Raw genomic sequence first — 142447 nt, 5'->3', positions numbered from 1 at the left:
ACCACTTGGGTACGGTGAGATTAGGTGTTTAGGCTAAGATGAGTGTATTGAGTGGTGGTAAGGGTCAAGGAGTTGTGTAGGGTTCAATGAATGTGGCCGCACGGCACTAGAGTGAACTAGGGTTGGCGCCACTTGGAAGATGGATTTTAGGGTTTGGAAGTGGTATGATGGACAGCTAGGGTTTAGGTTAAGTGTATGGAAGATGGGAAAGTATGTGGTCGGCTAGGGTTAGCCGACAATGCTAGGGAGAGATTTTAGGAAGTTGTTCCTAAAATCTAGGGATTCAATTTGGAAAGAGTTGGCCGAGTATTGGTGAATTGATTGAGTCAACTAGGGTTTCTAAATTATAGAAACCTAGTTTGGTAAGTGGAATGTTCGGCTAAGGCAATTCAAATTAGGCAAGAGGTTGCCGAAATTTGAATTCAAATTCTAATGGAAGTAGGGTTCGGCTAGGGCAACAAGATGAAGCCAACAATTTATGGAAAGTTGACTAACACAAGGGTTGGTCGACTTTGATGAAAGGAATGGATTGGAAGAGCAACTTATGAAGAACACCAAGAATAAAATGAAGAACACTCAAGAACACAAGCAATACATATGAACTTGAATGAATAAAAACATAAACAATGATAATTCAAGACTTGATTCACGAATTGCACAAGTAATGAATAAACCTCATATATTGATAAAATCAACTTGGATTCACGAATTGCACCAAGTTGCAAATAACAAGATAAATGAATCACACTTATTCAAAGAATTGCAAAGCGTGATTCTCTCTTTGGGATTCACGGATTGCACCCAAAAAGCCTAAGTGCAATGACACCGGTTTGTGATCTCTCAAACAATAGTCTTCCCTCTAGGAGTTTTGCCAAAAGATTCTAAAGCAAATGAAAGATGTCTTATTTATAAGCAATACAAAGTGGAAACCCCCAATAGGTCCCTTGAAAATAAATAATTAAATCAAATAATTAAATTAAATAAATAACAAGATAGTGGTCATGGACCAAGGCTAGCCGTGGCATGCATGGCTCATGATGGCTAGGTTGCAGCATGGTGGTCTTCGGCTGGTCCATGGTCATGTGGTGCGGCATGGCTTGCTGATGGTAAGCCAAGGTGGTGCACGGCATGGCCTAGGTTGGTGGCCTAGGTGCTGAGTCTGCAGGGCATGGGCTGGGGCCATGCGCTGGATGGCATGACTGGTGGGCATACCACTGGCCTGCTCTGCACGGCACGGGCTGGAGCCGTGCGCTGGTTACGGCATGCCACTAACCTCGCTGGGATGCTGCATGGCTAGGCAGGTGCGCGCGCGCGCATTGGGTGGACTGGCAGTGTGGTGCAAGGCCTTGCGCCGCGTGGGCGCGAGCAAGGGCCGCGCGGCCCATCGCTAAGCACATGGGCCTGCGCACAATAACTTGTGGGCTCGCGCGGCGAGTTGCATGTGGCGCCCCCAATCCCCCTTATATAAATACACAGGGATCGAGACGCCAGGATGGTGACAACACGGTCACACATCCCAACGAAGTGCCAGTGTGTGTACATGCAACAGTGTTCAAATAAAATAACGCAGCGGATAGTCAACTAAGTACCAGAATTTAATTATAATCAAACATCAGTAAAGATTTAAATAGCAGTTATACAGTCATCCATAAAATAATTTACAATAGTTTTAAAAGTACAAACGAGTGATCCCAGATCACTCCTCAGGCGGAGCCGTCTCCTCAGGCTCGCCCTCCTCCTCCTCATCAGCATCAAAATCTGCGACACCACAAAATGGTCTCGCAGGTAAGTATAACCCAAACAACAACGTAATACAAAATGCATTAAATGCAACTAACATGCATGCACATGAAAACATGCATTTTTCCACAAAACATCATTTTTCCCAGAAAATGATAAATTTCCAACACACACCAAAATCCCAATTTGGTCCAAATTATCCGTAAAACATTTTCCCAGAAAATGATTTACCCAAAATAATCAACTCGCACTATTTTCCCAGAAAATAGTGCATTAATCCCAAATGCACCATGCATTATTTCCATATGCACCATGGTCTCCCCTATGGACCATCCGCACGTCCTGGCTTCGCAGCGGTGCTCAGTTCCGCGCCCAGCGCGTACATGGCCAAGCACTCACACTACGCAACGAGCGATGCCCAGTTCCGCGCCCAGCGCGTACGTGGCCAGACATCCTCTAGTCCCCGCCAGCAGAAGGACCACGGAGTCGGCACGAGACCATCTCATTCGAACCCATTGTCACCCGGCGACAATCCAGGGGACGTTACTCAGTATATTCCGCTCCCGAGTAACCAGAGGAGCTCCACCGAGTTAATGCCCCATCTCGGCTTGGGGTCGTGATACACACGCACCAAAAATATTAACACATAAAATCATAGCTTTTCAAAGCACATGAACATGAATGCAATACACGAAAACCCAGTTTTCTTTTACAAACATGATCATGCATGAAATGATGAAATGCACATGTACCAACACAATATCCAAACCAACAAATACCAATCCAATCAAATCCAACCAAACAACTCCAATCACAAATCCATCCGACCCCCGAACTCCTCGGACTCAGTCCGGCATGCCAAAAACACAGTGAAATGGGTTAGTGCAAAAATACATTTAAATTACGAAAGTTCTTTGGAGAAATACTTACAGTGCAATATAATAATTTTTCGAGGATCACGAAGTTGAAAAAGGCGACGTTTGAGCAACACCACAGTGTAAAATACACTGTGGCCGTGGGTCACAATTACCAACTTTTCAACGAGGACAAACGAAGACCCAAGATTGATAGGGTAGGGCCTAGGGAGGTCGGTGAAGCTAGTGGTGGTGGTGGTTTGCCGTGGGTGGCGGCGTAAGGGGTGGTTTTAGGCCCAAAAAGTGCAAATCGGAGATGGACTTGGTGGGGCTTCACCGGTGACGGATCGGAGCTGGGGTTGGGTCCAATGGGTTGCCAAGAGGCCGGGGATGAAGTGGTAGGAAGATGGTGGCCAATGGCGGTGCGACGGCGGCGCAATGGCGGAAAGTGTGCCTCGGCGTCGTGGGTTTCGTGGAGGCTAACGGCGGCACGAGCGGCGGTGATATTGGTGGGGTAGGACGGCCGGCGGCTGGGGAACGCAAAGGACCGGGCGGTGTCGACCACCGCCGACGGACGGCGGCGCTGGGAGGGGACGATGGAAACGGGCGGAGGAGAGGAGAGAGAGAGATCGCGCGGGAGAGGAAAAAAAAACCGAAGGAAAAAAAATAAGGAGAAAAAGAAAAAAGGGAGGAAAAGAAAAGGAGAGGAAAGAAAAAGAGGGAAAAAGAAATGAGGTCCAATCCTCATAACTTGGGTCACAAAATGATCCAACGGAAACGATTTTAAAACCTCAAGTTAAATAAAATAATTTAAACGTAATGGTAAAGTCAAATTGAAATAATTAAATCCCACGGTAATTAATTTAAATATTAAAAGCAATTTAAATGCATAACAATAAATAAATATTAAGAAAGCACATAAAAATAATTTTCACCAAATAAAAATCGTAGAAATAAACTCACTAAAAATCCAACCAATTTAAAATAAGAGAAATTATTTTAATTACATAAAAATAATTCCTTCAGTAAAAATACACTAAAATACGGGGTGTTACATCCTCCCCCCCTTAAAAAAAATTTCGTCCACGAAATTGGCAAGGTCAAATATTGCACCAAGACAAGATCAAGATTCAACCAAGAGAATACTTAGAACATACCGTCAAAATCAATCAAACAAGTATGGATATTGCTCCCTCATGTCGGCCTCTCTCTCCCAAGAGAAATCTTGAGCCAACGGATCACCCCATGCCACTTTCACCATAGGTATTACCTTGGACCTTAACTCTTGCTCTTTCCAATCTAAGATCTGGGTCGGGGCAACTTCATAAGGTTGGGCCGCAGTTGAATGCGTTCGGGATCCACAAAACGTGGCTCTTGCTGTCCAAAACTCTTCTTCAATGAGGACACATGAAACACGTCATGAACATCTCCAAAATAATCTGGCAAGGCAACCCTATAAGCAACAAGTCCAACCTTCTCTACGATCTGAAAAGGGCAAATATATCTTGGACTAAGCTTTCCTTTCTTACCAAAGCGCTTAACGCCTTTCATAGGAGAGACTTTAAGATAAACCCAATCTCCTTCTTCAAAGGATAAGTCTCTTCTTCTTGTATCTGCGTAACTTTTCTGGCGACTTTGCGCTTCAGCCATCTTCTTCCTGATAAACTGAACTTGATCCTTCATTTCTTGAATTAACTCAGGCCCAAGCAATTTGTTCTCGCCAACTTCATCCCAACATAAAGGCGATCTGCACTTCCGTCCATATAAGGCTTCATACGGGGCCATCTGAATGGAGGAATGAAAACTGTTATTATAAGAGAACTCAATAAGTGGTAAGTGATTCTCCCAACTTCCCTGGAATTCCATGACACAAGATCGTAACATATCCTCCAGAGTCTGAATAGTACGCTCTGATTGGCCGTCTGTTTGGGGGTGATACGCCGAACTAAACTTCAATTTAGTGCCTAATGCCGCCTGCAAACTCTTCCAGAAATGGGACGTGAATCGCGGGTCCCGATCTGATACAATACTCTTGGGTATTCCATGCAAACGCACTATCTCCTTGACATATAACCGAGTCAACTTACCCAACGAGTCAGTATTATTAACAGGCAAGAAATGGGCACTCTTGGTCAACCGATCCACAATCACCCAAATGGAGTTCTTCCCACTAGGAGTCCTTGGCAACCCTACCACAAAATCCATAGAAATATCATCCCACTTCCATTCCGGAATAGGGAGAGGTTGGAGTCTACCAGCAGGTCTCTGATGTTCAGCCTTCACCTGTCGGCATGTGTCACATTTCTCAATAAACTGGGCGATGTCCGACTTCATTCCTTCCCACCAGAAATTCTTCTTTAAATCCCTATACATCTTTGTGCTTCCTGGATGAACCGAATAAGGAGCTGCATGAGCTTCTGCTAAAATTCGCTCTTTAAATTCAGAGTCTCGGGGAATCACTCTACGATCCCGAAACCTAAGAATGCCATCCTTATCCAAGCTGTAATGCAAGGGTCCTCTAGACTTTCTGACTCTTTTCCTGATAGTCAACAGATTAGGGTCCTTTCTTTGAAGAGTCTTTAATTCATCAAAATCCACTACTCGGACATCCAAGACTGAAGATAATAATTCTTCTTGCTGTGAACTCTCGATAAGAAGTCTCCTCATTCCACAAAGGAGAGAGTCCACATCTGAAGATTCCGCTTCAACCACTTGTTGTGACTTCCTACTCAAGGCATCAGCGACTAAATTTGCCTTTCCTGGATGATACTTGATTTCACACTGATAGTCGCTAATTAGCTCTAACCACCGTCTCTGCCTCATGTTTAGATTCTTCTGAGTAAACAGATGCTTCAAGCTCTTGTGATCAGTATAAACTTCACAGGCTTCGCCATACAGATAATGCCGCCAGATCTTAAGCGCAAAAACTATTGCCGCCAACTCCAAATCATGCGTGGGATAATTCCTTTCATGAATCTTCAGCTGACGAGATGCATAAGCAACAACCTGTCCCTCTTGCATAAGAACGCATCCCAACCCGAATTTGGATGCATCACTGAAAATCACAAATGGCTTGTGTGGCTCCGGAAGTGCCAAAATAGGTGCCGTTGTCAATCTTCTCTTCAACTCTTGAAAACTTCTCTCACATTTGTCAGACCATACAAACTCAGTATTCTTCCTAGTCAAGGCAGTGAGAGGTCCTGATAGCCGAGAAAAACCTTCCACAAATCTTCGATAGTAACCGGCAAGTCCCAAGAAACTTCGTATCTCAAGAACTGTCGAAGGGCGAGGCCACGACAAAACAGCTTCTACTTTACTAGGATCTACAGCCACCCCTTCTTGAGAAATCACATGTCCAAGAAACTTAACTTCTTCTAACCAGAATTCACACTTGCTCAGCTTAGCGTACAATTGATGTTCTCTTAATTTCCCAAGTGCCAGGCGAAGGTGACAAGCATGCTCTTCCAAACCTCGAGAATAAATCAAAATGTCGTCGAGAAACACCACCACAAAAGAATCTAAGAAAGGCCGAAACACCCTATTCATTAAATCCATAAAAGCAGCAGGGGCATTAGCTAACCCAAAAGACATCACCTTAAATTCATAATGCCCATACCTCGTCCTGAAAGCAGTCTTGGGCACGTCCTTATCTCTTATTCTCAACTGATAGTACCCTGACCTCAAATCAATCTTCGAAAAGATAGCCGCTCCCTGAAGTTGGTCAAACAAATCATCAATTCTTGGTAGAGGATACTTGTTCTTAATAGTCACTTTGTTAAGCTCCCGATAATCTATACACATTCGGAGAGTACCATCTTTCTTCTTGACAAACAACACGGGCGCTCCCCACGGTGAAGTACTAGGCTGAATAAATCCCTTGTCGACCAGTTCTTGCAATTGAGTCTTCAACTCTTTTAATTCAGCCGGTGCCATGCGATAAGGTGCTTTATGCACAGGAGCCGCACCAGGTTCCAAATCAATAACAAATTCCATATCGCGAACGGGAGGCAATCCGGGCAAATCATCTACAAACACATCAGGAAACTCGCCCACAACTGAAATATCTACTAACGACTTCTTCTCAGATGACGTAGACTCAACTTGGACCAAAAAAGCATCTGCTCCACGAGCTATATCTCTCCTAGCTTGAATTGCTGATATAATTGTTGGTTTTGCCTTCAACTTACTTCCCGCGAATTCCACATAATCATCATCCGAGAGTTGAAAACCAATTACCCGACTTCTACAATCAATATTTGCTGAATATCGATATAGCCAGTCCATTCCCAAAATTATATCAAATCCCAGCAAATTGAATACAATCAAATCTGCATCCAGTGTCCTCCCTCCAAAATCCAAAGGACAGCCTAAAGCAACTTTAGAGCACCACACCATCTCACCATTTGGAAGTGCCACTACTAGAGTTTGCGATAAAGGCTCCGTGACCAGATTACATATCCGTGCAAAAGTGGCAGACACAAAAGATCGAGACGCCCCAGAATCAAACAAAGTACATGCATAGAAATCATATAGGCGAACTCTACCTGAAGCAAACACATCCACCAGACAATCCCAAATAATCCAACCATAATATAAAATAAATAACTTAACTTACATCACTTTTTTTTAAATTTTTTTTTTTTTTAAATAATAAAAATAATAAAAATAATTTTCTGGTACTATCCTAAAGGACATGTGGTTTTACCCAGAGCCGAACTGCTCTGATACCACCTGTGGCGCCCCCAATCCCCCTTATATAAATACACAGGGATCGAGACGCCAGGATGGTGACAACACGGTCACACATCCCAACGAAGTGCCAGTGTGTGTACATGCAACAGTGTTCAAATAAAATAACGCAGCGGATAGTCAACTAAGTACCAGAATTTAATTACAATCAAACATCAGTAAAGATTTAAATAGCAGTTATACAGTCATCCATAAAATAATTTACAATAGTTTTAAAAGTACAAACGAGTGATCCCAGATCACTCCTCAGGCGGAGCCGTCTCCTCAGGCTCGCCCTCCTCCTCCTCATCAGCATCAAAATCTGCGACACCACAAAATGGTCTCGCAGGTAAGTATAACCCAAACAACAACGTAATACAAAATGCATTAAATGCAACTAACATGCATGCACATGAAAACATGCATTTTTCCACAAAACATCATTTTTCCCCGAAAATGATAAATTTCCAACACACACCAAAATCCCAATTTGGTCCAAATTATCCGTAAAACATTTTCCCAGAAAATGATTTACCCAAAATAATCAACTCGCACTATTTTCCAAGAAAATAGTGCATTAATCCCAAATGCACCATGCATTATTTCCATATGCACCATGGTCTCCCCTATGGACCATCCGCACGTCCTGGCTTCGCAGCGGTGCTCAGTTCCGCGCCCAGCGCGTACATGGCCAAGCACTCACACTACGCAACGAGCGATGCCCAGTTCCGCGCCCAGCGCGTACGTGGCCAGACATCCTCTAGTCCCCGCCAGCAGAAGGACCACGGAGTCGGCACGAGACCATCTCGTCCGAACCCATTGTCGCCCGGCGACAATCCAGGGGACGTTACTCAGTATATTCCGCTCCCGAGTAACCAGAGGAGCTCCACCGAGTTAATGCCCCATCTCGGCTTGGGGTCGTGATACACACGCATCAAAAATATTAACACATAAAATCATAGCTTTTCAAAGCACATGAACATGAATGCAATACACGAAAACCCAGTTTTCTTTTACAAACATGATCATGCATGAAATGATGAAATGCACCTGTACCAACACAATATCCAAACCAACAAATACCAATCCAATCAAATCCAACCAAACAACTCCAATCACAAATCCATCCGACCCCCGAACTCCTCGGACTCAGTCCGGCATGCCAAAAACACAGTGAAATGGGTTAGTGCAAAAATACATTTAAATTACGAAAGTTCTTTGGAGAAATACTTACAGTGCAATATAATAATTTTTCGAGGATCACGAAGTTGAAAAAGGCGACGTTTGAGCAACACCACAGTGTAAAATACACTGTGGCCGTGGGTCACAATTACCAACTTTTCAACGAGGACAAACGAAGACCCAAGATTGATAGGGTAGGGCCTAGGGAGGTCGGTGAAGCTAGTGGTGGTGGTGGTTTGCCGTGGGTGGCGGCGCAAGGGGTGGTTTTAGGCCCAAAAAGTGCAAATCGGAGATGGACTTGGTGGGGCTTCACCGGTGACGGATCGGAGCTGGGGTTGGGTCCAATGGGTTGCCAAGAGGCCGGGGATGAAGTGGTAGGAAGATGGTGGCCAATGGCGGTGCGACGGCGGCGCAATGGCGGAAAGTGTGCCGCGGCGTCGTGGGTTTCGTGGGCTTCGTGGAGGCTAACGGCGGCACGAGCGGCGGTGATATTGGTGGGGTAGGACGGCCGGCGGCTGGGGAATGCAAAGGACCGGGCAGTGTCGACCACCGCCGACAGACGGCGGCGCTGGGAGGGGACGATGGAAACGGGCGGAGGAGAGGAGAGAGAGAGATCGCGCGGGAGAGGAAAAAAAAACCGAAGGAAAAAAAATAAGGAGAAAAAGAAAAAAGGGAGGAAAAGAAAAGGAGAGGAAAGAAAAAGAGGGAAAAAGAAATGAGGTCCAATCCTCATAACTTGGGTCACAAAATGATCCAACGGAAACGATTTTAAAACCTCAAGTTAAATAAAATAATTTAAACGTAATGGTAAAGTCAAATTGAAATAATTAAATCCCACGGTAATTAATTTAAATATTAAAAGTAATTTAAATGCATAACAATAAATAAATATTAAGAAAGCACATAAAAATAATTTTCACCAAATAAAAATCGTAGAAATAAACTCACTAAAAATCCAACCAATTTAAAATAAGAGAAATTATTTTAATTACATAAAAATAATTCCTTCAGTAAAAATACACTAAAATACGGGGTGTTACATTGCAGTCTGTATTGCCGTGCGCATGAGAGTGCGGCTCATGCCTGCGCGTCTTGCTGCGCGCAGGGGCGTGCGTGTTGCCCCGCGCATGGGCGCGCGGCGCATCACTGCGTGCGCAGACTGGTCTTGACTAACCTCGCTATCCCTCATGTTGGGCGCCCCGTGTGGGCTAGCGCGGGGGCTAAGGCATGCATGCATGCTGAGCGCCCCGCGCACCTCACCCCATGAGCCAAGACATGGTTGTGGACTAGCCAAGGTGTTTGTTCCCACCATGACTAAGGCATTTGCGGCCTCTCTAGAGGCAACTCGACGTGGGGGTCTAACAGGTTGATGGCAGGGCGTGTGTTAGCATTTGCTGGCCGGAAAGCAGCAGATTGATTAGTTTTGGTGTCAACGAGTAAAAGCTAACTAGACAAAAGGGAAAAAACAAGCCCATGCGGAAGCTGAGGCTAGCGAGGGAGGGAGGTGGGTGGAGCCAAAGCTCCGACCCCCCTTCCCCCAATGAACGGATTGAATTCTTGGAAGCAGCGATGGGTTTTGCGAGAATGGAGAGAAAAACTAGTTTCGGGTTTCAATATAAAACATTAGTTAGAATTTGAAGGTGAGTCCGGAGATGCCTCTATTCATTATTGGTGGGAAGTATTCTAGAATTTGGTACATAAATTTTTAATCAATAGATGCTGTGGTACTTGTTGTTTCCTTTTTGTCTCTCTCTCAGACACACACATCACGTGCGTTATATTTTTGTGCTCTACCACCAACTTGCATGGATTGATTGCAAATTGAAAGGAGAGCTCAAGTACCACAATCATAAAATGAGGAGTGGGACTATATAAAAGAAATACTATAAATTAACTATTATAAATTAACATGATTTTATGTGATTTGTCAGATTTATTTTATAATAAAAGTAATAATACAATCTGACAAATCATATCAAAACATATTAATTTGTGAAATTATTTTTATATGACTTTGTATGTAGTCATGTGTTCTAACTCTAACCCGAATATTGAGATTCAGTTTTGCTTTACAGACAGCTTTGTAATGCTCTCTACATCTATCTCGCCATCCTATCATTGGTGAACTTAGAAAATTAGGAATTGACATCACAAAGAAAAATAATGTTAATTATGGAGTTCTTACCTTTGTGCTATTCGAGATTTTAGTTTCGCAAAATTAATGTATGAGTTTTCACATTTTTGTAATTCAATGCCTCCACAAGAAAATTCACAGGAAGATTACCACAATATTGCATTAGTATCCAATAATGCCATGTGTCCGCTTTCGATTTGTGACGTGGAATTGTATACAGTATAGCAATAGTATGCAATAGTACGCTCCCGTTATCGAAGTCTACAAATTGAGAAAAGTGAAAACTAAGTACTGATTTTATAATTAACCCATAAAAATATAAAAATTCTTGCAAAAGGTTAAAAGAAAAAAAAAAAAAAGGAAAAAGAGTGAATATATTTCTGATTATTTTTGTAGAGAAATGAAAACACGAGAAGATGGAAAACTTTTGGTATTTTCTTCATTGCATTTTCTGTGTATAGACTAGAATATTTATAAAAGTCAAATTATTCCCAACTAGGTAGTTGGTGAAGCTGACGTGGCATAAGAAAAAAAATTTCTCTGCTAGGGTTTTGGTTTTTGCGTGGCTGTGTGCATGGCTGCCGTCGGGGGTCGTCAAGGCCCTTGGACGTCGGCAGGGGGGTCTCGGACATTTGCAGATATGGTTTCTAAGTCTCCTCAGGCCCTTCCTAAGGTATGCGTTCCGTTTCGTCAACCGAAAATTGTTGATGAGGAAGTTTTTGTTCAGTTCTCTAAGGAAGAATTAGAACGGTCGGCGGTTCCATTTAGGTTTGCTATTGTATTGAAGTTTCTACATCAACGACCATCGTTGGATAAGATTCGGACGTTCATTCACGGTCGTTGGGGGCTGGTGCACCAACTAGTCGTGTCTGCTATGAGGAAAGCTAGGCATGTCTTTGTGAGATTTTCTAATGAGGAGGACTTTGTAAAAGCATTGTCTAGGGAGAGTTGTGAGATTGAGGGTATTGGTTATAGGCCATTCCAGTGGACGATCGATTTTAATGAGGATTCGAAACCATCCTTGGTGCCAGTATGGATTACATTACCTGGTCTGCCGCTTCACTTCTATCATGAGGATTTCTTGAAGAATATTTTGGCTCCGATTGGTGTGTTCCTACATAGAGACAATGCTACTCGTTGTGCTACGAGAATGGATGGGGCCAGGCTTTGTGTTCTGTTGAATATATCTCAGGTTCCTATAAAATCTTTTTGGATCGGCACTCCAAAGAATCCTACGAGTTTTTTACAAGAGGTAATCTACGAGACGCTTCCGGCTTTTTGTTCTAAATGTAAGGTGCAAGGGCATAATCTATCTACATGCAATGCTTCTTAGAAAGTGGTAAAGGAGGGGAAGAAAAAGGATGTGGTTAAGCAGGATTGGGTTTCAAAAATTACGACTGGTCCAGAAAACTCTGAGAAGGAACCTAAGGGTCAAGAGGGAGATGGTCTTGTCAAGCAGCCGGTAATTTTGAGTGTTGAGGGTGAGGGGGTTCCGGTGACTGAGTTACCTTCTTTTGTAGAGGGGGAGATGGCGTCAGATCATTCGAAGAATGTTGATAATACGAATGGGTTGGGTTTATTAATTTATTGTCTTCTAATCCGTCAATTGCAACTGGATGTTTGTTGTTAGGGGAGTCGAGTGGGATGGATGCGAATGATGTGTCTATTCCATCAGATCTGGAGGAAGCTGGTGTGTCTTTAGAAATGTGTGGTGCAGAACAGGGGCAGGTTGGGGATTGTGAGGTTCCGAGGAATAGAGAGGGTGAGTTTGTGGAGGAGTGTTTTCAGATGGTTGTGTTTAAAGAATCTGAAGATTTGGTGGAATCAAGGTCCGATGGAGAGGTGGGGTTGCCCCACCTAGGGAAGGATCGGGATGGTTTATCGGATTCGGAAGTGGTGCCAAAGGGTGTGGTTAGCGGTTGTGTGTTGCGTAGTTCTTCCAGGGCTCCAAGCAGGCCCTCGAGACTGGATTTATGATTGGTAAATTGTTATATTGGAATGTTCGGGGGCTAGGTACCTCAAAAAAATGACTTCGGTCGTTGCTGAAGATGTATAATCCGAAAATATTAGTGGTTGCTGAACCGTTTCGGGAGGAGGGACATTTAGTTCGTTGGAAAAATATGTTGCGGTTTCATGAATGTTACTCAAATGCGGATCAGTCAGGCAAGGTTTGGGTGTTCTAGAATGAGGAATATCAAATAAATATACTGGGGGCATCTAGTCAACAAATCACATTGCTGATAAACTCTTCAATGGTGGTTTCGGTGGTTTATGCCAAATGTGTTTATTCAGATCGTCGAACGCTATGGGCAGAGCTCCTGACGTTTGTTTCTTTACCGTTTCCACGTTAATTGGTGACTTTAATGTCATTCGAAATAATGGGGAGAGACGGGGGGGAGGGGGGGGGGGTCATCCACGGCTTCCTGGTGTTATGGAGGAGTTCTGTACGTTTATTGATGAGGGGGGTTTGATTGAGGTACCATTTAGTGCTAACAATTTCTCCCGGTGTAATGGTCAGGGGGGGGGGGGGAGGGGCAAGAAGCTGGGCTAGGCTTGATTGTGCACTTTGCAGTGTTAGATGCTTGGAGATTTTCCCGTTATTATCGTTAAAATATTTACCCTGTAGGACGTCGGATCATGCTCCTATGTTGCTGGGTTTGTCAGATTCGTGTGGAAGATATGGTCCATCATCCTTTAAATTTCAACAAATGTGGATGCTCCATGATGACTTTTGGAGATGCGTTTCTAGTTCTTGGCAGGAAAATGTCGGTGGCACGGGGCTACGGTGTCTTGCTAGCAAATTAAAACATCTTAAGGTAGTGCTGAGGAGCACAGCGAAGTGCATGCTGGGTTTTTTAACTCTTTGAAGGCTCGAAAGAATAATGTGGTGAAGGAAATGCAATTGAGTGATGGGCATGTGTTTGACTCTCCTGAAGCTATACATGATGCGGCGGTGTTATATTTTGAAGAGTTCTCAAAAAGCGTCCGGGTAATACGTTGCCAGAGTTGTCGGGTATTATTCAATCTGAGGTGATGGAAAATGAAAATCAAAATCTATGCAGAGATCCTTCGGAGGAAGAAATAAAACGTGCTCTGTTTTCAATACCGATAGATAGTAGTCCGGGGCCGGATGGGTTTGGATCGGGTTTTTATCAACATTGTTGGGAGTTGGTGAAGTTGGACGTGAGTGAGGCGGTTTTTGAATTTTTCTGTGGGTCTTTATTGCCCAGGTTCTATACTTCTTCATTTATTGTTCTTGTGCCAAAAGTTTCAAATCCTTCGTCCTTTGGAAAATTTAGGCCAATTAGTCTTTGTTCGATGGTATACAAAATATGTTCTAAAATATTAGTGGCTCGATTATCTCTGGTGTTGGGTCATATTATTTCTTTGGAGCAAGGTGCATTCCTTCCTGGGCGTAGTATTTTTGAGAACGTAAGTCTTACTCAAGAGTTGGTGCAGGATTTAAATAAACCAGTTCGTGGGGGAAATATAGTGATAAATGTTGATATTGCTAAGGCTTATGATACGATTGATTGGAAGTTCTTGTTCCATGTGTTAAGTGCTTTTGGTTTTTCGGCTCAAGTTTGTCAATTGATTTTTCAGTGTGTTACTACGCAATGGTATTCAATTGTTATGAATGGGACGGCTAAAGGATATTTTAAGAGTGGTAGGGGGTTGCAGCAAGGGGACCCTCTTTCTCCATATTTATTCATTCTTGTAGATGAAGTTTATTTTCGGCTCCTCAAACAAGGATTTGCTAGGGGTGGGTAAGATTGGTGGGTTTACGACCCCACGAAATGGGCCTTGTATGTCTCATTTACTCTATGCAGATGATATGATGATATTTGCAAATGGGAGTAAACAATCGGTGCAAGAAATTAAAGCTATTCTTGGATTATATGCCTCATGGTCGGGACAAAAGGTAAATGAATCAAAGCCATCAATTTTTTTCTCAAAAAAAATTCCGATTCGTAGGCAGCGTGAACTGTTGGCTATAACGGGATTTACGGAAGGACAATTTCCAACAAAGTACCTTGGGGTGCCAATTATAACTGGAAGGGTGAAAGGAATTTATTACGAGGAGTTGGTGCAACGGATACGGCAGAGAATAGAAGGTTGGAAAGTGAAATTTCTTTCTTCGGGAGCTCAGCTAATTTTGTTGAGAAATGTTTTATCTAGTCTACCGGTACATTTGTTGGCTGTCACTAAGGTACTGAACATGATTATTGCAACGATACATAGACTGTTTAGCTCATTTTTCTGGGGCTCAGTTGATGGTAAACTAAAAAGGAAATGGGTGAGATGGGAGAATATTTGTAGACCAGTTGATGGGGGGGGGCTCTTGGATTGAGGAATTTATATGATGTACAAAAATCGTTGCACTTGAAGTTTGCATGGAATCTAATTAATTCAGATTCATTGTGGACAAGATATGTTAAGGCCAAATATGTGAAAGGGCAACATATTTCTTTAGTTTTGCAATCGAGGGGTACTTGATTTTGGAAGATGGTGGTGCGTGAAGTGCCGTTTGTGTTGAAGAACTCTAAATGGTTGGTCAAAGAAGGTAATCTTTCCTTTTGGTGGGACAAATGGATGGATTCTGGGCCATTATGTGATCAACAGAGGGATGTGGCAGATCCAACTTTACTTGTGAAAGATTGTATGGAGGGAAATCGATGGGATGTGGATACTCTAGGCATTTGGTAGGCCAAGAGAAACAGGAATTAATTGTTTCAACGATTCTTGGCAAAGAGTTGGTAATGATAAACTGGTTTGGATGGGCACATGGGATGGGTGTTTTACAGCAAAAAATACGTGGAGTCTTGTTCGTGAGATGGTTCCAAAGTCACAATGGTCAGAGTGGATTTGGCATACAGCATTACCAAAAAAGATTTCAGTGCTAATGTGGAAAGCTTTGTTCAAGAGTCTCAGTGTAGATGAAAGTATAAGAAATATTGGCATTCCGATGGTGTCTAAGTTCGAGTGTTGTCGACAGGGGGCATTGGAGGACTTGAATCATGTCCTGTATGGGGGAGAGGTGGCTACAGCTATCTGGAAAATTTGTTCTCATGCTCTGGGGGTACCGTATGTAGTTAACAGGTCATGGAAGGCAACGGTTGAGGCTTGGTTCAAACGCACAAAGAAAACGTCACAGGTGGGGAATTTACTTGGGTTAATTCCGAGTATCGTCACGTGGAGGTTATGGGGTTGGAGGTGTTTGTCCCGAATGGAGGGAAGAAAGGATTCAGTTGGCTTGTTGTAGAGGTCTATCAAATTATGGATTAACTGGGTTGGATTAAGGCTTAAGGATGGACCTCGCTTGGGATGACCGGATGTGGAGGTTCTTAAGTTGCTGCAGTTGCTGATTAAGTTACGTAGCAAGGAAAGAGTAATAGCAGTCTCTTGGCATAAACCTAATCCTGGTTGGGTCAAATTAAACATTGATGGTAGTTGTTTAAATAATCCAGGTGAGCTGGGAGGCGGTGGAATATTGCGAGATGAATATGGTGATATAAAGTTTGCATTTGCTGCTCGACTGGGCAGGGGAACCAATACAAATGCAGAGCTTCGGGCATTATTACTGGGATTACGTAGATGCCTTGAGTTGGGTGTTGACAATATTTTTTTGGAACTTGATTCTCTACTGGTGGTCAATTGGTTGAAAGATGGGAAGTGTAGCTTATGGTATCTAGAGGACTTTTGGGATGAAATTGTTGGGATTTTATCGAATCTTAATTGCCGAGTACAACATGTTTTGAGGGAAGGAAATATGACAGCAGATTTTTTGGCTAAAATGGGAAGTAGTGGATGCAATGAAGAATGGTTGTCACAAGGAAACATTCCAATGTTGCTTAAGGGTATTATTCAGACTGATCGTAGTGGCTTACCTTATTTGCGTGTAAGTATAAGAAAAGTGATTGAGGGAGTTGGTTTTTGTGATTTCGAATTTAATATTTATTTGTTTGGAAAGTTCAGTTGTATATAAGGTATTCCTCTGCCAAAAGTGAGGGTTTTAATAAACTAGGGAGGGGTCACTCGTGGACAGGTGAACCTCGACTCTTTAAAAAAAAAAAAAAGACTAGAATATTTATAGAGTACATGCTAGCAAACTTCTCCTAGGAATATACTCGAGTACTTGTTGTGCATTACAAATTACAAAGTGAATTGGTAGAGTTAGTTACAAAGTGCCAGCCATAGTACAATGTAGAACAGTAGCAGTACAATAACCATACCCAGAGGGTAAGCACCAACCTATTCTTGGTGATTCCAAAAGATTCTTCTTGAGATGTGTTGGGTAGTTGACGTGGTTGCTCTTCTAGAGGTAGTTGATGTGCTGAAATTCTAGGAGGCAACAGTAGATAGCACAATATGCCCCCACAAGTCTAACGATGCGTCAACCATTGTGAGACTTGTTCGCTATAAGTGAAAGCAAGATGAGACAATTGGTTTGGTAAAAATATCAGCTAACTGGTCTTTGGACGGGAGAAAGGCAACTCGAAGTGTTTTTGCAGCGACTCTATCATGTACAAAGTGGAAGTCAATTTCCATATGTTTAGATCGTGACTGAAGTACAGGATTGACGAAAAGATAAGTGGCACCGAGGTTGTCACACCAAAGGGTTGGGGGTTTGGGAAGAAAAATACAGAGTTCTTTTAAGAGAGATTGAACCCAGAGTAATTTAGCAGTGGCATTTGCTAGGGCCTTATACTCGGCCTTAGTGCTTGATCGAGCAACATTTTGTTGCTTTCGAGAACTCCAAGATACTAAATTTGGACCAAGAAAAATACAAAAACCATCGGTAGAATGGCGATCATCAGGGCAACCAGCCCAATTTCCATCAGAGAAGGTCTGTAGCTGAAGGGACATTTTTGGATTATGCATGAACTGTGAAATTTTGTTTACGACAAAAAGAAGGTCTAGGCAAGTTAAGGACAAGTATTGTAGACTACCTACAATACTTCTATAAGGTGTTGGGTCAATGAAGGTTGGAGTATCAAAGGTGGATAGGCTAGATGAGACAGACATGAGAGAAGTTATACCATTGGTAGTCAACATGTTTGTGTGAGCTAGAAGGTCACATATATATTTCTATTGGGAGCGACGGATGCCATCAAGTAAATATGATACTTCTAGGCCAAGGAAGTAAGTCAATTTTTCTAGGTCTTTTATTGGAAAAACAGAGGCAAGAAATTTAATAAGATTTTCAATTTCAGTATCATGAGAATTGGTGCCAATAATGTCATTCACATACACAAGCACATAAATAAGAGCTGACTTGTAAGAGTAGATAAATAGAGAAAGGTGGAACTGGGTGGAAGGAAGCCATATTCATAGAGTTTGGAACTCAGTTGTGCAAATCATTCACAAGGTGCTTGCTTAAGGCCATAAATGGCCTTTACCAAGTGACATACATAGTGTGGGTGATCAGATGGACAAATCCAATAGGTTGAGACATGTAGATAGTTTAGGTCAAGTCACCATGGAGAAAAACATTTAAAATGTCTAGTTGCCTAAGAGATCAACCACGAGAAATAGCGAGGGAGATGACTAACCAAATGGTGGTGGGTTTGACAATGGGGCTAAAGATCTCGACATAATCAACTCCCTCTTGTTGAAAACCCTTAGTGACTAGTAGCGCCTTGCGACGTTCAATGGTGTTGTCGGCACGATGCTTTGTGTGGAAGATCCACCTACAACCAACAATGAGAGGAAGGGGGAGGGGGAACTAGTATCCAAATGCGGTTTTGGATTAGGGCTTGAAATTCAGTAGTCATGACATTTTGCCATTCAGAAAAATGGGAGGCCATGGTAAATGAGCTTGGTTCTTCTGGTATTTCAAGAGATGAAATTAGGGCTTGACGTGGTGGAGGGTATGGAATTTGACCATCTAGAAATTGTTTGGGACGAGAGGAGTTTGCTTTTGAGCGGGACGGGAGGGTTGACTTTTTGAAGCTATCGAGGTGGGAAGTTTTCATTGGTCGAGGGGTAGGATGATGAAGAAGGGGGGAGAATAGGAGAAGTGTTTGGTGCAGAAGATGGGCTTGAAAATGGGCTTTGTGATATGTTAGTTGACGATGGGTACGGGGTGGAAAATGATGGGCTTGTTGTTGTGTTAGTGTAGGGTGGGCCGATGGTTGAAATGGTAAGGAGGGTAAAATTGGGTTGGGATTTTGTGGAGGATGGAGTCGTGAGTTTGGCATACGAAAAAGAGGACCTGTTGAATATTACATCACGAGAAATGTACAATCTGTTTGATTCAAGATGAAGACATTTGTATCCTTTATGAATGAGGCTGTAACCAAGAAAAAGACAAGGTAAGGAACAAAAAGTGATCTTGTGATTATTGTAGGGCCTAAGATTGGGCCAGCATTCAGAGCCAAACACTTTGAGAAAGCAATAATCTAGCTCTTTATTGTAGAGATTTGTTTTTGAGGGATGGAGAAGGGAGAAAATTGATGAGATGGGCCACGGTTTGAAAAGAATCGGCCCAAAATTTATACGGGAGAGAGGCTGTTGCTTGAAGAGTAAGGCCCGTTTCAACTATATGACAGTGTTTACATTCAACCACACCATTTTGTTGGTGGGTGTGGGGACATGAAAGGTGATGAGAAATCCCTTGATATTGGAGCACATGGGTGAGGCGTTGAAATTCCCCTCCCCAATCACTTTGAATATTTTTAATTTTTGTATTGAAGAGACGTTTAACATATTTTTTAAAAATAAGAAAAATGAATGTTGCATCACCCTTTGAGGCTAAGGAATAGAACTAGGTAAAGTAGCTAAAATTATCCACAAATGAGATATAATATTGAAAATCGTCTCTTGATATATGATGAGGGGATGGACCCCAAACATCCACAAAAATTAAATGCAATGGTCTTAAGGACCGTGTACTAGAGGATTGAAAAGATAATTGCCTACACTTGGTAAGAGGACAATTTGAACAAAAAAGAGACGGAATAAAAGGTAAACATTTGGTGCGCAGTATGCGAGAAACAAGCTGAAGGTTGGGATGGCCAAGTCCATAGTGCCATTGTGCAAGAGTTGTGCGTTCACCGATGAGGGCAATGGGAACAAGTGGTGAGGAGGCTGGAGGAAACATGTATAGGCCATTATGCGTTGGGCCCTAGAGAAGCAACTTTCCCGTCTGTTTGTCCTTCACAAGAAAATTAGATTCATGAAACTCAAAGAAAATAGAGTTTTCATGACATAATTTTTGGACAAAAATTAGATTTTCAGTGATTTGAGGAACATAAACTAATTTATGAAGTGAGAAAATAGAGTTGAAGGAAGAGATTTGAGAATCACCAATGTGTGTAATCGAAAGGGCAACACCATTGCCAACTTGAATTTGCATAGATCCAAGGTATGGTTCACTTGAGATGTTGAGGTTGTGAAGCTCCGAAGTGATGTGTATTGTTGCGGTTGAGTCGAGAAACCATTGTCAATTAGAAAGCTGCGGTGAGCTGGTGTAGTTAGTTGAGAGAGATCGAGGTGGTTCAAATTGATACACCTGGTCAAATATGTGGTAGTACTGGAGAGCTACATGGTCAACTTTGTTACAGACCTTGCATGTGGGTGTGTTGGTTTGGGAAGTAGAAAAGGAGGGAGAGGTAGAGAGACAACCTCCTCGATTACGGCCACCTCGATATTTATTTCAGCCACCTCCTCGATAAGTGTTGTGACCTCATGAATTTTGAGAAGGAAAAGAGGTGTTGAGATTGGCAAATGGTGTTGGGAGAAGACCGTGTTGTATGGTAGTGAGGGGTACACGGCTTTCAAAAGCGAGTAGCAGATTGAAGAGCTCAGATGAGCTAATGGGAGTGGCTCGAGTTGTCACTGAAGTGACGAAGGATTCATAGTCGGAAGTGAGGCCATTGATACTACCTCAGAATCTCGAAGCGGCTCACTAGCAGCAGTCCTTGTGCCTGAGAGGAGCCAAACTTTTCTGTAATAGTAAGTCACCGATAGTGAACCTTTTTTTAGGTTAGTGAGTTGATGTCGAATTTGGAAGATTTTAGCCTGAGATTGGGAAGTGAACATGGTGTCTAGTGTGATCTAGAGTTCTCAAGAGGTATGTGAGGCAATAGCCTGGGCCAAGATTGGTTTGGTGAGTGATGAAAGTAGGGCACTGAGAAGCATTTAATCAGTTTGATGCCATTGAAGATAGGTTGGGTTTGGTTGAAGAGGAGAGGGTCCAACTAGAGAAGGTGATGATACGGGAAGAATAGGAGGGGGATGAGGGGTGGAGACATTTATGAAGTGATATTATTCTTGGCCATGAAGACAGAGGATGATTTGGGCACGCCATAGTAGATAGTTATCAGAACTTAGTTTTACGGAGACTGTGGGAGAAATTGCTGGGGAGTTGGAAGGTAGAAGAATGAGAGAGATCTTTATCAGAGGATCAGCGTCGACAACCATTGAAGGAAAATAGAGAAGGAACGAAAGAAAGAAAAAAAAGAAAAGGAAGAGAGACGTTAGTTGATTTTGAGCTCTGCTATCATGTAGAGATATGAAAACATGAGAAGATGGAAAACTTTTGGTATTTTCTGTGTACAGACTTGAATATTTATAGAGTACATGCTAACAAACTTCTCCTAGGAATATACTTGAGCACTTTCTGTGCATTACAAATTACAGAGTGAATTGGTAGAGTTAGTTACAAAGTGTCAGCCATACTACAATGTAGTATAGTAGCAGTACAATAGCCATACCCAGAGGGTAGGCACCAACCTATTTTAGGTGATTCTGGAAGATTCTTCTTGAGAGGTGTTGACATAAACCTGTGGTAATGGAATCCTTTGAATCTACAATCAATTTGAAAACTCTCCAAGAAAGCTAAAATCAAGTTAATGGATGGAGAACCTAGACCTGTTGAGAACTCATTTCAAGAACCTATATTATATTAAAATCTGGACCCGTTGAAAAATATGTCTCAAGAACCCAGATTACAATGAAGAACGCCACAAAGTTTGTGATTTACCTTTGATAAGTTCAAAAGTTCAATTAGGAATAAGATGAGATAAACTCAATTCACAATGAATAAATTTATCAAAATTCATCAAAACTTCTTAACATGAGGATACAAAGAGTATTTAAAGCAAAATCTAATTAAAACTCTAACCAAAATAAATTCCCATCTTCCAAAAATTCCCTTTGAGTGAATAGTGCTGCATGTACAGTACTCGCTACAATACTTCTTGAAACCCTAGTTCAATGAAATAATAACTTTCACAACATGCCCTTGCATAGGCCCCCCTTAAGTCCTTCCCATAATAAACCCAATTATTGTAAACTAATAAAATAAGTCATTTAAATGAATTAAACAAGTTGAAAGCCTTCATGTGCCCAAAGCTTTTAAGTCATGTTGTTGCCCTCTTCCATAGCTTATCAAATGAATGAAAACTGGATCTTCATCCTTCAAGCCCATCTTGAATATTGGGTTTTTGCTAAACTCGTTTCAAGTAGATTGCATCAATCCTTGCATTGACTCCTTGATCTTCTTGGCTCTTGATCTTGTAATTGGCACATCTGAAACTTACAAAAGATCTTTAAGACTAGGCCCATGTTGGTGCCTATTAGGTATCCAATGGAGCAATTGACGTGGTTGCTCTTCTGGAGGCAGCTGATGTGCTGGAATTCTTGGAGGCAGAGTAGATAGCTCAATAATTTTTAACTAAGTTTTTAAAGGAAAATAAATGAACTCACCATTACACACCTTTCAGAAAAGCTGCATTTCATCCATGTAATCAGGCGAAAGGCTCAAAAGTTTGTATAAATTGTTTTGGTTATGGCAAAACATCTTGACAAAAAATAGGCACGACTGTTTGTAGAACCAAGAACAAATGATATCAAACTTTAGACTAGCTAAATAAATTTACCAATAAATACAAACCTAGTTTTCTGATTTTGAACTTAGTCATGTGGAGTAATGTAAATTGCACTGCCCGTCAACTAAATAATTTTACTACGACTGCAAATATAATTTTTCAATAAAAAATAAACAAACAAATAATAAAGATTGATTAATCAAATTATAATTATTTGGTTTTTTAATTCCGTATAGGTTGTATATAATACCTACGACCAGGGTTACACAATAGTTATTTAATTGCATTGGGGGCACAGAAATGATTCATTTTATTCGACACTAGTTCATTCCTCATAACTATTATCTTATCTGCCATATACCCCAAGGATTTAGTGCAAATTTAGCTGAAGTTTTTTTAAAATTTGGTCATTAACATCATACACTTTGTCCTGACTGAATTTGATTTAGGATTAACCCATTGTGCAATGATAAATTTGATATTAAATTGCTCTTGTTACTAATTTTGTCCATCTTGTTTAATGAAAAAAATGTACCAGTCTGCATGGAAAATGTTTCAAACTTAAAAATATACTAAAATTAGAAAAAAACCCTTTACTTAAAAGATAGGATTATGCTTAGGTCTTTTGGATTAATTGGCAATGCCTTGGTAGAGAGAGCCAATGATCAAATCCCCCCTCCCCCATCACTACAAGAAAATGTAGTATTTGCGGCTATTTTTATTTTCGACGACGTATATATTGCTGCTAATGTGTTGTTTTACTGTTTGGATAAATTCTTTATGTCAATCAGAAAAATCACTAGAATAGATGTATATTTCCGGCAATTTTATGTTGCCGCTAATGTATGTGTCGCTAATAATACATATGATGGAATTCATCCCTCATCATTAAACAATTGTCGTTGCTACAAATACATTTTACAGCGACTTTAGCTTGTGGCAATTGAGCTCGCCGCAGAAGATGAATTTCTATCTGTATCTTGGTTATTACAGCAACATATAACTCGCCGTAATAAGTCGTCCACAGTGAAAAAACCTAAATTTACCCCCGCACCTAATTTCCCAATTCTTTCCCCCCTGCGATTTTCTCTCTCTCTCTCTCTCTGGGGCTCGAGGCTTCGTACAACGATTTCTCGCCATCTTCTTGTCGCCTCGCCAACACTGGTGAGTTTCTCATTCACTGTTTTAGGCTCCACCGATCTCTCTCTCTCTCTCTCTAACCGCCGCTCAGTTTTCTGGGTATGATATGGTTTTCATAGAATCAAATGACTGCATTTTATCTCGAAGTACTTACCCTTGCATGCTATAAATTCAGTGCATTTATATTTGTACTCTTCATAATTTTTTTGCATGAAGTTGTGCACCCTTTATGATCCGCGTGTGCTTAGTGGATATTTAATGATAAAGTACTGGTCTCCCAATTTGTCTGTGTATAGAGAGAAACATTACATAAATAGAGAAGGTGGCTTCAATTATCTTTATTGTCCTACATGAAATTCATAAAAAAGATAGAAAAATACTCAACTTGTTTGTGAAAAAAGAAAGCAGAATTTGAATTGTACAATACATTAGTTATTGGATATGGCTTGGTTTTGGGTTGGATTTACCACATTTATGTAAATATTAATCCCGTTTGAAACCACAAATTTCATGGATTTTGTTAATATTTCTACAATGATTGATTAATTGCCTAATTTGCCAAACAAACCTAGCTAGCTACTACCTTACTAATTCTGAATAGAAATATAATTACAAACCCACTTTTTGTTTTATCCTTATCTGCCAATTAGACAGAAGAGAATCTTTAGGCCCTAAATATTCCTAAATATAGAATCTCTAGGCCCTAAATATTCCTGCATAATGGTGATGATCCCATCTTCCCCTTAACTAAAATTTCTCAATTTTAGGAAATTAAAAATCATGTTCATGAAAAAGAAATCTGCTTGATCTTCCTTTTAATTAGCGACATAGCCAATATATTATCTTTTTCATGTCAGTCTCAAGGTAGATAGCTAGGGACTGATTGCCAAAAATTAGACTTTTATAGTAACTACGTACTATGTATATATAGTTTTATTGTTTACCGATAAACGAAGATACCACAAGAAAACTTTAAGATGCTCAAACATTGCTTGCATCACATTTTCCTGCAAGATATAATATTATAAATGGCGGTCCCTTGAAGCACTAATTTTTTTTAACATGTAGAATCATGTCCCCGAAAGGAACTTCAAAAGTCCCTCAAAACCTTCGTCAATGGTAGCTAGCTAGCTAGGTAGGTTTTATTCCCTTAATTTTAGCAATAATAACAAGAAAAAAGGATAATTGTTAGGGGTCCAACTCATGATAAAGAAAAGGGTACTGTTTTCTTGGCACAGTCCACTCACGGCATATATAGATCAAGGCCCCAATGTCTGTCTTTAGGACAAGTGGGTACATTAAGAGATGCCCAACATAGGTTCTAGTCTCTCTAGTGTTGAGGCACCTAACTGAGTCTTGATGATGACCCTCCTTCTTCTTCTCAAGCACATATGTTTGTTATTTAATCATATTCGCTATGAATTACATAGAACCTACAAGCAATACGAGAGTAATGAAGAAGCACTTGAGAATGTGCCACCGTTGATGACACCAGCCACTTAGGTAAAGTTATGTGCTCGATATTCAAGCGATGACTTTAAGGTAAGTTGGCGGTCGTATACTTAATTAACATGCTGTGGAAGTTTTTGTTGTTATAGTCACATCTACCATAAATGTTAGTCAGGATGGTACGTTTTTGTTAAAATAGTCAACTGTATTAAACATGTTTTTAGTCATATAATCCTCTTGACACATCTACATTCAATGGATGTATATCATGCCCTGTGTGACTGCAACGGATGTCTGAACGAAATAAAAGTAATAGAGAGAAGCAACAAAACAATCACACGGCTAGAGAAGGTCATTTGTGCGGCTAATGGAGATGAAGGTAAGTCTACATTTTGGTTGCAAGATGCACATCGACTGTATGTAGCATTATTCTTTCTTTATGCTAATTGATATGTTAGGCTTCATGCAAAGTTGTGTATTTCCTTTGTGTTCTCTCTCTCTCTCTCTCTCTCTCTCTATATATATATATATATCAATGACTAATATAATTACTTGCACATTTACTTATGAAAAAACAAAAAAAAGATTTCAACAATCGTTATTGTTTATACTTTGTAAGTCTTTTTCAAACAATTTATTTGATAGCTTAAATGAGAGATTTCCTGCAGATTTGAGTATTCCATTGTGAACTCTAGTTACTTGTACTCCTTTAATTTGTACTCCATAATGGTGCTCATATATTCAATCTAAGCTTGGATGTAATTTACTTTATTTGCAGTCTAAGAATGAGGAGAATTTGGTTGATTTCTTTAAAAAAGTTAGGTGGTCAAAAAATAATGACAAATTTGTAGCTCCCCTTATGGAAGAGAAATATGTGTTAAAGTAAAATCCCAATGTTCGAGAAAAACCGCTATCCATATTTTTAGTGCTAAGTACATATTACGAGCACCTAACATGTGTGACATTTTCCAATGGTTGATAGAATGAGATGATAGCAAAGAGCTGGAGCCTGAGAAATGGAGTAAGGAGGCTGCATCAACAATATTTAAGGAAGTTTTGGGCCACATGCCATGGTATGTAAGGGGTCTCGGCGAGATGGTTATTCACGAGTCATCTAAACAATCAACTAATGCCCGAATAGCAGAATTAACTGAATGTGCAAAAAGAAGTGAGAAAGAAGCTGCACATTATAAGGCTTTACATGATGACTTACGAGCGAATGTCATGCTAGTAATGGAGAAACAAGCCGAGTATGATAAGTTTTTGGAGAGATGAGTTAGAGAGGCAGACCCAGGGAGAGTCTCATAGAGAGACTTAGGGACCTGCTAGCCAGTTACTAAAATTGAGGGTAACAATTTTTTGTGAATTTTAGTAAGGAGATGAAAGTTAAAGTAATATAGGAACAAAATTCATTCTAGAAATCTCTAGAATCCAGATTTTGTACATTAGTTACTGGTGTGGGGTAGGTAGTATACTTTATGATTTTGAAGATATTTTGTAGCTTTTGTTTGGCGATGTACATTGCTTTTGCCACTAACATGCACATTGGAAGTTCTTGGTCATCAATGTACAGTGAAACTGCTACAGCAAGGTAAGTTATCAATACATACGTAGCCTTTTTTTTTTTTTTCTCTTATTATTAGTACATGATTGAACTGTAGATTTTCATTTATTCTTGTTTTTACATTGTAAAAAAAATTTTTAGCACAATCAAATATAAATTTATTCAAATCTAGCATTTTTAATTTATTAGCAAGCAACTAACTGTTATGAAAGAAACAAATATCAGGGAAAAAATAACCACGTATGTGATGACCCGAGTTTGTCTAGGCTTGGCCCTTAGAATTCGTTCTAGGTTGCGATGGCATTTTATGAGCCTTAGTTACTTTTGAAGGCCTTAGAATCTTTGATGTGGTAACTTGAACCCAAGAGGAGAGTGGCACTAGTTTACTTTGTAATTTCAGCCTTATTTAGAAACTCAGGTCCAATGGTTTAGGCCCATGACCAAATTCTAAGTCACTAGTGTCATGTGTCATGAGAATGTTACACCTTGAATCTAGTCTTGATAGTGGGTTAAGGGGGAGAGAAAGAGGTGTAGGAGAGCACCAAGAATGGCTTGCATGCCTAGCCCATTGTTTTTCCCTGAATTCAAGTTCCAAGGTAGATTTTCTTGGAAAGGGAAGTCTAGGGAAGTGAAATGGAGCATTTCTAGAAGTTTTGCATAGGAAACAAAAGGGAGGCACATAGGATTTCAAATTTAGTCAGCTTTTGCCAAGTGTCAAGCATGCACTAAGTTTCTAAAAGGTTATGTGAAGAGACTTTTGTATCAAGGACAAGTATGCCCTTAGGGTTTTAGCTAGCACACTCCCAAGCATCCTATTCACTTTCCACTTGTCACTTAGTTTATTTTAGACCAATGGTACATGAAAGACCACCTAGGAAAGGAGCACTTGGAAGGTGAAGCATCATTTTGGGAAAGGAAGATGGAGAGGATGGCTAGGGTTATGGCACATGCTGTCACAACCCCATCCCAGGAAGGACAGGATCCTGGACTTACATGCCTTTTCTTTCATTTCTTTCTTTTTTTCATCATTTTCTTTTTTTCTAATAACATGCGATCGGCATGAAGATGACACTCGTGCATTCTAAATTTTTCATTTAATAAAAGGAAACACCTAATGGACATTCTATTTGAACATTCATCCATAAGGGACTCTCAGAGTCCATGCAAAAAATATACATAACATAACCTATCATTCGTAACATAACTGTCCTTGTTTGAGAAGGTCCTAAGCGTCTGCCTCTTCCTCTGCAGTAATATCTTGCTCTCCAGCCTTTTCATCATTACCTAGACGTTTAAAACATTAACACAAAATGAGTCAAATACCCAGTAAGTAGTACACCATACAGAGAACATACTAGGCATATATTCTTTTCTTTTGAAACATGCATACATAAACATTTTCGCTATTCTTGACAATGCTTTCATGCATAACAGTTTAAGGAATAAGCTATACTTTCATGCATAAACATTTCATTGCTTTCATGCATAAACATTTATTAGCGTTCATGCATAAACATGCTTTTCATGCTTTTCATCTTTTCACTTTCATAGGCCATTGCACACTGTTACGCCCCGCGTGCTAGGGTTAGCGGCCCTGTGGCCAATGGATTCGCCTGTGGCCATGGGTTGGAATCTCATTCCGTTAGGGTGCAGCACTGGGTGCACTACCAGTATTACTACCCGGCATTGCAATCTGCCCATTCATTCATTGGGTACCCTTTTCATTCATTCATGTGGCCGTTACATATTTTCATACAATAAAACGTTCATTCATTCAATCCTTTCTTTCTTTCTTTCATTCATATCAGTTCTTTCAGTCCATTTCATCATTTGACAGTTCATTCATGGAAAATGTAATTTAAAAGCATGAACTTAACATCATCTTTTCATTTAACAGTGCATTCATGAGGAAACATTATTTTAAAAGCATAAGCTTAACATCATTTTTCATGGCATCCATAAAACATCAGTTCATAGGAACAATTTAACATCAGTTCGTAGGGACATCTTAAAATGCTTTTCTTCGCATTATTTAAAACATGAGTTCATATGGCCATTTTAAAACAATTTCTTCGCGTCATTAAAAGCATCAGTTCATAGGGGCATTTTCAAACTCATTTAAAGCATCATTTGAAGCATAAGGCATGAAACATTCATTACCTTTCCTTTGCAATAAAACATTTTCATCATCTTTCTTAATTTGATGCACATGCATTTTCATGAAAAAGATACATTTTCATGCTATACTACATATAGGGATAATCAATAAGTTTATTGAGAGCATGTATGGAAACCTCATGACTTAGAACCTACGTGCATGCATTACCTTATGCACATACACACAATTATAATCGATAGGGTGCTTAACAGGGGCTATCAAGAAAGGGCTTGTACATACTATATTCATTTACTCTTTTCTTTAGAAGAACATTTACAATAAGAGAGAGAGACATTCTTTCATAAAGAGAGCTTTGTGTAAGAGGCATAGTCATAGCTACTTACCTCTATGCTCCTCGATACTTCCATCGTGAATATAGATCCTATTCCAATAAATACCATAAGCGTGCTAATATCATAAAATATTCTTTAGCCCTCCCTTTAAAAGAGAAAGCCACGATATTACAATCTAACGTCCCTTCTATACTTAACATTAACCCAAATGTCTACTCCTCACCTTGACTTACAAAAGAAATAACTTAAATATTAAGACATGCTAGCTGTCCGTAGAAAGGTTATTTTAAAAACTTATGTGAAAAATAGCTAAGAATTCACAGGCTTCAAGCAAGGTCTCTTTGGTTCAAGCTCACTTTGAGTTATGGACACTAGGAGATAAAATCTGAAATTCTCGACGATGGACTTTAAAATAGATTTAGGCATCTCAAGTAGGCTAACAAGCTTAGAAAACATGCCTTTTAATCAACTTGTAGTCCCTCATTATAAAAAAGGTTAGTTTATCAACATTTTGGACTCTCGAGTTAGGTAGAATTTAACCAAAGAGGGACAGCATAAGTGGGCTACTTTTACATCAAGACATGGCATGACATGGGTTAGGGGTACTTGGACAGCTTTGCATATCATAATATACCAAGCACAATTAATCTCTTATATCTAAATTAACTAAGCTATAACTTATTCATATAAGTAATATATTAATTAGTTTAGATAAAATCTTCCATTAAATTTAAAGTAGCATAAAGTATGGCAAAGTCACCCATTAAGAAACTTTAAAACCTTTAAATACTTAACTTATGATTTACTCACTTAATACATTTCAAAAGTAAGATATAAAATTATAGGACCAAGTAAAACCTTTAAACCAAACCTCTAGCTTCCTAAAAATAGATTACCAACCAAATCTCAACACAAGGCACATAATACCAACATATATAATTTAACATCATTTTAATCATTACCTATGATTAAACCAAGTTTAATAACAACATAGTATTTTTCGAAATATAGGAATATACATAGCAAACAGCTATAATACTATTCGGTTTGGGCTAAAAACAGGGCATACATATTTATTTGCAATATAGGAATTTAACTACACCAAAACACAAGCTAAAACAACTAATTAATGGGCTTCCAAAATCACATTAAAATAAATAAGTCAAATTAGAATTTTTACCTTAAACTCTTAGCCTCTTTCAAGAGGTAAGTTAGAGGACCAAATAGTGGTAAACCCATGTGGATGAAGAGCAACAATATCACTGTTTTAAACCCCAAAACCAAAACATCATGGGTAAGAAAATAGTGAAATTCGAAACTCACAAGAAAATCACACTAGGGAATAAACTAAAAGTTTATTACCTTCAATATTTCACCACTTGGAAGATGAAATCAAGCTTTATTTCCAAGCTTTGAAGAAAATATTTTTCTTCTTCTATTACTATGGAGTCACAAGCTTAAGGGAGATAAAGGAGCTTGTTTTCTTGAAGATGAAAAGAAAAGAGAAGAAGAGAAGAGGAAGTTGTGCATCTGTTAGCTCTTGAAAATGAAGATAAAATTTTATTTCTTTTTCTTGGGTGAGGATTGACGTTTAAGGGAACTAAGGAATTGATTTTGCCTTTTGGTATATCTTTGACCGATGGGTGCAAAAGAGAAAGAAGGAATTTGTTCCTTCTCTTGTAAGCCAACGTGTAAGGGATAGGAAAGGAAATTCTATGGCTTACATAGGAAGCTTTCATCCAAGGAAGGAAAAGGGGTTGGTTGATTTGGTCAAAGCTTATCATACAAGTTTGGGAGGAGAACATGAAGACTTTTCTTTGTCTTTATTTGTTGCTTCCTACGGGTGAAATGGATGAAGGGCTTTAGTTGATTAGCCAAGGCTTATCTCATAGACTAAGGGATGGATGGTGGGGATTCAAGCGTAGGAAGATATTTTTCTCACCTACCCATCCTAAGGTAGAGAATACTTGGACCATTTCTTAATTAAATAAAATTTAAAGGGCTTAAGAGAAAATATTTCAAAGTCTTAAAAATAATACTCTTGATTTATTTTAATAAATCATATTTTAAAAATAAAACATATTCATCTTAAAATAAAATAATTGGAAGTAATAAAATTATCTTTATCTCAAAATATGTAACTTAAAGAATTAATAAAATGACGTAAGGACCTACGTAATAGGACTCAGGTATTACACATGCCTAATGCCACTTGTCATCCATGCCAAAGGTTATTTGTTGGGAAAAAGAAAAAGGCATGTATAGTTTTACCAAGCTACCTTTGAAGAAATATTTACTTGTTTAAGGAAAGGAAGGGCATAAAGGGGAGAGAAGGGATTTCGGCCAAAGGAAGAGAACCCTACACACCACCACCCAAAATGTCACTTCCCAATGCAATCCGAGTGGGGAACTCTAAGAGGCATTTTGGCAAAATGGAAAAGGGAAGAAGAAACCTATGCCACTTGTTATCCATGCATGGATTTTGGAAGCAACCAAGGAGGGAAGTGAAGGGTCTCCTATAAAATGGAAGGGGTTCACGCCAAGGGGCTTTTCCCTTGCCATTTTTTCGGAATTGCATGAGCTCTCACTCTCTCCACAAAATTCTCCCATGTTCATTTGAAAGTTCTCTCACTTTCTTGTATTTTCTTTTCAACCAAACAAGGAGGATCCTTGCAAGAGAAGGGATTTTGGCACCACCAAGGATTAGAAAGGTAAGGATCGGCTTCCTTTAAGTCTTACACACACGCACGTCACTTCTCAATCCGAAAATGATATTCAAATCTCATTACATCTTGAGAAAGATAGAACACCCACACTTTCTAATGTTTTCTTGGAAAAATGACTTTGGATTTTTAAGAAAACCCTTGAAGCCGATTAGTAAGGGGGAGTTCATCCTCCCTGTTTTGGGGAGTTCATCCTCCCTGTTTTCGGCCACCACATGTATATTTGCTTACTTTAGGTTTTGTTTAACTTCATGAGTGAAATAAAAGGGGTTTTAACCCAAAACCCTAGAAGCAGAATGGTTTAAGACCATGTGATGCCCTAGAAATCCATACACACACTCAAGAATATGAGGTAGGGTTTTAGATACTCTTTCTAATATAGTATGTTTGGATTTACAGCTTGCTAGTATTTCTTTATGTGGATTTTTGTAAGTATACACTCAATTTACTTTTGGTTAATACTTGTATATATTTGTGTAAATCCTTCCATGGTTTTGATTGCTTTGTTTGTTATATCTTGGTCATTTGTTTGAATATGCCAATATGATCTTGAGTAACTTTAAGAAAGGAATTATATATTTTGGATTTGTGATGAAAATGCCATGAAATGTTCCTATAAGTTTCGGTTTTCACTTGATTGAAGTTGATGGTTTATGCAACATGATGTTTCAGTTTGACCATGCCTTGGAAGTTTCGGACCTTGATCAAAACCTATGATTTCATGTTTTGTTTCACTATGTCTTGATTTCTATATTATATGCTTGAAGTTTGGAACATGTCTAAGTGATGAATTTTCATGTTTTTGTGCCTATGTGTTTCGGCCTAAGCAAGTTCTCATAATTCATGTATGTGTTTTGACATCTCATATGGTTTATGTTATCATGCTATAAAAGGAACATGTTATGCTTGGTTATTTTATGCACGGCATTTCACATGTCATATGTCAAGTATAAGTATGTTATAAGTCTCATGTCACATGCATTGGGGAAAGTATTTTCAAAGAAGGAGTTTTCAAAAAGTGTTTTCAAAGAAATTTTATTTTAAGTTTTATTACGACTCCAAGTGCTAGGGCGGGGGAATGTCCTAGTAGAACTCCTTTGTCCACTCTGGAGTGTTTAAGAATGGAGTGGTAACCCCAGGTCGACAAAGTACCGTCGACGAGCCTCAAATGGATTCTTTACAAAGGATACCAGAGTGAGGAAGAGCCTAACGCTAGTGGGTGCATAAGGCATGTAACCCGGCGAAGTAAGGTCGAGTTAATATGAATCTCTGTTTATGACGTATTCATCATGGTGCACGGACCTTTGATGGTGTTGTAACTAGTAGGAACACGCGGTGCTAAAGGGAACCGTGTTGTATCCACCCTCTGAATAAGAATATGAGCCTAAGTGCTATGGATCACTCGATGTAAATCTTGTGATATGTTCTGATAATGCAAGTTCTGAATAAGTTCACGTGAATAAGAAAAAATTAAGAATTTTTTATAAAAAGTTTAAGTTTCTGTTAGAAGTCTTTTGAAAATGGTCAAGTGCATAAGTCAAGTTCTGGTGAAAGGCATAAGTCAAATACATGTCCATGCACGCATTTTATGATATACCTTTTGTATGCTTGTGTTAACTGTGGTATGTTGTGTGATTACTTGCTGAGATTTCTTGAAATCTAATTGTGGTAGTTTCCACTACCATTCCCCTACTGGAATGGTAGAAGTTGTGACAAGTTTAGTAAACGACGACCATGACCAAGAGAAAGAGAACTACACCTCCTTCTCTGGAGAGGATTGTGCCTAGGATGGCTGTGAATCGGCTCGAGTCCTCCATTCTGGAGTGACTCAAGGCCATCGATCGAGAGATCATTGGTATACTTGAATTCATTATGGAGTTCAAGCGACGTAATAACCGGGACAAGGATAAGACTTTAGAAAACGTGTGAAGCCTGAATCTTTTTGAAGAGTACGGGAGCTTAAGTTATTTTGGAAAAAAAAAAGAGAAGAAGGAAAATAGTATTTATGGCTTTAGTCTTCAACTTTTGTGGAACTATGTCTTTTGAGGAGGTCCCATGTTTTGAAAGTTTTAAACTATACTTTATGATTTTGAGATATTAAGCCTTTATGGCACATGTTTACATTTGGACAATGTTTGAGATATGATATTAGTATGGTTCCATGTGCTTTGCAATTGCTTATCGTGTTGCTTCGTTTATCCGACTTTTACTATTTTCCGTTACTACGTTATTGCATATTGCTAGTGTACTTAAGTGCATAGCATATTACCTATCATGTACGAGGGGTGTGTTCCCTTGTGTTATATGTCCCGGCGTCTCAGTCACTGTCCAATCCCAAGTAGGGGCTGTGGGCGCCACAATGTAGGGCAAAATACAAGCAAACTGATGATGTTCTGAAAAAGCATTTCCAGTGGAAATAACTCGCCGAGAATATATTAGAGGCGAGTACACACGATGCCACAAATATCTTCCGCCGCTTGTTTACTCGCTGTGACATTATTTTCGGTGAATATATTATCGCCGCAAATAATATACCTCATATTTACGGCAAAAGTCAAGTTTGCAAGTAATGTGTGTCGAGTATTTTCGGCGACGTAAATTTGTTGTAAATGATTCTATTTTCGGCGACTATTAATCGTCAAAAATATAGTTTAGTGACTAATCGACAATTTTGACAAACCTTTTACTAGTGATCACGTGTATTATTTCCGGCGATTTCAATCGCCGGAAAAGGTAAGTATTTCTGTCAATTTTCAAAAATTGGCACAAAATGATTTAGTTGGCTCTTAGGAAGCGGTGAAATGTTGGCAAACATTTTTAGCCGAAATTACTTAATAGCGGTGATTTATGCGAGTAATTCCAGCAACTTTCGTCGCCGGAAATAGCCTTATTTCCGGCGACATAAATGTATAAAAAAAAAAGATAGGTTTGTTAAATCTACAAAGGAATCTTACAAATAGCATTCCACAAAGGACGGTGCTATAGCCACTGGCACTTTGTACATATAGTGTTAAAACATTTTGTTTTGTTTTGTTTTTTTAAAGCATTTTTTGTGTATTTTTTTTAAATATAAAAAAATTAAAAAATACAATACTAAAAAAATAAACAAACACAAATGCTTAAAAAAATACTAATAAGTACAAATGGTAGGTACACTTTTTCCTATCAATTTTCTTCCACATATTGACATTGTTATGGGTTTTCTGGGTTGCAAGAAAAGGCAAGAAACAACAAGAAGAAATAAGAACTGAACTCAAGAATAACAAGAATGGAATTTATTTCAAGGAAAAATCTCACCTCCAAGAATTACACATATAAGATTCTTCACATAAACTATCATCACCTCCTTCCCACCCTTATATACAACGGCCCAAACTCAAAACACACTGTATGACAAAGGATACAAAAACACTCCATTACATTAATGATCCGGCTCGGTTTAAATTGAGAGGGGCTGATACCAACTTCCTGGTTCAACCTCATGTCGATGCCAAGAAGAGAAAAAAAGGATACAAGCATAGAATTCATCTCTATAAAGTTGGAATCTCTCCAAGAAAATAAATTAACAAGTTTTTGGTGTCTTTCCAGACTAGTCCCATCTCAGGATCAAACATGCAATTAATCATTCAAAAGTACCTTTAATTGTACATCCTTTGATCCTTAAATAACCAACAAAATAGAATACTACTCTAACTAGAAAATAACAATTGCAGATAGAACAAAACTAGGACATACTAATCTAACTAGGAAATAACAATTGCAGATAGAATAAAATTAGGAAATACTAATTTAACTAGGAAAGCTATAAATCCTAATTTGCATCGATTGCCAGCTCCCCTGAAGAACTTGACTTTGGCAAGTTTTGACGAGTGTAAGCAGAAAATAGTTGTGGATTTGAATGCTAGACTTCTGATGCTTGCAACCAAACTGATTCCGAATTTGGACAATTTTTCCATTGCACTAAATACTTGTAATACCCTCCTTGACGGGTTGTAACAAATTGATGATCAAGTATGGAGGCAATCTCATCTCGAGTAGATGTATTTTCTGGGACACGAAGGGCTGGTGTTAGTGATGCCTCTGGAGTTGGTAACTTTGAAAATTCATTTTCATCACCCTTAAACTCAGTGAGATCTTCTATGTTAAAAGTTGCGCTAATACCAAAATCAGAGGGCAAATCAATGACATACGCATTGGTGCTCAATTTCTTGGCGACTTTAAAAGGACCCGCTCATCGTGCATGAAGCTTGGTAAAACTTCCAAGAGGAAATCGCTTCGGTCTTAAACGAATAAAAACAATATCACCCACGCATCACTCCATCACTACTCCCTTCACATACGCTATGCCACACAGAGTACACTCCACGTGTACTCTTCCCAATTCACACTTCATACCACAGTCCACAACACTACACAACACACTTCCCAACTACGCCCAACACTTTACATACACAGCGCATCACATCACCACACTACACAACGAACTCCACAAATACTAATAGCACAGTCCACAACCTAACCAACCAATTAACATAAATAATGAGGGATAGAGTGTTATACCATCATCGGGGTTGACCCATGCATTGATTGTTGGCCGTCATGGTCGATGATGTTGGAAGGGTCGTACGTGGTGGCTAAATCGCGTACGGTGGCTATCCACCTTACATGGTGGCTATCCACCACGTAAAGTGACAGTTTGAGCTTAGGACTAGGCTAAGGGAGGCCAAGGGAGGTTGAGGGTGGTCTCATGGTGGCTGGGGTGGAGGAGCACTACGGAGCTGTGGGTTTTCAAGGGGAATCCGTGGGTCTCAAGGCATGAAAATGGAGGGGGAGCTCGACTGATTGTTGGCTGGCCATTGAGGGCTTGAGAGGGGTATAGTGGAGTTGTGGTGGCGAGGTGGAGGCGGCATGGTGGCTAGAGGGCGGCAGATCTAAGCCAAAGGGTGGAACCTGTGTGCTAGAGAGTGAGGGAGCGTGAGAGAGATGGAGGGCTTGGCTGGCACGGAGGAGCTCTGGAGGAGTTGTGGTGGTCAGGGGAGGTGGTCGGTGGGGCTAGAACCGATGCAGGACGACGCTAGGGCTGTCGGTGGTGGTGAAGCCGTGTGAGGCCCATTTCGGGAAAAGGGCAAGAGGGAGAGAGAAATGGAGGTTTCCGTGGCTTGGGTTCCATGGAGGGGGGTTCACCGGTGAGAGGGGAGGCCGTTGGTGGCGGTGCGGTGGCCTGGGTGGCTGCGTATGGCAGCGCAAGGGTGATAAACCCATGCGTTGCCCTGTGCGAATAAGGGGAGAGGGCTGTCATGGGTGGTTCTAGCGGTGGCTGGAGATTGCCGGTGAGGTGGTGGATTTGCGGTGGTGGTGCGGCATGAGGTGGAGCCCAGTGGTGGCCGGCAGTGGAACTGGGTTGGAGGAGAAGGGATTTGGCTAGGGGGAAGGGGTGGTGTACACATGAGGGAGAGGGAAGAGAGAGAGAGGGAAGGAAAAAGTGAGGGAGAAAGAAAGAGGGCTTGGGTATTTAATCCAGGCTCTTCATCTAGGGATCTTCAAAACGATCTAATAGTAAGAGATTAAACACCGGTTTAACTTAAGAACACTGAGAGGAATTAAGATAGAATATTATTTAAACTAAACTTTAGTTTATAAAATAATATTCCTTCATCATTAATAAAATGATAAGGTCTTATTTAATATCTTTAAAAGAATAAAACCATTTAATTGATTAGAGTTTTCAACATAATTTAAATCTCATAATATTTTAAATAGCTGAAATCATTTTAATAAATGATATTAAAAGGATTTCCTATAATTATAATATTTTTGGAGCTCTTCAAAAATATTATAATTGTCTTATTTAAAATCAGGCTTGGTTCAATAACACTGGAAATACCTCATATAAATGTTTCCAGGACATTTAAAATATTTGAGGGCTTTAAAACACAGGATTTACTTTAGAATCACCTAATATCTTTAAAAACACGCCATCAAGATTTGGCATGCATAATGAGACTCGCAGTCGAATTTGCTTACGTCAGAAAGAAGGAGCAGGGTGTTACAACTTGTGTCATAACGTGCATGAAGGTGCTTTGGTTAATCCGAAGGGAATGACAAGCCATTCAAACAAACCATCTTTCGTTTTGAAGGTCGTCTTCCACTCGTCACCTGGCCGGATTCGAATTTGGTGGTATCCACTTCGAAGGTCGATCTTAGTGAAAATAGAGGCACCACTTAGCAAGTCCAACATGTCATCAAGACGGGGAATGAGAAATTGGTATTACATGGTTATCTTGTTAATTGCTCGACTATCTACACACATCCTCCAACTACTATCCTTCTTAGACTAAAGCTCTCTCGAATGAAGCCTTTGTCTAACAATTGCTGAATTTTCCAGATGAGCTCTTCATTCACAATGGGGCTCATGCGATAGTGTGGTAAATTAGGCAAAGTTAATCTGGGAATCAAGTCTATAGCATGTTGCACATCCCGCATTGGATGTAATACATCTAATCTGGCATAATATCCTGAAATTCGTCCAACAATGTGGCAAGTTCTACTGGAATAGAACCATCCTCTTGCTTCATTTCGCGCCTTACTATCATTAGCACCATATCTTCATCATGCTTGACTTGAGAAAATTGGTGCATGGTCAACACTGGGACTGCTTCTCTTTGAGTCTCAAATTTTGAAATCTGCAAAGGATCCAAAACAAAATTCTTACCTTTAAAATTAAAGGAATAATTGTTAGCATACTCATCATAGGAAACCCTTCGATGATAAAGCCATGGATACACCCCAGTAACATGTGACAAACGGTCATAGTGATCATGTCGCACTAGGCTTCGTCCACATATTTTTTTCCCAACGAAAATTTAACCAAGCATCGATGCTTTACTAGGATTGAGTTGTCTTCATTAACCCAACTGATTCGATAAGGAGTAGGATATTTCTCAATCTTCAGCCCCAAACATTCTACAGCAGTTTCAAAAATCACATTCATGCCACTGCCATTATCAATAATGACATTCAAAGCTTGACCATCATGTTCCATGCGTGTGTGGAAAATGTTGGTACGCAACCACTCGGGATTAGCCTTGAACTCTTTCTTAGTTCCGGTCAACACTCGATGGATCATGCAACTAGGTAAATCTGATGTGCCCAAGTGTTCTTCTTTACTGTGACTACCCTCATCGGTCTCCTCCTCATCCGTTTCTTCAATAGTGTCCATTACCAATAATTATTTTTCATGTATGTAGGCTAACTTTTTATCTCTTGTAGGACACAACAGTGTAGTGCCCAAAGCCTTTACATTTGTAACATTGTGGCCCTTCGCTGGAAGCTTTTCCTTTTACTTTCTAGTCTCCAATCACCGCACCCTTGGGTTGATCTTTCAACAATGGTGGCCTTTGGAATGAAGGCATTGGCACACGTTTCGGTCTTGGATCCGTTGACATCATTTTTCTCTTAGTCAAGATTCCCATTTGCTTCTCAATACGTAGTGCTAATTGATACGCCTCCTCCACATTAATTAAATGTGCAATCAACTTCTCCTTGCGTGGATCATTGCATAATCATGTGCAGTATCGAGCTAAAGCTTGTTGTTTAGTCTTTACAATCTTGCTACGGACAGTCAACTTGTGGAAGTGGTCCGTGAATTGATCAACACCCAACGACCCTTGATTGAGTTGTAACATCTCTTCGAACATCATTTGCTCATAATCAATGGGCAGATATTTTTTCTTAAATTGTTCCTTCATTTCCTCCCAGTTAGAAACTAAAGGACGTCAGGTATGGCGTAATTGTTCTTCCACGCTTCCCCACCATGCTCTTGCATGACCCTTCAATTTTATACGAACATAATGAACCTTTCAATCCTCTAATACAACAAACCAATCAAAGTAGTCTCCAATAGCCATTAACCAATCTTCAAAAGCGTTGGGTTCTAATTTTCCATAAAAATCCAGCACATCTATCTTCATCCTCTTAGTCAATTCATCAAGAAGTTGATAATCTGCGCCATGTCTGCCACGACCTTGATGAAAATTTTGTCTGTGACGTCGGATTCGAGGCCCACGATCCTCAAACTCCTGGTCACTTTTGTCGAACACCTCCCCACGAGCTGGGCCACGCCCTCTCCGATTGAAAGGAATAAACTTACCTCAACCTTAACGCTCATCCATGACATCTAGTCGGTGAGTGAGTTGCTCCAAAATTGTGGCGATTTGATTGATTTGGTGCTGCAAATTGGGTTGTTCCGTGTCTTGATTGTTCAGATTTTGGTTGTTTGAATTTTGTTTGTTTGCCACGGTGCATGGGGATGCTAAGCTTCTTAAGGAAGGAACCTTGCTCTGATGCCAAAATTGATGCCAACTTCTTGGTTCAACCTCACGTCGAAGCCAATAAGAGAAAAAAAAGAATACATGCACAAAATACCTCTCTATAAAGTTGGATTCTCTCCAAGAAAATAAATTAACAAGTTTTTGGCGTCTCACCAGACTAGTTCCATCTCAGGATTAAACATGCAATTTCATTAATCATTCAAAAGTGCCTTTAATTGTACATCCTTTGATCCTTAAATAGCTAACAAAATAGAATACTACTCTAAATAGGAAATAACAATTATAGATAGAATAAAAATAGGACATACTAATCTAATAACAATTGCAGATAGAATAAAACTAGGAAATACTAATCTAACTAGGAAAACAATAAATCCTAATTTGCATCAGGGGCTCTCAATCTATTTCATCTCATCTCATCTCATCTCATCTCATCATTATAACTTTCACAAATTTCCATACAAAATATAATAAATAATTCAACTTTTTCAAATCCTAAAACAATAATAATATTAAAAAATAATATTCTTGTAATATTTTATTCAACTTTTAACTTTCATCTCAACTAACTTTCCAAACTTAACCATTCTTCTATCAAAACGTATGGTATGACTAAAATACTAACAATCCCCATTTCATTAACGATTCCTAGTGCTGTCACTGCTCATTCTTCCGTATGTATGAAACGCACCGTTCCATAAACTAAATTCCCAATTCTTCCCTTCTCGATAAAGCCTAATTCTGATCGCATCTTCCTTCTATTGCACCCATATTCACTTCAGTACACACTCCCATCACATTTGTCAGAGACGAGTTGGCTTTTTAGGAAAAAAAAGTCAAAGCCAAAGACCTGATCTACACCTTAGTGAGACCTAGTACTACACAAATACCAGCAGCTCGACCAACAAATGACATAGAAGTGTGGTGCATAGCGAGATCCGCGCGGCTTTCACTGAGCAACATACTATTTTGATCGATGCCATTTAGAGGATATGCATGATGCCTATCATTACTCGATTGAATAGCATGGAGGGTCGTATGACTACTATGGAGGAGGTTGTCAGGCGTTTACGTTATTAGCATCAATCGTCTAATCTGTTGGCTAAATGCCATTTTTGTTTATTTTGTTATATTTCTTATTTTTATAAATCGTATTGAACAATGGGTATCTAAAAATGTTTCTATGTGGTTTTCATTTTTTCTTGAAAAACGTTTTAATTAGAACTCTTGCATGCACGAAGTTTGTTTGCTTTTTTCACAATTATTCCTCATTCTTCTTAACCATTGTATTACCCTATAAATGAATAATGATTTCACTAAATAATATTGTCGTCGTATATCTACTCTAGGATAAGCATAAAGGAAAACCTCTTACGTTTTTTTCAATTAAAAAAATCAACATAGCCTAATTAGACAATATGACGACTTCTGCATCAACCATTAAAAAGATAAAGACACCTCCAGTTAAATAATGGTAATCAATGGTACTAATTATTATTCATATGAGTAAAATTCCTATCTTTTCGAAAATTGAAATTACTAACTTTCATAATATTTTTTTATTTTTTTTTTAATCAACTGATCTACATTGTTTATCAAAGTTAACATAACTCTGAACCTCCTGAGGATGATCCTCCATCCACACTTTTTCCTCATTTACAAGTAATGCAAATTTAGCAAGACTGTGCAACACAATTACAAATTCTGTTTACATATAAAACTTTCTAATGCCTTCTATTCTTCAAGACATCCTTCATATCTTCTATCATTTGGCCATGCCATTCTCAACACACCTCTTTACTGTTAACAACTTTAACCATAGATAAAGCATCACCCTCCAATTGCACCTCATTGAAACCCAGTTCATCACCCAACTTCATAGCTCTCCATAATGCATAAACTTCAGCCAACACAGGATAAAAAATGTTCAATTTGGAGCAGCACAAAGAGACCAAAACTTCACCACAACAATCTCTAATTATCACCCCAATCCCTCCTCTGTTCTCATTTATCTTCAAAGTCGCATCCCAATTAACCTTCACAACCTCCCCCTACAGGTGGCAATAATTCACCTGCTGCATTGGCCACTACTCACCTGACCCCTCCCTTGCTTATTTTGTGCCAATTGAAACTTAGTCAAGCAATCAATAGCTTGTTTAAACACCTCATTAGGTCCCTCAAACTTGTTATCAAACACCAAGCCATTTCTCCTCGACCATAGTCTTCTCAGCACCACAACCATCACTTCCAACTGAGCTTGAGGTAGCTTTGAAATCCCTTCATACCAGAGTTCGAAGAAATCCTTCTCACTGCTTGACCACTCCGCATTGGACTCCTTTCACATGCCCAGACATCACTTGCCCCACTGTAACTCCACAAGGCATGACGAAGTGTTTCATCACATTTCTTGCACACTGGACATAAAGCTTCCTTTATAACTTCCCTTTTCATCAAATGTTTCTTTGTAGGAAGACAATTTGTAATAGCCTTCCAAACAAAGACCTTTACAACCCCAGGAACATTCAACTTATACAGTTTCTTCCATCCCTCATCTGTTTTGCCAGAAAATTCCCCACTCTCCCTTATTTTCCTATTTGCTTCTACATGATATGCACTTCTCACACTATACATACAATTTTTCATGAAAGCACAAATCTGTTTATCAGGAAGACCAGAATAGCTAATAGGCAACTTGCACACAATATCAGCTTCATCTTTATTAAGTACTTGCTTAACCAACTCCACATTCCATCCACTATTTCCATCATCAAGAAGTTCCTCCACCTTTGCCTCAGCTTGCAGAATATTCACAGGAGATTGAATTTTAAAAGTTAAAGCCTTTGGCACCCACCTATCCTCCCAGATCTTGATGCTCTTGCCATCCTCAACTCTTCACACCAACCCTTCTTTTAGTAGATCCAAGGAGTCCCACAGATTTCTCCATATAGCTGAGGACTTAAACCCTAAAGAAGAATGCAGTATGTCTGTGTATCTAAAATATTTCTTCTTGAGAATCACTGCATCCATAGAGTGAGGATTCATCATCACCCTCCAACATTGCCTTACAAGAAGAGCTTGATTGAAGGCTTCTAAATCTATGAATCCCATACACCCATCAGCTTTTGATAACCCCATCTTGGACCAACTCCTCCACTGGATTTTGTTCTTCTTCTGCTTAAAACCCCACCAAAACCTTGTCATTCGAGATGCTAATTCATGACAAAGCTTCTTAGGCAGTCTAAAAGCACTCATATAATAAGTAGGAATGGTTTGGATAACTGCCTTTAGTAGTACCTCCTTTCCTGAGGAAGACAAAAACTGGTTCTTCTAGTTGATCAACTTCTTCCATACACGATCTTTGATACTGCAAAATGACTGGTATCTGGACCTACCAACCATAATTGGAAGCCCTAGGTACTTTTCACAATTATTTTGTACTCAAGCCCCACAGTCCTTCACAATACCATCCCTCACATCTACACCACCTGCTGGACTAAACATAATTGTATTCTTATGCTTATTCAAACTTTGACCAGATGCCTTCTCATAAAGCTCCAATATCCCACTCATTTTCTTCCATTCTTTTGAAGTGGCTTTCCCAAATATTAAGCAATCATCTGCAACTAATAGGTGGGCCAGTTTCACCCTCCCTCTAGCCACTGAAACACCTTTCGACTCGTCTCTTTCTCTTGCCTTTTCAAGTAAGGAACTTAATCCTTTTGCACATAAAAGAAAAAGATAAGGAGACAATGGGTCTCCTTGTCTTAATCCCCTTGTAGGAACAATGTTGGCACCTGACTTTCCATTAACAAGAATAACATAAGACACTGATGAAATGGATTGCATAAACAACTAATCTAGTTGACCCCAAAACCCAGCTTCCTCATGACGAACTCCAGATCCCCCCATTCCACCCTATCATAGGCTTTAGAAATATCCAACTTCACTGCCATACTCCCCACCCTACCCCTCTGCCTGCACTTCATCGTATGCAACACCTCATAAGCTGCTATAATGTTGTCTGAGATCAATCTCGCAGGGATAAATGCACTTTGACTTCTTGATATAACCTCATCCAGTACCCTTTTAAGCCTATTAGTAGGTGTCTTAGCAATAATCTTGTATAAGACATTGCAAAGACCTATAGGCCTAAATTCATTCAATTTTTTTGGGTCATTCACTTTAGGAATCAGTGCAATAAAAGTCTGGTTAATAGAGCCTTGCAAACTGCCACCATTCATAAACCCCAACACATCTTTACTCACCTCATCCCCCCCCCCCCACATGCCAAAAGGACTGAAAGAAACATGCCCCACCACATGCCAAAATGCATGTGACATTAACTTGTAACTCTTTTGCTTTTCATGGACCATATGAACATGCAAATGCCAAGGACTATGTAATCATGTGACAACATATTGAACATTTCACGTTATGGCTTGAAAATATTAGAATTCAACACATACCAAGGTAGGAGGCATTTTCTTAAACCCAATAAGTACTCATAGCCGATTTATCAAGATCATATAAACATGTCCAACATCATGCCAAAATTGATTACACAACATGACACACACTAAAACAGTCTCTCAATGTCTATGTCTAAGTATGTTCGAAATCATTTAAGAACACATAAGCATGGTTCACAAGAAATGGTTTTTGAATCTTTATCTCTAAGCATGTCCGAATTATCAAGAGCACACAAGCATGGCAACTCATCATGTGTAACTGATTACAAGACATCATGTGGTAAGGGATTTTCAACCAACCAAACTAGTTCACAAGTTAACATACAATAATGTAAAGTTTACATAACATATATGAATATCATCCGAGTGAAGGTTGAGAGTCCACTTACGAAAATTCCAAGAAATATAACACAATCGAGCAAGCTGTAAAAAGATCTATCTAACTAATTAGAAATAAGAAAACATAACCTTAATCCGATGTGTGTGGAGGTGCTAGGGCTTTTCTTACTCATGGAGGCACTCCAAGCATTCGGTCTAGAGGCCCTTGGTCGAAAGGTGGTCGTGTTTTCCCTTGACCTTGGTTAGGTCTTGGGTATGTGAGTGTGTGCATGGCATAGGTGTGATGTGCATGTCATGCATCATGGCCGAGATCCCTTGGAAACAAGATAAAGATTACACTTCTAGTTTTCAACCTCCTCCCCTTGGGAAACCCTAGTTTCTTCCCAAAAAATCTCTAAGAGTAGGATCAAACGTTTGTGTGTGTGGTGGTGGTGTATCCCTTGATACTGAGCCCTTGAGACCCTATCACCCCTGGTGTTTGTGCATGCGTTCGTGGGTGGTGAGAGTTAGGGTTGTACCGTGCATTGTCTCCCTTGAAAACAAGGCTTCTAGCTCCTTTCCTTGCTTGTGGTTGGAGTGGTGAGAGAAAAGAGAAAGATGGGAATGGCATTCGTTTGAAGAGAAAGTGTGGGAAAGTATGTGAGAAAGTGGAGAAGCAAAGCTCTCCTTGGTTGGTCGTGTAAGAGAGAGTGGAGAGAATGCAAGTATTGAGAAAACCGAAATGGCACCCAAAGGAAATGGACCTTTGATGTTGGCATCTTCCCTCTTTACAGCTCTCAAGTCCCATCTCCCTATGTCATAGAGAAGCTCATAGGGTGGTCTGTGTGGTTGCCATGTGTCACCCCCTAGCCTTGGCCGAAATTCTCCATCATTTCCTACACGTTGGGAACCTCAAAGGTCTCTTTGAAAAATAGGACAAGTGTCATGGCTCCCACTACAATAGAAGTCCTTTGGACGAGACTCACATATGGACTAGGTTCAATGAACCTCTTGGGCGTGTATGTCTTTTCCTCAACCCTAAATCTTTCTTGGATAGTGAGCGTGTGCATGCTCGCCGAGTGGCATGTGGTGTGTGGGTGGTTTTAGCCCTAGTCATCCACTCCTTTTCCTTTTTCCCACAAAGATCCTTCTAGAGCCTTGGTGATTGTGTGAGTGTGTTTCCCTAGGCATCCCTTTTCTATTTCCAATCATTGCTTTCTTCTAGAAAAGCCCCATCCCCTGTGCGTGCATGACACTTGGCAAAAAGTTGGTTGGTCTTTCTTAGATAGGCATGAAACACTCCTTGGCCGAACCCTAGGAGCTTCTTGGAAACATGTGCCTAAGCCCTTTGGCATCCCCCATGCACCACTTCCCTATGCCATCTTCTAAAAACCCTCAGAATTTGACAACTAACATGAGATGTAGGTGGTGGTTAGGTTGGTGCGTTGGCCAAGATTCTAGGAAATTGGTCTTTGTCATGCCCTAGGCGCCTCTTCCCATACTCATGATTGGGTTCTTCTAGAAATATTCCTACGCTTCTATATGTGTGACAAGTGCCAAATGGTAGGCGAGCTTGTCATGGTTGGCGTGTGACCCTCATGGTTGAAACCCTAACCCTAAGGGTCTTCTTGTGGTTCCGTGCCTCTATTTTGTAGTGGCTCAAGGTGTCTCTACCTTTTCCAAATCATTGCTCACTTTGGAAATTTCCAAAATCTTATGGGAGGCGTCTGGGGCTTTTGGGCTTACCTAAACCCTAAAGTCTCTCACCCCATTTGCCCCAAGTCACATATAGGTTTATGGTGTCTCATGGGTGGGATGTGCTGTGTGACAAGTGGCTGGTAGTTGGTGAGTTGGGCATGTGCCCCAAGTTCCACTAGGGTTTCAAACCCTAATCGAAAGTGGTGGTCGAATTCTATCGGGCCCCCTTGTGGCCTTAGACGCTCAACGCACCAAAACAAAATAATCAAATGGATGAAACCCAATACTTCTAATTATTCTACTCCTCTTGCTTGGCCCAAAGATTAAACATAGCATGGTGACAAATAGGTGAGGATTTGGCTAAGTTTGGGTTGGCACACAAACTTCGTGAAACTATTTCAACTTGGACCATGCTAGGGCGTAGTAGACTCGGAGGGCTGGGCCGAACAAGTGGCCCTTTACCTCACCATGTTCTTGATGGGACTGCGAGTCCATTTATGTTGTCTCGTTTGCAAGGTTATGGACTTTCAGGGTTTACCCTCATCTCAGCTTCTTCCATCTGCTTGGAGGATATTGTTGTCATGTTGCATGGTAAGGAATTCAGTCCTGAAGCCTACAAATGATGAGTACCTTGACTCCATAGCTTGCAAGTTCCTCCATTCCTATGGTGTATGACTGAAACTGGGGAATTTACGTAGTTTCTGTGCACGGATGAGCCTTTAGAGTGGCGCATCAGGAGTCCACTTTCTCGCACATCAAGGAGTGGAACATGAGGTTTTTCTTCATTTCTGCGATTGGCTGGGAGTTCTGATGGGCAAAGTGAGAGGCAAGGCAAGTTTCCAGTGCATGCCATATGGGGAGGCTCTCAGGATGGAAATTCCCATGACATGGTCCCTTTTCCTTGGGAAGAAGACCGCATTGCTTTGGTTTACTCATGGATTAGGGAGAACCTAGAGGCAACTTCATCCAATGTTGTTCTTACCAAGCTGAACATTGATCGTTTCCTAATCTCCCTAGACTAGTCACGGTTCTCGTGGTCAAAAGAAGCATGCCTCCAGTTCCTCAAATGGGGAAGGGAAGAGACCTCGCGTCAAACAGGCGGGTCCTAGCGATGCCAATAAGGTCTACAACTGGACGATCTCTAAAGTGGGTGTAACCAACTCTCGCAAGGTCCCCTTGTCGCCATGCCTTAACAGGAGAACATGTCCCCGACTTGGGCCATTGGGCCCTCTTCTGACTGTTAGGCTAAATACTCAACTAGGGGGTAGAAAATGTTAGAACAATGAGAGACCTGGGACTTTTCGAAACCTGTGACTCTGGAATCGCTCGTAGTGGGTCGGTCCCTATTCTTGAGTCTGGCTCTCCAGGAGGTGGTTCTACGACACCTTAACTTACTCCACCTTCTTCAAACGTTGCCTAGACATGCAGATGTCAGCATCGCGTTTTGGTAGCCTTGCAGGAGTCACCCATTCGGGGGAGGGTAATGTTCCCCCTCCCCCCCCCCCCCCCCCCCCCCCCCCCCCCCCCCGCCCCCCAAAATGCTCCTGGCCCAATTAGTGTGGTGCCATTCAAGGAGTTTGGAACCTCGTCATCAGAGTTCGCAAGCCATGCCTGCTAGTAGCAAAGATTGGTCCCTTTTGAGGGTTCCCCTTTTTTGGAGATCTCGGCAATCATGCTGGCGGGCCACATTTGACATTGATCCCCTCAATCAGTACACATGAAGTTCTTCTGGATGCCTGCACTGTTCTGCTGAAGTTCCCTAAGCTCTGGGCTCGGTAGAGGAAACGACGAGGATTCTAGCACTCCTTCCCTAGACTTTGTGTCCCCGGGTGGGGAAGGTTCTCTGGAGTAGGCGAGAGGCCGACACGTGGGGAAGGAATCCGTACCGCTCCCTAACGCCTTCCTTCCCTGGTGCGTTGGGGAAAAACACGCTTCTTCCGCTCTTAATGGTAAGCAATGGGGCAAGTCCCATAATAGTGTGTGATGGTTCTTGGGAGGCTGCTTCCATGTCCACCCTAGAAGCAGGTTAACCCAAGGCTTTTCCCATGTTGGAGAGAACTATAGGAGCCTTTCAATGCTTCCTTTCTTAGATAGGTAGCACTTCTGCTGGTGCATGGCTTTTCCCATACCTGGTTTAATTATCTTCTCGGTGTCCCAGGGGGTTCGGCCGCCAGTGGAGTGGATTGTTCAGCACCATGCTGATTTGGAGGATGAGGTTTGTTCTTCTCGTGCCTACATTAAGGAAGCTAGGCCAACCGTAGAAGGGTCGGAGTTAGTGTAATAGCCTGCCAGAATTTCAGTGGATGAATTTTTTGAGGTTTTTAGGAATTTCGTGAAAGTCCTGGAAATGTTTCATGAATCGAGCAATCGCATAAGTTTTAATCTGTTAGCATAGTCGATTTCTTACTCACTTTGGTGACAATAATGCAATTTTATTTATTTGAAGTACTTAGGAGTGGGAGATTGAGAAACATTTTGCGCCATTAGTCTCAGATGAATATTTAAGATTTTACGGCGCAATAAAATTATTTTCGTTTTCTGGATGATATTTGTTCGAAAATGCATTTTGATTTAATCAAGGCACTTGGAAGTCAAAATTTCCTAAACAAATTAAACTATTAGCTTCGTATGATTATTTAGGATTTTATGGTGCAAAGTTATTTTCACCATATTCGGAGTGAATAGTAACACTTATGGTTAGCACTCAATCCACTCGTTTTCAAATCACAGTGTAGATTGTCCAAATCAGTCTATAGAAGTTTATTTGGATACTTGGCAAGATATTAGCCGCACTTGGTAAATAGTATAGGATAATTGGCACTAAGAGGAACCATGAGATGGAAAAGTGAATGGAAGAAAGGAAAAATCAAGCATTGTGGCTATGCCACCTAAGCCAAATATTATTCCATCCAATCATTCATTTTTGTGCCAAACCAAAGAGGGTTTCAAACCTAGTGAAACTCCAAATATTTGAGATCCAATTGAAACCCCAAAAATTTTGTGGAAGCCTTAACCCTAAATGGTTTCCCAAACCCTAAATGTTGGCCAGTTTTAGCTTAGTATTTAATCACTTGATTAAATCACGTCTATATGCTATTAACCACTCAAATTCTTGTCATTACACCCTCATTCATTCTTTTATACCTTAGTAATTTCATTGGACCATGAAAAATTAGATTTGGGCTTGTTAGAAACTAAAACCCAAAACCATACCCTTTTGAAACCCTAAATGATGCCCAATTGGTTTAGGCCCATCGAAAAGCTCCACCTATGCAAGGCTTCATAGGAAATTTTCTCCACTGCAATGAGTGTCCATTGGTTGCCTTTGTCAGCCCAAATAGTAGCTGATGGGAGGGCTATCAGCCACCTAACCACCATCCTTCACATGGAAGCTTCCTTCGCTGAAAACTATGTGTTGTTGCCCATGATTTTCCCCATAGTTTTGGCTGACAAAACCACCATCAAATGGTCATTATCACATCCCCTCTCAGATCCCTATATCTATATAAATCGTCCACGGCTTGTTCTTCAACTTTTGGTCACTTTCACTTTGCTTTTCGGAGAGAACTCTAGAGGAGATTTTAGAAACGTTTTCTAGCCATTATTTCATGAATTTTTCGAACCCTTTATAAGTAGATTCTCACAAGCTACATTCATCTAAGTTGTTCTTCTTTAAGTCTAGTTTCTATTGGTGCATTTTGTGTAATTTTTCACGAAGGTTTGATTAGTGAAAAGTCTGTTTAATCATGCAAAGGTCATACTAGGTGACAGTCTTGGTCTAATCTTTTTATGATTTAGAATTAACATGTTAACATACAGGTTGGATTTAGATTTATTGCATATTAAAAGTTTTTACTAAGAGTTTTGCATAATTTTAGAAAGATGGAAACTGGAGGTGTAAAAACAATTATATTTTGAGAAAGGTTTGATATGTTGTTATGGAGACATGATCCTATGGTCTTGATATTCACATATGTGATTCTTAGGACTTTGATCTATGTGTTAGGAATTTATTTTTAGAGAATAATGGTTTTATCTTGATGAAATAAATTGTTATGCATGCAAAAGGTTGGGTATGGCTAGATATTGAAGCTTTCAGGTTGCTTGAAGATTTTATGAAACTTTTGCAATATGACTTTTGGATTTATATGATAGGATCACGATTAGAACTTGATTACACAACATGTAGTTTTGTTCTTTGAGCTTTATTTGTTCAGTATTTTGGATTTCGAGTGTGTAGTTTAAGTCAAGAACACATGGTACTTGGTTAAGACACAAACTTAAGGCTCATGGGTTTGTTTTGTGTTTTTATAGATTTTTGCTATGTGATCACAAGTGGTATCTGCTTGATGATGAAGTATTGGAAGTGATCAAATACATACTTGTTGCAAATACTTCAACTTCTCTTCTTTTGCCGTGTATTCGCCCATTACTTGACTTACCACGACCTTGGAATCTGCCCGGACATTGACCTCCTTTACCCCTATTGCATCTGTCATGGCAAGCTCGCTAGCATTTCCTCGTACTCCGCTTCATTGTTGGTGACTTTGAATGTGAGCTTTATTGCATAATGGATCTTGTTATCGACATCGGTTACGATTTGAATGCCCACCCCACAACCTACACAACAAGAGCAACCGTTAATGGTGACCTGCCAAGGCCTAACGTTAGGTGGTGCCCACACCTCCTTGGAAAAGTTGGTGTGAACTCTACCACGAAATCCACCAACACTTGTCCTTTCATAGTACTCCAGGGAGGTACTCGATATCGAACTCGCTCAGTTCAATCCACAAGTTCACAAGGCATCGGACTGACATATCAGGCCTTCGTAGCAACTTTCCCAAGGGGATCTTCATCAACAACTTGATCGACTGGGCTTGGAAGTAGGGCCTCAACCGTCAGGTTGTCGTTATTAGCGCAAATGCTAACATATCTACACGTGGTAATGAGCTTTGGCCCCCTTTAGGGTGCAACTTGTGTAGAATACAGTCTTCTGGGCGTTCTCACTCTTTGTCATTAGAGCAGCCAACACTACGAGTGGGGAGACCGACAAGTACAAGTATAAGATTTCCCCTTGTCCAGCTTGACTCAAGAGAAGAGGGTTGGCTAAGTACACCTTGAGTCATCCGAACGCCTCATCACATTTACCATTCCAGGAGTGAGCTTCTCACAATACTTGGTAGAAGGGAAAACTCATGTCCATTGATCTGGACATGAACTTGTTGAGGGCCGCTATCCTGTCGGTCAATCTCTCTGCACTTTGTTGAGGTTCTCGGGCACCTTCACTTCGGTAATTGCCTTTATTTTCTCAAGATTGCTCTCAATTCCCCTTTACTAGACCATAAAGCCTAGAAACTTGACCGTATTCACTCCAAAGGCTCACTTCATCGGGTTGACCTTCATCTTGTACTGCCACAGGACAAGAAGAGCCTTGTGTAGGTCTACTATGTGGTGTTTGAGCTCCCTACTCTTCACAAGCAAGTCATCCACGTGTTCTTCTATGTTGCGCTTGATTTGGTCTTTAAACATGAGGTTCTCCAACTTTTGCTATGTGGCACTGACATTCTTCAACCCAAAGGGTATCACTTGGTAACGATACAACCCCCTGTCCGTTATGTAGGAGGTCTTCTCCTGGTCACCCAGGCTCATTTGAATTTGGTTGTAACCTGAGTAGGCATCCATGAAGTTCAACATTCGGTGGCCTACTGTCAAATCGAGTATCAAGTCGATACAGGTAGAGGCAAGCTATCCTTTGGGCACGCTTTATTAAGATTGGTGAAGTCGATGCACATCCTCCATTTGTCATTTGACTTCTTCACTAGGACCACATTGGAGAGCCATTATGGGTAATGGGCTTCCCGAATGAGCTTCACAGTCAAGAGGCATTTGACTTCTTCCTCCGTCGCAGTATATTTCTCAATGGTGAAGATCATTCTCTTCTGGTGAACCTTCATGGCCACTGGGTCAACACAGAGACAATGCTCTACAATCTCAGCATCAATACTAGCCCCCACGGGAACACACCCATGTGCTAGATCAAGAGTTGCTTAAGTCGGCGCCTAACCTTAGCCCCCATTCATGTTTCTATTCTAGTTGTGGCCTCGGGTAGTCTAAACCCAGGTTTATAAGCTCCAAAGGCTCTTCAACCCCTCCCTGCTTCAATTTTTGCTCATCTCGTGCCTCAACCATGTGCTCAATGAGTTCGGGGGGTGGTGGCGATAGCATTTCTCTGCCTCTGTTACACGTACATCCCTTCCTCCATTCTTAAGTTTTTGCACGTTGCTCTTGCATGCCAGTGCCTGCTCACCATGGACTTCGCCGACGTCGGCCTCCATAGGGAACTTCATTTTTAGATGATAGGTGAAAGTGATGGCTCTCAAGTTGTTCAAAGTTGGTCGGCCTATAATCACGTTGTATGAGGACTAGGTCTTAACCACCACAAAATTGACCATGATGATGACTGTGCTCGACTCTATTCCCACAAGATTGGTAGCACAATAACTCCCATAGGTTGAACCATATCCCTGAGAGCCTTTCAGCAACATGCATGATGTGCATAAGCTGCCAGGATAGATCCCAATTTTTGTGAAGGTGCCCCATAATAGAATGTCGGTTGAGCTCCTATTGTCTATCAGAATCCTATGAGTCCTGTATTTAGCAACCAACATCGATACCACTAATGAGTCATTGAAAGAGATGGAAATGAGCCTCTGATCCTTTGCTTGCCTCGGCATATCTCACCCTTCGAGTGTATGCCTTTCGACTAGAGGAGGTTGTCTCACCCTTGGAAAATCCTTCTGCTAGTATCCAGATTTCACTATGAGGCACAGTGTTCTATATGGAGCTTTGGCAGGGACCCTTATAGTGTTTCCTCACGTTGCTTTCCTATGCTTTTGGATTTCACTCCTTTAGAGCCCTTGGGCCTGTCTCAACCATTTGTTCACCAGACGTTCTGAGGGTGAGGCATTTCAGATGACCCATCACTCTAGTTCCTAACTCTCCTACATCGCCACTATCCTCCACTTTAGGTAGACACAATCTTGGGTCCTGTGCTCCTCTGCGTTGTGATAGGCGCACAAGCAAGGAAACCCCCCACTATACTTTTTTCACTCGGGATCCCTTCATGGGCACTCTTTGCTTCACACTCTCACGTTCTGGCTCGCATGTGTCACTTGGGGGCCTTGGCCCCAAGAGGACACTTCCCCCTTCTCTCCTCCTTTTGTATGGATATTTCCTTGTCTTCCTTTCCTTCTCACGGTTCTTGTTGCTTTTGGCCTCCTTTGACCCCTACTTCGTTTGCTCCAATTAAGGATTCCCTTGGGAAAATCAGGGCTTTTAGAGTACCCTCTACATTGATGAAGTCCTTAGCCCTATACATGAACTCCCACAATTTCATCAACATCGTCAAAGTCCTTTTTGCCAATTCTGCCGTGAACGGGCTCCTAGGCCAAATGCCTCCAGTAGCGCTATAGTGTAATTTTCTCGTCCTAATCATGTCCTGTCATATGCTTCTTGTTGAACCTACTAAAGTATACCTTGAGACTCTAGTTCTCCCGCTGCTTTGTTTAACATAAGTAGGCAACTAACCGTCTCCTCCGCTAGATCTCCTGCCCTGTCAATGGAACTCATTTGCAAAGCTCTGAACCAAGCTCTTGCCACTCACTTGACGATCAAGGGGAAGGCTTGACATGTGACTTCTCCCCGAAAATCGTGGAGCATTATGTAAGCCTTGAACGTCTCCAAGGGCTCAATAGAATCCCGGGAATGGCTCGATTTGGGGAACCTTGAACTTAGGTGGGAGCAGTGTCGTCATCATCATGTCCACGCTCAGGTCCGTCATACTGAGTAATCAACTGATGAAGATGAGCCTATTTGCCCATGAGGTTATGCAGATTGTCATGCATTCTTCTTTTCTTCATTATCCAAAGTGGGTTTGCCTTCACCTTGGGACTTTGCTTCATTTTGCCTGTCACGACTGGACCTTGCCTCTCACCATTTTAAAGCTTGGTTATCTTTTTAGAGGTTCTCCATCTCCAAGGCCATCGCTTTTAGCCTCTCCTCCCATCTCTACACACCTCCCATCGATGCTGTCGTTCGTTTGTTCGCCCGCCGCGACGACTTCTTGGTTGTAGGTTGCTTTTTTTTTTTTAAAGAGCCAGTAGCCACACACATAGCGGTCCTGTCCAAAATTTATTAATATGCCCTCACTTATGGTGGAGGAATATCGTGGTTACAAGTGAAGCATCTAGGAGATTTACAAACAAGCAAATAAAACCCTCTCAAATACAAACCAACAAATATAAAGCAGGTAAACAAACTAAACAAGCCTATAATAAGAGAAAGACTAAACAAGCCTATATTATAAAACCAATAACCTCTAAACAAGCCTAAAAAACTACAATCAAAGAACAAAAACAAAAAGAGCAACCAACCAAGATAAAACCGACCAAAATTAATGTCTAATAACCGGCAATCTCGACTTATCAATTTGAACAATACCCCGTAATAATCTCGGCAACTCTTGGAAATCTTCATAAATAACATTACTGCCACTTTTGCCGAGCTTAGTCAAGAAATCTGCCGCTTGGTTCCCCTCATGAAATTGATGAACAATCCGAACATTCATCCCTTGCATCTCTTCAATACATTCATCCCAAAAGTCCCATAAATACCATAGAGTGCATTTACCTGCTCGAAACAAGTCCACAACAATTTTAGAGTCACTCTCAATAATTACATTAAAGTAAGATAACCTCTTGCATAGCTGAATTTCATCAAACAAAGCCTTTAATTCTGCTCTAATGTTAGAGCCAACACCGTAGTGACTCGTGAATGCTCCTATGAAATTACCATTAGCATCTCTCAAAATACCACCACCCCCTGAAGAACCTAGATTATTGCGAGCACTCCCATCACAATTGATTTTAACCCATCCATAAGGAGGTTTAATCCACCCCACTAACATGCATTTCTGGACAGCAACGCTGGATGGCACCAAGTTAAGTTCATTCAACAGGTGAGTGTCCTGAGAAGTCAACTTTTTATGCACCTTCAATTCTGTTGCCAAAATTTTAAGCCACGTTTTAACCGACCTCCACACTTGCTCTATATTAGCTTTCAACCCCTCCATTCTAGTTTTGCATCTGCAGTTCCATAAACACCAAGTAATGATGCACAAAAGCATGCCAATTAGATTACTAGATAAAGAAACCTTCTTAGCCGAAATCATCCATGCCGAGATTCTTGCATTCCAAGTATCAAATAACAAACATGGCACATTCAATAATCTACTCGCACGTTCCCATATCTGTGTTGCAATATGACCCGTGACTAAGACATGATCAATGGACTCCTTGACTTGTGGACTATAGCAATCACACGCTGACGCAAGTGATATACCCTTATTTTGCACTCTCTCATCCACCGCAAGGCCACTAAACCAAGCTCTTTAATTAATATAGATTTTTTTTTTTTTTTGGCAAAATCCTATTCCAGAACCAGTCATGCCACGGCATTATATCCTATTTTTTCTGAAAAACCTCCCAAGCGGAAGTTGTAGTGAAATTACCATTGGGAGATGGCTTCCTACACAAACGTCCGAACCACCATGCCCACTAATTTTGGTCTGGATAATTTCTTCCATGACCTCATCCCCCACAAGATCCTTCAAAATCTCAAAATTCCCAGCTTTATCCATCAAACAGTCTTTAATACGAAGTTTCTTATTAGGAATATCAGTAATCCTAACTGAGAGCGGTCCTGACGCCAACCATCTATCATAGCAAAAGTATGAATTCCCACCCCACAACAGAACCTGGACATTCTCCATGACTTCCGCTAGCCACAATTGATCTCCAAAATCGTGAATTAGAAGCCTTCATAGTACAAGACATAAGATGGTCATCTCTTAGATACTTGGATTTAAAAAAATCTGCCCACAAAGCCTTTAGACGTCATAAGCCTATATGAAAATTCCATGTGGAGAGGATTTTGTACTTCTTGTAAATCTCTCAATCCCAAACCTCCCTCCATAGTAGGCTTACAAGTTTTCGACCAAGCTCGCCAATGCAATTTCCTCTTTCCCTCCCCCTTCACCCCAGAAAAAATTGGTCAGAATAGAGTTTATCCGATCTATAATGACCCGCGGGACATTAACCACAGAGAGAATGTGAATAGGCATACTAGATAAAACTTGCCGCAATAATATCATTCAAGCACCCTGGGAAAACAAACTACATTTCCAGCCCGCCACCTTTTTCCTAATCTTCTCAACAAGTGGCTCAACAATACGAGATAACAATCTACCAGAAACTAGAGGTGCACCCAAGTAAGTCACCGGAAATTTTCCTTTCCTAAAACCTGTACTTCTCAACAACTCACGTTTCAGAGATGGATTAATAAATTTAGAAGGAAATAAAGCCGATTTTTCCTTACTAATTTTTTGACTCGACCATCTTTCATACGTTGCAAGAGTGTCAACAGGTCCCTTCATAGACGTTTTTCGGCCATTAGCAAAAATCAAAAGATCATCAGCATATAGTAAATGAGAGATCAAAGGTGCCCCCATCGGATGAGTGAATTTTCCAATCCGACCTACTTCAAAATTTTTTGTAAGTAACCTTGTCAATATTTCTTCCATAATAATGAATAGGTAAGGCGATAAAGGGTCCCCTTGCTGCAAACCCTGGACTGATTGGAAAAGATCTTTAAAAGTCTCATTCATCATCACAGAAAACCACGAAGACTTAACACATTGACTTATCAAATTACAGAACCGGTCAGAAAAGTCAAATATATGTCAAACCTCCAAAAGGAAACCCCAGCAATGTACTCTATCATACGCCTTGGTCATATCTATTTTCACCATCACATTACCACCCACAGTTTTCCTATGCAAGGAATGAATCATTTCTTGTGCGAGAGTTATATTTTCAAAAATGCTCCGTCCTGGAACAAAGGCACCTTGTTCATGCGAGACCAACTTATGAATCACCCGAGTCAAGTGAGTTACAATGATTTTTGAAAAACTCTTGTAAGCCACAGAACACAAACTAATAGGCCGAAATTTATCAAAACTAGATGGATTAGGCACTTTCGAAATTAAAACAATGAAGGAAGAAGAATAAAACCTGGGTAACGGCGACCTCTGGAAAAAATCTCTAGTAGCCTCAATAACATCTTCTTTAATGAAATCCCAACAATTCATATAAAAATCTGAGCCGAATTCATCTGGTCCCGGACTACTTTGCTTAGGAATAGAAGGCATTGCTTCTTTAACTTCCATCTCAATTGGCTCTAGGCAAAGCATTTTATTATCATCTTCCGTAATAACAAGATCAAGAATAGAAGCTAAATTACCTTGCTCCACTTCGACTGTAAGAAATTCTCGAAAATACTGTGCAGCGCCTAGGTGCACTTCTTCAGCATTATCAAGAATCGTTCCATCATCAAGAACCATCCGAGAAATCTGACTCTTCCTTCTCCTCTGGTTTACTGCTGAATGGAAGAATTTCGTATTTTGATCACCTTCAATCAGCCACTTCTTCTTAGTTATTTGACCCAAACGAATTGCCTCTCTTTTTTTCCAAACATTAATTTCAAGTTTGGTCACCAAGTAATCCTCTTCCACATCTTCTACATAACCCAATTGCAGCTAATGCTCTAAATTTTCCAGCCTCTCCTCAAGAGCTTTTAAGTTACTATCAACATGTCCGAACACATTTTTATTCCAAGCTCATAAAGAAAGTTTGGTTCTCTTGAGTCTAATAGCTAATTTCAACATCCCGGATCTCAGGTCTAGTCGATGCCAAGCTTCCTGAACACAAGACAAAAAGTTCTCATGTAGACACCACATATTCGAAAACGAAAAATCGGCCTCTCCAAATTCACAATCATGAGACAATGGTCTGAAGTTTTGCAACTCAAATACGTTAAATGAACCAACGTATATTGAGAAGAAAAAACAATATTGATGACCACTCTATCCAACTTCACCCAGCTCCTAGCGACCCCTTCATGTCCATTACACCAAGACATAGCTTGTCCACTACTCAGGAGATCAAAAAGCCCACACTTGTCTAAACAGTCATTGAATTTAGACATAGAAATTAACGGCCTTGGGTGACCACCAATTCTTTCAGAATCCATACAAATAGCATTAAAATCACCCAACACCATCCAAAGGCAATCATTCATCTATCTATGTTCCAAATTAGCCCATAGTGCCCTTCTTTCAGTACAAGTACATTTGGCGTAAACAAAGGTGAGAAGCAGCCTTTGATTAGCCAACACCAGCCATTCAGTAATCATTTGGGCAATGCAAAAGAACACCTAAAAAACCTTCGGTTCCTTCCAAAAAATCCAAAGTTTACCCCTAACAATTTCATTCGAGCAAAAATAATTAAAAGTAAAAGAATTACCCATTGCGGCCATACGATTCTCTCCAGCAAAGGGTTCAACAATCATACAAATGGATACATTATTCTTAGAGAGTAACGACTTCAATCTCTTCTTCGAACTCCCCAACCCTCTGACATTCCAATAGAAAATGGTGTCTATCATAAATTCAATTTCTGAGATCGGGTGTGAACCCGCTGAGACTTCCTCACTGTTCTATCTCCATTATTTGTTCAAGGAAAATGAAGTGTGGTTGTAGGTTGCTTGAGAATGCATTGTTACAGGCGTGCGAAAAGAACGTTGAATTCCGTCAGAACCCATAGATGGCACCAAATCATGAAGGCATTTGTTCCACAATGTCCACCTGCTTACACTTGAAATCAAGAAAGCTAGCACGACCCCTTCAGCCGAGAGATTTCACCGATGCTTAAGTTAGTGCCCATTGGAGTTGCCATAATCGCTTAAATGGAAGAGAGAAAAACGACAGATAGTGATCCACCTGCCCTTAGATCTTTTTCTTTTTGCCTTTTTGTATCCCTTGCTCCCCTACGGAGGGGTCTCGTCTGTTGTTTGTTAACAGTCTGGTGGTTGACCTTTTTTACAGACGCTGACCTCCGTTTATGTCCCATGGCCTGGTCGAATGGCGGGCCCTTGGGCATTGTCTCAACTAATTCTTTTGTTCTGGACGCGCGCTTATTTAAACTTCATGCAACCGCACTAGACAGTTGTTAATGAGGCCTCAAATTTAACCAGGTGTTCTTGAGTTATCTACCTATATTTAACTTTGCACTCCATGGTGGTATCAGATAATACTAGCCTTGTAAATGGTACATTCCACACACCCCCACAAACCCCCCCCCCCCCCCCCCCCCCCCCCCCCCCCCCCCCCCCGGCGCCATATTCACATATTCATGTTGGAACCTTTGGAACACTTACGGGGTGTACAACTCTATAGCCTGTCTTGACATCTCAAAGTCAACTTGTAAAACATGTGTTGTTTGCTCATTTGAAGTCTGCTTGTAGTTCTTGATGTCACTTATCAAACCAATTAAGACTCAAGCGTAATGTCTCGAAAAGATCATGTTTTGGTTTCAAGTACTGCAACGCGTTGTTCATAGACTCGATGCTTTGGATATTTCTCATATCGGCAATAAATATATGTTATACCATAGCCCATTTTTCTTTAACATCAAATATCACACTCAACCATTTATTACTAACAAGGCTTTTACTTCTTAAGCATATATTATCCAATGCAAGTAGCCATTCATCTCCATCTTCGTAATCATATGTATATTGCCAAAATCAACTACAAATTACATTGATGAATGAAATACATGAGTCGTATTTTTGGCAGCATTCTGAATCGAGTTTCATCAAAAAGTAATGCTGCACTAGAGGTAACAATCGTTTATGCATTTTTACGATAAGTTGTTTCAAAGCATATCAAATCACCCAAGTGTAAATAATAATAATCAACAATTGATCTGGTGTGCCCAAAAAGCATTCATGATAAGATCATTGCCATCAAGTTGTATTGAATAAAAATAAAAGGGATCTTCTAATTTCATCTTGTGAAAATATTCAATCACAACGACCATCCCTTTCGTCAAAACCATCCTCCTAGAGTACTGTACATAAATTTTACAGTCGGAATCCAAAACTCCAAGATCTTTATGACACCCAACTTGCATGCGTAACACATCTATATTTTGTTCGGTTGATATTCCTTTTTTCTCAAGATTATTTGCAATAGCTTTTTGAGCTGCTGTAATATTTCCTTCTTATCTTAACATATTCATTGGAGAGCTAGCAAACTCAAGATTGTGTTGCTCATGTGTAACATTCCGTCTCCCTAGGATTAAGAATAACGTTACTCTTAGAATATTCCTTACTTAATAACGTTAATGGAATAACGTTAATTTTGAGTAATCCGCCCCTTCTATTAATGTCATCCGCAAACTTTCTTATCTTAACGTTTGAGGATTAATCTGCCCCTCTTCTAATGCCAATCCCTTTATTAACGTTTTTCTTTAACATCAAATATCACACCCATCTTGAGGAGATTGGTTTCTTAAAACTTTTTTAAATTAGTAAGAGAGATACAAAAGAATATTCTTAGTGTCATCCGTAAACTCGTTCCTTTCTTACTCGTACTTGAATTTGTTGATGCCTTTTATTTTCACAAACTTTCATCATGTAGACAACTTGAAACTTTTTTAAGCTTAAACTTGATTTTATTCGTTTATTATCAACAAAATTCATAAGCAAGTATTGAATCATAGGGCACTTGGGGTGGCTCAACAATCTCTCCTTTTTTTATGATGACAAATACCTAATAAAACTTTGATATTAGCAATAATGATTAAGCTGCTCCTGAGAATATGCATTGATTTTTTAAACAATTGGTACAAATAAACTTAACCATATGTAAAAAGATAGTGGGCCGCCTAAGTCTTACCGCTCGGCGTGCCCGCTTGACATGTCATGTATGTCATATTTATTTTTTTATTTTTGAGAAAAAGCAAAAAGCTACGGCAACCAAAACAGTTGCATTTGAAACCCAGTCAGACATTCCCCTCGCCACCCTCCCTCCCCTTCACATTATCGAACTCCATTTCCGACAGAAATCTGAAATGAGTATACCCTCTGCAGATCTCCCTCTCTTTTTTCCGATCTCTCATGTGTGGAACGTACACAGTAGGTGAAAAATCTGATTGTATTAATGAGATCTCCCTCTTCCATTTATTTCTCATATTCATTCTACCAAAAACGAAGAAATTTTTTTTGAGAGATATATGGGGAGGGAAAAAAACCAAATCATCACCTGGCCGGTACTCATCTTGCACTTTCTCATCAACCCAGTTTGTCATTTCGTTCATCTTTGAGAACCCAGATGATAAGATCTTGAGTCCCCTCTCTTTTTTAGTTATATTCCATTTTCAGGTGGTTTTCTATAAATTCTCTTAGCTCTAACTGATAGATGGCAAAATACATATGCCTGTGTCAGATTGATCACTGGCTTTAATGATGAATCTAAAGAGAAGTGACTATTTTTTTTCGAGAAACTAGAGGTTGTGTGCGGCTAGTTTACCATAGGTGTACTCTTATGATTTTCTTTTAGAAAGGAAAATTGAGATTTCCTTCTTAGATTGGCAGCTGATTCATTGAAGGTGGTGTCCGTGATTCAGGTTCTATAGCTGCTAGGGTTTCAAAAGCTTTTCTCTGCTGCAGGGACGAAGGCTTCTCATTTCGACTTTTTGTTTAACCTAATCATGTGCCAACAAGGACATGCCAGGTCAAGGGGGCATGCCGAGCGGTAATGCTCAGGCGGCCCAATAGCTTCTCCCTAACAATATATATATATATATATATATATATGTATATATATATCCAAGTTTAATTCCAGGCATGTGCATGAATGCATAAGCTTCGTAGAACTAATAACATTCAATGAATATTACCAAGCATTAAAGGGATCGCAATATCCGCTAGAAACTTATAAGCAGCAAAACACGTCAGCTTTTAAATATTCCACGTACACATGTAAGTAAAAGTTTTATTCAGCATTAAGAAAAAGGCTTATGACAGCTTATGATATGGCATAAAATTCAGCATCATTCCCACTTTCACATGTACTGCAAAACATGACAATAAATATCGCATGAACTTGTAGAAACGATCCACTTGATAATTCGAAGACATGTCTATGACGTGTGTTGCTCCTTTGTTATCGTTTTCTTTCTCATCGTCCAAAAAGCAGCATAGTAACGGTTCTGCAAAAGATCAAATTCTGAGATGCCCAAACCATCAAAGCTTTTTAAGATATGGTACGACACCTGTGCATTCTTAAGTCTTATAATGTACAAATTCCAGGTAGCATTGACATGCTATTTAGAGAAAGGTGGAACCATAAGAAAATGAGCAAACTCTTAGATATAAATTGGTTTCCACGGTGATAGGAACCAAGGTGGGCCTACTCTTAAAGATCCTTTGCAAGTTCCAGATGGGCCAATTACAAGATCAAGGGCCAAGAAGATCAAGGAAGCAATGCAAGGATTGGTGCAATCCACTTGGGATGAAGCCAGCAAGAGCCCAACACTGAAGATGGGTCTGAAAGAAGAAGAACTAGCTTTGATCCACTTTATTCATGCTGAGGAAGACATGACTTAGAGATACGGCCTATTGTTATTGGAGGCTTCTAATTTGGTTAAATGATTTATTTTACTAGTTTAGAATAAGTGGGATTGAAAATGCTTGGCTCACATGTCTTATTTCTTATGAACTATGTTTTTGGGAAGGCCTTGTATTTTGGCCAAGGGCTTATTTGGAAAGTTACATTTTAGAAACTAGGGTTTCATCAATTTATTGTTGGGGTTACTGTAGCCGCGGGTACTGTAGACGGTACTGTTCATCAAGGGTAATTGTGGGAAAAAGGGACTTTATTTTGGCTAGGGTTTTGATTAGGTTTGGATTTAAAAACTCTTTGTAGCTTCATTTGTGGGGGAGACAATATTGAATTTTATTTGTGAGTTGAGTTTTCTCCTCTTGTTCTTGATTGAACTCTTGAACTTATCAAAGGTAAATCACAACCTTTGTGGCGTTCCTCCTTTGTAATCTGGGTTCTTGAGACGGGTTCTTCAACGGGTCTAGATTTTAATATAATCTAAGTTCTTGAAACGGGTTCTCATCGGGTCTAGATTCTCCATCCTTGACTTGATTTTTGGCTTTCTTGGATAGTTTTCAAATTGATTGTGGGTTCAAGGGAATTCATTCCCACGGGTTCATATCATTTGGTATTCAGAGCAAGGTTTCCAATCAGGTCTTATTCTATCTTTTATTTCTTGCATATTTAATTCTAGGGCTTCATTGTTCTAGGATTGATTACAAAAAAAAAAAAATAGTGGTGGTTAGCAGACTTCTTCACTATTGTTAGGGTTGCTGAAAATCATTGTTCTAGGGTTTGTGTTGGCTGAAATCTCTTGTTCTAGGGGCTGCCGTATATCACTTGCCCAAGGGTTTCTGAGTTATTGTTAGGGTTTTCTCAACTGCTTATTCTTGTTTGTGATCAAATCAGTTGGTGAAAGGAAAAGAAAAGAAAAGAAAAGAAAAGAAAGAAAAAAAAAAAAAAAAATTCGAGGATTTTTTTCTTGAGCCTTATCATCAAAGGGGGTGATTCTAGTTGGTATCTTGTCTTATTGTTAACTATTTCATTCGTATAATTTCCTTGATTCACGTGCCATTTTTTTTTCATTCCTTCCGTGTTTCTCTTGTTCTTGTTTCTTGGACCTAATTACTAGTTGGGATAAAACAAAGTTGCTTTGTCTTGATTGAGTCAATTAGTTCTTAAAGAACTGGAGTGGGAAAACTCTTGAGGTAAAAGGCAAGTGAGTGTGAGACTATTATCGAAAAAAGCCAATTAAGAGTGAAACACGAGTGGAGTGTCATTATTCGAGTGTAAACACGTGAGGGAGTGTGTGAGGTTTATTTTATTTTTTTTTTCCCACTAACATTCTTTTGTGTAGCGCCTGATAATGTCTCATCGGAGTAGCGCATCACCAAGGGGGAGAGCAGATAACTCATCCTTTGTGTTGCAAGCCATGCAACAACAGTTTGAGCGGTTGAACTTGGTGTTGGGTGAAGTGAGGGATAGGATGGATCATCAAGAAGCAGCGATTAGAAATCTACAAGGTGGGAGGGACAGGAGGCGACGTGAGCATAGAGTTGAAAATCAGTATGAGAATGAAGGAGATGGTGAGGATGAGGAAGACTTAGCATCTGACGTTGGGTCGGGTAGAAATAGAAGAGTTAGGCATGAAAGAGGATTTGAGGGGAATCTAAGGGGTCGGGATGGTGTAGATGGAGACCTTGGTAGCATCAAAATGAAAATACCACCTTTCCAAGGTAGAACTGACCCTGAGGTTTATCTAGAGTGGGAGAAAAAAATAGAGTTGGTGTTTGATTGCCATAATTACTCTGAGGAGAAGAAAGTGAAGTTGGCGGTAATTGAATTCACTGATTATGCTATTATTTGGTGGGATCAATTAGTGACCAGTAGGAGGAGGAATTATGAGAGGCCTATAGAGACATGGGGAGAGTTGAAAGCTCTCATGAGGCGGAGATTTGTTCCTAGCCATTACTATAGAGACCTTTACCAGAAATTACAAAATCTTATACAGGGGTCTAGGAGTGTAGAGGATTACCATAAGGAGATGGAGGTGGCGATGATTCGGGCTAATGTAGAGGAGGACCGAGAGGCCACCATGGCTAGATTTTTGAGTGGGTTAAATAGGGACATAGCCAATGTAATTGAATTACAACATTATGTGGAGATAGAGGACATGGTGCACATGGCTATGAAGGTGGAGAGACAATTAAAGAGAAAAGGGACAGCAAGGTACACTTCGGTTTCTAGCACTACTTGGAAATCAAAATGGGATAGGAATGATCCAGGTGAAGCAAAGAGAAAGACCGAACCACCTAAGGGAAAAGATGAAGGAACTAGCAACAAACCCAAAGTAGAATCCCAACCTTCACGGAATAGAGATATCAAATGTTTTAAGTGTTTGGGTTCAGGGCACATTGCTTCTCAATGTCCAAATAGGAGGGTGATGATTATGCGTGACAATGGAGAGGTGATGACTGAGAGTGAGGATGATAGTGATGAGGTGCCCGAGTTGGATGATGCTAGTGATGATGATGGAGTGGTATACCCTGTGACAGGTGAGTCTCTTGTTGCCAGGCGTGCTCTTAATGCACACATTAAGGTGGATGATGCAGAGCAACACAGAGAGAACATTTTCCATACTAGATGCCATGTCAACAATAAGGTATGTAGTATGATCATTGATGGAGGAGTTGTACTAATGTGGCTAGCACTACTTTGGTTGAGAAATTGAATTTACCAACCTTAAAACACTCTAGACCATACAAATTGCAGTGGTTGAATGATTGTGGAGAGGTTAGGGTGGATAAACAAGTGTTAGTTACTTTTTCTATTGGGAAGTATCAGGATGAGGTGCTTTGTGATGTTGTGCCTATGCATGCGGGCCATATTTTGTTGGGGAGGCCATGGCAGTATGATAGGAGGGTGACACATGATGGGTTCAAGAACATGTACAGCTTTGAAAAGGAGGGCAAAACAATTAAGCTTTGCTCCTTTAACTCCAAGCCAGGTCTATGAGGACCAATTGAAATTGAAAAGTGAGGTGGCTTAAAAAAGAAAAAGTGAAAATGAGAGTGATCAGAAGAGAAAAAGTGAAAATGAGAGTGATCAAAAAAGGAAGAGTGAAAAAGAGATTGAGCAAAAAAGAAAGAGTGAGAGTGAAAAAGAGCATAAAAGAAATAGTGAAAAAGAAAGTAGAGAAGTGGCTGAGAGTAAAGAAAAAAGAGTAGAGCCACTAGAGAAAAAAGAAAGAGTCTTCTGAGAGAAAAGAAAAGGCAAAAGTGAGTTTCTATGCAAGAGAGAGTGAGGTTAAGTGGGCTTTCTTCGCAGATCGCCCTATGATTTTTCTTGTCTATAAAGAGTCTTATCTTACTCTTGATGAAACTAACCAGTTTCTTCCTAGTTTGGCTGTTTCTTTGTTGCAGGAGTTTGAGGATGTATTCCCGAATGAGATGCCAAATGAGTTGCCACCCATTAGAGGCATTGAGCACCAGATTGATTTTGTGCCCGGGGCTGCTATTCCAAACCGACCAGCCTATAGGAGTAATCCAGAGGAGACAAAGGAGCTTCAGAGGCAAGTTGAGGATTTGATGAGCAGGGGGTACGTGAGGGAGAGCATGAGCCCTTGTGCTGTACCAGTGCTACTAGTGCCAAAGAGGGATGGGACGTGGAGGATGTGCATTGATTGCAGGGCGGTCAACAATATCACGGTAAAGTATCGTCATCCCATTCCTAGATTGGATGATATGCTTGATGAATTGCATGGCTCATGTATTTTCAGTAAAATTGATCTTAAAAGTGGGTACCATCAAATTAGAATGAAAGAGGGTGATGAATGGAAAACTGCTTTTAAGACTAAATATGGGCTTTATGAATGGTTGGTTATGCCATTTGGACTTACAAATGCGCCCAGTACTTTCATGAGATTAATGAACCATGTCCTACGTGCATTCATAGGTAAGTTTGTGGTTGTGTACTTTGATGATATCTTAGTCTACAGCAAGAACTTAAATGAACATATTGACTATTTGAGATATGTGTTTGATGTGTTGAGATGTGAAAAGTTGTATGCTAATTTCAAGAAATGTGCCTTTTGCATGGAAAAAGTTGTTTTTCTTGGTTATGTTGTTAGTACGAAGGGTATTGAGGTGGATGAAGAGAAAGTCAAGGCCATCAAGGAGTGGCCAACGCCAAAAAGCATCACTGAGGTAAGAAGCTTTCATGGCTTAGCAAGCTTTTATCGGCGTTTTGTTAAAGACTTCAGCACCATTACTGCACCACTCACTGAGGTAATTAAAAAGAATGTTGGGTTTCATTGGGGGGCTAATCAAGAGAATGCTTTTGCCACTATTAAAGAAAGGTTGTGCTCTGCACCTGTGTTAGCATTACCTGATTTTAACAAAGCTTTTGAGATTGAATGTGATGCCTCAGGAATTGGGATTGGAGCCGTTTTGATGTAAGATAGGCGTCCCATAGCCTTCTTCAGTGAAAAGTTAAGTGGGGCATCCCTGAACTACCCTACTTATGACAAAGAGCTTTACGCTCTTGTTCGTGCATTAGAGACTTGGCAGCACTACCTATGGCCAAGGGAATTTGTGATCCACACCGATCATGAATCATTGAAGCATCTCAAGGGTCAAGGTAAGTTGAATAAAAGGCATGCTAGATGGATGGAATACATTGAGACATTTCCCTATGTCATCCGTTACAAGCAAGGTAAGGAGAACATTGTTGCTGATGCTCTATCCCGGAGGTATGTACTTCTTACTTCTATGAGTGCTAAAATGCTTGGGTTTGAATATGTGAAAGACATGTATGCCGATGACGCTGATTTTTCTAATGTGTATGTGGCATGTGATAAGGCGGCATTTGGTAAGTTTTACAAGCATGATGGTTATTTGTTTAAAGAAAGCAAACTTTGTCTGCCAAATTGTTCTATGCGTGAGTTATTGGTGCGTGAGGCACATGGTGGGGGATTAATGGGACACTTTGGTGTCAAGAAAACTTTAGACATTTTGCATGAACATTTCTTTTGGCCTAAGATGAAGAGAGATGTTAACCGTATTTGTGGAAGGTGCATTACATGTAGAAAGGCCAAATCTAAGGTTTTGCCACATGGGTTGTATACACCCTTACCCGTTCCTAGTGAGCCATGGGTAGACATATCTATGGACTTTGTTTTGGGGCTGCCTAGGACCAAAAGGGGTAGAGATTCTATTTTTGTGGTTGTGGATAGATTCAGTAAGATGGCACATTTCATTCCATGCCATAAAACAGATGATGCAACCAACATAGCTGACTTGTTTTTCCGGGAGATAGTGCGACTCCATGGTGTACCTAAGAGTATTGTTTCTGATAGGGATGTTAAATTCCTTAGCTACTTTTGGAAGGTGTTGTGGGGGAAATTGGGTACTAAGCTCTTATTTTCCACTACTTGTTATCCGCAGACTGATGGTCAGACTGAAGTAGTTAATAGGACTTTAACTCAACTTTTACGCACTGTTGTTCATAAGAATTTAAAAACTTGGGAGGATTGTTTGCCATTTATAGAGTTTGCATATAATAGGACGATGCATACTACTACTTCATACTCTCCTTTCGAAATTGTTTATGGATTTAATCCACTTACTCCTTTGGATTTGATGCCTTTACCTGTTGATGACAGGAGTAGTTTGGATGGACAAAAGAAGGCGGAGTTAGTGAAGTCACTTCATGAGAGGGTACGGCTTCAAATTGCCCAAAAGAATGAAAAGGTTGCGTCCCAAGCCAATAAAGGACGAAGGCGTGTCATCTTTGAACCAGGAGATTGGGTTTGGGTTCACATGCGCAAAGAAAGATTCCCAGCCCATAGAAGGACTAAGTTACATCCTCGAGGAGATGGACCTTTCCAAATTCTTGCGAAAATTAATGACAATGCATATAAAGTGGATCTTCCAGGTGAGTATAAAGTTTCTGCAACTTTCAATGTTTCTGATCTTTCTCCTTTTGATGTAGGTGAAGATTCGAGGTCGAATCCTTTTGAGGAGAGGGGGAATGATAGGAACCAAGGTGGGCCTACTCTTAAAGATCCTTTGCAAGTTCTAGATGGGCCAATTACAAGATCAAGGGCCAAGAAGATCAAGGAAGCAATGCAAGGATTGGTGCAATCCACTTGGGATGAAGCCAGCAAGAGCCCAACACTGAAGATGGGTCTGAAAGAAGAAGAACCAGCTTTGATCCACTTTATTCATGCTGAGGAAGACATGACTTAGAGATACGGCCTATTGTTATTGGAGGCTTCTAATTTGGTTAAATGATTTATTTTACTAGTTTAGAATAAGTGGGATTGAAAATGCTTGGCTCACATGTCTTATTTCTTATGAACTATGTTTTTGGGAAGGCCTTGTATTTTGGCCAAGGGCTTATTTGGAAAGTTACATTTTAGAAACTAGGGTTTCATCAATTTATTGTTGGGGTTACTGTAGCCGCGGGTACTGTAGACGGTACTGTTCATCAAGGGTAATTGTGGGAAAAAGGGGCTTTATTTTGGCTAGGGTTTTGATTAGGTTTGGATTTAAAAACTCTTTGTAGCCTCATTTGTGGGGGAGACAATATTGAATTTTATTTGTGAGTTGAGTTTTCTCCTCTTGTTCTTGATTGAACTCTTGAACTTATCAAAGGTAAATCACAACCTTTGTGGCTTTCCTCCTTTGTAATCTGGGTTCTTGAGACGGGTTCTTCAACGGGTCTAGATTTTAATATAATCTAGGTTCTTGAAACGGGTTCTCATCGGGTCTAGATTCTCCATCCTTGACTTGATTTTTGGCTTTCTTGGGGAGTTTTCAAATTGATTGTGGGTTCAAGGGAATTCATTCCCACGGGTTCATATCACACGGGCCTTGAGCAAACACACATCCGACCTTAGTATCTCAATGACTTTGATTGTTAAAATTACTTTCTACCAACCACTGGCTATTAAACCACCTCTGGTCGGGCAGCTTTGGACACACCTAAAGTCCTACTTGGGTGTTAAGTTTAACGACTACTGTTTATTTGAACTAAGAAATGTTCATCGATATCACTTCTGAGAGTAGAAACAACATTATACATAATCCACAAGATGGAAAAAAAGAGAACTTTAAAGGGAAACCCAGGGCATAGAATAAGAAGCTTACTTGCATCATTGATCTGGGATTTGTAGTGTAGGTTGTCTCAATGGTCTTTTCATTCTGCAATCTCGAGCATAATAGATTTTTACATATGCTGTATTTCACAGATCCATAGGCAACAGAACGGGTATGGCTCAAAAGATTACCTCAAAGTGAAATCCATAATGCAATGCTATCCTCTTCACATCTTCCAAACTTAGTTCAATGGACATTTCCTGAAAATATTAATGTTAAGTACACATCTATCTGTTACTGCGGGCGTACACTAGTGTCAAATGAGAGAAGAAGCTCACATCTTCTTGCCCGTACATGTCTGCAAAGTGATATAGTAGAGGACCCATATTTATCCAAACCTGTTACACAAATTAACCAAGGTATTAAAACAATGCAAAATAGAAGAAACTTCTGTTCAATACGGACTGAGGGACTTACTCCACCATCTTTCAATATTCTTGATATGATTTCAATGTATTCAATAATGTTGTGAGCCGTATCAATAAAGAAACAGGTTACAACCACATCCCAGACTCCTGCAATGTACCACAACATAATGGTAGATTACAAGAATAGTGAGCATTATTGGTAGATTTCATGCACCTATAGCAGTAAATATCAGGGACTGGTGCTACAAGCTAGCAATATTTCTCCAGGGTACTCTTTAGCACTAAAATAGCAATATATCTATATGTATGAAAAACTTGTCCAACTAACCAATTGCAGTCATAAAAGCAAATCATCTCATTACATATATATACTTCCTAGGCACAAAATATTCCTGTTCTCCCACCCACCACTTCAAGAAAAGCAAACACAAATTAATTTCTATTGACAGGCCAAACAAAATGTCTTCTGCACTACACAGCTTTTAAAGCCCTTATCAATGGCAACACATGCCAGCCCTCGTCCGCTCACCTCCACCACCATCAAAATCCCATACCCATTATCTCCTAAATCCACCACAAACCATGGAAGTATTAAGTGATGTTATTTAGAATCTTCGAGTATATAACTTTGGGACTTGCTTTGACATTTCTCCTTCAATCTACTAAAACAAACTTGCTTTGGCAGCACTTAGCTACGTTAATTCAATCACATTTGAACAAAAACCTAAGGTAACATTTACTGCTACCAGATGCCTGAAAATTACAATGTTCATATGTATTTTCTTACTCCGTGTAAAAAAGAGGTCATTCAAAAAAGTCATACTGTTCTCTTACCTACTTGACTTGGATCACTGTAAACCTCAACAAAGTCACCGCCACACATGGAAAAGCCTTCTGTAATTCCTGCACTGCTTGAAAGACCAAACAACGGTTATTATTTCATGGGTTAAGTTATACATGCATACAATGGGCATTGAACCATGCATGCATTATTATGGGGCGGGACTGTGTTTTGAGCTAGAGCTCATTAGTGAAAAGTTGAAAATAATTCAAAAATACAATACAAACAGGACAGAATTACATTAGTAAAACTAATATTATTGATACATAAGCCCGTGTCATGAATGAGAATGCAAAGTATTGCATTATTCCACTAGTCTAAGATAGTGTGGCCAATAATATGGTGCCTATTCAAAGAAAGCCACATTATTAATGCACATTTCTTACTCCTTACATCCCAATTTAGAAGTTACTGTCCAAATGTAGAAATATTTATGCTGCCACGAAGCTAGCCTTGTACAAAAAGTACATAAGATCCACATTAGAAATTGTGCCCATCTCTAATTTAGAATAAATGACATGTTAGAAACTTAGGCCTCGTTTGCTTTCAGAAAATATCTCATCTCATCTCATCTAATCATTACAACTTTCCCAACTTCCAATACAAAATAAAACAAACAATTCAACTTTTTCAAATCTCAAAATAAAAATAATATTAAAAAATATATTCTAACAATATTTTATTCAACTTTTTAACTTTAATCTCAACTCATCTCATCTCATCTCTGAAAACAAACGAGCTCTTAGTCAAACTTTCTTCATTCCCGTAATAGCCATGTTATTTAGAATCAATATACTCATTTTGGGACGAAGGAGTTTAACTAAATGTACTAACTTCACATTCAAGACCATATAATCAAAAGCCACAAGGTACATCATTCAGAGAAATGACTAAAAATGTCGCAAGAGCAACTGAAAGTAAAGGAGAAAAGTCAATCTAAGCATGAGCCCGATAAAATGTAACAGGCAGAAAGTTACATCACTACAAGGGAAAAACATAACAGGCGATATGCATTATAACACCCAGATTTTATAAATTTGAAATAGTTGAATAGGCACATTTTTTCCCACATTGGGAGGAGTGCACTAAGTTGAACTACTACTATTTAAGTTTATAGGGAGCTCAAATTCTGACCAGTCCTTTACCGGTATCTCACAAATGTGTATAGCGAATGATTATGATACCTCAAAATGTGTGGATTGTGAAGGCATTCGCGAGCATGTTCTGAGTTCCATATTGGATGTATACCAAGTAGATCTAAGCTATACAAGACCCCAGAATTATTAGTCCTTTTGACTTATTGCATAATGCAGGCAACACATCCCTGGAATGTTGCATTAGTACTGGTGAAAACTTGAACCCAACCATGCCACTAGGATGAATTATGAGATTTGATTGCATAGCAGGACCTCGACCATTAGCAATAAAAGGCACCAACACAGGAAGTTGGACAATGTTTATAGGGAAATATCTTGACGGTATCAAGTGACAAACATAATACTGACATGGGCAACTCACATCTGTTTGAGCAAGTTCATCTTCTAAAAAGGTTGTATTGGGGGGACAATCAGGATGATGTTCAAACACAATAAGAAAACATAACAAGTCTAAAAACATTCGAAAGAAAAACACAAAAACATTGAAGAATGAACAGGCAGTATAGATACCTAGCTGGATGGATGTCTGGTATTAAAACAGGACGAAGTTGGTCACTATCTGAAAGTGAATTGCAATTGCTGTGGACCCAAGGGTATATTGTCCACTCTCCAGTGCTCTGTGAACTAATAATCAAGCAACTCCAATTAGAAGAACTTAAAATGCAAAAACCCCTTCTTATAAAAAATATATATGTACATGTGTACATATATATATATAGAATCTCATCCATGGTTGGAAGATGCATAAGATCAAGATTACAAAGAAATTGACATAAAATCTTACTGATTAAGAATAAAACTCGAGCATATCATCATGTAGTATGAGAACTCATTTCCCTGGCATATAAAACCTGTTTTATGAAATGAGAAATAGCAGCCCGTGAGTTAAAATGCATGTGAAAGAAGAGCTTCAAATATAGTCAATTTCAATTATGTAAATACCTAGACATGAAATCTCCAAAGCCAGCCGGCCAAGTCCAGCTCCAGGAACCAAACAGGTAGGAGGACTGTTCAACAAAACTTTTTATTAACTCCCACCCAATTATATACAATGATTATATCATTAGATTGATCAATGCAATTCTGGTATAAAAGTACTTTGGAGATAATGAAAGCAACAAGAGGAGATAAATACTTGTCCTTCTCGCGATTACAGAATAGGACATCAAGCTCTTCAAGAATAGGCTTGTAGCACTGATCACGTTCCTTCTGTCCCTGTATTAAAAATAAAACGAAGGAACAGGTAGATTTCAGACCAAAATCCCAGATGAAAACAAAACTTAGAAACAAGCAAGAAAATCAAGCAATACCTCTGCTGCCCAGTCTCTAACTAGATTCCTTACTATACAACGAACCTGACGAAGAAAAAGAAAGGAAGTTGTATTACATAAAACTCAAATCTAAAGACAGTTTATCAACAAGCAACCATCTCAAAGGAGAAGGGGAAAGGATCCCCTTAAGGTGTCCAAATGCTAAAGTAAGCACCATAATTATTTTATCATGGCAAGATAAATCCAAGATCTCTTATGTGTTAGTAATTGCTACGGGTATGAGCTTATTTCTTATCACCTGAGAACAAATTATGGTTAAGTATGTTTTTTGCACTATTTGTTGTGTTTATAATATATATTAAAGTTGAGTTTGGTCGTTGTAGGTAAAGAAAGTGTTTTTCAGACTCAAAGGCAGAAGGCTACATCACAAGCAGTATCTATTGTCTTAGCTCAGACAATTCAAAACATATTGGTTACTTGGCAACTGCCAAAACATAATCACTCCAAGAACTCTCTAGAGTAACATTTAAGATGCATACACAATTAATCTTCATTATAGCAGATATTGACAATAGTAATAAGTGAATATTGAATTCCCTCACTTAACAAATTTCTGAAATGCCTTAATCAAAAGATCCATGAAATGCAATGATGCTTTCATATTTCTATTATAATGTTAATCTTTCGTTTCAAACAATTATTCCCACTTGTCCATAAACAAGTACTTCAATTAGCTGAATATGGAACCTTTTGCAAATAATATAACTCAAATAATTCCAAAAACTTGTCTTTTCCATCAAATAAATGCATTCTAGCACTGCATATTCTCATACAAGCTATTGCATATTGTACCACCTAATTTCCAAAGTTGTGCCCTCCTCTATGAATATTATTGACAACTAGCTCAAATGTCTTTTTTCCAAATATGCATCAATCTATTTACCCACAAATCTATCATATGATTTCTTCCAATTGTTCCAAATATATGTGTGTGTGTGTGTGTGTGTGTGTAAATTCTGAAAACCAAACAATTGTTCCGTCCATAATTCTAAATTCCAGACTTGTTATAATGTTACAAATGCAATACAGCTACATCAATGGGCCTGAAAAATCATCCATAAGACCAAGATATAAAATAACAAAGAAAAGAGAACAAGTGCTTACACAAAATATTAGAAACTGGAAGTACAAGTTCTAATAAATAAAACCAGTTACCCAACATACCTTATCAACATCAACTAAAGGAACATTCAACTGAAATGATGGATCCAACCACTCATGAGACAACGAAGACACCTGAATAAGTGATATAGCAAGGAAAGCATCAAACAATTTACATATTAGGAGTTTTTATACACTAAAACAATAGGTTGTGGGCGGCGGCGGGGAGGGGGGGGGGGGGGGGGGGGGGGGGGGGGGGGGGAGGTCAAATTAACATACTACACATCTCCAACTTAATATTATGGCTGATTTGGATGTTGAGCTAAGTTGAGCTCTATATGAATAGTAGTGAGTTGAGGTGGTGGAGTGAGTTCTGTGGAACCCAACTAAGATGAGTTTAGATATATTTATGGGAAGCTGAAAAAGGTTGTGGGTCCCACGTGTAAAGATGTGTTGAGTTGAAAAACGTTGTGGATCTCACATGTAAAGATGGTTTGAATTGAGATGAGTTTAGTGATTTGAGAGTTAGGTATTTGGATGTTAGAAAATGTCTAAATATGAACCGAACTCAACTGGGCTGAGTGCAGTCTAACAATCAAACGAGCCCTAAATATCTGATAAATCCATAACTTATAACCAAATAAAGCCTATAGATAAATATTGGATAGACAATTTGATAAGTTTCTCTGTTTTTTCTTTAATAGGTAAAACAATAAGTATCTTTTACTTCATCAAATCCTATCATCACTCCTCCTTGTCTACTATGTTGTGCGTCTTTCTTTTTGTTTTTTTTTCTTTGGGGGGGGGGGGGGGGGGGGGGGGGGGGGGGGGGGGGGGGGGGGGGGGGGAACACAAGATCATAGAAGTTGATACATTCTCACATCTCAAACTGTAGAATACATTGGGTAAATTCTAATTTTCTAGAGTAGGAAAAAGTGAGATGTTCACACAGAATTGGGTTGATAGATGCACAACCCAAGGAGGCAATCTAGCAACAATCTATACCAAATAATAACAAATAACGAGTCAAGTCAAAAGAAAAAAAATAATGGAAATGGTGAAATAGCACAACGTATTACCATGTGGCCCTAAGTGAAGGCTTAATTTAGAATTTTCTTATCATGCAGGAGAATCCAACATTATATACCTCAATAACAATAGATCTCAACAATCTCAAACAAATTTACATAGACATTATAACTTGAAAGGAAATTTAATGACTTTACATTTCCATTGGAATTAGTGATCTCATTTCCACCACATGCATCTATCTGTTCATCATGTTTGAAGCCTGGAGGATGCCTTCCAGTAACCGAGTCGCAATTACCGTCAATTTTCATCTCCTGTTGTTATCTACAGGGGTCAAATTTCTAAATGAAAAAGACATAGGTGGAACCGACCCTATAATGAATTTTTAAATTTGCTCAAAAATTAATATGGTCATATAAATGCTAAAACCTCAATGGTAACTGTCCCTTTCACTGACTCGCACATGGCATTGCTTTCTTCCCCAAAACAGGCTTGGTCAGATTTGGTGAAACACAAGCTTCCACTTGTTGATGTGGATTGATAGGAGCTAACATTCCTTTCTCCCGAGAAGAAATGGTCATTCAGAGCATTTTCAAGATGCCCGTCTTCACAAATATCTACATCTTGACTCATATCAAGCGGAGGTTCAAATGCCTGCAAGGCAGCATATTGGTAAGCAAAGAAAAAAAAAAAAAAAAAAAGAGCGACAAGATACTCTCCTATACCATTTAGACAGGAAGTCAAAACAGACCTGAAGCATGCTGAATATGAAAAATGAATTAGTAGAAATACACCTGCAAAATTCATCAACTTCATAACTTCAGAAGAAAAGGAAAAAAAAGAAAAGAAAAAATCCACATGATGCACTTAAGGAAAGAATGCAAAATCCTTATTGCATTACCATGTTAGCTCATATAAAATGCAATCATGGTTATTGAATAATGAAAAACAAAAATACCAAGAAGTTACCGTCTTATTCTTTGAAACTTTAAAGGGTAATGCAACAGTAAAGCCTACAAAAGTAGTGGAAAAAAGTGAATATCAGAACTTCACAATTTGGGGAAAAAAAGATAGCGACTAAGAAAGGAATATATCAGTCATTCTTATTAATTTTTTATAAGGCAATTTTTTTAAAAGCATAGAAGGACACAACCTGAGTACGATTGAAGAATACAAGAGAGAGCACCCATTTAGGAAAAAGAGGAAAACCAACAAGTAAAAAATCTAGGAAAGTACATTGGCTGTTATGAGTTTTCTTCCAATCTAGACGATTTTAAGTATATCGGCTTATTGCTGCACCACCTTCATCTCGCTCTCTTCAACACTAGGGATGTTGCATTCCTTCCATGTGAAACGATTGATGTATTTGAAAATCTAAAACTGCCCTTCTCACAACATCTCCATCACCCTTTGAGAGATGACCCAAAGGCCCATAAAGCTTTCATGGGTATTTGGGTGTCGAGTGGACCTATTAAAATGAAGTTCTAGTCTAGCCACATCCTAGTGAAACATGAGATGATCAGTAGTTTTCCCACTCTTCTAGCGCATACAACAACAATCTCTTACTATGGCACACTTCTTTCTTAAATTATCCAAACAAAGTATTCCTAGTGCAGCTGTCTTTCCAGAAATATGTCACCTTCGATGGAGCCGTGTTTCTCCAAATGCCATTCCAAGGGAAACAGAACCAATACTGATATTTGACAGTAAATTTTTATCAACCAGTTTTCAATTTGAGTATTGGTCTTTAGTTTTCTCTCCGTACAATTTAGAATTTGCAAACCAGTATCACGTCGCTGCTGGTGGTTGTGGGCTTTTGACAGTGGGATATCTGGTACTGTAGTAAGGAAATGAGTTCTTTTAGTTGTTTAGCTATTGAGTCAAAGGTTTTTAAGGTGAGAAGAGATGGGGGTAAGGAGTGCATCACAGAGAATGGGTGGAAAGGTGTGAGTTGTATGTGACTGGGGTTAGAAACTACCTGATGGGTGGCTGACACACTAGAGGAATGTCTGAAGGCTGGGAGCAAAGGGTACTACTCTGCTCGTCGGAAAGGTGACAGAGACTTCATTGCCCAGCAATGCTCAAACTCTTGTGGTTCCTACATGGCTTTGGTGGGGTATGGTGGGGGAGATTAACGGAGTTTCATACTCATTTCTGAAGACAGATCTGGAATGGGGTGGAGGAAGATGGCGGCAGTGTTGAAGGATATGGAAAGAGTAGGTGGTCAGGGGAGACACTAACCACTAGTGATGGCGGTAGCCTTACCGTCAAGGTCATACAAGGAGGCCCTGGAGATACCTCGAGCCACGCAACAACCTGTTATGGCAAACCTGCAAAAGGACACACCCTCCTTTTCGGTAGCAGCTCAGGGTAGAGGTTGGCAGGGGAATGGTTGGGCTGAAAGAGGAAAAGCTTTTGAAGGAGTTGCGCGAAATGAAGAGCTCGTTGGGGGAGTTAACTAATAAAGTGCTTTGGCTAATACGGTGCGTTGAGGGATATGGGGTGGTGGGCGTGGGCTTGGGTGGTGAACTGGGCTTACAGGAATCGAATGGAGGGCAAGGGAAAGGAGAGGCCAACATGGGTAATGGGCTCCAGCCCAAGGAGAGGCCAGTTTAGTTTGGAGGCCCATCCTAGAGGAAGAAGCCACAGGTTGCTGGTGGCTCGTCGACCAACAGGCTTGAGCCATCGTTGCCGGCGAAGCCTCAATCGACTTCGCTAGAGGTCGCAAAAGCTCCGATGGAGGTCCCGTCGCCGAAGGTTGTAATATCTGAGCATGGAGGAAGGATTTCCTCGATCTCTCTTGCTCATGAAGACCTGATAACTGCACAAACCACCTCAACAAAGGTCGCCAGCGCATAGACAACTCTGACGAGGTCAGAGGAGACGTTTTGGAGCAGTGGTAAGGTTGCAAGTAGTGGTAATAGACAACCCAGTCCCCATGAGAACGTCTTGCCCACTGTTGTCAAGCCATTGGCTTCTACCCAGGCACTGAAAGTCCCGATAACCTCTGAGGAAGCTTCGGAAGGGTTAAAGGTGGCGCCCTTTGTGCCGGCAGTGGAGGAAGGGCAAATTGTGGAAAATGCAGTGGGAAACAAAGTTGTGGGAAAGGAGATAAGCCCAATGGGGGAGGGTACTAGTTTGTTGAATTATTTTGGTGAATTTTGAGGAGGAGATGGGTAGTCCGTCACCCTTACAGATGCTCCCACCTCATATTGCACCTAGAGCATCAGAATGGGTCTTAAAGAGAGTGGAGGAGCTTCAAGGTTGGGTGGGACTATCCTATGATGGCTATGAAGAACAATTCATGGCTCTCCTAGTAGTTATTGAAGTTGGCCATTCCACGGCCATGAAGTCAACTGTTAGAAAGGAGAGAGCTGAAATGATTGCAATGCTCCATTAACTATGATAATAAGGAGGGAATGTCGGGGAGAGACAGAGTAAAAGGGAGTTATGCTCCATTAACTACTTTTGTTAATGAAGCCTAAAATACTGTCTTGGAATGTAAGAGGCATCAATAACGTGAGTAAATGTCTTTGTATCAGATCCTTTCTCCGTAGTTGGAAAGTTGACATTGTTTGCTTACAAGAGACTAAGTTGAGTGGTGTTGATAGAAATATAATTCGTAGTTTGTGGGGTTGCTCCTTCGTGGGGTGGTGTTACTTAGCTTCGTCAGGGGCTTCGGGACGGGTGTTAGTGAGGTGGGATAAGAGAGTGGTGGAGATGATAGAAGATTGTATTGGGTTTTTTTCTATGGCTGTATGTTTTAGGAATATTGAGGATGGGTGGAGGTGGGCTTTTGCGGGGGTGTATGGGCCCAATGTGGATAGTGAAAGAATGTATGGGAGGAATTGGGGGGTTTGCACTCTTTATGGGATTTACCTTGAATTTTTTGTGGTGATTTCAACATTGTTCGGTTTCCTAGTGAGAGGACGAGGGCATCCACGTCAACAAGAGCAATGGAAGACTTCTCAGAACTGATTTTTGAGTTGAATCTTGTAGATCTTCCTTTGGTTTTTTTCTTTTTTTTTTTTTGGAGGGGGGGGGGGGGGGGGGGGGGGGGGGGGGGGCTACACTTGGTCCAACAGTCGAGGGTGGTCAAGGTTGGATAGATTGGTAGTCTCTTCTTCGTGGGAGACGCAGTTTCCAGATTTTTGTCAAAAAAGGTTGACACAAGTATGTTCCGATCATTTTCCAATTTTGCTTGATTGTGGAGGCATTCATTTGGGGGGGGGGGGGGGGGGCGGCTACTTTGCTTGATTGTGGAGGCATTCATGGGGGTAGGCATCCTTTCAAATTTGAGCATGTGGCTGGAAGTGGAAGGATTTGTGGTGAAGGCAAGGGCTTGGTGGGAAGCTTACTCTTTTGAGGGTACACCTAGTTTTATGGTGGCGGGCAAACTTGAAGTTCTGAAGGTTGATTTGAAGAAGTGTTTAGACATACAAAAGTGAAGAAAAATATTCTTTGGGATGAATTGTAAGCATTGGAGCAAGGGGACGTGAATGAGGATTCTTTGTTAAGGAAGAATGTGTTGGTGACTGAAATTGAGAAAGTTTTATTGATGGAAGAAATATCTTGGAGGCAAAAATCAAGAGTGCTTTGGTTGAAGGAGGGGGATAAATGCACTAAGTTCTTTCACAAGGTGGCTAACTCTCACAGACACAACAACGCTATTGAAGTCCTCCATTCAAGTTCAAATGTATTATAATCTCCCAAAGAGATCCAAGAACATATAGTGCAGTACTACGAGGAGCTCCTAGCTGAAAAAGTAGAATGACGTCCCAAACTTGATGGCCTAATTTTTGACCAGCTGGACTTGGAGGTAGCAAGTTGGTCGGAAAGGCCGTTTGTGGAAGAGGAGGTGCATCTAGTGGTGTGAGGTATGTGCAAGGATAAAGCCCCGGGCCCGGATGGTTTTTCTATGGCTTTCTTTCAAGAGTATTGGGAGATAGTAAAGGAGGAAGTGATGCAGATTTTCTATTCTTTTCATTCTAATCTTATGTTTGAGAAGTCATTAAACGCTACCTTCATTGCTCTTATCCCAAAGATAGTCGGTGCTCATGATTTGAGAGACTTTCGGCCTATTAGCTTGGTAGGTGGGATCTACAAAATCATATCAAAGGTGCTAGCTAATCGTATGAGTTTGGTGATGAGCAAACTCATTTCCAAACCTCAAAATACTTTCGTTCGGGGTCGGCAAATTTTGGATTCAGTTTTGATAGCAAATGAGTGTTTGGACAGCTGGTTAGCAGAAGGCATTCCAGGGGTCCTTTGCAAGCTAGACATGGAAAAGGCTTATGACCATGTGTGCTGGGATTTCCTATTTTATATGCTTAGAAGATGTGGTTTTGGGGACAGGTCGTGCGAATGGATTAAACATTGTGTTTCGACCGCTCAGTTCTCGATCTTAGTCAACAGAAAATCTTTTGGTTTTTTTCAGCCTTCGAGGGGATTGCGACAAGGGGATCCACTATCACCTTTCCTATTTGTTTTAGTAATGGAGGCATTGAGCCATATGATGGAGGCTACCGTTAGGGGGGATTTATTGCTGGTTTTTCAGTGGGCAGCAACAGTAATAGTGTCAGTTCCATTTCTCACTTAATACTTGCAGATGATACACTCATCTTTTGTGATGCTGTTAGCAACCAGATTCAAGCTCTAAGGGCGGTTTTGTTGTGTTTTGAAACTATTTCGAGACTTAAGGTGAACTTGGGGAAGTCGGAATTGGTACCGGTGGGGATGTGAGTAATATTGCTTCTCTTGCAGAGTTGTTGGATTGTAAAATTGCTTCCCTTCCTATGAAATATCTTAGAATTATCTTGGGGGCATCATTTAAAGCAAAGAGTTAGGATGGGGTGGTAAAGAAGATTGAGAAAAAACTATCGAGGTGGAAGCGACTCTCTCTAACAAAAGGGGGGAGGTTAACACTTATCAAAAGCACTATTTCTAACCTACCCACTTACTATCTTTCTCTCTTCCCACTACCGGTGCGTGTGGCAAACCAAATCAAAAAGTTGTTTAGAGCTTTCTTGTGGGGTTAGCATGGGGAAGGATATTAAATTTCACCTTCTAAGTTGGCAAAGGGTGAGCTACCCGACTGCGAATGGTGGGTTAGGGGTGCAAAACTTGAGCATCTTCAACAAGGCACTCTTGGAAAAGTGATTGTGGAGGTATCATATGGAGAAGAACTCGTTGTGGAGAGAGGTTATTGATCATAAGTATGGTAGTGAGTGGGGGATGGTGCTCTTAAGGAGGGTAGAGGGTCTTATGGAATCAACCTATGGAAATTTATTAGAAATGGGTGTAACACCTTTGAAAAACATATTAAGTTTGAGGTGGGTGATGGAGCAAGAACCCGCTTTTGATTCGATACTTGGAGTGGGGAGAGCCCTCTATCTATTGTGTTTCTAGTTGCATTTAATTTGGTTGGAAATCAGCAAATTGTTGTATCAGATTTGTTGAGTCGTGCCAATGAGACGGTAACTTGGAATGTCACTTTTACTATAAATGCTCAAGATTGAGAACTTGACGAGATGCCAGATTTTTATGGCTACTTGTATTCAGCAAAGTTAGGAGGAAATGGGGGTGACTGTATGTTGTGGATTCACACGGGGAGAAAAAAGTTTAAAGTCAAATCCTTTTACAAGGCTTCGACAGGCCAGTAGCCCACATTCTTTCTGTGGAAGAGTATTTGGAAGGTCTTAGTGCCGTCTAAAGTTGCGTTTTTTACTTGGACAGCTGCACTTGAGAAGATCTTGACAGTTGACAATTTAAGGAAGTGGGGTATGGTGCTCACAGAGTGGTGCTACATGTGTAAAAGGAACGGAGAATCGTTAGATCATCTACTTTTACATAGTGAGGTGGCCGGGGAATTATGGGATGGTATCCTTAATAGAGCCGAGCTGAGTTGGGTCATGCCTAAGAGTGTGATGGAACTACTAGCGTGCTGGAACAGGAAGCATAATAGCGCTCAACTGGCAGCAGTGTGTCGAATGATACCTTTGTGCTTAATGTGGTGTCTATGGTCGGAAAGGAATGATAGGTGTTTTAACAATAAGGAATGTACAGTAAGGGAAATCTGGAATTTTTTTATAATCTCTCTTTTACAATGATTTTCTGCTATTGTATTGAAGGGTGGGAATGTCCATGGGTTTCTATCTTCTTTTCAGCTTACTAGAATATAATTAGATGTCTCACTTTGTATACTTCCTGTGTACTTGGGCATTGCCTAGTTTCATTCTATTCAATAAAGATACTTATTTACTTATCATAATAAAAAATAAAAAGATCTCCTACCAAGGCCTACTTATGTTGGGGGAATACATGATATAACTTCGGAACACTAATCTCAAAAGTTTCTCATCTCACCACTCATCATGCCAAAACTTGATCTTGGATTCATCACTTGCCTCAAATCTCATAAATCAAAAGAAATCCACACCCCCTTCTTGATTGCTTCCAAAAATAGATGGGGTGAAAACTATGGCAGTCATGAATACATCTTTGGGGTGTTAACTGATAATATATTGTCACTATTTTTTTAACTATTTTCTACATAGCATATATTTTTTATTTATACTATTAATTTAAAAACATAATATAAATGCAATTCTAGATAAAAAAAAAAAAAAAATATCATGTTTGTAGACATTCATGGAGGGAAAACTCACTTTTCATTCATTGATGTACAACAATATATATACTACATACAATTGACGATTATACCCTCACAAGTTACACTTATTACAACCATGTCCTCTAACACTCCCCCTCAAGCTGGGGCATATATATCATATAAACCCAGATTAAAACAAATAACCTTTAACCGACTACAACACAATGACTTGGTAAACATATCTGCGAGTTGATTTGCAGAATTCACAAAAGATGTAGAAATGTCACCACTTAGTATCTTTTCTCGAATGAAGTGACAATCGATCTCTATGTGTTTAGTCCTCTCATGGAACACAGGATTAGAGGCAATATGCACTACAGCTTAATTCTCACAAAATAACTAAAGGGGCAGGAAATGAAAATCTAATCTCTTGAAGGAATGCAACCATGTCAGCTCACTAGCAGTGTGAGCCATTGCCCTGTATGCAGCTTTTGCACTAGACCAAGCTACTACTATTTGTTTCTTACTCTTCCATGTAACCAAGTTACCTCTCACAAAGGTACAATATCCAATAGTAGATCTTCTATTTGAAGGGGATCCTGCCCAATCAACATCTAAAAAGGCTACAACCCTAAGATGTTCATTTGGTCAATACAACAATCCAAGGCCAAGAGCTTGCTTAAGATAACGAAGAATATGAATTACAACATCCCAATGTGAGACCCTGGGTGTTTGTAAAAATTGACTCAGTACACACTCGCTGCATAAGAGATGTTTGGTCTAGTGATGGTAAGATAATTCAATTTCCTAACAAGTTTTTTATACCCACCTGGATCTCAAACCAACTCTCATTCATCTTTCAAGAGTTTACGATTTGGGTCCATAGGAATGTCAATAGGTCATGCACCGAACATGCAAATTTCTTTCAGAAGGTCAAGTACATATTTCCTCTAAGATAAGTTGATACCATTTTTAGATCAACTGACTTCAATTCAAAGGAGGTATCTAAGCTTACCCAAGTCTTTTGTTTGAAACTGATCATGTAAAAACTGTTTTAGCCAAGCAATTCCAGCAGAGTCACTCCCAGTAATTACAATGTCACTAGCAATTCCACCTAGCAATTCCAACAGAGTCACTCCCAGTAATTACAACCAACAAAATGTGACCTGCATCACTATGTAGGTGAAATACCGAATGGTCTATTTGTATGGACCAAATGCCAATACAACATCAAAAAACCTCCCAAACCATGCTCGAGGAGATTGTTTCAAACCATATAATGTCTTTTTTAATTTGCATATAGTACCCCGATACTCCCCTGAGCAATCTAGGCGATTGCTCCATATAAACTTCTTCATGCAAATCGTCATGTAGAAATGCATTTTTTAACATTACAGTTGAAATAAGGGCCAGTCTAAATTAGCAGGAACAGAGATCAACACTCGAACAGATGAGATTTTGGCGAATGGGGAGAAAGTCTCCTCGTAATCATTGCCATATGTTTGACGTAACCCTTAGCAACCAAGCAGGTTTTTAGATGTTCCACAGAACATTAAGGTGAAATTTGATTGTATATACCCATTTTCAACCAATGAGCTGTTTATCAGATGGTAGTAGAACAAGAACCCATATTTTATTATGGTGAAGAGCATCATCCATTTCATTTTTCATAGCCCCACAAGCGACACAAGTAAACCTGTAAAGGAACTAGGGAAGGCACTAAGAAGAGTTGCGTAAGATTGGGTGAGTGTGAAGGAGAAAGTATAAGTAGGTAATGGTAGAGGATCACACTGAACACTCGAAGATGTATCCGAGAAATAGGGTATAGACTCAAAAAAGGTAACATCAGCACTCGTGAAGTAGCATCTAAGAATATGACTATAGTAGCGATAGCTTTTTGAGTCTAGGGATAACCAACAAAAAAACACTTGGTAGAACGTGGATCAAGCTTATCAAAGTCTGGACCAAGGTTATGAACATAGCAAACACACCCAAAGATTTTTGGAGGGATAGAAAATGGCAGAGATGAAGGGAACAAAATGGAGAAGGGAGAGGAATCAGCGAGAATTGATGAAGGCATACAATTAATAAGGTGACAAGCAATAAGAATACCATCACTCCAAAAATGTTTAGGAATATGCATGTGCAGTAAAAGAGCTCGGGTGACATCTAATAGTTGACAATTTTAGCGTTCAGTCACCCCATTCTGTTGGGGTGTATAAGGACATGAAGTTTGATGAACAATTCCTTTATTACTTAAGTAGAAAAGGCACTAGATTGATATTTTGTAGCATTATTAGAACACAAAACTTGAACCTTTTTGTTAAATTGAGTTTTAATTTCTTTCCAAAACACTTTGAATATGGAAAGAGGTTCAAATCTTGCTTTCATCAGAAACATCCATGTCACACGAGAGTAGTCATCAACAAATGTGACAAAATACTAAAACTTGTTTGATTCAATGTTGATTGGTTGATTGGTCCCCATATATCAGAGTGAATCAATTCAGAAGGACTCGATGCTCGTTTATCAACACGAGGTACAAAAGACAGACGATAACTTTTACTAAGTTGACATGCTTCAAAAGGAAAGGGAGACACATTTCCTAGATTCCTAACCTGACGCTTCAAAAGGGAAAGAGGGGCGACCAAGGCAACAGTGTCATTGAAGAATCTTGTTCCCCATCTTGAGATCTTGAAAGATGCATGAAGAAGGATAAAAGGTCACTAAACATTGAAGACTTTGCGTAATCTTACTAATGGACATCAAACTAAATGAAAAACTATGAGCATATAGAGCAGATGACAAAGATATAGAATCAGTGAACTTAGTGTATCCAATGCCTGTAACTTTAGCAAGAGAACCATTAGCAAGAGTAACACTTTTTGGAGATGTCACAGTTCTAACTTAGATAAGGTCGAGGAAAAACCGGTCAGATGTTCATTAACTCCTGAATCAATGATCCATGGATCTAGGGTGTATGAGACAAGACATGTGGACGCTATACCTGAGTGGGCAAGACTAGTTGTGGAAGATGAAACCCGTGTCCGACCCAAAAGCTGATCATACTCATCCTTTGATATGCCAATCATATATGGAGTAGGATTATAGCTTGGTGACTGTGATGTGGCATCTTGGCAAATGTTCTGATTAGCGGACCCAAATGATCTACCATATAGATCCCAACAATAGTTCACAGAGTGGTTAGTGCAACCATAATGGGTGCACTTACGAAATTCTCGACCTCGAGTGCGATTACCTTTGGCATTAAGTCCCCCACGCGGACCTCAAGTGGCATTAGGTGGCTATGGCTCAAAATATCAATACATAAGTATTAACTTCTATGCTAACATAAGGAATCAAAATATCAATCTATCTAAAGAGCCATCTTGGACTATTATATTGGGTTCAAAGCATATATGTAAATGACCTTCAATATCAATTAATACTTAAGAATATTAGTTTACATAATTTTCTAGGTCTTGATGTAAACTAATATTCTTACAGTATTATATCTATAATAGAAAAGTGCACTTTTCTACCACTTAGTGCATGTTTGGGTTTGAGTTTGGTGCCTTAAAACGTCCTTTCAATAAGCCTAAAAGCTCTTTTAAAGAGAGAAAAAAAGTATGTTTGGTAAATTTATAAAAAGTGTTTTATAAAATTGACAAGGGGACCCTTTGCCTCCTTTCAAAATTATAAATTTTTATAAATTCTTGATTCGTTTAAGTAAATGTGCAAATTATGATAAAAGAGAAGAATCAAGAATTCAAAAATTAGGGTATTTTTTAAATCAGTGTATATACATGTGATCAAGTTGGGATATCTATGGTACTTGGAGTTAAATCTTCATCAATGACTTATCAAGTCTCAATTGTGCTAGGGCATTTGGAAGAAAGAAAAGTTTTTGAACAAGTAAAAGGTCAGTAATCTTTACCTAGTCAAACTAGGATTTGGGTTTCGAAAATTCAATCAGAAGAAAAACACTTAATTGAGGGGCCAAATAGTGAAATGTTTTAGTGGAACTAGAAACATTGGACTTGTGTTGAAGAGAGAGGCATTTAGGTGTAAGAACTTGTAGAATTTGGGGTAACTCGGTGGAATCCTAGTTCTGTTAGGTCACAAACCGGTAAGTAAAATAAAGTAAAACCCTTCAAGACCTGGCTAGCCAGTAGGGCCAACTAGGGGCATCAATTTTCCACAATTTCAACTATGTGATACTCCTATATAAAGAGATCTAAACATTTTGAAGAGGTGCATAGCAACTATCCACATTAAAGCTGCGTTTGGATGTTGAACTGAGTTGAGTTGAGATGATAAAATATTGTTAGAATATTATTTTTTAATATTATTATTATTTTGGGATTTAAAAAAGTTGAATTGTTTATTATATTTTGTATCCAAATTTGAAAATGTTGTAATGATGAGTTCAGATCAGTTGAGATCAGTTGAGATAGGTTTAAGAAGCAAACAAAGCCTAATCCCTACACAGAGCTGTGCAGAAAATTCCAAGTTCTGACTTCATTTAGATTTTTGTTCCGATCGGAGACAGAATATTCGAAGTTTGGAATGAGAGTTTTCTCCTCCCCCCCCCCCCCCTCCCCCCTTTTCTCCCCCCCCCCCCCCCCCTCCCCCCTTTTCTCCCCTGCCCACTCATCGCAACACCGTGCAAAATTGCAGTCTGCAGTTTGGAAGTGTTTTGCCATAAAATTTGAAATCAGCATATGTATATATATTTGAGTTTAAACATGAAAATAATCAGTGGGGGAGGATTACTGGTAGCAGTCACAGGGTCACTAAATTTATTTTCCATTGATGATGTTGTTATGGACTGGTTGGCGTCTGCAGTGGGAGCTTGCGGAGTGTTTGTTGGTTCCTCTGAGTTTTATAAAACTCATAGAAAGGGGAATCAAATGCTAGTGGTCCAAAGATGTAATAATGTAATAGATTCGGTAGGTTCTTGACGTTTTCAGAGTTTGGACAAGAAAAGAGGTGTGGTTTCATCGCTGTTCCAAAAGGGTTGAAGGGCGAGGGGTGGAGGAGGTTTGCAGAATCGTTATGAGAGGTTGTTTCGTTATCCTCTATTTCAGGTGTAAATAACAGAGTAACTGAGAAGTTTGTTTATGCTTCTCACGTTGCAACTGGATGAAATGAGTCTTTTGCGGAGGTTCTAAAGAAGTCACCGCTGAGTATGGAGGGCAGAAGGGAGGCTCATGGGGTGACCGGTGGGAAGTTTGTGCAGTCGCAGCAGCAGTCGTTTCACATTCTCAAGGGTGACGATGTGTCTACCAAGGATGGCTCGTTAGGGGTTGGAAAGGAGTTTTCATTGATGGCCATGCACAAAGAATTATTGGACATGAAGGAAAAGTGGACTTTATGTTGAATTCGGTAGCGATAGGCCTGGGCTCGTTGGGCTCTGAGGTCTTGAGGAAGGATCTTGTGGGCAAGCAGCAGAGTGCTATTGGTGGTGGGCCGGCCTCTGGTATGGGTTGTAAGAAGGCTGAGGATTTAAAGGGTAAAAATAAAGTGGATGGGTTGGGCTTGGTTAAAAGCCCAAAAAGGGTGTGGAGGGTTAAGAGTCGTGCCAGTGTTTTAGGAATTTCGGTTTCAGCCTCCTCTTCAAGCACGTTGGTGCCAATACTTGCTCCAATGGTCTCGAAACTGGTACAAACAACTTCACCATTCACCGACAACTCCCCATGTGATGCGTCGGAAACAAATTTGCTGTCGAAGGTGGAAGAGGGTTAATTTCAGGTATGGAACGCTGAAAGGGAGGTGACGAATGGTGGGAGTTTAATCCGTTTGTGTCTCTAGCTCTTTTGGCTAAGGGTGTGCATCTATTGGATTCAGTACCTATGTTGATTAAGCCTGTTTGGCCAGTTGATATTTTTTTGCTACCAAAGTTGGATGATAGGTCAATCTTGGCTATTTTTTGAGATTTAACAAGAAGAATTACTTGTAGGGAACTCGGTTGAGCCCAATTTACAGTTGGCATTAATTGAGGGGGAATGTTTTGATGAGAATATGGGTAGCCCGACTCCTTTACGCACTCCTCCGCCTCAATCTTCAATCAAAATTGCCTCGGATTGGGTTTTTAAAAAGGTTGAAAAATTATAGGCGTGCATGGGGATATCTTGTGATGGTTTTGAAGAGCAATTTAAGGCTCTTCTTGTTGCAATCGAAGCTGGTCGTTCCTTGGCTTTGAAGTCAACATATAAGAAGGAAAGGGAGTTAAGAAGATTAAAATGCTCCATTAATTATGATACCAAGGAGGGAAGTGTTGGGAGGGACAGGTTGAAAGGGAGGGCGTCTCATTTTTCCCATGAAGCCTAAAATTCTCCCTTGGAATGTTAGGGGGATCAATGACACCAAAAAGTGCCTTCGTATTAGGTTTTTTCTTCGTAGTTGGAATGTTGATATCCTTTTTTTACATGAAACTAAGCTACATTTTATTGATAGAACCATAATTCGTAGCTTGTAGGGGTGTTCTTTTGTGGGTTGGGCTTATTTGGCATCTCCGGGAGCTTTAGGAGGTGTTCTTTTGATGTGGGATAATAGAGTGGAGGAGTGTATTGGAAATTTTTTTGTGGTGTATTCTTTTAAAAATATTAAAGATGGGTGGAAGTGGGCTTTTGCGGAAGTTTATGGGCCAAATTTGGATGGGGAAAGAAGTCTCTTGTGAGAGGAATTTGTGGGATTGTATTATCTATGGGATATGCCTTGGTGTATGTGTAGGGATTTCAATATTATTCAGTTCCATAGTGAGCGTTCAGGAGAACCTAGTATATCTTTGGCAATGGAGGATTTTTTTGAGCTTATCTTTGATTTGGATCATTTGGATCGCTAGGTCTCGGGTACACCCAGTTTTTATTCTTATAGGTAAAACTTAAAGCCTTGAAGACTGACGTAAAGAAGTGGAATGTTGAAATTTTTGGGAATATTGACAACTTGAAAAATTCCCTTTTGGAGGAGTTGCATTTTTTTGAGGTTGGGGAGGAGAATGAGGTTATGTTCGAGGAGGCATTGTTGAGGAAAAAAGAAGTGGTGATCAAGCTTCAAAGGGTTTTGTTGTTGGAAGAGATATCTTGGAGGTAAAAGTCGAGGGCCATTTGGTTGAAAGAGGGTGATAAATGCACTAAAGTTTTTCATAGGATGGCTAACTCACATAGGCATAGCAATGCCATTGAGTTGCTTCACTCTAATAATAGTTTGTTGTCATCCCCTCCTGAGATTCAAGATCATATTATGTAGTTTTATGAAGTTCTTCTAATCGAAATAGCGGGTTGGAGACCTAAACTTGATGGTATGGTTTTTTATTCTCTGGATCCTATTATTGCAAGCTAGTCAGAGAGACCGTTTGAGGATAATGAGGTTTTTCAGGTGGTTGGTGGGATAGTCAAAGATAAAGTTCCTATCCAGGATAATTTTTCTATGGCCTTTTTTCAATCTTGTTGGGATGTTGTGAAAGATTATGTTATGCGGGTTTTTCAGGAATTCTTTTCCTTTCATAAGTTTGAAAAATCTCTTAATGTCACCTTTATTGCTGTTTTTCCTAAGAATTTTGGGGCTGCAGAGTTGAAGGCTTTTCGTCCTAACATCCTTGTAAGTGGGGGTTTACAAGATAATTTCGAAAGTGCTTGCTAATCGTATGAGTACAGTAATGGAGCAAATTATCTCTAACCAAAATGCTTTTGTTTGGAGTAGGCAAATATTTGATTTTGTTCTGGTTGCTAATGAATGTTTACACAATCGATTGAGGGAGGGCGCTCCTGGAGTTCTTTATAAGCTTGATATGGAAACGGTGTATGATCATTTGAATTGGGAGTTCCTTTTCTATATGCTCGAGAGATGTGGTTTCAGGGAGAGGTGGTGCACATGGATTAGAAATTGTGTCTCTACTGCTCGGTTTTCAGTGTTGGTTAATGGAAATCCATGTGGTTTTTTCCATAGCACTCGCGGTTCGAGACTAGGGGACCCGTTATCCTCTTTCCTCTTCATTATTATCATGGAGGTGTTGGGTCGTATGGTGGAGGCTGCTGTAGGAGGGGGTTTTCTCTCCGATTTTTCGGTGAGAAATGCTAACGATGGATCTATCACACTTTCTCATCTTCCTTTTGCAAATGACACTCTTATTTTTGGTGATGCTGATCGTGGTCAGATTCAAGCCTTAAGGGTTGTGTTACTATGTTTTGAAGCTGTTTTGGGCCTTAAGATGAATTACGGTAAGTCAGGAGATGGTTCCCGTGGGGTAGGTGAGGAAAGTTACTTCTTTACCATTGAAATATCTAGGCCTTCTGTTGGGGGCGTCCATCAAGGCTAACGCTATTTGGGATGGGTAGGTGGAGAAGATTCAAAAGAGATTGGTGAGTTGGAAGCAGCTATATTTATCAAAAGGGGGTAGAATTACATTAATTAAAAGTACACTTTCCAACCTCCCAAATTATTACTTATCTTTATTTCCATTGCCTGCAAGGGTGGCAAACTGGATTGAGAAGTTATTTCGTGCATTTCTATGGGGTGGAATGGGAGAGGAGACTAAATTCCATCTTGTTAGTTGGAATAGAGTTTGATCTCCTATTTCTAATGGTCTGGGGGTCCATATACTTTGAGAATTTTCAACAAGGCTTTGTTGGGGAAGTGACTTTGGAGGTATCAATCGAAAGGGGAGTCGTTGTGGGGGAGGTTATAGATTGGAAATATGGGAGTGATTGGGGGGGTTGGTATTATAAGGAAGTTAGGGGGGTTTATAGTGTGAGTCTTCGAAAGTTTATTAGAAAGGGGTGGGAGAGTTTTGCTAAATATGTTAACTAGGTTGTTGGAGAGGGTTCAAGGATCTGTTTTTGGTTTGATGATTGGTGTGGTGATCGGGCCTTTTATAGTGTGTTCCCAACTATTTTTCGTATGTTAGCTGATTAGCACGCATCTGTTTCTGATTTGTTAGTCCGTTCTAATACATCCTTGTAGTGGGATCTTCATTTTATTGGAGCAGTACAGGATTGGGAACTTGATGATGTTTCAGATTTTTTCAGCTTTTTATATTCCCAGGGTATCGGGGTAATGAGAGGGATAGATTGTTGTGGAAGCCTACGGGAAGTAAAAAATTTTCAGTTTGGTCGTATTATAAGGTGTTGATTGTTCAGTATAGTTCTCCTTTCCCTTGGAAGCATATTTGGAGGTCTAACGTGCCTTCCAAAGTCGCTTTATTTATATGGACAACATCGCTTGGGAACATTTTGACAATCAATAACTTGAGAAAGTTGTTATGGAGTGGTGTTTTATGTGTAAGAAGCATGTGGAATCTGTGGATCATCTACTTTTGCACTGCGAGGTGACAAAGGCTTTGTTGGATGGAGTTTTTAGTAGAGCTGGGTTGGCTTGGGTGATACCTTCGAGAGTTGGATCCGATTGCGGTGTGGAAGATGCTTCCTTTGTGTCTTATGTGGTGCATTTGGTGGGAATGAAACGAGCGTTGTTTTAAAGATAAGGAACGCACCTTGGAGGAACTTCGGGAATTCTTTGTGTACTCTTTATTGCAATGATTTTCTGCTATAGTGATTAATGGAGCTTCAGCTCATGATTTTTTGTTTTCACTTTCTACTTTATAGAATGTATTTAGGTGCTTTCTTTTGTATACATCATGTATACATGGTCTTCGCCTATCTCATTCAATGAATAAAATTGTCTATCTTACTTATCAAAAATATATATATATTTATATATATATATATATATCAGTTGAAGTTAATGGAGATTTTTTCTAGACGGGAGAACTGGTACTAAAACTTTAAATGAAGGTCGAAATTGTGGAGAGACAAAGTTCAGGGTGTAAGTAACAATGGGTAATAGTGCAATTTTCCTTAGACATAAATATGTTGGAGTAGTTCCACAGTCACATTCGACTTTGATAATAGGCAGATGTGCCATGTAGACTAACACAATAAGATCATTAGCAATTCTAGTTCAAACACATTCTCCTCGTGAACAAATTATTCTACAGAAAGGCATATCGATGAAAAAAATAAAGCTACTTATTATTTTATATCCAAACAATGAAGTAAATATCTGAAGCATAAACATTAACCATTTATTTTTGTTAATCTTAACTTTTATGATAATAACATTTTTTTTTATATGAAAGTTACATTGGACAACTTTTCCCTCCCTAAAAATCCTAGCCTCCATCCCCATCCCTTCAACCTTCCGCCGCCGTCCCACCCTCGCCGTCGGCCTTTCTAAACCCTAGCCTCCATCCCCGTGATCTCGCCGCCATCTCTCTCTCGCACAGACAGAACTCCCGTGTCAACGTCAATACTCACCCACCCACTCTAGTCCGGCGAGTGTCTTCACACCGCTAGCACAGACAAGATCGCCGACCCTCAGCGAAGTCGCCAAGGGTCGTCCAGCATTGGCAAGCCTCCAGTGACACGATTTTTTGTTAGATCTGTGTTCCGGCGTTGTGTTCCGTCATCGGCCATCCCCAGGCAGTTGATTTGTGTTTCTGGCACATCCATCGACACAAACAAGACCAGCGACTCCAACAAGGGACTTTCGACGCCAGTACCATCTCCAACAACCAAGTTTTTGAGCAGTCTGGTTTTTTTCGCCGCACAAATCTGATTTTTCTCCAACGATGGGAAGTTTGACCCGGTGAAGGGTGTTTATACAGCTTTGGGAGAGAGTTTAGACAACGGGGACTCTTAAACATCGTTTAAAAGAATCAAGGGTGTTTATGTTATCTATGGAGGGTGGAAATTATTGTCGTATCATAGAAAGGGGCAGGAAGGTAACCAAGGAGATGGTGCTCAGTCATGCCAGTGCTTGTTGCCTGGCCAGTACAGTGGAAGAATGTGTTTTATCGAAGGGAATGAAAGACTTCTTCAAGACATATAGGGATGGAATCAAAGCTCCGTTTGCTCATAGGAGGTCGAATTATTATGGGCATTTTTTGGAAGTAACTGACTATGGTGGTGGTAGGGGGGGTCGTGGTCTCTTAGCAATCCCGAAAGGAGCGGAAGGAATGGGTTGGAAGAGCTTTTCTATGGAGTTAAAACAGAGTTTGGCTAAGAAGGCTCCAGTCCTTGCACCACAAATAAACAGAGAGGTAGAGAAGGGGAAGGAGAGGTAGTCCAAGTCGTATGCAGAGGTGGCGGTGGGTGGTGCAAGGAAGAAGGCGGCAACGCATGTGTAACCCTTGCTCCCTTCTTCTTACATAAGTTTCTCTCTTTCTTACGTAAGACTCATCCTTTCTGACGTAAGCAAATTCCGATGACGGAATTATGCAACAGTCTACCATTCTTTCTGGCGACTGCGAGCATCGTCATGTGTGCCGAACCATGACGACGTGTCTCTCGAGATGTTAGGTGACTTCTAGGGCACACTCAATGTTTTAAATGTACTGAAAATATAAATATGAAGTATTTCCAGTATCGTTAAGTTAAACTTGTTTTTAAATGAGACAATTATAATATTTTGAAGAGCTCCAAAATATTATAATTGTCGGAAATCATTTTAATATTAATTATTAAATAATTCCCGTTATTTGAAATATTAAGGGATTTAAATTATGTTGAAAGTTTTAATTAATTTAATGGTTTTATTCTCTTAAATATATTAAATAAGACTTCATCATTTATTGATGATGAAGAAATATTATTTTATAAACTAAAGTTAGTTTAAAATAATATTTACCTTAATTCCTCTAAGTGCTTTTAATTAAGTTAACGTTTACGCATTTTCAAATCAGTGTTTTAATATCTCAACGTTAGATCGTTTCGAGGACCCCAAGACGAAAGGACTGGGTTCAATACCCAGACCCCTCTCTCTTTCCCCTCACTTTTCCCCAGCCCTCTCTCTCTCTCCTCCCTCTCCCTCAAGCGTACGTTGTACGCGGCCTCTCTCCCTCGCCGAATGCTCCATGGCTCAGCCCGGCGCCGCCGTGCGTCGGCAGCCCTCACCACCGGCACCATCAGCTCCCCTTCCACCGGCGAGCACACCCCCACCGATCTCTCCCTCTCACGCTCTCTCTTCCTCTCCCTTGGAAGTGCAAAGCCCGAATGGGCTTGATGCACGTAGTGCCGCCGTGCGCCGTCCGACAGCGCCACCGCTCCCACAGCAGCTTCTTCTCCTGCCGGCCGTCATCCTCCACCGAAGCCAGCCCCTGTTGCGCAGCCCTCCCTCTCCTTCCACGGCAAGAACCCGAAATGGGTCTCTAACCCATTTCCTCACCGTGCGCCGTCGTGCGCAGCTCCCACGGCCACCAGGCACCACCGTGGACCTCCCCTTACCTCCCCCTTCCTCCTCCCTTGGAACCGAGGCCCATGGCCTCTCCTCCATGCACGGGTCTCCTCCCCACGCACGCAAGCACGGGTTGTGCATTCCCCACCGCTGTGCGCCGCCACCCACGGCGGGTAACCACCCTCTCCGGCATCCTCAGGCCACCACCAAGCCAACCCAACCTCCCATGGCCCCGATCTGCCACCCATGCACGCACACTCTCTCTCACTCTCCCACGGCCTTTCCTCCACTGTGCGGCCAGATCAGCCGCCGTGAGCCACCGTGGCGCCACCTCGACGCCACCACGAGATCCACCACATTTCCCTTAGCCAAGCCCTAGGTAAAAACCACCACTTTACGTGGTGGGTAATCACTGCACGTGATGGACAGTCACTGCATGTGACTGACTGCCACTGTACACAGTTAGGTACGCTGTGTACCGCCCTTCATAGCCACCAACACAGGGCCTTCACGAGCCCTTCCAAGACCACACTTAGCTATCCAAACGCCCAAACAATCAACGTACTTAGGTTAGCCGCCACGTACGACCTTTCCGACGTCATCGGCTATGACGATCAGCGAGCAACGCACGAGTTATCCCGTCGATGGTATAACTCTATCCCTTTTAATTATGTTAGATATTGATTAGTGGACTAGGTTGTGCACTGTGCTGTTAGTATTAGGGGAATGACGGTGTAGTATGGAGATGCGCTGTGAAGTGTTGGGCATATCTGTGTAGTGTGGTGATGTGATGTGCCGTGTAGTGAAGTGTTGGGCTTATCTGTTTAGTGCGCTGTGAAGTGTGGTGTAGTTGGGAATTGTGTTGTGCAGTGTTGTGGACTATGCGGTGTAGGGTGGCTGCAGAGTATGTGTTGTATCAGTGTCGTGGCATGTGGAGTGGGAACAGTACACGCTGAGTGTACTTTGTGTGTGACGTAGTGTGGGATAAGGAGAGTATATGTAGAATATACTCTCTTGGCGTAATGTGGGATGGGAAGAGTACATGTAGAGTGTACTCTGTATGACGTGGTGTGTGAATGGAGTACACATGATGTGTACTCCATGTGGTGGAGTAATGCACCATGTGGCGGATATGCCATAATGGTGATGTGGCGTGGTGTGTATGAAGGGAGTACGTGTGAAATGTACTCCATGTGGTGGAGTAATGCACCATGTGGTGAAGTAATGCACTATGTGGCGGATATGCCATAATGGTGATGCGGCGTGATGTATGAAGGGAGTACATGTGGAATGTACTCCATATGGTGGAGTAATGCACCATGTGGCGGATATGCCATAATGGTGATGTGGTGTGGTGTGTATGAAGGGAGTACACACGGAGTGTACTCTATATGGTAAAATGATGCATCGTATGGCAGGTATGCCATATTGATGATAGGTTGTAGCGTGTGGAAAGGGAGTATACATAGTGTACTCCACGAGGCAGTGACACTCCGTGTGGCATGTCGCAGAGATAAGGATGGTTGTGCAGTTGATGGGCGTAGAACGTGGTGAATAGTATCTGGAATTGTGGAACAATGTCTCGAAATAGTTATGGCGTAGCCTGTAATCTGAGGTGACAAGTGTCACTATAATTGACTTACAGTCGGAAGTATGGGTGTAGTAGCAAAATAAGTATAAGAGTGCGCAGCAGAAGCTTGATTGGGCAACATCACGGAGTGACGTGGTTACTTACAGTCGTGCTTATGATGGGTGAAGAGTTATTGTAGAAATGGCGTAGCAGGAACGTGACGAAATGTCACGATGTGACAGGAGTACGTGAGGAACCGTACTCGTGATGAGTTAGAAGTTGGCGTAGAAGTGACGTAACAGGATGTCAGGTGATGTGACGCAAGGCGTAGTTGTGAATGGAGCCTTGTCGCACTAAGTGTTGGGATGAACTGTAAGAAAGGACGGCTAGCATGAAAAGTCATGCTGGCTGGGTTAAGAGAATGTTGGTATCAGAATATGGCCCTCATCCCTACGAGCAGGTAATCAACATGTTATATGTTGATATTAGGTGATACAGGGGTAAGGTACATGTGTAGTCTGGCAAGACACGTATACCAGACGGATTCACCATATGTAATGGGTAATCTGTCCACAGTATAGTTACACGGTGCTTAAGCCTCAGAGTTGGCGTAGAACCGTGTCTTGTATGGATGAGAATGAGGATTAATATGGGCTAAGATGCTTAAAGATAGTGACGAGTGTACTGTCTAAGGAAGTGATGCGTGACTTAGTTGGTCTGAGTCATGCATCAGAACGTGGTTAATGAGAAGAATGAGACAGAGGTCTTAGTGTCTTAATCCTAAGGTGAATCATGGGTTCACTTTAGTGAATGAGCACTCGAAGCAAGACGTTGAGTTGGAAGATGTGGTGACCATAAGTGGTCCCCGAAGGTTTTAACATAAAAAAGGGCACGTAAGTGCACGGGATAGAAGGAGAGTGTTTCAAGTATAGTGTAGTTCTATTTCTAGTTCAGTTGCTTATGCATTAAATAGAGAATGACGTTAAGGTGATGTATGCATGTAGGTTGCCAGCTGACACGCGCATGAATGGACTGTATGGTATGAAAGTAGCATGGAGTCCAGGTAAGTATTACGTTCATGCCCTTCTGGAGTTTTCTAGAAATTACGAAACGAAAATGAAAAGCTCTTCTCTTTAAGAAAATGTTTACGAAAGAAGATGCCATGCTTTCAAACGTATAAGTACGTACGGCCCCTCTATGAAAGCCCCTTTTACGCACCCAAAGTTATTAATTGTACGCATGCGAATGGATGACTATAAGATGTATCTATTGTATGTATTTTCAAAGAAACGAACTGATGAAAATGCACGAAAGATGAGCTTGAGCCGACGCCTTCACGGATCCTACGGACCGACGCTGTCACGAGCGCCGCGGGGTGATGCTCGTGGACGCCGTGAAGGCCGACGTTCAAGGTGATGCTTACGGATGCCGTGAAAGGTGAAATTTGAGCCCGTGCTTTATGTTTTATGGACGGTGCGAACTGATACTTTTGTGAAGGCCACGAGGTGATGCTCGTGAACGTCATGAAAGAGGACGTTCAAGCCCATGCTCACGAAATGATGTTTTCTCATGAAAAGAAATATTTTCTCATGTTAAATGAAAGAAAGAACTGAATGAAAGCTCCAGCTCTTTAGAGCTGGCATGAATGAATAAATGAAATAATGAAATGAAAGCATGAAATAATGAAATGAAAGCATGAAATGTATGAAGATACGTAACGGCTACATGAATGAATGAAAGGGTACCAATGAATGGGCAGATTGCAATGCCGGGCAGTAGTACTGGTAGTGCACCCAGTGCTGCACCATAACGGAATGGGATTCCAACCCGTGGCCACGGGCGAATCTATTGGCCATAGAGCCGCTAACCCTAACACACGGGGTGTAACAATGTGTACCGACCTATGAAAGTGAAAAGAAAGAATATATGTATGTATGTATGAATGCACGAACGCACGAACGCACTTTAAGAAATGAAGACACTGACGGGTGACACGTTTTACGAAAAGAAAGGAATACCCCGTCCAGTGACGTTTTCAAATGAACGCACATATGCACGCATGCATGTAAGTATAGTATGTACGAATGATGAATGCATGAATGAAAACCTATGTTATTATATTTTAACTGCATGAAGTAATGCTTACGAGTCTTCGACTCATTTTAGTTTTTATGCATGTCCCTCCCCCCCCCACAGGAAAGGAAATAAAGTACGCATCAGGACGGACACGGCCCATTAGGAAGAGCACGGAAGTCTAGGCAAGAGGTTTAAATGTAAGAGAGGCCTTTTATTATTAAAATTGATGTTTTCCGCTGTAAATCTCTTTTATTGTAAAAGCACATTTTTATTTTATAAACGTAGAGTCTTGCATCCTGGGAAGAAGCAAAAAGTTTTAAATCGGACGGTAAATTCCTGTCGTCCTTTCTCAAAATATTTTATAAAGAGACCCACCACAAGGACAGGCGTTACAGCAAGCAGTTCCAAGCCATCTTCTGGCAGTTGAACAAAAACACAAAAAGGGAGGCATGGCAGGGGAACTTTCGGAGGGACTTGGTCTGAAGAGGGAAGGAGCAAGAAGCCAATTCCTGAAATGGATAGCTGTCCAGAAGAAAACGAGTTGCAGAGGTATCTGCATAGTCTAAAAAAATGAGGTAACGGGTGTGAAGGAGGATTTGAAATTGTTTAGAAATGAGATAAAGTCTTGGATTTTTAAGATAATCAAAGGTTTGGGCCTGAGCTTGGACCAACGTATGAGGCATCTAAAAATAAGAAAAGGGAAGGTTGTTGGGTGTAATAGCATGAGGCCAGACAAAAGGAAGGCCAAACTTGGGCTGGGCCGCAGAAGCTCATTTCGCCTTCCAAACCCGAAATGGAGGCCGAAGCTCCATTGGTCTGTGTTTGAGAAGGGCTCCACTTATGGGTTGAAGGTTACCAACCCCGAGATAAGGGTCTCCTCTGGCCTAGGACTTCCGTTGGACCCCTATACAGGCATTCCTTCGTCGGTGACAACAGCTTCCAAGCAAAAATGCACACAAGCTTCTACAGAACACTTGGAGGAGGTTTCTGACTTGTCCCCAGTCATAATGGAGGAGAAGGCGACAGGTTGGGTATCTGAGAAGTCCACGACAGGAGCAAAATCTGTGGAAGGCTTGGAGCACAGTGGGAAGACAGATAACAACGATAGGAACCTTGGCTCTGGTTCCATCACGTGATCATGGTGTAACGCCGACATCTAAAGTAGGGTCCATTGAAATTGCACACACAAGGTCACCAGAGATGAAGGGACTTGATACCAACCCAAATCTCCAATGGAGAGTACCATTGGTGTTGTTGAGGAGGCACAAGATTTGAACAAGGGTTTATCGTTGGTACCATTTGGAACTACGTCGGGCACTACATCAGGGGAAGACGTTGTCCCCTTGGTATCTCTTCCTCCATTAAACAATATAGATGAATCATCTTCGGATTGGGTTTTGCAAAAGGTTAATGAGATTCAGCATATTGTGGGAATCTCACATGGAGGATGTGAATACCAGTTTAAAGCTCTAATCACTGCAATTGAGGCAAGCCACTCGCATGATACAAAATCAAGCTTTAAGAAAAGCAGAGAGTTGAAGCGTCTTTTTTTGTACAATCAACTATGACGTTAAGGGTGGTAGCTCAAGTCGAGAGCATAGAGGTTGATGTATGTTGGGTAGTATTTCGCATAGAGGGTATTTTGGGTGCAGGTTAGGCTACGGGAAGCATGGGATTGGGGTTGGGGTTGGGTTTGGGGAGGTGTGATTTATTCTATCTTGGGCTTGATGTATGTTCGGTAGTTTTTCGCGGGCTTTTGGGACAATAGGAGCTCTCTAGTATGGGTTAGGGATTTTCTTATATACATCCAATGTACTTGGTTACTCCTATTGATATATATATATATAATATTTTTACTCGTAAAAAAAAAAAAACAATTTTTTTTTTTTTTTAATGATGGAGAACCACCCCACAGCAGAGCTCTTAGGACTCACCCATGGAACTTAAACCCCCGGGGAGACTAACACAACAACCCACCACCATGCTTTCCACTTAAATCACAGTTTGATCCCAAGGGAATCGAATTTGTGACATGGGCTCATATACACAAGTTCACCCTTACCACTTGGGCTACCCATGGGTGGTAGTCCTACTAGGAAAAGGAACAACAACCAGCATAGCCAAAAGCAGAAAAGAAAAAAAAAAAAAAAAAAAAAAAAAAAAGAGGAAACGCACCACAATGGATGAATAGCCCATCTAAACTTCTCTAGTGTAGGATATGGAATTATGTAAGTTAAAAAAAACAAATATGCCTTCAAAATGGGAGTAAATAACACTACTTCGATCAAAGATTTAAGCACATAGCAAAGGTAGCTTGGCAGGACTTTGTCTTTTATACTAAGTGAGATAATGACGACTCCATCCTTAAGCATTTCACTAGCAACTTGAAACTACCACCTAGGAAGGGGAGAGCAAATACCTTATGGGCAGGTGGTAGCCTTTTGTAAGATCTTTCATATCTTTTGACATCTTCTTCTGCAGCATCTGGATAGCTGTACGAGAAGTCCATGTAGGAAAGCACAAGTATTAAGACTAAGGAGAGAGATCACGTGCACCATCACAAGCAGTAATGACAGCTAAAAGAAGATAAAGTTCTGTGATTGGATAATAGACAAAAGGCATATGCACAATGAACACATCAGAAGGCTTACTAAAGGATAAAAACCAACACAATCAAATACATGCATGAGTTTATTTTAATGCAACTGTGAATAAGAGTTAAATAAAAAAGAAAATAATGGAAGAAAATGGCAGATTTGATGAAGCAAATATGTCTTGGATATGAAGATAAAAGTTGAATGAACGTTATCTGGTAAAGCATCAATCCCAGCTAATGACTTTAAGATAAATCATCAATAAATAAAAAATTTATATATGTCCCATTACTATCTAGAGGCTGTAACAACAGCAGTGGTTAAAAGATTAGAAAGCTCAAAAATATTTGACATATAAACACTTAGATTATTTTTTTGCTCCTTTTCAAAAAATATATAGAAGAAAGATTTGGAAGGACAGAAGGAAAATTCTAAACAGAAGATACTCCAAATTTTTTTTTTTTTTTTTTTTTTTTTCCGATAAGTCAAGAAAAATGATAAGGAAGATACTTCAATTCTCAGTTATTTATATTACCAATTGCCCACTTTAACCAGTCATTCTTATGTTTTGATTTTAAAACATAGTTTCTCATGCTAATATATTAAGTTGGATACCCGTGTCTTTATTTGTCCGCAGAACACAAGTTTTTCATTAATTAAACAAAGTCTTTTTTCGAGCTTAATAAATTTCTCTGAAGCCTCTGGACTTACAACTACTATACCAACTAGGAATTCAAAGCAAAGAGCACCCAGGACTCTTAGAAGCTAGCAGATAACTCCAGACTACATTCTCTTCCCTACTAATAACTTTTTATCGGTAAAGAAGTGTTTTATTGATGAGGGAAATAGGCATAGCTCAAGCACACGAGTCTATTCCCTAAGAATACTAACGCCGATTCATATAAAAGAGGCTCCCGACTCTTCAACCAATGACCCAAAAAGATACTTCCGTCTGGCACAATCTTGAAATACCAGATGCATCACTTATCAAAGAAACAGTCCTAAAAACCATTATTTTTCAATTGGAAAATTCACGGGGACTTCAATTATATTTTTCAATTCCAAATAACTGAAAAATATGACTCCGAGTTCCCTTTGCCCAATATTCCTTAAATCGATTCAACTCCCCAGGATACAAGAATCATCCCAAAGTTAGCCTTAAACTTTCCCATGAGCACAATAAGCTTATAATCGTACAACGACGTCGGCTTAGTGGAGACTAAGAAACAAAGGAAAAGCAGAGTAAAAGAAACCATATTCCCGTTAGATTTCAAACCTAAACAATAATAATTAATCAATTGAAGAAGATGAAGAAGATATTAGAGAAATAGGCGTACTTGAGGTAGGCGCTGATGATGCGCCTGAGGGATTTGACTTCAAGGGCTTCTTCAAGCTTCCGACGACGACGCTGTTCCCCATCGTCCTCCTCTACTCGCGGCATTGACATTTCTATCTCAGACACCTTTCTTTGCTTTTTTTCCTATCAATCGAAGGAACTCTCACCTGCCTTGTGTGTTCTCCTGTACTGTCCTGTCAGTTCACTTCTTTTCTGAGAGTTGTCCATGTATCACGAACAAAGCACGAACCGGGATGGGTGTAGATTAGATTCGAAAATAAGTTAAGAAGAGATTGTAAATAGTAATAAGATAGATTACGAATAATAATGAAATAAATTGTAAATAGTAATAAGATTTGTGAGTTAAAGTTACTGAATAATAATAAAATAAATTGAGATAAATTGTTAATATAAATTAGACTTTTGGGTTTGGCTAGTGATGTTTTGGTCACTATCAAAGGCCGCGGTAATTGCCCATTAGATTGAAAACTAAATAAAATTTAACGTATCAACATTATTCATCCACTATTAATTTTTTTATAATAATAAAAAATAATTTAAAAGCTTTAAAAGTATATCAGTGTAAAGTGTGATAATTGACCAATATATAGTAGTATTAGTTAAGAAATTATATGTTCTCACAATTTTGAGGTTAAATGGTATACTAACAATTCACACTTTCACAAAAATCAAGAAACTTAATTGTGTACTTAAACTGACGTGATTTCGTATAATCTGTTAGATTTATTTTATAATAAAAATAATTTTATAATTTTAAAAATTATATCAAATCATATCAATTTGTGATATTACTTTTCTGTAATTCCTCTATAGTAAGAGCATTTCGGTAAAAAAATATCTATGAATTAGACATAGTATTATGAAACTGAGAATGTTTGTGGCTTTAAAGGTTTGATTGCATTGATTGACTCATTGAGCTTGTTTATTTGCTATTAATTGATTTTTTTTAAAAAAATATACCTGGAAACGGAAGGGTTGACCTACGAAAATGAAAAAGAAAATCTTTATTACAATCCTATGAGTTGGGAGGGAAATATTCCAGTAGAACTCTTATATCTACTCTAAAATGAGTAATGATAGAGTGATATTTCTTGGGTTGATTGGAAACAATCAACGACCTTGGGTGAGATGTATAGATCTCAAGTCAAGTGCAATGCCCTTTTGCTAGTGGGGCAAGAATGGTATTACTCAGATGGGTCTATGTAACGACCCGAAATAAATTTAATATATGAGTTTCTTTAGACTATAGAGATGTTGTGAAATTTCGAAATGATTTTACAAATTAAGAAACTAGTCAGGTTTTAATCCGTCAGTATAGTCGAATCCTGATATATTATGGTGACATAGTTGTCTTTTTATTTAATTAAAGAACTTGGGAGTATAAGTTTATGAAACGAATTGCACCATTAGCCCCAGATGAATATTTAGGATTTTACGATATAATAAAAAATTTCGAGTTTTCTGGATGAATAACGAACGGGAGTGCCTCTCTATATTTCATTAAGGCACTTATGAGTCAAATTTTACAAAACAAATTGTGCCGCTAGACTCATGGGAATATTTAGTATTTTATGGTACAATAAAAAGTTTTGAGATTTTTCGGATGAATAGTAACACCCAAGAGAGCATCACATGGCAACTAGGGGTATAATTGGTCCGGTCCGAGGGAGGTCACAAACCGAAAATTTCGGTTCATCATTTTTGTCAGACCTGACCATTAGCTATTGGTCCACTTCGGTCCATGAACATTTTTTTCCACTTTTATCTTTTTTTGACAAAAACATTAATACAAAAAATTAATTAAATTAGTAAGATTAAAATTAAGTGATTTCTTTAACATTTTATATATGTTTAATAAATATTAAATAATTTTATTATATATACAGGCAATGGTGATCCCTTACTATATAAAACAATATAATATATATAAAAAATATTTAAAATATATATATAGATATTCGGTAGGTCTTGGTCAGGTCCAGTCCAAAAACCCACTCCTTGGGGACCAACCAATAAGACATGTCAAATTACCATGTAGGATAGGGGCAGCGAGGTGCCTGCACCTCATTGCCCCGCCCGCATGGTGGGGCGGGCAACCCAGCTCCGCCCATGCGGGGGTGGGGTCCCCCGCCCCGCCTCCGCTTACATTTATATATATATATATATATATATATATTATATACTTATATATATAAACATAAATCTATATTTATAGTTTATAAATTATGTATATATAAATATATATTACAATTTGTTAGACTTGCTCACAAAATATGCATTGACAAATTTAAAAACTACATAATTTAAAAACTAATACACTACAATTTATACAAAATATGTACTAGCAAAATTAAGAATTATATAGTTTTTAAATTATAGTCATATTTACAAAATTTAAATTTATAATTTGGGTCTAAAAATATATTATTAATTACTTTTGCACTTATAAATAATTTTTTAATCAAATAAAATATAGTGTTTTTTTTTTAAGTAGAAGGAGGTTGGGTAAATTGGGAATCCGCCCCCACATCCCTAGGGAGGGGGACAGGGACCAAAACCCCACCCCACCCCTAATGTAGGATGTTCAAATCCACTCAGAATCACTAATATTACTTTTTGGTTGGAGGCATGGCACAATCCTAGCCACTCATGTGAATAGTTTTAGGACACTTGTCAAATGGAGGACAAAAGTGAAGGAGATGAAAGGTAAACCAAGCCATGTGATCGTGCCATTTATGCCAAACACTATTCCATCCAACCAAAAGAGGGTTTCAATCCTAATGAAACCTCAAATCTTTTAGATTTAACCAAAACCCTAAATCTCATGTGATGGCTGAAACCCTAAACTTGGTTTCTAAACCCTAAATTGGCTGGTTTTGATTAAGTGTTTAATCACTTGGTTAAATCACTTTTACATGCTATTAACCACTTAAGTACACACTCATACACCCACATCCACTCTCTTACATCTTGATAATTACTTTTAACTAAGAAAAACTTTATTTGAATCAAACCCTAGCCGAAACCCCATCTAAACCCCAAAATGAGCCTACTCGGTTAAGCCCATTTTCGGCCCATCGAAACCACCATCTAGCCCAAACTTCTTAAGCAAGCTTCTCCCTCCTCCTAAGGACAAGCTATGGCTGACATGCTACTCAATGGCCAGCCTCAAATAGTACCTTTATGGCAATCAAAAAAAGGCTACAACACTAGCCCATCAACTTGGCCAAACTACAATTGGAAACCAGCTGCTATGCAGCCCCTTTTTCACCTATTTTTGGCTGTCACCCTTCCATCCAAGGGTCACTCATCCACCCATCATGTAAGCCCATCTCTTATATCACATGCCCCTTGCATTTAATCCAGACTTAGTCACTTTTCCCTCAATTTCCTAGAGCAAACTAAGAGAGAGTTGAGAGGCAGTTTCTAGATAGCTTCTTAATTGCTCCATTCCAGCTCTTTGTGAGTATTTCCTATGGCTCAATTGTCTTGTATTTTGGTCCATTTTGAGTCTATTTAATGTGGGTATATGTTGGAAAATTTTACATGGAGTTTTGATTGGTGAAAGTTAAGTATGATGATGCAAAGGTCTTAATCATGACAGTTTTGATGTTTGTGTGTTTGATGAAATTTTTGCCATGTCATGCAAGATTTAATGCTTAGATCAAGTTAGAACTTAAATGTGAGGTATATGGTTTTATTACTTGAAGAGTTATTGCCTAAAAATCTAGGATCTAGTCACTTTAATTCAAGTCCAATGCAAGCTATACTCAGTTGTAGTGTTTTAGTGCAAGCTGATTGTTTTATGAAGTGGTTTGAATGACAAACAAGTTAGGAGAATGTTTATGGACTTTTGGAGTCCTCGGAGTTGATTTGGAAAGTGTTAGACCAAGAACATCAATGGTTGGTTCTATTTGATCTAAACTTGATGTTTTGACATTTTTCTTGATGTGGTGAGTTTTAGTTTTCATAAAATGTGTAAATTGGTACCTTAGAATAATTTTAGAACTAAGGATGTGATTTTTTAGAGTTGATAAATTCGGTTTATGCCTATTAGTATGTTAGAAGGTCAAGTTGCATCAAAAATAAAGTTTTTGGCCTATAAGTGAATCGACCCTAGCATGTTTCTTATATTTTTATTTTTTTAAAAATTTTTCTGAGTTGATATTTGAACTTAAGACAAAGTTTATACAAGAAATGTAAAATTTGGTAAGTTCTGGAGTTCATATGCAAAATCCTTATTTTGTAGGCAAAATTTTAATTTCTCACAACTAGAAGGAGTAACTTTGCAATTTTAGCCATAAATTAGTAAGTTTTATGTTTATAAGTATTCAATGAAATATTCTAATCTTAGAAAATATCTCGTTTCAGTTCACGCATTTTTACGCTCGCTTTTACGTTACACGAAATAACTATAATTTGTGTATATACGTTGGCAAGACTGCCATTATTTATAGTCATGTCATTTATGCTTAATGTAATTATTATAATATTTCATACTATGTCATCATTTATCTGTCATCTATTATTATTGCACGTTTATCTATTACATGAATGTAATGTCATCGTTACATACCACGAAAGTCATTTGTTACATGTTATTCTATTATATGTCATGAATATGTCATTTGTTACATATCACGAATGTCATGTCATTTTATTACATGAGTATGTCATGAGTAAGGTCTAAGTCATGCATGAGTCTTTTATTTTTTCATGACCCCACATGTTAGGATGAGGATTTATCATAGTGGAACTCCTTTGTTTATGCTGTAGTGTTTAAACTAATTTGTGGAATCTCTTGGATTGACAAAGTACCGTCAACAGGTTTCAAATAAGACTTAAGTAACTGGTTGCCAGAGTGAAGTTAGGCACCCAACATCAATGGTGCCAACTACATGTTTAACAATTTTTATCAATTCAATTATCATGAGGTAAACACAGCTGGCGCAGATACTTGTGATGTGATGCGGTACCGATTGGAGCACACAACCATTGGGGAGTCGTAGAGCATTCGCATTTCACTTTAAGTAACCATGTATATGTAATTAGATCATGTTCATGTCAAGTTATGCTACGTTTAAGGAAGTTTCCTAAACCCCAAATCAGATTGGGTCCCACTTGGTTAAAGAATCAAGAAACAAAGACTCTAAAGACCACTCGGACACTACTCGGCTAGATTTGAGTCTTTAGAATAAAAATGAAATTTGACATCCACCCACACCTTGCCAACACCCAATTTCTTCTAGATGGACTCTTGACATAACAACTTAAGTGTGTATACAAGACACCACCTCATCTTAAGCCAAGCCACATGTCAAATGGCTTAACCCTCAGCTAAGCAAACTAGCAATTGGGTACCCCTAACCAATGGTTTGAGTCAAGTGCAAGACAAAATCTCCTGAAGAGTGCTAAGCAAATTGAAGTCCTTAGAGGTGCAAATAGACCTGCAAAAAGAAAGAGAGAATAAGTCGCCTTAAGATCCAACCAAAATGGTTACTATAGCCTAGGCCTAGCTGATTCACTGTGGCGCCCTCAGCTCCCGCTTGGGATTGGATGGTGATTGAAAAGCCGAGACATGTAACACAAGGCTACACACTCATCGTACAAGACAAATAAATACTATGCACCTAAGTACACTAGCAATATGCAATAACGTAGCAGTGGAAAAATAGTAAAAGTCGAATAAACTAAGCAACGCGAGCAATTGCAAAGTACATGGCACCATCCTAATATTATATCTTAAACATTGTCTAAATGTAAACATGAGCCATAAATGAGATGCCCACAGATTCCACTTGGGATCGAACGAACATCCGAGGCGTCGGGACATGCAACATAAGATTACCTACCCCCGTTCATAACATATAAGATACAATGTTCCTAATATGCATCTAACATTATGCAATATTCGCAGCAGATAATTTTTTTTTAGCAATACTATGCTCCAAACTTATAATATCTCAAATACTTAAAACATACTTCATACATAAAGACATACTAAACAACTGAGATCACAACACTAGTCCAAAATGGTTGTGAACAAAAAAGTGCTGGAGATTGAACTCTACAAAATACAAGTAGTAATCTAAGGCAACTACATCTATGTCGCACTGTCGCTTAGTCGACCGTTTCCAGTTGGTCGATTCCCGGTTCTCCTTCAGATCCTGTAACAAGATTTACCATTAGGGAGGAATGATAGTTGGAACTATCACAGTGAGATTTGATTACAAATCTCAGCAAGTTAACAAAAAACCTTCACACATGTTAATGATGTATGCATGGCAATAAAGGCATGAATGTACAATCAAGTCAATAGTAAACATAGCATAACATAACTTGACATAACATGACATTAAATAATAAGCATAACGTGACTTGACATAACAGGGCGTGAACTGACATAACTTGAATTGAAATTGAAACTTAGCTCGACGTGACATAAACTTGAAACTTGACATGAACGTCAGCTTGAACATAACATAACGTGAAACATGACTTGAACGTAAAATACATGAACTTGAAATCTTGCTCAGTAGACTTAATTAATAAAGTGACCATACGGGTGCTACACGGGTCCCCTTGAGCTGTGTGTCCTTGCTGATTACCGCATCACAACACAGGTGTCTATACCAACTGTGAGTGCGTAATACGTACTCCACAATTGTTGTGGCCCCACGTATTCTACGTATCACAATTGTTGTGTCACACGTAGTGTATGCTCCATAGTTGTTGTGGCCCCATACTTCATGCTCCACAGTTGTTGTGGCCCCATGATTTGTTTGTGCCACACTTGCTGTGGACATACGTAAAAAAAAAAAAAGTGGCTCCATCGGCGTTAGTGCCTAGTGCGCTCTAGTGACCAGCTAGTCAGGCCCCATTCGCAACTTGTTGACTGTACTTCGTCAACCCAGGGAATTTCACACCTATTTAGACACTCCAGTGTGAATAAAGGAGTTCCACTAGGATATTACACTATCCTAGCGCTTAGGGTCGTGATTGACATGAATTACTTAACAAGACTGTTCTCGAGATACACAAACTGTATTCGAGATTGGATGACATAAATACGAAAAGATAGAAGTCCTGACGTAGCGTAACGTGACATGAACGTAAGACGACAAACATGACATATGTCGAGACACAAATGAAACAAATAATATTTTATAACATGACATGCATGTAACAGACAAAATTTTATAACATGGAATAACATGTAATAGACAACATTTCATAACATGGCATAACATGTGATGGTAAATATTACGTGACATGACATACATGTAATAATTGGAATACATAATGTGACATATTTGCAACAAATAGTAACATGAGACAGAATATATTATTTAACAGATAAGTATTTTATGATAGAATAATTTGTGTAAAAGATAAATAAACCTGAGATGACATAGCATGGCATGACATATAAAATAACATACGAACATAAAATGTAGTTCCCTTACCCATCACACATACACAGTAACCTGATAGTAAGTTAAGAGTTAACTTACCTCGATAGTCGCGTTCTACGAGAAAAAGCACGAAATACGATAAAATGAAAGAGGATATTCTAAAAGTTAGAAATTAATTACTAACGATTAGAAATGTGAAAAAATACAATTTACAATAAAATTACCATTTTACCCTCTACATGTGGAAAAATGACTATTTTACCCATAACTTAAGGATTTCACATTCTAACTCAAAAAATTATCAAAATTTACATTCCTCATGTAATTTTTGTCCTTAACTCAAATATCAACTCAAAAAAATTTAAAACCATTCACAACTATGAAAAACTCACTATGGCCGAAATCTACATAGGCTATTTCTCTTGATTTTGGTTGTAATTCTTTCGAATTTCAAAACTCATGATTAAACCAAAATTTTGTAACAAAGATATTCCTATCCTAAGTTTAAAAACACACTTAAAATATCCATTAAGAAAAGCTAATCATCAACACCAAACTTTTTGTAAAAAGACCCAAACTTTATAACAAAAAGTAAACCCTTAAAAACACAAGTTTTGATCTTAATAAAAACATCTCCAAGAATTCAAAAAAAAAAATCAAATCTTATTTCTAACATATTCATAACATCATCCTAAGATCAACCATGTTTTAAATCATCAAACAAAAGTTATCAAAAATCACAAAACGACACTTGGAGTTTTTGGTTTTAACTTAATCCAAAACAAAATCTTTTTTCTCCACTAACTTTCATCAATCTCTTGATTCATGGCTTAAAAACATGTGATCTTCAAACTAAACATCTCATGGTTTATAAATGTGTCCTAAAGAAGATCCAACCATCAAACTTAAAATCATATGGCTAAAATTCAATAAAACATAGATCTAACCCAAAAACATCAAATCTTAGGCCAAACTGAAATCCTCTTGCGTAGAAAATCATATCTTTAAAACTAATTCTAAATATCTTTGAAATAACATCCTAAAATGTATATAAGATGCTTAGGATTATCACATAAAAATATCAAAGCCTTTGGAATAAGATTAAATCATGAAATATTCAAACTTTCACAAAATAAAAATTGTTTTTCCACTTCCAGTTTTCAAGTTTCTAAAGCTAAGGAAATCTATCATCAAAAACTTTATTCATGCAACAAAACCTCAATGACCATTCATAAACACATGATAACAACACTCCATAAAATTTTCGGACCAAGATATGTCCACTAGCTTGGTCAAAAATTTCAAAACACAACATACTCTCCAGTTTCACGCCCAGAATGACATTTCCATGATTAAAAATACTTTTGACTGATCAAATAAGTATGAAATGAGACTAATAATATATCCACGAAAACTAGACTCAAAAAAGAAAAACTTTTATGAAGGAGTAAGCATGAGAAAATATATACAAATGGTCAAAAATGATCACGCAAAAAGACACAAAAATCTGCCCGAGAGAGCGCTTTTGGGTTTTTCTCTAAGAACGGAGGAAAGAAGTGATAAAATGGAGAGAAATATGTCTTGAAAGACTTAAAAATCTTGGAGGGAGAAGTTAAGGGCTTGAAAGACTCTTGATTGGAGTTGGCTATGTGACATAAAGTGGAGAGTAATGAGGGCAAAAGACTGCCTGCAACAGCTGTGAGAGATGGAGGTTGATGAAGTGGATTTCTCCTTCACATCAAGACACTATTGAGTGCAGCCATTGGCAGTGAATTGTCTGCTATGTGGGGGGAGGAAACTTTTTCAAGAAGCTTTGGCAAGGTGGCCAATTTCGTGGGCCTTGGTGGGCCCCAACCAAGTGGGCTTCAATTTGGGGTTTAAAAGGGGTTTTGTTAGGTTTGAGATGCTATTAAGCCCAAAACCAATTTTTCTTGGCCCAATCAAATTTCCAAGGTTTAAAAGGTTGGATAATGATGTCATAACAAGGATTTGATTAATTAATAGTATGTGGAAGTGATTTAATCAAGTGATTAAACACAATGCTAGAAATCGGGTTAAGAAGGGTTTGGAGGCCAACTTTGGGGTTTGGGAAACCGTTTAGGGTTTTGGTTTTCAACCAACCTTTTGGGGTTTCAATTGGATTCCAACCACTTAGGTTTTACTAGGATTGAAATCTTCTTTGGTCTGTCACAATTTGGTTGAACAGATGAAACAAAGTTTTGCTTAGGTGGCATAATCTCACACCTTGATTTCTTTCACAAATCTATCTAATGGTTTCTCTTTATGCCAAGTGTCTAATACCATTCACTATGTGGGGCTAAGATCTTGCTTAGTGTCCAAATAAAACTTCTCTAACCTAATTTGGACATTCTACATTGTGATTTTAAAAACACTGCACGTGGTGCGCTTATCTAGGTTACTATTTACTCCAAAAAAAATACATAAAAACTTAGTATTGAAAAAATTCTAAATATTCATATTAACTTATAGTGAAAATCATTTATCGAAATTCAACCTTGAAGTGCCCTTAAAAAATAATTTCACAATTTCGAACAGCCGTTTCGTCTGAAATTATGAAAATGGGTTATTGCGCCATAAAATTCTAAATAATCAATTGAGTCTAATTGCGTAGACCATAACGCATTCTGACACTTTTAACTATCTCAAATAATTAAACTCATATTTCTAACACCATAGTGAGTGATAACACTAACCATGTTGATAGATTAAAACCTAAGCAATTGGTTGATTCGTAAAACCTTATGTGAGGTTCCTAAAGTCAATAGAAATTCCACTAGTGAATTTCTAGTGGGTTGTTACAGTAAAGGCGTAATATTCCAAAATCATAAGGCATAGTTAAAACTCCTAAAACATGGGACCTCCTCAAAATATAGTTCCACAAAAGTTGAGGTATAAAATCACAAGTACTGTTTTCCTTCTTTTTTTTTTCTTACCAAAAGAACTTAAGTTCCCGTACTCTTCAAGAAGATTCGGGCTTCACACGTTTTTCCAAAATCTTATCTTTGTCCCGATTGTTACGCCGCTTGAACATTGTAATGAATTCAAGTATACTAGTGATCTCTCGGTCGATGGCCTCGAGTCGCTCTAGGACCAGCTTAGGCCAATTCACAGCCATCTTAGGCACAATTCTCTCCGGACGAGGAGGTGTCGTTCTTTTCCTCTTGGTCATGGTCGTCGTTTACTAAACCTGTTACAACTTCTACCATTCCGGTTGGAGAATGGTAGTGAAAACTTGTCACAACCCCGCCCTCAACTAGGACAAGGCCGTGACCCTATACCCTTTCTTTAACTTATTATTATTAGTACTATATATATATATATATATATATATATTCAACAAGGGTAATAAAGGATATGCATGAACATGTCATGCATATACTCTGTACTTCTAGTTTAAGAGAAACACCTTATAGACGATCTGTTCAATATTCTAAATAAAGGACTCTCAGAGTCCATCATTCATTCACCAAACATAACTAGTCCTGAATAAGAGGGAACTTAGTCCCTACAACACTTACAAAAAGACATTAAACCATCGTATGTGGGGTTATCGTCACCCCACCATAGAAGTTACACCATTCCACCATAGTAGTTACACCATTACCATCACCCCACCATAGTCTTTACATCATGTCCAAAGACATATTGTCTAAACTTAATTCAACAAAACGTCCCTTACACGGGACCCATCATAAAGAAAACATAAAACATAAACCATTATCATCAAGGTCAAATCAATAGGGAACTCTAAGCATTTGCCCCTCTCTCCTTAGCAGTGCCTAGCTCCACAGCCTTTTCATCCATACCTGGACGTTTAAAACATAAACACAAAGTGAGTCTAATACTTGACTCACTAAAAAATGAGTAGCACAAAGTCTATCCCAAGTGCAGGAGGATGTCGCGTAATAATTAGGAATAAATTCCTAGATCTTCTCCTCAGGAAAAGTTACTTAAAATCAAACTCGTTTAAAATGGTAAAAATATTCACAAAGAGAAAATAAAAATGATGGTATCTGCAATGGATGGAAGAGTGCAACAAGAATGAAAAGGGCACCAGTCATGGACTAGATTCATATTTTTGAATTTTTGAGTGTCGAAATGAGATGTAAAAGACTAACAAATTGAAATTAACAATCAAATAATCAACTAAACTGAACAATCTTAATTAATCTGAAAATTAAACAATAAAATTGAAATTATTTAAGTCCTAATTAAACTTTAATCAATCTAATATGCAATGGAACTAAGAGATTAATAAAACTAATCTAAGAATTAAACTAGATTAGAAAGTAATTGACAAAATACGAATTAAGAATTGAAAAGTCCCAAAATCAAGATTCTAGAGTTCATCCTTATATTCAAATCACAAATTTTCAAAATCAATCCATAGTAATTGGAATCACTGTTAAATGAAAGCTTAAAGAAGAGAGAAAAATAAATAACACAAAGTAAATAAACAACAAATAAAATGCCCAAAAGTCTAAGCCAAATATCTCAAAAATATTTCATAAACTTTAAACTGAAATTAAATAAAAAGTCGGGAATGAAAAGAGCAAGCCAAATAAATGGACATGGAGGTGGTAGGCAATGGAGGCAGCAACAGATGGACTCAGGAGGAGTTCTTCAACTCTGGTGGCGCTGCTGTGCGTTCTTCTTCAAGCCAAAAAAAAGAAAACCTCTCTCTCGCGCGGCATTCGTATAAAAAAAATTATCTACATATATCGTGCCTCTTCCGTAAAAACCAAAAGAACCCTCCTTTCCTCTTGCGTCTGCATAGCCCCCTCATCCCACTTATTGAAGACCAAGTCAAAGCCAAAAGAAGAATAAAATCCCATTTGTGCCTAGCCAAGCCATTCGTGCATGTGAAATAAAATAAAATTAGAAAAGAAATGAAATAAATTTAGAAAAGAAATGAAATAAAATAAAATAAAAAGAAAGAAAGAATAGAAAATGAAAAATATGTTGTGCATGTGACAGAACATTAATCATTGCTGATTCTAACTACCTCAAAGCCCAAGGGACTAGCAGTTTTCACCCCAGCTTTGTTTTTAAAGGTTGAACACTCAACCCCTAAAGTCTTGAGTAACTGTTTCTAGACATTTACTTGGGAAAGTTCACTAAGTCGCCTTTATCCTTCTTTTGTTTTTTTTTTCAAATCTATTTTTTTTTTAGAAAGCATGGCTCGGTAGTCTTGCAGTTTACTTCTCCTGTGTTAAATCAGTGAACAGTAAATAAGGAACACTACAAGTGTAAGCATGTGCAAAATGTCCTTCAAAATTTGCCCTTCGTTTTACAAAAATCTTATCAAGTCTCATCTCAATGAGTATAGCGTCCCGGTGTTTCAAGCTACACATCAACAAAATATGATGTATAAAAAATCATGCTCTATACTTAAGGTTGAAAATAAATCTTCACAAAATGATTCCGCTCAACTACTCTACCAAGATGCTCAAATTTCACAAAATACCAGAAATGGAGTGTGTTTCAATCATATGTGTATCAATGCACATCACATTAATGAATTTTTTTTTTTAACTCTGTGCACACACGCTACCCCCAACTAGTGAGAGACATGGTCCTCAATGAATCGAATGAAAAAAAAAAACAAAGTGCACAGAAATAAGCAAGCAAAACAAAATATCAACATGAAATATAAAATCAAAGCAAAAAAACAAATAAAAACAAAGAAAATGCAAGTAAATAAAACTGTAAAGGGTGAAACGATCAAAACACTTCCTTGGAACCTTGCACAAGCAAGATCTCTTCGTGTGGATTAAAGACATTTAGAACCGGTTTTAGACGTTGTCCATTGACAGTGAAGCAATTGCCATTCTTCGAATTGACAATGTCTACCGCGCCTTGAGGATGAACCTTCTTTACAATGTACGGCCCACTCCATCGGGATTTCAATTTACCAAGAAAAATATGTAAGCGAGAGTTGTAACGAAGAACTTCCTGGCCAAGTGTAAAATGCTTTGGATGAATTTTCTAATCATGTAGAATTTTCATGCGTTCCTTCGCCAGCTGAGCGTTGTCATAAGCATCCCGACGAACTTCATCCAATTCATTGATCTACAATTTTCTCAACCCTGAAGTTTCATCAAGTGACATGTTAACATGCTTTATAGCCCGAACAGCTCGATGCTAAATATCAACAGGTAAATGACAAACTTTACCATAAACTAATCGATAAGGGGACATCCCTAGATTTGTTTTAAAAGCTGTCCTATAAGCCCACAAAGCATCAAGAAACTTAATTGACCAATCTTTCCTATGAGGATTGATAGTTTTCTCTAAAATAAGTTTTATCTCTCTGTTTGCCAATTCTGCTTGCCCATTTGTTTGAAGGTGATAAGGGATAGAAACTCGGTGTGTGATATCATATTTCTTCAATAGTATAGAAAATGATTTGTTGCAAAAATGAGAACCCCCATCACTAATGATAACTTTGGGCATGCCAAAGCGAGCGAATAGAGATTGCAAAAATTTTAGGACAACACGATGATCATTTGTTTTGCAAGCGACGGCCTCCACCCATTTTGAAACATAATCCATAGCTAATAAAATATATGTGTTTCCAAAGGAAACTGGAAAAGGTCCTATGAAGTCTATTCCCCAACAATAAAAAATTTCTAAGATAAGAATAGGGGAAAGAGGCATCATGTCTCTTTTGCTAATGGATTCCAAATTTTGACAAAACTCACAAGCCTTACAAAAATTATAAGCATCTTTAAATATGGAAGGTCAATAAAAACCGCTTTACAAAATTTTAGAGACTATTTTCTTTGCTGAAAAATTACCACCACATGCACCCATATGACAGAATCTCAACGCAGAAGAAAACTCAGAAGGTATTCACTTAGTCACCAGATAATTGACTATGTCAGCATACCAGGGAGCTCTATTAATCACAAACAGCTGCTCATCTGGGAAACTATTATCATTAAGAGGACGGCTGACATTTGAAGAGGAGGATGATGGCAATCTAGAGAGGTGGTCAGCTACCACGTTTTCAACTCCTTTCTTGTCTTTAATGTTGATGTTGAACTCTTGAAGTAGTAGAATCCAGCGAATCAAGCATAGTTTTGCATCTTTCTTAGCCAACAAATACTTAAGAGCAGAGTGGTCAGTGAAAATAGTAATAGGAGAACCAAGCATGTAAGTTCAAAATTTATCCAGTGCAAAAACCACTGCAAGCAATTCTTTTTCAGTAGTGGTATAATTTTTTCTGGGCATCATTCAAGGTTCTACTGGCATAATAAATCACAAAAGGTCTATTATCCACACGCTGCCCCAAAACAGCTCCTAAGGCATGTCAACTACCACGTTTTTAACTCATTTCTTGTCCTTAATGTTGATGTTGAACTCTTGAAGTAGTAGAATCCAGCGAATCAAGCGTGGTTTTGCATCTTTCTTAGCCAACAAATACTTAAGAGTAGAGTGGTCAGTGAAAATAGTAACAGGAGAACCAATAATGTAAGTCCGAAATTTATCAAGTGCAAAAACCACTGCAAGTAATTCTTTTTTAGTAGTGGTATAATTTTTTCTAGGCATTATTCAAGGTTCTACTGGCATAATAAATCACAAAAGGTCTGTTATCCACATGCTGCCCCAAAACAGCTCCTAAGATATAATCACTTGCATCAGTCATGATTTCAAAGGGAAGGTCCCACTGCGGAGGTTGCATAATAGGGGCAGTGGTAAGCGATTTTTTAAGGGTATCAAAAGCTTTTTGGCACTCATCAGTCCAAACAAATTCAATATCATTTTGTAAAAAAGTGCACAAAGGCTTTGCAATAGAACTGAACCCTTGAATAAACCACCTATAAAAGCTAGCATGACCAATAAAAGAATGAATATCCTTAACCATCATAGGGATAGAAAGTTTAGATATTAATTCAATTTTTGCCTTGTCAACCTTTATACCTTCAAAAGAAACAATATGTCCCAAGACAATACCTTGAGTAACCATAAATTGGCATTTTTCCCAATTAAGTAAAAGATTTTTTTCCTCACATCTTTGGAGAATACGTGCCAAATTATGCAAACAACTATCAAAAGACTTCCCAAAAATAGAGAGGTCATCCATGAATATTTCACAAATATCATCAATCATGTCAGAAAAAATACTCATCATGCATCTCTGAAAAGTAGCTGGAGCATTACACAAACCAAAAGACATTCTGCTAAAAGCAAATGTGCCAAAAGGATAGGTGAAAGTGGTTTTCTCCTGGTCCTTAGGCACTACAACAATTTGATAATAACTAGAGTATCCATCCAAGAAGCAATAAAATGCATTACCAGCCGCTCTTTCTAAAATTTGATCCAAAAATGGTAAAGGAAAATGATTCTTCCTACTGGCTGAATTAAGTTTTCTATAATCAATGCACATTCTCCAACCAGTAACCATTCTAGTTGGAATCAACTCATTTTTATCATTTTTGACAACAGTTAAACCAGATGTTTTTGGTACCACTTGAGTTGGACTTACCCACTTACTGTCTGAGATGGGGTAAATGATACCCACTGCGAGCAGTTTAAGTACTTCATCTTTGACAACTTCCTTCATGGTAGGATTGAGCCTACGTTGAGCATCACGAACCGGTCTAGCATCATCTTCAAGATGGATTCTGTGGGTACAAACAGCAGCATCAATACCTTTGATGTCGGCTATTGTCCAACCAATTGCGCCTCGATGCTTTTTTAAGACTTCAATCAACTGGGTTAAATCAGAAGTTTCATCCTTCTGATTTAACTTTGAGGAAATCACCACAGGGAAAATGCCTTCTTCAGGACCAAGAAACACATACTTTAAATCTTGAGGAAGTGGTTTCAGTTCCAACTGGGAAACTTCTTCCTTTGAAGATTTAAGTATATCTGGTGGTGGTTGAGTTTCAAACTGGGGTTTCCATCTTGCGCCTGCAAATTGTACTTCAAGTGGTAAAGAAGAATATGCAAAACAGTATAAAAATTCAAAGATATTTTCATCAACATGGTCAGTTTTTTCATCAAGTAAAAATTCATATGACTGAAAAATGGAATCATTATCAGAGAAAGGAAAAGTTGAGCAAATAAATTATGTTGGTGTCAAACTCTCCACAGCATTCAAATCACTTGTGTCATCAAAATGTGTTGGCATCTTGCAAGCATTGAAAACATTCAACTCAATTGCCATGTTCCCAAAAGTAAGCTTCAGAACTCCACTTCTGCAATTAATCAAAGCATTTGCTGTAGGTAGAAATGGTCTTCCAAGAATGACAGGAGCTTGGTAAATAATGGAGGCTGGCTGCTGCATATCAAGAACTACAAAATTCACTGGGTAGTAAAATTTGTCCACCTGGACCAGCACATCCTCTACAATACCCCTCGGCTCCTTAACTGATCTGTCAGCCAACTGTAGCATGATGGAGGTCTTTTTCAGCTCACCCAATCCCAACTACTCAGACACTGAGAATGGTAGCAAGTTCACACTACTCCCTGAATCAAGTAAAGCTCTCCCAATGCGTGACTCACCAATCATAATGGAAATGTTGGGAGAGCATGGATCTCCAAACTTTTGAGGAGTCTCGCTCAATATTAATGCACTGACTTGCTCCGTTAGGAAAGCTTTCTTCTTTACATTCAACTTTCTCTTCGCACAAGTCCTTTAGAAATTTTGCATATGAAGGAACTTGTTGTATGGCATCCAAGAGTGCAATACTAATCTTACTTGCTTGAAGATCTCCTGAATCTCAGTGTGGTATTTATTTTTTTGGCCAGCTGCCAATCTCTGAGGATAGGGAACCACAGGTTGGTACCCCCTACTAGTTTCAACATCTACACTCACAGGCTTCTTCAACTCTGGTCTCACTACCTCTGGTTCTTTTTCAGCTTCATCAATATCTATTACATCTTCCGGTGTAGGAGCAATTACTTGTGTGTCCATAGTCATCTCTGGTTGGGGAACTTCCTTTCCACTTCTCAAAGTAAGAACGACATTCGTTGTCTCAAAAACCTTCCCTAAGACATTATGCACTTGTTGTTGTGGTTGCCGATATACTTGAAGATTAGGTTGAGATTATGCTGAAAATTTTCCTTTCTCTTGAGTGCTCAATGTTGTGTTTATTTTATTGATGGTGTCCCGCAAGTCATTTATGGCCTGAGTGTTTTGATTGTTTGTAGTGGCCTGAATCTGCATGAATTGTTGAAGTGTATTGGCCATTTGTGCCATAATGTCGTCTAGAGACTTCTTCGTAGATGATTGAGGCTGAGAACTCTGTGCAGCTACATGAGGCTGAAATCCTGGAGGTGCTACCAAATGATAGTTATGAGAACTCTGATATGACTGATACTGGTGCTGAGGAGCAACCTGATGAAATGGCTGCTGAGAAGGTGGTGGAGACCGGTCAGGCTGATCATTCCTCCATGAGAAATTTGGGTGATTCCTCTACCCCAGATTATATGTATTGGAAAAAGGCTGATTCTGTGCTCTATTTACCCAGTTCACTGATTGCATCTGCTCAGAGCCACTCTCTTGAAATACTGGCATAATCGGGCAATCTTAAGTCTTGTGGTTCGAATCAGCGCATATAGAGCATGCCTCTACTGTTTTCACGACCTTCACCTTTTCCATCTCCATGACCTCTAATCTTCTAGTCAATGTAGCTATTCGGGCTTGAACATCAGTGTCCTCCTTAAGTTCATATCTGCCCCCACCAGCAATAGCCTTCAGTGGCTGTGCTGTCAAAGAAACTCGATCAATCCGAGTGTTCCATTGTTGTGTGCTCTCAGCAAGATAGTAAAAAAATGGCAATGCTTCATCAAGTTCCTTGCTAAAGAATTCTCCATTGCACATAGTCTGAACAAACGGCTCGCATTGTAAAGTGAGACCAATGTAAAAATAATTCACCAACCTCCAGGATTCAAAACCGTGATGTGGACAGATGTTCACCAAATCCTTAAACCTTTTCCAGCTGGCCTGGAAAGTCTTGTCAGATTTCTAATTGAACTGGCTAATCTGCTCTTGTAAATACTGAGTTCTCTGAAAAGGAATTTTTTTTTTGGAAGAACTCAGGTTGCATATCAGACCAACTAGAGATAGAATTAGGTCTCAAAGAATTAAACCAGATTTTCGCTTTATCCTTTAAAGAGAAAGGAAATAAATGAAATCTAATAAATTCATCAGTGGTGGCTCTATTGATAAAAGTAGTACATGCCAACTCAAAATCTGTCAAGTGCTGATAAGGACTCTCAGAATCCATCCCGTGAAACTGAGGTATCACTAACATCATATGATACTTAATAGAAAAATTAGGTGCATCATCAGGTAAAATAATGCATGATGGTGTAGTGGTGCGGGTGGGCTGCTAATAATCCCTAAGAGTGCGTGGTGCAGGTGCAGCCATGGTTTGTTCAATTTCAATATCCTCGTCTATAGAAAAAACAGAAGAGTTATCTATCTCTGAGCTGTATATACTACTCTCAGTGCTCAATGTAACTCTAACCAACCTATTTGAATTGTCTCTCACCCATGACATTAAACATCAATCTAAATAGCATAAGTAAGGTTTAAGTGACTGAGTAGTAGGTGAAAAGTGAAATGTGTAATCAGAGATAAGATAGTGAAAGAAATATTTGAGATAAAAAAATTAAAAAATAAAAATAACAAGTTTAAATTTACGTCAAGCAACTATTCTCCGGCAATGGCGCCAAAAACTTGACTCACTCAAAAATGAGTAGCACAAAGGTTATCCCAAGTGTAGGAGGATGTCGCATAATAATTAAGAATAAATTCATAGATCGTCTCCTCAGAGAAAGTTACTTAAAATCAAATTCGTTTAAAATAGTAAAAATATTTACAAAGAGAAAATAAAAATGATGGTATGTGCAATGGATGGAAGAGTGCAACAAGAATGAAAAGGGTACTAGTCATGGACTAGATTCATATTTTTGAATTTTTGAGTGTTGAAATGAAATGTAAAAGACTAACAAATTGAAATTAACAATCAAAGAATCAACTAAACTGAACAATCTTAATTAATCTGAAAATTAAACACTAAAACTGAAATTATTTAAATCATAATTAAACTTTAATAAATCTAATATGTAATGGAACTAAGAGATTAATAAAACTAATATAAGAATTAAACTATATTAGAAAGTAATTGACAAAATATGAATTGAGAATTGAAAAGTCCCAAAATCAAGATTCTAGAGTTCATCCTTATATTCAAATCACAAATTCTCAAAATCAATCCATAGCAATTGTAATCACTGTTAAATCAAAGCTTAAAGAAGCGAGAAAAATAAATAACACGAAGTAAATAAACAGCAAATAAAATGCCCAAAAGTCTAAGCCAAATATCTCAAAAGTATTCCATAAACTTTAAACTGAAATTAAATAAAAAGTAGGGACTAAAAAGAGCAAGCCAAATAAATAGAGATGGAGGTGGTAAGCAATGGAGGCAACAACAGATGGACTCTGGAGGAGTTCTTCAACTCTGGCGGCACTGCTGTGCGTTCTTCTTCAAGCCGAAAAAAAGAAAACCTCTCTCCCGTGTAGCGCTCGTATAAAAAAAATTATCTATATATATCGTGCCTCTTCCGTAAAAACCAAAAGAACCCTCCTCTCCTCTTGCTTCCGCGTAACCCCTCATCCCACTTATTGAAGACCAAGTTAAAGCCAAAAGAAGAATAAAATTCCATTTGTGCCTAGCCAAGCCATTCGTGCATGTGAAATAAAATAAAATTAGAAAAGAAATGAAATAAATTTAGAAAAGAAATAAAATCAAATCAAATAAAATAAAAAGAAAGAATAGAAAATGAAAAATATGTTGTGCATGTGACAGAACATTATCGAATTAAATCACAAGTTATAAAAATTAAGCATTAACTATGCTATTAACCAATTTAAATCACAACTCGGATTTATTCATCTTAACAATTTTTTCATCTAAAACCAATAATAATGTAATGAAATAAATAAAATATATTGGTTCTAAATGTATAAAATATGCAATAACTCAGCTCAATCAATACTCAGTAAGCAGTACACCATGCGGTTAACTTATTAATCACATAATCTTTCTTTAGAAAACATGCATACATAAACATTTGCTAGTTTTTGACAATGCTTTCATGCATAAACAGTTTAAAGAATAACTATACATTCATGCATAAACATCTTTAAGAAATAACTTTACTTTACGTTTCACTTTCTTTGGCCGGTACACACGATTACACCCCGTGTGTTGGGGTTAGCAATCTTTTGGACTCGGATTCCTTCCGCAGCCATAGGTTGGGAATCCTTTTCATGATAATTTTAGAATTTTAAGAAAATAGGTTATTTCAAGTTTAAGTATTGAAATATGTGTTCGATTCAAAATTTACGGAAATTACATGCTCATTGTATAGGTGATCGATTACGAGTCAAAAATAGTAGATTAGTGTTGCAAGGTAAGTAGCTTGATCATACATTTACACGTATGTACGGTAAACTGCTTATTTTTTTATAAAAATATTATGCATGTATGCCCTTCATTGGAAGCCCCTTTTACGTACCCAAGACATGATAAAATTATAAAAATATATGATTTTACATGAAGAATTATGCATTAAATTGTTTATGATCACTCATGATTTTATGAAAGGAGTTATGCATCAAAAGATTTATGAAAAATCATGATTTTATGTGAGAGTTATGCATTAAAATAATTGATGAAAGCCATGCATGATATAATGTGAAGGTTTATATTTATCAAAAATCATGATTTTATGTGAGGAAATATGTATCACGGCATTTATGAAAGAGTGTGATTTCATTTGAAATCTATGACATGATATGACAAGTATGTATGCGATTTCTTTTGAAATCTATGATATGACAAGTATATATGCGATTTCTTTTGAAATCTATGATATGACAAGTATGCAAGTATAATTATGATTAAGATATGTAACGACTTATGTTATGATATGAAGACGGTACCTATATTATGGGCATATTGCATTGCTAGGTCGTGCCTGTTGGTAGTGCACCCAGTATGTCTTCCTTATGTATGGATTCCATAATCCGCAGCCACGGGCGGAATCGAAATCTACTTAGATTCGCTAACCCTAACTCATGGGGGTCAATAGTGGATAACGGCCTATGGTAAGAGAAAGATAAGTTCATGTTCATGTTATTTACGTATGTATTTATAAGTATGCACATTTTTCAAGAAACCTTATATTTATTATGTTTACTGTATAATGTGTTGCTTATTGAGTATTCGACTCATTTTAGTTTGTTTTTATGTTTTTAAACCACCCCGGGTGATGATATTTATGAGGATGTGACTGCAGGACAGGACTTGACCCCGGGAGGCAAGGCAGAGGCCTAGACAAATTATGCTATGATTATTTTTATGGTTTAAAATTTAAATAAATTATTTTGATAAGCACATGAGACTTCCGTATTTTTTTTAAATAAGTGTTCCCGTAGACTCTATTTTGGATTTTTAGTATTTATTAAAGTTTGTTTTATTTATGGAAACTTTCTCATCTGGCACATTATTAAAAAGAAAAAGTTTTTAAGTTCAAGCTTAGTAGTAGCACACTGGCTGCCCGAAAATTTTAAAATGTCTTTTTGGGAAGCGGGGTGTCACAATTAATCATCACTTGTGATAGTACCAAGTTAAATAAGGAAATATACCATTTTTGAATGATAGGAGATACACGGCAAAACAACTTCAACATACTCGGTTTGACAAAAAAAAAAGAGAGCTTTAATGTTTATTAATACATAAACAACAACTAAAAATTAAGATCCAAGCTAAAACAACTCAATGGGTCTCCCAAAATCAACTAAAATTGAGTGGGTCAAGTTAGGGTTCTTACCTTTGGTGAAATCCTTCCCCAAACACGAAAATGTGGAAGAGAAAGGTAGGTTCGGCTTAGGGAAACAGAGGGCACATGAATTCTCTTGGCTGGTAGTCCAAACCGAAGCATTAACATTCACAAAAAGGAAAGACCCACTTGATTAAACCATGGCTAATATTTTGAAACACACAAGGGAGTAGATTGAGGGTATTCTTACCTTGTTATTTCCCTCTTTAGGAGAAGGAAAAAAAAGGATGCTTCGCTTGAGATTGGAAGAGAAATGGAATGAGAGAGTAGTGGGTTAGTCGCACGGTGAGAGTTGGAAGAGTTCTCTTCCTTTCCTTGTTCTAGTTGTCAGTGGGTGCAAGAGGAAAATGAGGATTTGTTTTCTTGTCTCTTGGAAGCCAATGTGTAGGAGAAGGAAAGGAGATCTAATTTGGCTTATGGAGGAAGCTACGGGTTCAAGGGGAGAAAAGTCAAAGGGATTTAATCAAATTTGTCCTATAAGCTAGGGAATGAATGGTGGAGATCAAATGTGGGGAGATCAAAAAGAGTTTGGGCCATTTCTTGAGTAAATAGAACTGAAGGGCTTGAAAGAAAATATTGTAAGGTCATAAAAATCATACCCTTGAATTATTTAATAACCCACATGAAAATAAAAGCACACCCATCTTTAAAATAAAATAATAAATAATAAATAATGAAAGTCTTTATCTCAAAATATTTAACTTAAAGAATTAATAAATGGCGTAAGAACCTACGTAGTAGGATTCGGGTATTACAAAACTACCACAATGAGATTTCAAGAAATCTCAGCAAGTAATCACACAACATACCACAGTTAACACAAGCATATAAAGCGTGTATCATGAAATGCGTGTATGGACATGTACTTAACTTATGCCTTTGACCAGAACTTGACTTATGCACTTGACCATTTTCAAAAGACTTGTAATAGAGACTTAAGTTTTTCATAAAAACTTCATAATTTTTTCTTATTCACGTGAACTTATTCAAAACTTGCATTATCAGAACATATCACAAGATTTGCATCAAGTGATCCTTATCATATCATGAGATTTTCATCAAGTGATGATCCTTATCTTATGAACTCTTATCCTTTTTCATCAAGTGTTCCTGCTAGTTACCGCACCAACAATCCATACATAGTGATGAATACGTCATAAACAGATATTCATATTAACTCAATCTTACTTCGTCGGGTTACATGCCTTATGCACCCACTAGCGTTAGGCGCTTCCTCACTCCGATATCCTTTGAAAAGAATCCCTTCTCTTGCAAGGATCCTCCTTATTTGGTTGGAAAGAAAATACAAGAAAGTGAGGGAACTTTCAAATGAATATGGGCGAATTGAGTGGAGAGAGTGATAGCTCATGCAATTCTGAAAAAATGGCAAGGTAAAAGCCCCTTGGCGTGAACCCTTCCCTTTTTATAGGAGACTCTTTACTTCTCTCATTGGTTGCATCCAAAATCCTTACTTGGATGACAAGTGGCAAGGTTTCTTCTTTCTCATTTCCCTTTTTTCCAAAATACCTCTTGGAGTTTCCCACTTGGATTGTATTGGGAAGGGACATTTTGGGGGGTGGCGTGTAGGGTTTCTCCTCCTTGGCCGAAATCCATTCTCTCCCATTTATGCTCTTTATTTCCTTAAACAAGTAAATATTTCTTCAAGGATAGCTTGGCAAAACAATACATGTCTTTTCTTTTTCCCAACAAGTAACCTTTGGCATGGATGACAAGTGGCATTGGGCGTGTGCTCTAGCCCTAGCCATCCTCTCCATCTCCCTTTCCCAAGAGGTTGCTTCATCTTCCAAGTACTCATTCCCTAGGTGACCTTTCATATACCATTGGTCCAAAATACACTAAGTGACAAGTGGCAAGTGAATGGAATGCTTGGGAGTGTGCTAGCCGAAACCCTAAGGGAAAATTTGTCTTTGATGCAAAAGTCTCTTCACATAATCTTCTAGAAACTTAGTGCATGCTTGACACTTGGAAAAAGTTGACTAAATTCGAAATCCTATGTGCCTCCCTTCGGTTTCCTATGCAAAACTTCTAGAAAAGCTCAATTTCACTTCCCTAGGCTTCCATTCCCAAGAAATCTACATTGTAACTCGAATTCTAGACAAAACAATAGGCTAGGCATGCAAGCCATTCTTGGTGCTTTCCTACACCTCTCTTTCCCCCTTAACCCACTATCAAGACTAGGTTCATGGTGTAACATTCTCATGACACATGGCACTAGTGACTTTGAGTTGAGTCATGGGCTTAAACCATTGGACTTGGGTTTTTAAATAGGGCCGAAAATTACATAGTAAACTAGGGTCACTCTTCTATTTGGCTCAAGTTACCACATCAAAGGTTCTAAGTCCTTCAAAAATAACTAAGGTTCCTAAAATGCCATGGCAACTTAGAACGAATTCTAAGGGCCAAGTCTAGGAAACTCGGGTCATCACATTCACCCTAGGGAGTTTGCATCCAAACTTCCCACTATTCCCTCACTCACTTCGTAGCCTCCAAGTAAGGATGAAATCTGCAAATCTTCATCTCCAAATGACACATAACCATGGTTTAAAACCATGAAAGAAGAATAAGGAATCAAAGAAAATCAAAAGGAGAGTCAAATGGAGCTCATTGGCTTCAACACCTTACCACGTCTTCTCCAAGTTTCTTCCATCCCTTGGACAAGTGTCTCATCTCATCTCTCTCTTTCTATCTCTCTTGATCTCATGAAAGAAGGAAGATCAAGTAAATCACCATGGAATCTAGGAAAAAACCACCATCTACTGTGGGTTGGAGGAAGCAAAATCGAGTAACACTTGAGCCAAACCATGAACTATTCATGATTTTTGCTTGACTCCCACGCCCAATAGATCATAGCCCTAGATCTCCCACATCATCCATAGAACATCTTTGAAGAAGGTCCTTGCCAACCAAGCCATATCACCATGGTTAAAGGCAATCGGCTAACCTCATTGCAAGTAAACCTAGCCTTCAAGAAGGCCTATAAATACAACTCCAAAACCTCACTTTCTCTTCACTACATCCACAAGAATCCCTTAGCAAAATAGTGAGTGAGTGTTCTAAGGTGAGAAGAGAGGAGCCTAGCTATGCCATTGCAGGGAAGCCCATCGGTGAGTTCATCACCTTATCTTGAGTTTTGTTTCAAAAAGCATGCACACACTCATGTATAGCCTATGTTCAAAGATTCACACACACACATGCTTTGGGAATATGAAGATCAACATGAGTTCACACACTATCTTGGGTTGATCATCACTACCATCTTGCGGTAACCATGTTTCAAAATCTAAGCACTTGCACCTGTGTAGATAAACACCACTAACATGAACACCAACATGCATGGCTAAGCATGCCATTGTTCATAGGATCGATTAAGAAATTTTATCAAGTTCTAATCCATGAAAAGTATTTCTTAATTTCAGCCACTTCAATCACTCATGAACTTTGTAAGTTGGTCTCTAACCTACTCTTAGATAATATATACATGATGATGCTGTATAAACAAAGCATTCATGTATAAATGTTGATTTTGAGCTTGAGTTACCATGCATTTATCTCATGAATATTCAGTTCTATGAGGCATGTGATGTTTTATAAACTTTTACGTATCCAAGCATTCTTAAAAATCAACATGTTCAAAGTTATGATGATTCATGCAAAGTTTGATTTCTTGAACAAAAGCACATGCCATTCAATATGTTTGACCCTAAATGCTTGAATGAAAAAGTATCCTTGTGGAACTCATCTACCCATTCTGGAGTGAATAAAAATGGAGTGGTAACCCCTAGGTTCACGAAGAATAGCAACGGGCAATGGCTGGATCCTCTTTAAAGGATTCCAGGGTGATTGTCATATGGAAATGGTACCTAGGGCTGGTGGGTACACCTATGAATGAATGTATGAAAGTTTAACTATGCAGATATAATAATTAAATCCAGTAGGTACAAACAGTGCAAAATGGGGAGTTGTGATGTTACCATATGTTAAGCAAGATATTTTGAAAAAGAAATGCAAAACTTTATTTTTTTAGCAAGTGTTCTCTGTAAGAAATATGTGTTATATTTATCTGAAAGTTTTTCAGTTTCTACAAAGAAATCTGAATGAAACAGGGAAAGTATGTTTTCTGCATTCATACATTTCCTGTTCATTATTTATCATGTATGTGTTATCTCATTGTATGTTGGTTACTAACTTACTGAGATTTCCATGAAATCTCACCCCTTAATTTTTCTAAACTGCCATTCCAATAGAATGATAGAAGTTGTAGTAGGACCACGAGATGGATATAGATGTGAGTCACTTGATCAGGATAATAGAGAATGATTTGGACTTGGATCGGTAGTTAGAGATGATGCTCATGTTTCTAGAGATGGCCCTGCGTATTATTCAGCGCATCAAATAGATGCTCTGAATAATAGTCTTTATGAAGCCTGTAACAGCCCACTAGAAATTCACTGGTAGAATTTCTATTGATTTTAAGAGTCTCGTGAAAACCCCATAAGTTTTTATGAATTGACTAATCGCGTAGGTTTTAGTCTGTCAACATAGTCAGTGTTATCACTCACTATGATGCTAGAAATATGAGTTTAATTATTTAAGGTAGTTAGAAGTGTCAGAATGTGTTTTGGTCTACTCCATTAGACTCAGTTGATTATTTAGGATTTTATGGCGCAATAGCCAATTTTTATAATTTCAGACGAAACGGCTATTCGAAATTGTGAAATTATTTTTAGGGGCACTTCGGGGTTGAATTTCGGTAAACGATTTTAACTACAGGTTAATATGAATATTTAGAATTTTTTAGTACTAAGTTTATTATGCATTTCATCGGAGTGAATAGTAACCTTGATACGTGCACCTAGTGCAGTGTTTTCAAAATCACAGTGTGGAATGTCCAAATTAGGTTTGAGAAGTTTTATTTGGACACTTGGCAAATCTTAGCCACAAATAATGAATAGTATTAGACACTTAGCACCATGAGGAACCATTAGATGGATTTGTGAAGGAAGTCAAGGTGTGAGATCATGCCACCTAGGCAAAACTTTGTTTCATTTGGTCAACCAAATTGTGCCAGACCAAATAGAGTTTCAACCCTAGCAAAACCCTAAATGGTTGGAATCCAATTGAAACCAAAACCCTAAACGGTTTCCCCAAACCCTAAAGTTGGCCTCCAAACCCTTTTTAATATAATTTCTAGCATTGTGTTTAATCATTTGATTAAATCACTTCCACATGCTATTAATTAATAAAATCCTTGTTATGACATCATTATCCAACCTTTTAAACGTTGAAAATTTGATTGGGCCAAAAAAATTTGTTTTGAACTTGATAGCATCTCAAACCCTAACCAAACCACCTTTAAACCCCAAATTGAAGCCCACTCGGTTGGGGCCCACCATGGCTCACGAATTTGGCCACCTTGGCTGTAATACCCGAGTCCTACTACATAGGTCCTTACGTCATTTTATTAATTACTTAAGTTAAATACTTTGAGATAAATATACTTTTATTACTTCCAATTATTTATTTTAAGATGAGTATGTTTTATTTTTAAAATATGATTTATTAAAATAAATCAAGGGTATTATTTTTAAGACTTTGAAGTATTTTCTCTTAAGCCCTTTAAATTTTATTTAATTAAGAAATGGTCCAAGTATTCTCTACCTTAGGATGGGTAGGTGAGAAAATATCTTCCTATGCTTGAATCCTCACCATCCATCCCTTAGTCCATGAGATAAGTCTTGACTAATCAACTAAAACCATTTATCCCATTTCACCCGTAAGATTCTAGGACAAGCCAATAAGCTTTTGCTTCCATAGACTTCTAAAGCAAGCCATCAAGCCCTTTGACCCATGAGCTTCCTAAGGAAGCCATTGACTTTGCTTTCCCTCTACCCATCGTCCAAGGCAACAAAGAGAAGAGAAAATAAAATAAAAACTATCCCAAGCATTCTATCATCCTACCCGTCGACTCTCACCCAAGAAAAGAAAAAGAAAAAGTTTCACTTTTTCCTCCAAGCTAAAGCTCTTCTTCTCCTCTCTTTTGTTCTTCAAGAAAACAAACCCATCTCATCTCCTTCAAACTTGTGACTCCATAGTAAGGGACAAAGAAAAATATTTTTCTCTCATCCTCTCCAAGCCATACGAGTATTCTCTCTCCATATTCATTTTCGGATTTGCCTCAAAGCTTGGAAATAAAGCTTTTGGAAGCCCATTAATTAGTTGTTTTAGCTTGTGTTTTGGTGTAGTTAAATTCCTATATTGCAAATAAATATGTATGCCCTGTTTTTAGCCCAAACCGAATAGTATTATAGTTGTTTGCTATGTATATTCCTATATTTCAAAAAATACTATGTTGTTATTAAACTTGGTTTAATCATAGGTGATGATTAAAATGATGTTAAATTATATATGTTGGCATTATGTGCCTTGTGTTGAGATTTGGTTGGTAATCTATTTTTAGGAAGCTAGAGGTTTGGGTTAAAGGTTTTACTTGGTCCTATAATTTTATATCTTGCTTTTGAAATGTATTAAGTGAGTAAATCATAAGTTAAGTATTTAAAGGTTTTAAAGTTTCTTAATGGGTGACTTTGCCATACTTTATGCTACTTTAATTTTAATGGAAGGTTTTATCTAAACTAATTAATATATTGCTTATATGAATAAGTTATAGCTTAGTTAGTTTAGATATAAGAGATTAATTATGCTTGGTATATTATGATATGTAAAGCTGTCCAAGTACCCCTAACCCATGTCATGCCATGTCTTGATATAAAAGTAGCCCACTTATATTGTCCCTCGTTGGTTAAATTCTACCTAACCCGCGAGTCCAAAATGTTGATAAGTTAACCTTTTTATAATGAGGGACTACAAGTTATTAAAAGGCATGTTTTCTAAGCTTATTAGCCTACTTGAGATGCCTAAATCTATTTTAAAGCCCATTGTCGAGAATTCCAGATTTTATCTCCTAGTGTCCATAACTCAAAGTGAGCTTGAACCAAAGAGACCTTGCTTGAAGCCTGTGAATTCTTAGCTATTTTTCACATAAGCTTTTAAAATAACCTTTCTATGGACAGCTTGTATGTCTTAATATTTAAGTTATTTCTTTTAAAAGTCGAGGTGATGATTAGTCATTTGGGTTAATGTTAAGTATAGAAGGGACGTTAGATTGTAATATCAAGGCTTTCTCTTTTAAAGGGAGGGCTAAAGAATATTTTATGATATTAACACGCTTATGGTATTTATTGGAATAGGATCTATGTTGACGATGGAAGTATCGAGGAGCATAGAGGTAAGTAGCTATGACCATGCTTCTTACACCAAGTTCTCTTTATGAAAGAATGACTCTCTCTTATTGTAAATGTTCTTCTAAAGAAAAGAGTAAATGAATATAGTATGTACAAGCCCTTTCTTGATAGCCTCTGTTAAGCACCCTATCGATTATAATTGTGTGTATGTGTATAAGGTAATGCATGCACGTACGTTCTAAGTCATGAGGTTTCCATACATGCTCTCAATAAACTTATTGATTACCTCTATATGTAGTATATCATGAAAATGTATCTTTTTCATGAAAATGCATGTGCATCAAAGTAAGAAAGATGATGAGAATGTTTTGAATGTTTCATGCCTTATGCTTCAAATGATGCTTTAAATGAATTTGAAAATGCCCCTATGAACTGATGCTTTAATGACGCGAAGAAAGTGTTTTAAAATACCCATATGAACTCATGTTTTAAATAATGCGAAGAAAATCATTTTAAGATGTCCCTACGAACTGATGTTAAATTGTTCCTATGAACTGATGCTTTATGGATGCCATGGATAATGATGTTTAAGCTCATGTTTTGAAAATGATGTTCCTTCATGAATGCACTGTTAAATGAAAAGTTGATGTTAAGTTCATGCTTTTAAATTACGTTTTCCATGAATGAACTGTTAAATGATGAAATGGACTAAAAAGACTGACATGAAAGAAAGAAAGAAAGAAAGGACTGAATGAATGAACGTTTTATTGTATGAAAATACGTAATGGCCACATGAATGAATGAAAATGGGTATCCAATGAATGAATGGGCAGATTGCAATGCCGGGTAGTAGTACTGGTAGTGCACCGAGTGCTGCACCCTAACGAAATGGGATTCCAACCCATGGCCACGGGCGAATCCATTGGCCACAGGGCCGCTAACCCTAGCACGCGGGGCGTAATAGTGTGCAATGGCCTATGAAAGTGAAAAGATGAAAAGCATGAAAAGCATGTTTATGCATGAAAGTATGGTTTACTTCCCAAGAATGTTTATGCATGAAAGTATGGCTTATTCCTTAAACTGTTATGCATGAAAGCATTGTCAAGAATAGAGAAAATGTTTATGTATTCATGTTTCAAAAGAAAAGAATAGATGCCTAGTATGTTCACTGCATAGTGTACTACTTATTGAGTATTCGACTCATTTTGTGTTAAATGTTTTAAACGTCCAGGTAATGATGAAAAGGCTGGGGAGGGAGAGGCAGACACTTAGGACCTTCTCTAACGAGGACAGTTATGTTACGAATGATGGGTTATGTTACGTATATATATTTTATTTTGTGATGGACTCTGAGAGTCTCTTAAGAATGAATGTTCGAATAAAATGTCCATTAGATGTTCCCTTTTATTAAATGAAAAATTTAGAGTGCACGTGTCTCATGTCCATGCCGATCGCATGTTATTAGAAAAAAAAGAAAATGATGAAAAAGAAAGAAAAGAAAGAAAAAACATGTAAGTCAGGATCCCTTCCTTCCTGGGACGGGGTTGTGACATTGGCAAAGCTTATTGAATAAGTTTTCTCCCCCACATGGCAAACCATTCACTGCCATTAGCTGCAACCCATTAGTGCCTTGATGTGAAGAGAAATCCACTCCATCAACCTCCATCTCTCACAGCTGCTGCATGCAGTCCTTTAACCTCATTACTCTCCACTTTATGTCACTTAGCCAACTTCAATCAAGGGTCTTTCAAGCCCATAACTTCCGCTTCCAGAAGTCTAAAGTCGTGCAAGACACTTCTTTCCATTTTATCACTTCTTCCCCCTGTTCTTAGAGAGAAACCCAAAAGAGCTCTCTCGGGCAGATTTCTGGATATTTTTACGTGGCTATTTCCAACCCTTTTTAGGTATTTTATCATGATTACTCCTCCATAAAAGTTGTTCATCTTTGAGTCTAGTTTTCGTGGATATCTTATTAGTCTCATTCCCTGCTCATTTGGTTCAGTAAAAAGTATTTTTAACCATGGAAAGGTCATTCTGAGCGTGAAACTGGAGAGTATGATATGTTTTGGAAGTTTTGACCAAGCTAGTGGACATATCTTGGTCCGAAAATTTTATGGAGTGTTGTTAGCATGTGTTTATGAATTTTTATTGAGATTTTGTTGCATGGATAAAGCTTTTGATGATAGATTTCCTTAGATTTAGAAACTTGAAAACTGGAAGTGGAAAAACAGTTTTTGTTTTGTGAAAGTTGGAATATTTCGTGGTTTGATCTTATTTCAAAGGCTTTAATATTTTTATATGATGATCCTAAACCTCTTCTATACATGTTAGGATGTTATTTTGAAAATATTTAGTATTAGTTTTAATGGTATGATTTTTCTATGCAAGAGGATTTCGGTTAGGCCTAAGATTTGATGTTTTTGGGTTAGATCCATATTTTATTGAGTTTTAACCATGTGATTTTAAGTTTGATGGTTGGATCTCCTTTATGACACATTTTTAAACCATGAGATGCTTTAGTTTGAAGATCACGTGTGTTTAAGCCATGGATCAAGAGATTGATCAAAATTAGTGGAGAGAAAAGTTTATGTTTTGGACTAAGTTTAAAACCAAAAACTCCAAGTGTTGTTTTGTGATTTTTGGTGGCTTTTGTTTGATGATTTAAAACATGGTTGATCTTAGGATGATGTTATGAATGTGTTAGAAGTAAAATTTTTTTTTTTGAATTCATGGAGATGTTTTTATTACGGCCAAAACTTGTGATTTAAGGGTTTACTGTTTGTTAAAAAGTTTGGGGTTTTTTTACAAAAAGTTTGGTGTTGATGATTAGTTTTTCTTAATGGATATTTTAAGTATATTTTTAAACTCAGGATTTGAAGATCCTTGTTACAAAATTTTGGGTTAATCATGAGTTTTGAAGATGGAAGAAATTGCAACCAAAATCAAGAGAAATGACCTATGAATGTTTCGGCCATTATGAGTTTTCAATAGTTGTGAATGATTTTAAATTTTTCTGAGTTGATATTTGAGTCTATGACAAAATTTACATTAGGAATGTAAATTTTGGTAATTTTTGGAGTTAGGATGTTAAATCCTTAAGTTAGGGGTAAAATTGTCATTTTTCCACATGTAGAGGGTAAAATAGTAATTTTACTCTAAGTTGTTTCTTTTCACATTTCTAATTGTTAGTAATTAAAGTTCTAACTTTTAAAAGACCCTCTTATAGTTCCTCTTGTTTTGCGCTTTAATCTCGTAGAACGCGATGATCGAGATAAGTTAGCTCTTAACTTAGTATCAGTTTACTGTGTATGTGTGATGGGTAAGAGAACTACAGTTTATGCTCGTATGTTGTTATATATGCCATGTCATCACATGTTTATTTATTACACAAATTATTCTGTCACGAAATATTTATTTGTTACAAATATATTATGTTTCATGTTACTATCTGTTGCAAGTATGTCACATTACGTATGCCATCATGTTACATGTATGTCATGTCACGTAATATTCACTGTCACATGTTATGCCATACTATGAAATATTGTTTGTTACATGTTATGCCATGTTACGAAATATTGTTTATTACATGTATGCCATGTTATGAAATATTATCTGTTACATTTATGTCTCAGAATATGTCATGTATGTCGTCTTACGTTCATGTCACGTTACGCTACGCCAGAACTTCTCTCTTTTATGTCACGTTCATGTCATGTCACGTTACGAGATGTCATGTAATTTAGTTAAGTTATTCATGTCAATCACGACCCTAAGCGCTAAGATGAGGTAATATCCTAGTGGAACTCCTTTGTTCACGTTGAAGTATCTAAATATTTGTGAAATTTCCTGAGTTGACGAAGTACAGTCAACAAGTTACGAATGAAGCCTAACTAGATGGTCACCGGAGCGCGCCAGGCACTAACACCGATAGAGCCACACTTTATGTTATGTGTGTCCACAACAAGTGTGGCACAAACAATTCATGGGGGCACAACAACTATGGAGCATACACTACGTGAGACACAACAATTGTGACACGTAGAATATGTGGGGCCACAACAACTGTGGAGTATGTATTAAAGCACTCACAGCTGGTATAGACACATGTGTTGTGATGCGGTAATCTACTCCAAGTTCATGTATTTCACGTTCAAGTCATGTTTCACGTTATGTTATGTTCAAGTTTATGTTCATGTCAAGTTTCAAGTTCATGTTTATGTCATGTTATGTTCATGTTCATGTTGTGTTCAAATTCAAGTTCATGTTATGTCATGTTCATGTTTACGTTATGTTTCGAGTTCACGTTTATGTTATGTTGTGCTCAGGTTCATGTTATGTTCAAGTTCACATTTAAATTATGTATGTTCACGTTCATGCTATGTTTCAAGTCCATGTTATGTTTCAAATTCACGTTCATGCTATGTTGCTAGTCCATGTTTTATTTTAAGTTCACGTACATACCATGCCATGTCACGTCAAGCTAAGTTTCAGTTTCAGTTCAAGTTATATCATTTATGCCATGCTATATATGTCAAGTTATATTATGCTTACTTATGACTTTGATTATGCATTCATGCTTTTAATGCCATGCATGCATCATTAACTTGTGTGGAAGTTTCCTATTAACTTGTTGAGATTTGTAATCAAATCTCACCGTGGTAGTCCCAACTATCATTCCCCCCGAATGGTAGGCGATGTGTCAGGATCAGAGCAGGGAGCAGACATTGGCAGTTTGGAAGATGTTGACTAGACGTTGTAGACGCAACACGGAGCTTGCAACCTCCATAGTTAGTAGTTAGGTCTTTGGATAGTATTCAGGTATTGTTAGTCGAGTTACGTTAGTTACTCAACGAACTGGCCCAATAATGTATTTTGGTAATGTAATTATGAAGCCAGATCTTCGTTGTTTTGAGATTACAGTCTTCTGAGACCCGTGCTGTAATCGTGGATGTTTTAAGTATGCATGATTTATGTTTTAACTATTTGGGATATTATAAGTTTGGGGCATAGTATTGCTAAAAAAAAAAAAAAATTATCCGCTGCGAATATTACATAATGCTATATGCATGTTAGGAATATTGCATCTTATATATCATGATCGGGGGCAGGTAACCTTGTGTTACATGTCCCAACGCTTCAGATGTCCGTCGGATCCCAAGCGGAATCTGGGGGCGTCACAAAGCCCCTTCCTAACCAAGACGTGAATAAGGAGATATATGTATTCTCCATTTGCTAAGTTTAAGTTTAGTCTGTAAACATCTCGAACAGTTCTAAGAGATTGAACAATGGTTATAAAATGTTTATGAAGTTGTATTTTCAGATATTCTGGTGTAAATTTTTATAAGTTTGACTTTTTGCTGTGGTTATTGCATACTGCTAGATCATCAATAGATTACATTGTGTCTCATGATTTAGGATGTGTGACCGTGTGTTGCATATCTTGACGCTTCAAATCTCTGCCAAAACACAAGCGGAGGTTGGAGGTGTCACAAATACTGCATATTGTTAGATGCATGCTAGGTACACTGCATCTTTAACTATTATGAATAAGAAGAGTATGTGACTTTGTATTGCATGTCTCAACGCTTCATGCTCCATCAAATCCCAAGCAGAGCTTACAGGCGTAATAATCTACAAACCTCTGGCCGAGAGCCAAAAATAATACTTACTATAGAAATTAGTTGCATTGGGTTGGTTGGGGCGTACAGGCCTTGGGTCGAGTAAAGAATCAGTGGTCCTTAAATAGTGTGAGGTGCCGTGACAATTTGAGGTGCTGATAAACAAACTGCAGAAATTATTGTAGGAGCAGGAAATCGATCAATGGAGGAACAAAATGAACTAAACGATGACCAAACATATTAATGTATTATTCTTGCAAATCACTAAATTTTTATTAGACTGTATTTTGTAGGATACATATATATATTTTTTGTCAACAATGCTATAATGAATATAAATAAAATAGTGATGGTAATGAGGCCATGTTTATGTGATGTTAATGAGCCCATGTTGTTTCAAGTTGAACAAATTTTGTAATATTTGTATATGTATGCTTCCACTGCGATTAACAGTAATTAAAGAACATGTTAGATTTATTTAAAAGTTAATAGCATGAAATGACCATAAATACTAGTTATGTGTCTTACGTCGAAACAACTTGATTGAATAGGAGGGGGAAGTTAGGAGCCATGTACTTTAAGAGATGAGTCTAACTATCCTCATACGACTTGTGCAACCATAAGATGGTGGCTTATCGAAGAATATGGATCTCAACAATGCAACCTATACAAGTCTATGTGGAGACGGTAAGTATAATACATAAGGATGTGTTTCGTACTCCTGCAACTAGTCCTTACCACCTGCAATCAAAGAATGAGAGTGAATTAGGGTAGTGAGGGACACCTCTACTGCCTAAGTCAATCATATTTTACTATTCTTCGATCATATATAAACTTAAGTTTTTTAGGTGCATACCTTGGTTGGAATTTATACTGGGCCTATTATCTTAATTTGGTAATTCTTTCTGGCCCTTGATATGTGGCTATCAGCATTTAAGTTCCCCTTGAGTGGCTCCTCCATGAGATGGATGCCTGTTGACATACGTTACCACCCCGCGTTGTCCACCTTATTGTAAGGCGGTGTTAAGGTGGAGAAAGCTTTAACAATGCCTAGATGCGCGCCCACATCTCCCAAACTGCCGAATTCCTTTTATTTTATTCTTGGATCTCATTCTTTAAGTGGGTCCATGGGCTTACTCAAGGCCACTCATTATATTGGCCTCATTTGTTTTGCAAGTATTGGAAGTCGATGGGCTCAACAGTTACCCGGAAAATTCTTGTTGCACATAGGCAATGAGAGTTTTATGTTCCTTTTTTTTTTCGCACCGTTTTCGTAATCCCTGTCTCGTCCCATCCTCTTTCACGAGTGGGCTCGTGGTGAAAAGCAAGTTCGTTGATTCATATCCCCATGTTTGGTACTGTATGTCAGTTTGTATCCTATGTCTCTTCGTGTAATGTGGATTGCGGGATTTGCTCGACTTGTCTTTATGTCAGTGACACCTGTCGCTTTCTTGTTAGGCGTTGTCTAACCGTCACCATTTCTTTTTTAAACCCTTCTTTTCCCCATGCTTCGTACTTTTGTTCCTTGTCATTGTGTCTTCCTCAAACCCCTGGTTTTCTTTTCCTTTCAACTCATATTTCACTCTTTGCAATCTATTGCCGCAACTCTTCTTCTCTAAGATTTCTCCTTCCTTCCTTATATTTTCCTCGCCAATGCTCCTTGCAGCACCTCATGCTTTCGTTCCCGTTGCTCCTGTTCTTCGCATTCTTGTAGATTAGTAGACAAGTCGAGTGATGCTAGTCCATCTTGCTCAAAAAGATTCAAGCGACACTCTTGGTCTGCTGGCACCACTCAGGTAGATTTAGGCTCTATGAGAAACTTATATAGGGCTCCTGTCTCCATTGATATGGCTTTGCCTGGTGCTAGGCATGGCGTTGTTGATTTAGAGGGATTTACTGAATGGGTGGCCTTGTACATTAGCATGTTCCTAATGGGACTTCAGCTTCCTTTTTGTCGCCCCGTTTGTGATGTTTTGGATTTTTTGGGTTTGGCTCCTGCTCAACTCCTTCCCAATGCCTAGATGATCCTGTTATCATGCTATGTAGCTTGGAGACAGGCTTTGGAGCCTATTGGTGAGGAGTATCCTGACCTCACAACTTGTGAGTTCGTTTATATTCAAGGCATTTAGCGCTAGGATGGGAACCAATGCATCAACTCAACGTCATCTCACCCCAGGCCTCATCAGCTTCTATTTTTGGACAAATTATTGGGTGGCATGTTTGGAGTCCCATTTTTTCACTTTAAGGATTAGCCAAAAAGTCCGTCTTTGTGTTTGGTGTTGGGTTGAAATTTCCAGCGAATGAGGTCGATCCCTAGGAGCTCTTGGTTTGAGCTTTGTGGGGGCCGTGTTCTAGAGGATCATGACTTTAACGTGATACTTTCCAATTGGGAGATGGCCTACCTAGACTTCATTTATTCTTTAGTTCAGGCACTTCTTACCAGGGTTGATGCGTGTGACGACCAAGATTTTTGCTAGGCTTTTTGTGTATTTTTATATATAATAATATTAAATGAGCTAAGAAAGATGGCGTAACCCAATTAGAATTGGTTTGGACTAGAGAAGAGCCCAAACTCATGAGTGTTTCGGCCTTCATAGGAAATTAGGATTTTTGAAGCCCAATAGATCTAGGGCTCACGCCCAACTCAAGTTCTTGAATACCACTTGTCATCCATTGGAGCTTATATCTAGGACTTGATGAATATGGACTAAATTGAGGGAAGAGAGGTGAGAGAGTCTAGGGTTTGGCCTTCGCACACCTACCATAGAGGATCACCCACCTTCTTGCCATGTGTCATGCATGCAAGAAGGCTTGCTTGTAAGAAAAGGCTTTTTGACACTTGTCACTATGAGGGAGAGATTCTAGAAGGAGAATGATGAGGCTATGGAAAAATAGAGCCTAGGGAAAGGCAAAGAGGCCTTGCACGACAACCATAGAAGAAAGGGAAGAAAAATTCTTGCTTTTTGTCATGTGTCATGCATGCAAAAAGGTAAGAGAGGATGTTTGTCTTGGGAAGGGGCAAAATCTACATGGAAAGGGAGTGCCACATGCCTATGGAGTTTCTAGAAGGATTTTGTGAAAGACTTCCTTGAGATGGACGGCTAGGGCAAGGAAATTTGTGCATTTGCCGCCCACAATGACCAATCATGCTTTGTCCAAGAAAATGGAAGAAGAGAAGAGAAAATCTCATTGGGAAGAGATAGAGATTTTGGCCATAAGCACAAACCACACTTCTCACACGCCACTTGGCACACATGCACACATGTAAGAGATTGAGGAAGATTTTTAGCTTGATAAAAGACCATTTAGCCACAAGGTTCATTGAACCAAAACTTATGGTGAAGGGGCAAAGTTGGAATGAGGTTTGGGTTTTTGAGGAAGGAGGCGCCACTTGTCCAAAAGGTCCTATTGTGTTTCCTACACAATCAAATGATGAGGAAGAAGGAAGAGGCCTTAGGGTGGGACACCACTTGGCATCCATGCAATGAGCTTGGCTTGTGCAAGAAGCTTTTTGTGTCTATAAAAGAGAGGGTGCCGTAAGCACCATTTTGTTTTAGTCACTTGAAGGATTCTTTTGAGAAGCATTCGGCCACCACCGTTGTCTCAAATTTTCATAATTTTCTCACCATCCAAACACTCTTCACATTGCTCTTTT

The 142447-nt window shown here is 39.0% G+C and overlaps 1 protein-coding gene across 2 annotated transcripts; it reads right to left on the bottom strand.

Annotated features, from left to right (window-relative positions):
* Positions 1-62557: 62557 nt before the first annotated feature.
* Positions 62558-103839, bottom strand: LOC121252572 (carnosine N-methyltransferase-like). 2 transcript variants are annotated; one of them, XM_041152280.1, is made up of 18 exons: positions 103589-103839; positions 102077-102149; positions 77135-77178; positions 76917-76959; positions 76595-76819; positions 76363-76479; positions 75200-75271; positions 74015-74059; positions 73840-73919; positions 73647-73711; positions 73489-73555; positions 73215-73328; positions 71541-71614; positions 70756-70853; positions 70617-70676; positions 70470-70538; positions 70330-70383; positions 62558-62786 (listed from the first exon to the last, which is right to left on the bottom strand). In XM_041152280.1, the coding sequence occupies exons 1-18, from the start codon at positions 103696-103698 to the stop codon at positions 62718-62720; spliced, it is 1479 nt and encodes a 492-aa protein (XP_041008214.1). In that variant the 5' UTR covers positions 103699-103839; the 3' UTR covers positions 62558-62717. The 2 variants fall into 2 exon arrangements, with proteins under 2 accessions (XP_041008214.1, XP_041008215.1); XM_041152281.1 differs by having other exon boundaries at positions 76917-76926.
* Between the last annotated feature and the right edge of the window lie 38608 nt (positions 103840-142447).

Source organism: Juglans microcarpa x Juglans regia, chromosome 2S (assembly GCF_004785595.1).
Source record: "Juglans microcarpa x Juglans regia isolate MS1-56 chromosome 2S, Jm3101_v1.0, whole genome shotgun sequence".
Lineage (NCBI taxonomy): Eukaryota > Viridiplantae > Streptophyta > Magnoliopsida > Fagales > Juglandaceae > Juglans > Juglans microcarpa x Juglans regia.
Note: the sequence above shows the minus strand (reverse complement) of the source record. Positions and strands in the feature narration are given on the sequence as shown.

Bases quoted from the DNA above. Each gene is read 5' to 3' on its own strand.
- LOC121252572 (XM_041152280.1), bottom strand. From the start codon at position 103,698: ATGTCAATGCCGCGAGTAGAGGAGGACGATGGGGAACAGCGTCGTCGT. The intron at 73,712-73,839 runs GTATTTATCTCC...TTTGTTGAACAG, and splicing joins TGTAATCGCGAGAAGGACAA to TCCTCCTACCTGTTTGGTTC. The intron at 70,854-71,540 runs GTAAGAGAACAG...GGTACATTGCAG, and splicing joins CAGTGATCCAAGTCAAGTAG to GAGTCTGGGATGTGGTTGTA.